Genomic DNA, 144,179 nt, shown 5'->3' with positions numbered 1-144,179 from the left:
TGGGAAGCCCGGCGTAGCCTGCTGAAGCGTTGGAAAAGGCACAGATTAAATCGCAAGCTCAAGAGGCTATTCGCACTACTCACACAAGAGAATGAGGTATACGGTAACACACTATGCCGCGAAAATTGGCTATCCCTCTGCGACAGCTTGAGAGGAAGACTGAGTACTTCCAAGACGTGGAAGTTATTGAGGTATTTAATCAACCCGGCCAGCAGCAAAACGGAATCCCACCACAATATGACCCGAGTAATCCACCAATTTCCACGAAACGAGGCGGACCTCCTTTTCACTCTCAAAGCCCAGTACTTCCCGACACAGCCATCGGAGCCTCTGCCACCCTACACCGGCACCCCAAACGAGCTCTAGATGAGGACATTCATCTACATGAAGTAACAGAGGCGATAATGGGCTTGAGGCGCCACACAGCCCCGAAAATGGACCAAATCACCAATAAGGCACTTGTCAATCTTGACAAACCCTCCTTACCAGAGCTTACCGCATACCTTAACGAAGTATGGAGGGAAGGAAACCTTCCAGAGGACTGGAAAATGGCCGAGGTTCGTCTGACACCGAAGCCAGGCAAGCCACCAGCCATTGAGAACATACTACCGATCTCCCTCACTTCGTGTGTAGGAAAGCTCCTAGAGCACATCGTTCTCTAACGCCTACAACCATTCCTGGAGGACTCGGGGAAACTTCCAACAACGATGATAGGATTCCGTCCACACCTCTCAACTCACGACATCCTACATCAGCTGAGAGAGGAGGTGATTGTACCAGCGACGCGCAACTCCCCCACGGCTATCCTCGCCTTAGATCTTAAAGGGGCGTTCGATAACGTCGAGCATACAGCAATCTTACAGAGGCTAAACACGCTGGGCTGTGGGTCCAGGACGTGTTACTATATCAGAGATTTTCTCTCAGATAGAAACGCTATCCTAAAGGTCGGGGACGAAGCCACAAACCCCTTTCTACTAGGCGGGCGCAGCACACCGCAGGGCGCCGTGTTATCCCCTCTCCTTTTCAATATCGCCCTAATAGGCCTTCCGTCGCACCTCAATAACATCCCGGGGATCCGGCACGGCCTATATGCCGACGACATTACCATCTGGTCGTCCACAGGGTCCATGGGGGCAATGGAGAGCCACTTGCAGGAAGCAGCAGACGTGGTGAGCGACTATGCTAAGTCATGCGGCCTCAGCTGCGCCCCCAAAACTCGAAGCTACTCCTGGTCTCACCGCGACAAAAGCACACATCCGACTCGCCCACTATGAACATACAACTGGAGCGACACACCATCGTTCCGTCTCAGAGCGTAAAGATATTGAGAATGGTTTTCCAGTCGGATCGCTCCAACACAATATTATTTACAAGCTTAAGAATAACACAGCCTAAGTTACGCACATGATCCGGCGAATAACAACCAAGACAAGAGGCATGGGCGAGGCGGACACGTTTCGGCTTGTCCAAGCCTTCGTCGTGTCTCGAATAACTTACGGTACTCCATACGCACTACTCAACGCGACGGAATGTACGAAAATCAACACAATGAACAGAAAGGCTCCCCAGGCGAAGCCACGGTGTGGCAGTGGAATTGCCGGGGCTACAAGAACAAGCATGGATCGCTGATACATTACATCGCCACATCAACAAGACCACTTGAAATCATACTGATCATACTGATCGTACTGATCGGCAGGCGATGGGCCTGCCGATCAGTACGTCCACAGAACGCCTACTGCGACTAGGCGTGCACAACACGGCCGAGGAGCTGATCGAGGCACATTTATCCAGCCAGTGAACAAGGTTGGTGGTTACGGAAGGGGGGAGGTCCATCCTCTTACGCCTGGGACTATCTGCTCCTCTCAGCCATCCGCCGCTTCAGACTGTTAGCTTACCCCATACCATCCTTAGCACCACCACCGTATCTCCTCTACCTCGCAACATGCACCCAGTGCACCACGCACAGCGAAGGGAGGCCCGGGCCCGGGCCATACGCAAGCGATACGGGACTTTCCCCTCTACAGCCTACACGCATGCGGGGTCTTACCCCAGACGCGCAGCCACAACAGCCACCGTAATCGTCAACAAAGATTATCGGAGCAGCATTTCGCTCACCCGATACAATCCCTTCCAAGCCGAGGAAGCGGCCATAGCCCTCGCGCTCTCCCAAACACAGCTTGAAGTCATAGCGACCGACTCCCAACAGGCGTGCCGCAACTTCGCTAGCGGCAGAATTCATGTCACTACGCTCAAGATCATCAATCAAAAGCCGCCAACCAGATCAGTCATGATCATCTGGGCGCCAGCTCATCACGGCATTCCTGGCAACGAGGTCGCCAACCACTTGGCTCAAGATCTCACCCACAGAGCCGACGCCGAGGAATCTGAACCCGAGTGCATGCACCCTCTAGTCTCATACCAAGACATCACACAACACTACAAGCTAGCCCGCAGAACATATGCACGTCCACAGAAGTCACTACCTAGAGAGCAGGCGAGATTCCTCTGAGCTCTACAGGTTAATACATTCCCCCACCCAACCAGAAACCACCTCATAGCCCCTACACAATTCTCTCCGCAATGACGCTTCTGCGCAGAGCCCGAGTCCCTCAGGCACATAGTAGGGGGTTGCAGAGAGGCACCAATCAATCCTCCGAACCCTTACCACACCAACGAGCATTGGGAGAGAGCCTTGGCCAGCTGCTACCTCGCAGATCAGCAACGGCTGATTGCGAGTGCCCAGGACGCGGCCCGTGCTCAAGGCATTCTGGAATGAGGACGCCTCTCCAAAGCTGCATTTACCTAATAAAGATGTTTATTCTCTCTTACCAGTTCGGTAGACTTATCTCGAACGTGTGCCTGTTTTGCAAAGTAGCGCCTAGTACTAGCACTCAGCTCGTGGCGAGATCGGCCGAGAGCCGCGATGCGACAGCATTTCGCAGGTAGACAGAACACACCGACCGTATGAGCGAGGCTGCTCGCTTAGCTTCCACGCTTGCCCTTAGCGTCGACGGCGTTGAGTAATCCAATTGTATTTAATTATGAGTAATCTAAGTGTACAGTGATAATCGAGTTCGCAAAAATAAGCGCACTTCGACGAGCTCGGTCTGGATCGCAAGAGCCGTTGGCCGTGGCGTCCGCCGAGCGACGCCTGCCGGCCCTATCGCTCGCTGTCAGCGGAGCCGTCAGTGGACAACACACCGTTGCGAAGTGTTTTCTCACCCGCAAACACACAAGTTAAGTGACAGTGTTGACGTAAAGCAAAGCCGCATTGCACAAAGTTATTTATTTTGTATTTATCGACGAGGATATGAAGTCTTCCGAGCGTACCAGCTGGGGCGCAGCATCTGGGCGGAGCTTACGCGCCGGTCGCTCGTTCGCAGACACGTCCCGTGTGCCCCGAATCGTCGTATGCCGCATGCCGTAAAGTCACTGGAATCTGGAAAGTACCGCAACCCTTTTCTTTTCGCCGCCGCGCCGCCGATTGGTCAGTTGCAGACAGGTGATCACTTTCTGCCATAGATGGTCCACGCCACGCCGGAGCGCACAAGCAGACAAAGGCATCGCTCGCACACGCCACGCGTATGAGCCATCGACGAGGTCGGATTTCGCAGTTTGTGTAATTTAGGGCATATGGAACTTTCCAAGACTTAAAACGAAACGAAAGGAAATGCCCGGGTGCTGCGCTTTCGGGGGCAACAACCCCCGGGAGTCGGGGAAAGCTCTTTTCGCGATCCCAATTAAGCGTAGAGTTACAGCAAGCGCCGTGACATCTGGCTGCACCGAATAAAGCGCGACAAATGCACTCCCACAACGTGAATTTGATGATTCGGAACCTTTGCAGTTCGGAACCTTTGCGGTATCATCGAACTGCCTAGTAGTAGTAGTAGTAGTAGTAGTAGTAGTAGTAGTAGTAGTAGTAGTAGTAGGAAACTTTATTTTATGTTTTGTAACGAAGTCTCAGAGGGTGGAGCCCTCAATCCAGGGCCCCATTTGCTGCTGCTATCCGGCTGGCCCGGTCGATCAGGTATCGCTGGTCGTCAAAGGCTGTGCTGGAAAGAGCGACTTCCCACTGGGATGGGGAGGGGTTGGGTACTCTAGGTAAGCCGGGTGGTTTGGAGCATTCCCACGTATAATGTTAGAGGTTTGGGTGACCACCACAGAGCGGATATTTGTCGGGGTACTGGCTAGGGTAAAACGTATGGCGGAGAGCAAGGCTGGGGAACGTATTAGTTTGGAGCAGGCGCCAAGCGGCTGCATCTGCACGATTTAGCTTCACGTGTGGTGGAGAGAATGTTCTACGGGATAGTCTGTGGTGTTGTAGTATATACGTGTATGTAAGCGGTATCGTTTCCACGATACCGCTTACATACACGTTGATACACAGTTGATGTCTGGGTTGGACTGGTCTTCCACCGGTGCCTGGAGGGTTAAGCCTCGGGTTGTCGCATGAACGCGCTCATTGCCAGGCAGAGACGCATGCCCAGGTGTCCAGACTAGGTGAACTAGTGGAATATTTTGCTTCTTGTGTAGTATTTTATGAGCGATCGGTGTAATCCGTCCTTGTGCGTAGTTTTGACATGCTTGCTGGGAATCTGTTAGAATATGTATGATTTTATCTGGGGGTTGAGCGCTGATGTCGAGGGCTATGGCACGTTCTTCCGCTTCCATGCAGTTGTCAGTGCGTATTGTGGCTGATAATAGTGCTTCGCCCCTCCAGTCGGCCACCGCTACCACTTTGGCTGTAATGTCGGGGTAGCACACGGCGTCTGTATAGGAGGTGTCGAGGTCGTTGCCGTATGCTCGGTGCAGTGCCATTGCACGTGCAGCGCGCCTGCCTTTATGGTGTTCGGGGTGCATATTCCGAGGTATGGGAGCCACTGTAATGTTTTCTTTGATGTTTGGGGCAATTGACAGGGGCTCTCTTGGGGCAAACTCTGATGTTGGGTAACGTAATTGTCTGAGTACGTGCCTTCCTGTCGATGTACGTTTCAGTTGTTCGATCTGACCGACTTTCTGGGCTTCGATTAATTCGGCCACGGTGTTATGCAAACCAAGCTGTAATAGTCTGGATGTTGAGGTGTAGATAGGAAGGCCTGTCGCCGTTTGCACCGCTGTTCGTATGATTTTGTCTAGCTGGTTTGTTTGGTTTTGGGTGAGTCGGTGGTAAGGTGCGTGATAGGCAATGCGGCTTAGGATTAAAGCGTGTTTGATGCACATGACGTCGGATTCCTTTAGGCTGTGGCAGCGGTTCCTGACCCGCCGGATCATGTGCACTAACTGAATTATCTGTTTCTTCAGTAGCGTCAGGGTATATGTCGATTTCGCATTGACTTGAACGTGGAGTGCTAGTAAGCGTAATTTGTTAACCTTATTTACAGGTTCACCCTCGATAGTCACCGTGATGTCAGGCGGTAGGTGATGTTTCCTCTGGAGTTTTTTTTTTTTTTTTACTATAAGCAGTTCTGACTTTTGAGCTGCGCACGTAAGTCCCCCTGCTCGTGCATATTTCTGGGTGACATCAGCTGCTGCTTGTAGTGCGTCCTGTATTTCACCATCTGAGCCACTGGTCGCCCAGATGGTGATGCCATCAGCATAAAGCGCATTCCTAATTCCCGGTATGGCATCTAGTAGTGCAGGTAGTCTGCTCATAGCTATGTTAAATAGCACGGAGGAAAGCACTGACCCTTGTGGCGTGCCTTTTCCCGCAAGAGGGATAGGGATGGAGTCCGAACGTATATTGCCTATACCTATAGTCGCAGTGCGATCTTTAAGAAACGCCCGGACGTAATTGTATAGTCGTCGGCCACACTTTGTTGCCGCTAGATTGGTGAATATGAGGTCGTGAGCTACGTTATCAAACGCGCCTTTCAGGTCTAACGCAAGGATGGCTTTGCTTTGTTGAGTGCTGATGTAGTGAATTATCTCTTCCTTAATTTGCAGTAGTACGTCTTGAGTGGATAGCCCCGGTCGAAAACTGAACATTGTGTGCGGAAATAAGGCTTGCTCTTCTAGGTACGGCTGAAGCCAGGACGACGTTTTCAAATAACTTTCCTATGCATGATGTGAGCCAGATGGGTCTCAGTTGGTTTAGAGAGGGCTGCCTACCTGGTTTTGGCATCACTGTAAAATCGGCGTGCCGCCATTCTTGCGGCAGCGTGCCCTCTTGCCAGTGGTACTGAAAAAAATCTGTAAGTTCTTTTATCGATCGGTCGTCGAGGTTTTTTAAAAGCCGGTACTGTATTCCGTCTGCTCCCGGGGCGGTGTTGCGTACTATTCGATGCAGTGCCGGTCTAACTTCATGTGGTGCGATGTCTTTGTCTAATTCCGAAGGCTCCGCATGCGGATAATCTATGTAAGTTGGTTTGGGGCGAGTACCTATGTAAGCGTCCTTTAGCTGTTGTATTATGGCCGCATCAGTCCCAGATGTCTGTCTCAAGATTTTTTGAGGAGTTTTGCTGCTCGTTGCTTTGGATTGATTGGGGTGGATGAGATTTCTAAGCAGTACCCACGTTTTCGCGGTGCCCAAGGTACCCTGCATTTGATTGCATAGGTTCTTCCAATTATTTCGCGTTAGTTCGGTTGCGTAACTTTCCGCCTGGGCTGTTAGGCGGATATCCGCTGCCTGAGCTTGCGATTGTTTTGCTTTTTCCACCTTTTTTGCAGGCAATGACGAGCCTCCGAAAGGTGTAATGGGTGCCTGTCGACCTCGGGATGTTCTGGTTACGTGTCGATGATTTTCGTTGTCGCACGGAAGTCTGTCTGAATTTGTCAGATCCATTCCTGCAGAGTTTCTGGTTTCTGTCTGAATTTGTCAGATTCATTTTTGCAGAGTTTCTGGTTTCAAGCTGCCTTCGTAGATTTCGTTGGTGCTTTCTTGCTTGCGCCGTAGTCGGAACTTGTCCCAATCCGTCATTCGTATTTTACGTTCTTTGATTTTTGTTCGCGGTGTTATTAGATGCGTTTCTATTATATTGTGGTCACTACCGAGGGTTTCATCGACGTTGTGCCATCCCTGGTACCTGATGTCTTTGATCAGCGTAAGGTCGGGGCAGGTGTCTCGACTGACACTGTTGCCTATTCTCGTTGGGTGGGCTGCGTCTGTAAGAATGGTCAAGCCTAGTTGTGCTATCGTCAGTGCTAGCCGTCGAACCTTTGGATTAGTGGTCTTGTAAACCCACGTTAAGTGTGCTGCGTTGAAGTCCCCTACAATAAGCAACCGTTGCTTTGCTTCCTTTAGTGCGTGTTTGAAGAGCCCTTCGAAACAGTCTGCCCGCTCTTTAGGGGCACTATAGATGTTGAGGACAAAGAAGCTAGGCTCTTTCCTGTCTACGGGAATGATTTCAATGAGTACGTGTGGTATGCGTTCGGAGCTGAGGATGTGGTCGATTGCGGTTAACAACTTTGACACTAATGTTGCTGTTCTAATTGGCCGCAAAAGTATTGTATCCAGTCAGTTTAGGTTCAATGTATGTTTCTTGTGGTGCCAATATGTCTGGTGTGTGTGTCTGTGCGTGTATGAACTGCGTTAGATTTCCTCGTTTCCGGCGGAAACTGCGACAGTTCCACTGCCAAGCTTTGATGGGTTGTGTTTGCGCTACATTTTGTTGTCTAGCCATGTTTTATTGCAAACTGGCCTGAGATGAAGGGCGTGCGTATGGATGTGCCCGGATATCTTCTCTTGCCTCGAGCGGACTAACACGGGTGCGGTTGGGGGTGGCGTTGTGGACGACCGTCTGAGTAACTTCGTCGCGAATTTGTTGTCTAAACTCTTGGGTTAGCTCAATGAACATCTGTTGCAGGGTGGTTTTGATTTCTTCCTTTATTTCCTGCCTATCTTGCGTGAAACTCTCCTTGAGTTCCTGTCTGTCCCGTTGCATTTCGTTGCTCAGGCGCTCTCTATCTTGTTGAAACTCGTGTTTTAACTGGTGTAATTCCTGTCGAAGAGTGATTGCCATTTAGTTTACTAATGTTCGCATCTCTTGCCTAAGCGAACTGCCTAAATGCCATATAATCAGATCGAGGTCGAAGCTTCTTCACGTGTTTGCTTTGAAGGCTGCGATTCACCTTGCGCAAACAAAGCGAGGATCGAGATGCTCAGAAATATGCAGAGCCAAGCAAAATGTGGCTCGAAGAGTGTCGCAATGTGGGTGACTGTGTCAAAAATAACATAATGTAGTGAGAAAACCACTGCAATAAAGATCTGTCGACCTGTCGATATCGAATATTAAAATATAATTTTCTCGTGCGTTGTTGTTTATTACTGCTTCAAACAATGGAAACGTGACCTGGATAAATTTGTTTCAGCATATCTTTCCTTGTTCTGCACTGAGTGACCGTTTATCTTCGTCGATGTTGATCTCTATCAATCGTTTCTGTATCAATCGTTTCGAGCGCGAGTAAATCAGTAGCCACGTTCGAAAGAAATTATATCCTTGCGTATAACGTTGCGTGGCAGCGCTTGATACCGAGTCAGCCTAAAAAATCCTGTGTGACACACGCGCATCGGGTTCGTTTTGCATTTAGAACGAGTGGCGCGCAGTTGAATGCTTCACTTTCCGAATACATGTAATTTATATCTTATCTAGCTAAGCGAAACACGGTTTTGTTTGTGGATTTCACAGGGCCCACGGTGACAACCATCGTGCGGTTCTTCACTGTAGCAAGCCTACAAAACCCGAGAACAAGCTGCTCGCGTTTTCCGCAACGCGTCGAGTAGCTACGAGTTAGCTACGAGGGTAAAACAGTCAATGTAAACAAAATCTAGATTCACGTAGGCATGCGACGTATAATATGCTTAAAGCACGAGTAATGTTGCCTAACTATGCAGGCTGTCAAGCAGTTTAGTATACTTCTTTGATAGCTTCCCAACGAGCACAAAACTTATCGGGAAGGTGAACGAACGAAAGAACGGCCACTCGAGCGCCAGTTCGCTGGTCTCGCTGCATGCAAATTGGCGCCTTTAAAAATCTTGCGATCGTACTTATCTGTACTGCCTCGCACGCATAGAAGATGCACCATCTCAGATTTTATGTAGAGGACGATGAAATCTGTCGATTTAATTGCGATAATATAAGTCGCTGTAAGCGAAGCTACATAGCTAAGCAGCTGCAGCTTGAGAGACGCGTTGGACCAAATCTGGCAACAACAGCGCCGTGTTGCCTGCGCGAGCTCCGGCGGTTGCAGTACTTTCCAGGTTCCAGTGACTTTAGCATGCCGGAGCATGCAGCGCCGCATGTCGGATCGGACGCCGAATCGTACCGTGTGTCTCCTGCTTAAGGACTCCTCTATTTTTCAAAGGTAGCGACATGTTCATCGTTTAACGTGCTCCTGGCTCGATGATGCGCCGGTACGACACGGTACGATTTGGCGTCCGATCCGACATGCGGCGCTGCATGCTCCGGCATGCTAAAGTCACCGGAACCTGGAAAGTACCGCAACCGCCGGAGCTCGCGCAGGCAACACGGCGCTGTTGTTGCCAGATTTGGTCCAACGCGTCTCTCGAGCTGCAGCTGCTTAGCTATGTAGCTTCGCTTACAGCGACTTATATTATCGCAATTAAATCGACAGATTTCCTCGTCCTCTACATAAAATCTGAGATGGTGCATCTTCTATGCGTGCGAGGCAGTATAGATAAGTACGATCGCAAGATTTTTACAGGCGCCAATTTGCATGCAGCGAGACCAGCGAACTGGCGCTCGAGTGGCCGTTCTTTCGTTCGTTCACCTTCCCGATAAGTTTTGTGCTCGTTGGGAAGCTATCCAAGAAGTATACTAAACTGCTTGACAGCCTGCATAGTTAGGCAACATTACTCGTGCTTTAAGCATATTATACGTCGCATGCCTACGTGAATCTAGGCTTTGTTTACATTGACTGTTTTACCCTCGTAGCTAACTCGTGGCTAATCGACGCGTTGCGGAAAACGCGAGCAGCTTGTTCTCGGGTTTTGTAGGCTTGCTACAGTGAAGAACCGCACGATGGTTGTCACCGTGGGCCCTGTGAAATCCACAAACAAAACCGTGTTTCGCTTAGCTAGATAAGATATAAATTACATGTATTCGGAAAGTGAAGCATTCAACTGCGCGCCACTCGTTCTAAATGCAAAACAAACCCGATGCGCGTGTGTCACACAGGATTTTTTAGGCTGACTCGGTGTCAAGCGCTGCCACGCAACGTTATACGCAAGGATATAATTTCTTTCGAACGTGGCTACTGATTTACTCGCGCTCGAAACGATTGATACAGAAACTATTGATAGAGATCAACATCGACGAAGATAAATGGTCGCTCAGTGCAGAACAAGGAAAGATATGCTGAAACAAATTTATCCAGCTCACGTTTCCATTGTTTGAAGCAGTAATAAACAACAACGCACGAGAAAATTATATTTTAATATTCGATATCGACAGGTCGACAGATCTTTATTGCAGTGGTTTTCTCACTACATTATGTTATTTCTGACACAGTCACCCACATTCCAAGACTCTTCGAGCCACATTTTGCTCGGTTCTGCATATTTCTGAGCATCTCGATCCTCGCTTTGTTTGTGCAAGGTGAATCGCAGCCTTCAAAGCAAACACGTGAAGAAGCTTCGACCTCGATCAAATTATATGGCATTTAGGCAGTTCGATGATACCGCAAAGGTTCTCAACTTTGAGATATCACCAAACTCACGTTGTGGGAGTGATTTTGTCGTGCTTTATTCGGTGCAGCCAGATGTCACGGCGCTTGCTGTAACTCTTCACGCTTAATTGGGATCACGAAAAGAGCTTTCCCCGACTCGCGGTGGTTGTTGCCCCCGAAAGCGCAGCACCCAGGCATTTCCCTTCGTTTCGTTTAAGTCTAGGAAAGTTCCATGTGCCCTAAATTACACAAACTGCGAAATCCGACCTCGTCGATGGCTCATACGCGTGGCGAGTGCGAGCGATGCCTTTGTCTGCTTGTCCGCTCCGGCGTGGCGTGGACCATCTATGGCGGAAAGTGATCACCTGTCTGCAACTGACCAATCGGCGGCGCGGTGGTGAAGAGAAAAGGGTTGCGGTACTTTCCAGGTTCCAGTGACTTTACGGCATGCGGCATACGAAGATTCGGGGCACACGGGACGTGCCTAGGAACGAGCTACCGGCGCGTAAGCTCCGCCCAGACCCTGCGCCCGAGCTTGTACGTTCGGAAGACTTCATATCCTCGTCGATAAATACAAAATAAACAACTTTGTGCAATGCGGCTTCGCTTTACGTCAACACTGTCACTTAACTTGTGTGTTTGCGGGTGAGAAAACACTTCGCAACGGTGTGTTGTCCACTGACGGCTCCGCTGACAGCGAGCGATAGGGCCGGCAGGCCTCGCTCGGCGGACGCCACGGCCAACGGCTCTTGCGATCCAGACCGAGCTCGTCGAAGTGCGCTTATTTTTGCGAACTCGATTATCACTGTACACTTAGATTACTCCTAATTAAATACAATTGGATTACTCAACGCCGTCGACGCTAAGGGCAAGCGTGGAAGCTAAGCGAGCAGCCTCGCTCATACGGTCGGTGTGTGCTGTCTACCTGCGAAATGCTGTCGCATCGCGGCTCTCGGCCGATCTCGCCAGTAGCTGAGTGCTAGTACTAGGCGCTGCTTTGCAAAACAGGCACACGTTCGAGATGATTCTACCGAACTGGTAAGAGAGAATAAACATCTTTATTATGTTAATGCAGCTTTGGAGAGGCGTCCTCATTCCAGAATGCCTTCAGCTCGGGCCACGTCCTGGGTCCTCGCAATCAGCCGTTGCTGATCTGCGAGGTCGGAGCTGGCCAAGGCTCTCTCCGAATGCTCGTTGGTGTGGTAAGGGTTCGGAGGATTGAGTGGTGCCTCTCTGCAACCCCCTACTATGTGGCTGAGGACCCGGGCTCTGCGCAGAAGCGGCATTGCGGAGAGAGAGAGAGAGAGAGAGAGAGAGAAATAGAAGAGAGGAAAGGCAGGGAGGTGAACCCGACGCACGTCCGGTTTGCTACCCTGCACTGGGGAAAGGGGGTATAGGGATGAAAAGAGAGAGAAAGAAATAGAGAGAGCACAGTTTCGCGCACAAATGAACTTCGCACGAAGTCTACAGACGGTCGCCAAGACCTGACGACTTGAGGTAGTGCAACAAGGCTTTCGTGGCTTTCTGTGCCATCGACGCATACGGCCATGGTCCAAGGATCTTCATTTCAGAAAATGGTCGAGAGTCCAGCCGGTTCAATGCTGTCCGGAGAGCTTCACGCTCGACGTCGAACTGGGGACAGAGACATAAGACATGTTCAATTGTTTCTGTAGTTCCACAAGAGTCGCACATGGGCGTATCCCCAATTCCAAGGCGGAATGAGTAGGCCTTTGTAAATGCCACCCCGAGCCAGAGGCGGCACAAGACTGTCGCCTGTGAGCGGGAAATGTTTGATGGTACTTGTAGCTTCAAGGATGGGTCAATTTTGTGGAGATGACACTTCGGGAGGTTAAGGGTAGACCAATATTTGTATGTCATAGCTTTAGCCACGATATGAAGTTTTCCTGCAGCGTCGGTCCTGGATAAGGGGATTGAGACTGGTCGGCCTTCCAGATGAGCAGACCGGGCGGCTTCGTCGGCGAGGTCATTACCAGCAATGCTGGTATGTCCCGGTAGCCACTGAAATATAATTTCATGCCCTTTAGCGATATTTTGATGGTAGTCTTCTCTTATCTCATATACCAGCTGCTCATGAGTCCTGTGATAAATGGCAAAATGCAGACTCTGAAGTGCTGCCTTAGAATCACAAAATATTACCCATTTCTGAGGTGTCTCTTGCAGAAGGTATCGTACAGCAGCACGCAGGGCAGCAAGCTCTGCCGCTGTTGATGTTGTCACGTGTGACAGTTTGAACTTGAGTGTGGTTTTCGTAGCCGGAATGACAACGGCACCTGAAGAACTGGTAGATGAGACGGAACCATCGGTATAGATGTGTATGCGGTCCCAGTAGGTCTCATTCATTAATAGCAGCGTCATCTGTTTAAGAGCTATTCTTGGGTCATTGGCCTTCTTCTTTACTCCCGGAATACTTAGGCGAACCTGAGGCTGTTGCAGGCACCACAAGGGTAATGAAGGCCTTGCTGCTGGGGTGTATCCTGATGGAAGGCAATCTGGATTGGTGACGATAACTTCAGAAAACGTGGAACGGGGTCTCTGCGAAGGCAAGAACGCCAAGTGATGATCGGGGACCCGGGAAAGATGGCGGATATGCGCCCTGAGACAATCCACTGCAACGTATGTTTGGATCGGATGATCTTTGGCGAGGACGATTGTTGCAGGTGTTGACGTGCCGCGAGGAAGTCCTAAGCAAGTGCGCAATGCTTGGCCCTGTAAGCTCTCCAACGAGCGAACATTTGACTTGCACGTATTGGACAACACTGGAAGGCTGTAGCGTAGGTATCCCAGAAATAGAGCTCTGTACAACTGAAGCATGGAGCGTACAGATGTGCCCCATGTTTTCCGATGAGGCCTCATGAGATCATTTCTGAATCTGAGATCATTTCTGAAAATGAGGCCTCATGGCCTCATTTTCGATGAGGCCTCATGAGATCCGTGGCAGTTTGGACATTTCATAAAGGTGGCGGCACATTTATCCGCGGCGAGTGGTTCAGCGCAGCGGGGGCACACTGTTGCATTCTCACAGAAGCTGCTCACGTGTCCGATCTTCATGCAGTTGCGGCACTGTGGAGGCTTCGGAATGAAAGGCCGGACCGGATGCCGAAAGTGGCCTACCTTGACGTGAGACGGGAGGCAGTTGCCCTTGACAACAATCTTCACGCATCTTGAGTTGCCCAGGCGGTAGACATGAACAATGACGTCACGATCACTTGCTGCTTTTACCAGAATCGGCAAGTCATTGTTGAGAATGGCAAAGTCTACATCATATATTACACCGGTGACGACATCAGAGCCCAGTGGTATGTGAGAGCGCACCTGCATGCCATCAAGATCTGTTACATTGCGTAGGGCGCTAAGAGCACCCACATGCAAAACATCAAGCGCCAGTACATTTTTGCGGGTGTTCACTCTAATGTCCGTGATTTCATTTGGCACCACGGTCTCCAGCAGCATCGAGACAGATTGCCTGTTAAGCCGCTTCATGTTACCGTTGGGTATCACAGGCATAAACAGAATGGTCTTGGCGTCGGAGTTCCGCATGGGCTCAACAGTTTGTGTACTGGAGGATGAAGAGGACCTGGTGTTCCTTCTCTTCGCCTTGCGGCTCCGCACAAGTTCGAAGCCTTCGTCGTCGGAAAGGTCCTCGCTGCTGAGCGAGTAGATATGGGTGCCTTCGCTGGCGCTGTCAGTGTGCAGCCCGATTCGCTTCCTGGAGGCGGCCGTCGCTGACGCCGCCGGATCCGGCAGACGCCCTGGGCGGTCCACGTCCATCGCCACCGAACAAGGCGCGACGCCTGATCGATATACTGGAGATTTCACAAAAATAGCCAGAGGTATAAAAACAACACTCCGCCAAGAGACACTTCGTCGTCTTCCTCCGGCATTGCGGAGAGAATTGTGTAGGGGCTATGAGGTGGTTTCTGGTTGGGTGGGGGAATGTATTGACCTGTAGAGCTCGGAGGAATCTCTCCTGCTATCTAGGTAGTGACTTGTGTGGGGGTGCATATGTTCTGCAGGTTAGCTTGTAGTGTTGTGTGATGTCTTGGTACGCGACTAGAGGGTGCATGCGCTCAGGCTCAGATTCCTCGGAGTCGGCTCTGTGGGTGAGATCTCGAGCCACGTGGTTGGCGACCTCGTTGCCAAGAATTCCGTCATGAGCTGGCGCCCAGATGATCATGACTGATCTGGTTGGCGGCTTTTGATTGATGATCTTGAGCGTAGTGGCATGAATTCTGCCGCTAGCGAAGTTGCGGCACGCCTGTTGAGAGTCGGTCACTATGACTTCAACCTGTGTTTGGGAGAGCGCGAGGGCTATGGCCGCTTCCTCGACTTGGAGGGGATTGTATCGGGTGAGCGAAATGCTGCTCCGATGTTCTTTGTTGACGATTACGGTGGCTGTTGTGGCTGCGCGTCTGGGGTAAGACCCCGCATGCGTGTAGGCTGTAGAGGGTAAAGTCCCGTATCGCTTGTGTATGGCCCGGGCCTCCCTTCGCTGTGCGTGGTGCACAGGGTGCATGTTGCGAGGTAGAGGAGATACGGTGATGTTGCTTAAGATGGCATGAGGTAAGCTAACAGTCTGAGGCGGCGGATGGCTGAGAGGAGCCGATAGCCCCAGGCGTAAGAGGATGGACCTCCCCGCTTCCGTAACCGCCAACCTTGTTCACTGGCTGGATAAAGGTGCCTCGATCAGCTCCTCGGCCGTGTTGTGTACGCCTAGTCGCAGTAGGCGTTCTGTGGACGTACTGATCGGCAGGCCCATCGCCTGCTTATATGCCTTTCTGATCATTGTGTTGATTTTCGTGAATTCCGTCGCGTTGAGTAGTGCGTATGGAATAGCGTAAGTTATTCAAGACACGACGAATGCTTGTACAAGCCGAAGCGTGTCCGCCTCCCCCATGCCTCTTTTCTTGATTGCCATTCGCCGGATCATGTGGGTAACTTAGGCTGTTGTATTCTTAAGCTTGTTAACTAATATTGTGTAGGTGCGATCCGACTGGAAAATCATTCTCAATATCTTTACGCTCTGAGACGGAACGATGGTGTGTCCCTCCAGTTATATGTTCATAGTGGGCGAGTCAGATGCGTGCTTCTTGAGCGGTGAGACCAGGAATAGCTCCGACTTTTGGGGGGGCGCAGCTGAGGCCGCATGACTTAGTATAGTCGCTCACCACGTCTGCTGCTTCCTGCAAGCGGCTCTCCATTGCCCTGATGGACCCGGTGGACGACCAGATGGTAATGTCGTCGGCACATAGGGCATTCCGGATCCCCGGGACGTTATCGATGAGCGGCGGAACGCCTATAAGGGCGATATTGAAAAGGAGAGGGGATAACACGGCACCCTGTGGTGTGCCGCGCCCGCATAGTAGAAATGGGTTTGTGGCTTCGTCCCCGACCTTTAGGATAGCGTTTCTATCTGAGAGAAAATCTCTGATATAGTAACACGTCCTGGCCCCACAGCCCAGCGTGTTTAGCCTCTGTAAGATTGCTGTATGCTTGACGTTATCGAACGCCCCTTTAAGATCTAAGGCGAGGATAACCGTGGGGGAGTTTCGCGTCGCTGGTTCTATCACCTCCTCTTTCACCTGATGTAGGATGTCTTGAGTGGAGAGGTGTGTACGGAATCCTATCATCGTTGTTGGAAGTTTCCCCGAGTCCTCCAGGAATGGTTGTAGCCGGTTGAGAACGATGTGCTCTAGGAGCTTTCCTACACACGAAGTGAGGGAGATCGGTAGTATGTTCTCAATGGCTGGTGGCTTGCCTGGCTTCGGTATCAGGCGAACCTCGGTCATTTTCCATTCCTCGGGAAGGTTGCCTTCCCTCCATACTTCGTTAAGGTATGCGGTAAGCTCTAGTAAGGAGGGGTTGTGAAGATTGACAAGTGCCTTATTGGTGATTTGGTCCATTTCCGGGGCTGTGTGGCGTCTCAAGCCCATTATCGCCGGTGTTACCTCTTGTAGGTGAATGTCCTAATCTTAGAGCTCGTTTGGGCTGCCGGTGTAGGGTGGCACAGGCTCTAATGGCTCTGTGGAGAAGTACTGGGCTTTGAGAGTCGAAAGGAGGTCCGCCTCGTTTCCTGGAAATTGGTGGATTACTCGGGCCATATTGTGGTGGGATTCCGTTTTTCTGCTGGCCGGGTTAATTAAATACTTAAATAACTTCCACGTCTTGGAAGTACTCAGTCTTCCTCTCAAGCTGTCGCAGAGGGACAGCCAATTTTCGCGGTATAGTGTGTTACCGTATACCTCATCCTTTTGTGTGAGTAGTGCTATTCGCCTTTTGAGCTTGCGATTTAATCTGTGCCTTTTCCAACGCTTCAGCAGGCTACGCCGGGCTTCCCACATTTGGAGCAAGCGAGCGTCAATGCTCGGAGTGGCGGTGGACGTTTCAAATATTTTAGTATGCGCCTTCAAATCATGGTGAAGCTGAGGGATCCAGTCCTTAATTCACTGAAGCTGTTGGCTCTGTTCGTTTGTAGCTCTTCTTCTCTTCTTCTCTTATCTCCCGCAGCTTGGTCCAATACGTGAGGCGAGCAGTGCCTATCTTGGCGTTGTATTCAAGGCCATGGAGAGTGGTGGCTAGCAGCGCGTGGTCGCTGCCTAGGTACTCCTCCAGATTGGTCCAGCAAGCTTGGGGGATATTTCTGGTGTGGGTTAAGTCGGGGTTCGTGTCTCTTGTAAGACTTGTGCCGAGCCTTGGATCGTTGACGAGTGTGAGGTCCATGTCCTCAATAACTTTGTGAAGCAGGTTTCCCCTGGGGTTGGTGTATGCATAACCCCAGAGGGGGTGGGCTGCATTGAAGTCGCCCACTATTAGAAGCGGATAGTTGCCTGCTGCGTGCGTGGCTTGCTCCAAAACTTTTTTGAAGACCGATGGCGTGCTTTTAGGCCGACAGTAGGCGTTTAGAACGAACATGCGACCCTTCTTTTTTGTTGCCTGCGGGATAATTTCGAGCAGAATGGCAAGCGGTTCGGATTGTTGGAGATGGTGTTGAACGGCCACTAGCTTCTTACTGACGAGGGTGTGAATGCTCTCACCCATATCGGTGCCATACGTGACGCATCCGGGTAGGCGGACGTGCGTGTTCGTCTCTTGCAGTGCGATGATTTCAGGTGGTCTTGTTGATGTGGCGATGTATTGTATCAGCGATCGATGCCTGTTCTTGCAGCGCCGGCAAATCCACTGCCACACCGTGGTTTCGCCTGGGGAGCCCCCGCACTTACTGCAGATATGTTGAGGAGGAGCCATCTTGGTTATTAAAGGTGCGTGCACCAGGTGGGGTTCTGGTGAGCCTAGAGAATCTGGAAAATCTGGTAGGGTCTGATGAGCTGCTTTCTTGGGGCGCCGGCTTTGACGAGCTTCCAGATCTAGTATACGTCCCTCTAGTCTCACGATGCGTTCCGCCATGTGAGTGTTAGAGTGTTGTTGTTGAGTTGGGAATTGTTGTTGTTGTGCAGCCGACTGTTGTATAGCTTTCCGAACTGGTAACTATGTCGTGTCATAAACGAATTTTAGCAATGCTGCTGCAGCCGGAAAGAAAAAAAAAAAAGGCGGCGAGAACCGGCCCGCCGGCGCCGCCTCTGGACGGAACGTCAAAGAACGTCACATGCCAGGCGCGCTGTCATTGGCAGCAGCCAAACGACGGTGCGGTTGTCAGATGCGCCGGACGGTGAAAATCTGTCCATTTTGTCGCACGCCGAGCATCCGATCCGGCGCTTCGGCACGGCAAAACGCCTCGGTTGCCTCTGCCGTTCCGGCGCGTCGGAAGCCGTATCGGACGCCGAATCGTACCGTGTGTCTCCCGCTTTACCAACGGCAGGAGCGGTGGCCGCGCGGCGACCGCGATAAAGCGAGTTTCCGGAGAATCGAGGCCCGTAGTGTAACGTCACACAGAGGGCGCGGCGAGCGCCCAACGACAGGAGCGGTGGCCGTGCGGCCACCGCTACGAGCCGAGTTGCTGGGGAATCGAGGGCTGTGGTGTGACGTCACGGTGTAGCCACGGCTCAAAGTGCGGCGACGGCGAAGAGGCGAAAAACTGGCGTAATTTAGCTCTAGCTACAAAATTCGGTCCAGGAGCGATCCCTTCCGCGGCAAGAAAACCCTGTTTCGCGGCTGCTTTCGCGGCACACCGCGCGCGTTGTGCCGCAAGTGTGTGCGTGCCATAACACAGTGCGTAGCCGAAATAGCATACACCACACGTGCGTAAGGTCATTTTATCATCTGATCAGATAATCTGACCTGCCTCTTTGACGCACGGTCACGCCAGCACTTAGCTGCTGTCCCCGCAGCCCACGTTCACTATCGTCGCCATATCAGCGCTGAAAGTCGCGCACAAAATTTCGCCACGCGTTTGCAACGCCAGCCTGTTTGTCTGTCGTGAACATTCATCGAAACTGCGGTGTGGAAAGCGTAGTTTCATGCTACAACGCCGCTATAGAAAGTGTTTTGGTATAGGCGGGCGGAGATACGCATTTTCTACACCAAGAAACCGGTGAACCAGCTCGAATTTGTAAGTTGCAACATGGGTCATTAGGTAATTAGTTAAAAACCTAATTGGTTAATTTTGTAAATTAGTCGATTATGCACTTCAATTTTTTGTGCAAGTAATGCCCGCCTCTTCGAGTATACGAGCTCATGAACTAGAATTGTGCTATCTGCCACAGGCAACCTTTAAATATTTTTGAAAGTGTTCGCTGAAACACCTTGTATATAGAATTCACTCAGTAACCAAAATGATCCCAAGCCGGATTCACTCGAAACCAGAATAAATAGAAGTCCAGAAGTCATGCGCAGCATCATTTATACTCGGACTCAAAGTACTAAGAAAGAGAGTGCAGTTTGGCCGGGAAGGCGAAACAGTATTAGTGATAGCGAAGTAGACGACAATTACACAAAGAAAGATTCTTACCGTGTATATCCGTGTAAGGATCGCACCCGTACGTGTAAGCGCCGCAAGCGCCAACTTGGCAGCCAATATGTAAAAAAAAAGACATCCAACCGAGAAGCAATCGTGTTCCGTACGCTGATTATGATCGGGCTCAACAGGCAATTGTCGCGCGTAGCGTACTTTCGCCCGTCACTACCGGATATCGAGAGGAGGCGATCGCGGAGGTTTACGGCATATTTCATACTCGTAGTTGGAAGAATTAGGTCAAATGGCCCAATTCCATGAAAGACCATTCAAAATCGCGACAGAAAAGTGCGGCCTTTACACGAGTCTATACGTTATTTATAGTGGCCATATAAATTGTAGTCAACATTCACCTAAAATTAAAATAGCAAGCATAGTGTAATACACGGACCATGTATACCTGTAAATACCTCACTGCATGACCTCGAGCACTCGCGTTCTCAACGCAAGCATTATGAAGAATGCCGGCAGCGGAGGCGAACGGTTCGTACAGCCGCGCGATTCACCGCAAGTCCAAAAATTAGATTCATGATCATTATATGCCTATTTTATGTCCACTACAGGCGCCTCTGTCAGTGATCTGCAATGACCTCTGTCTCTTAACTCTGCAACACTAGGGTCGCGGAAAGACATTGCACCCACCAATGATTACCAACAATTAGGTATGGCACGCGGGCCGCATAAGCGTCAGCCGCGCACAGTCGTTCACAGCTACGGCAGGGCTAAAGAAGAAGACGTGTGCTCTCCTTCCCATTCGCGTTAGATTACGTGACCCACAACTAACCCGAATATTGAGCGCGTGGAAAGATAATGCTAAAGACATACATTACCACAGAGCTCCTGTGGTGCCAGTGGCCACAGCAGGACTTAGTGTAGGGACATTTGGGCAGGACCAATATCAAGACGCCATCCTTTCCGGCTCACGGTTACGTGCTTTTTCCCGCACCCACAGTGTACGGGTCGCTCATTTATGTGGCTTTTGGATTCAATACAGAACATCACGGCGACGACAACAGCGACGATTTGCCTGGAGTGTCGATATAATTTATTGCGCCATAAAGCGAGAAATAGAAAATTGTTAGCAAAGGGTATATATATATATATATATATATATATATATATTGTGAGCGCATTTTGTGCATTCGTTCGTTCCGCTCCTCCTGGACTGCGTGACATCATCAAGGACGAACTGGCGTCGATGACAAACGTCCAAATGGACAATTGTACTGCACCATTTCGTCCGCCAAGTTATGCCGAAATTGCCTCCCGGCCTCCCTCGACCGTTCAGTCTCCACCTGCCGAAGCTTACCGCGATCCCCTAGCTTCTCTGGCAGCGAATACTCCTGCACAGCCGTACTACTCTCCGTGGCGGTCGTCGCGCCCTGTTTGTTTCTACTGCGGTATTCGCGGCCACATTTCTCGCTTCTGCCGTCGGCGTCAGCAAGATGAAAGGCGGGGCTATGCTACCTTTGTGCGAGACAGCGCACCTAGGTTGGACTCCTACGTTCCCGGGCGTCACCCAGGTGAAAGGCGAGGCTATGACACCTTTCAGCGAGAAAGGATACCAGGGCTAGATTCATACGTTCCCGGACCGTACACAACCTCTTCTGGTCGCTCTCCTTTACCTTCCCAGGACATGGCTCGAGCATCCCGCTCGCCCCGGCGTCGCTCTCCTTCACCTTACCGCCGTTCCTCATCGCCCTTGCGTGCTGCTTCCCATGTTGTGGACACCCGTTCGGAAAACTAGAGGCGGCAGTATTCTGAGGAGAAACTGCATCGTATCGGACTATCACAATTCCTCCTGCTCGCCCCACCAATTTGCTCTCGGTTTGTGTGGAAGGTGTTTCCGTCGACGCCCTTGTAGATACTGGAGCCGCTACTTCTGTTATACATCGTGAACTGTGCTTCCGTCTGCGAAAAGTGCAAACGCCGTATGTTGGTCCGGTCCTATGTGGGGACAATGACGTTCCCATCTTTCCTACCGGACAGTGCACGGCTCGCGTCCTGATAGACGGTATTCGTCATCATGTGCAACTTGCAGTGCTTTCGACGTGCGCTCATCAGATGATATTAGGATGGGACTTCCTGTTCGCTGCTTCTGCACTAATTTCATGCGGCGACCCAAGCATCCACATCAGCGACACCGAGACTTATCCCGTTTTCGATTCCCCGTGTCCCAACCTCATTGCAGCAGCGGATTTTATTATCCAACCAGACGAAGAACGTGTTCTTACACTTGAGTCAACAGACATTGTCGACGGAGACGCATTGGTTGTACCTTCTCAGCGCTGCATTTCTCGAGGACTCGCCATCGCTTCTTGATTGGTCCGGTTCTCGAGTGGCTATGCCAACCTCACAGCCTTTAATACGACTCCTGAGCCACTACTACTGCCGAAAGGGTCTACCGTCGCCAAGCTCGACGACGCTGCGCCGGTATGTGTCGTCACTGTTTCGCCTGCCACATCTTCCGCGCATTGTACGCCCGCAGAAGGCCACACTAGTGCTATTAGGCCACCTTGAGTGCAGATCTCAATCCGGCCCAGACGGATGCACTCCTCCCCATTTTAATGAAGCATGAAGCTTGTTTTGACGTTTCTTCGCGAGGCCTGGGTAAGACCACTGTAACTACTCATCGAATTGAAACAGACGGCTCTCGCATCATTCGCCGTCGCCCGTATCGTGTGTCACCTTCGGAGCGAAAAGTTATAGAAGAACAAGTGAACGACATGCTGACACGCAACATTATAAGGCCTTCAGCAAGCCCTTGGTCTTCTCATGTTGTGCTTGTTAAAAAAAGGGATGGTTCTGTGCGCTTTTGCATCGATTATAGGGCGCTAAACAAAATTACCCGCAAGGATGTTTATCCAATGCCTCGTATTGACGATGCTTTGGATACCTTACAATGTGCCGAGTATTTCTCGAGCCTCGACTTGCGCTCCGGATATTGGCAGATTCCAATGCATGAGCAAGATAAAGAAAAGACTGCGTTTGCTACACCTGATGCTATTTTCGAGTTTAACATGATGCCTTTTGAACTGTGCAATGCGCCAGCTACGTTTGAACGTATGATAGATACAGAACTCCATGGCTTAAAATGGAAGACATGCCTTTGTTACTTGGACGACATTGTCATCTTTTCGTCGAGTTTCTCCCAGCACCTACAACGTCTAGACCAAGTTCTGACGTGTCTAGCAAAGGCTGGTCTCAAACTCAATACTAAAAAGTGCCGCTTTGCAAGCCGAAGCATTAAAGCATTGGGCCACGTCGTCAGTAAGCATGGCATCCAGCCTGATCCCGATAAAATCGCTGCAGTGCTGCAATTTCCGCCACCAACCAGTGTTGCCAGGTTTGGCTATTTATAGCCAGATTGGGCTACCGAAAAAAAATTTTGGCGTCGACATCGACGAGTCGGCTATGCGGCTATATTTGGGCTACTGAAAATCTGCGTCTTGGCTTTGTTTGGGCTATAAGGGGCGCCATAATCAAAGCTCCAGTGGGGCTCTGATCGAGTAGAAACAAATTTCGAAGGCTATGTTTTAGCTGACTGAGCCGGCAGCGCGCCTGTGCGTGCGCGAAATGCCATCCGCCCCCTCTCTCCCTCCATTCTCTGCGCCGTTATCTGAACCAATGGCTTTGATCTTTGATGTACTTCGCTATGCTCATCGCTATGCTCAGAGAGCAAAAAAATAGGGTCGGGCGATCGTGGCGCCGACATGAAAGAAGCACGGGGAGATGACCCGCTCCAGCGTGTTCACGGCCATGGCTTCTTGGTGATCTATCGCGCCGAGAACAGCTTTCGACCTGCTTCACGTTTCTCACGCTAAGCTTTACTGCCATTTTCTTTTTCCTGCGAGATGAGTTTTTGTTTGTGCTTACATTAGAGGTTCATTTCCGTTGGTTAGACTTAAGACCGAATCGTCCTCGGAGAGAAGAATCGAACCATGGGGAAGTGGGCCAAGTTTGCGAGAAAGCATAAAAAAGAATGGGAGCAAGACCCCGAGCCCAAAGTGGGTCCTGGTGCGTTTACTTATAGATGACTTGCCCGTAACGTGACAGATGCAGGTACTTATTGTGCTAATATCGAAACAAGTTTGCCGCGATGCCATTAGTGCGCCACGTCACATGAACATCGGCCAGTGTGTTAGCTTAGCAGATGTGTCGCGCTGCTGGCTCGAGGAAGGAGGTTGGATCCTCGGCCATGGCGGCCGCATTTCGATCGAGGCTAAATGTTGAAACACCCGTGTATACTTAGATTTATGTGCACGTAAAGGACCCTAAGTGGTCAAAATTAATCCGGAGTCACCCACTGCTTCATGACTCCCAATCATATCGTGGTTTTGGCACGTAAAACCCCAGTAATTATTATGAATAGTATATCAACATGGTTTGCTTTTTGACAGTAACCGGTTTTCACAGGATTACCACTGTCATCAATTTGGCGTTTACCTTTGCTCTTTATTAGCCGTCGCAGTTTTTTGCCATTTCGAGCGAGTTACGTTCGGGACGTGCTCGTCGCCGCAAACGACTGCGCGCTTCCTACATTTGTGTGCCGTTTTGCGTAGCAACCGTTTAAAGTTTCGCTTACACCGATTGACACAGCGAGTGGCATCTTTTGTCTCTCACTTCTTTTTAACGCATGTTCTTGGCATGCAGATCTAAGATGGCGATCAGGTTGATGTAAGTGGAAACTATGTAGAGTGTGTCCCAGGTAACCCGGGTCAATCTAATTAACGAGAAAACAAGATAGGACGATAAGACAAATAATGCGAGATATCATTGCGCGATACACTGGTTTCGGCTTATAAAAAAGAAGCCGTAGGCGCGTCACCGTCGCAGACCGCTGGATAGCTGAAGTTTTTCTACACGGTAGGCGGATGTCACGTGACAGCTCAATGATGCTTAACATTATTTTGCGTCCATGTGAGAGCTAAAAAGCGGAGTTAGTAGTTAGTATTACTGTATACAACTAAAAATAATAACTTACTAGTATCTGTCATAATAAAATCACTATGATTTCGCCTTCTGCAGCAATTCGCTGCAAGCGTGATGTAGACCGTAACGGCGGCAATCACATTTGGTTACAACGGGTTGTGCAAAAAAGGATTGCGTTGTTGAATGTGAAAATTTATATAGAAATAAAGCTGTAAATAAAAATGGCTATATTTGGCTACGAACTATTTTGCTCTATTTTTGTGTTTGGCTAAATTTGGGCTACAATTTCTTTAACTTTGGGCTACGCCGCCTCGTCCGACCTGGCAACACTGCCACCAACCACACTTAAAGAACTCCGCAGCTTTCTAGGACTCGCGTCCTACTTCCGCCGCTTTGTCCGTGACTTCGCCACCATCGCCGCTCCTCTACACAAACTTCTGACTTCGAGCGCGTCCTTTTTGTGGTCGGACGACTGTGAAGCCGCCTTCCAGACCCTCAAACGACTTCTCACGTCAGGGCCCGTGCTCCATCATTTCGATGCAACCGCCCCTACTATTCTACACACTGATGCCAGTGGGCATGGAATTGGCGCTGTCCTGCTGCAGCGGAATCAGAAGTCTGAAGAGAAAGTCGTGGCTTATGCAAGTCGTACTCTTTCTCCTGCTGAGCGCAACTACACAATTACAGAACAGGAATGCCTCGCCATCGTGTGGTCAATACAAAAATTTCGACCGTATCTCTACGGATGCCATTTCACAATTGTGACCGACCATCATGCTCTCTGTTGGTTGTCGTCCCTGAAAAACTTGTCTGGAGGCCTCGGCCGTTGGGTCCTGCGCTTGCAGGAATATGACTTTACTGTCACGTATAGGTCCGGCAAACAACATCAAGATGCCGACGCTTTGTCACGCTGCCCGCTGTCTCCAAACGCCAATGCTTCACCTTCGGTCTGCACGTCCCCATCTAGCCACACGTCTCAGCACACGTCCAGTAGCCCGGGACAGGCGGTTGCCTCAGTTGACTTTCTTCCGTCCACTGACCTCGTCTCACTCCAGCGTACTGACCCATACTGCCGAACGCTGATCGACCGACTTACTGACTTGGCACGACCCCCCAACAGTCGCTTAAGACGACAACTTTCACGTTTTAAGCTTCAGGGTGGAGCGTTATTTCGATTAATCTACCATCCTTCCGGTAACCGGTGGGTACCAGTCATACCTCGCTCACTTCGACTCCAAGTATTAGAAGCATTTCACGACGACGCGACGGCTGGCCACTTCGGCTTTCTTAAGACCTACGACCGCATCAAAACGCGTTGTTTCTGGCCGGGCCTTTCCATCTCTGTCGCCAAATACGTTAGCTCCTGCGCGTCATGCCAACACAGAAAACGCTCGACATCCCTTCCAGCCGGTCCTCTGCAGCCTCTACCATGCCCGTCCACCCCCTTCGAAATTTTGGGCATAGACTTGTACGGACCCCTCCCACTCACGCCCGCGTTACCGCAGTGGATCATCTAACGCGGTACGCTACGACCGCTGCTCTTCGCTCTGGTACTGCCTCAGAAGTCGCCGAGTTTTTCGAGCACGGTATCGTTTTGCGCCACGGCGCACCTCGTGTGCTCCTGAGTGACCGTTGCAAGACGTTTCTTTCGCACGTCCTTCGTGAAGTCCTCCAGGCCTCTGACACCACCCATATGACCACATCAGCGTACCATCCGCAAACAAATGGCCTTACCGCGCGTTTTCATCGAACTTTGTCCGACATGATGTCAGTGTATGTTCGACTCGATCACACCAACACCCGCCGCGGTGGCTTAGTCAGCTAAGGCGTTGCGCTGCTGAGCACGAGATCACGGGATCGAATCCCGGCCGCGGCGGCCGCATTTTGATGGAGGCGAAATGCAAAAACGCCCGTGTGCTTGCGTTGTAGTGCACGTTAAAGAACCCCAGGTGGTCAAAATTAATCCGGAGCCCTCCACTACGGCGTGCCTCATAATCAGAACTGGTTTTGGCACGTAAAACCCCACAATCAATCAATCAATCGATCACACCAACTGGGACACCATCCTACCTTTCGTGACGTTTGCTTACAATACTGCAGTCCAACGTACAACCAATTACAGTCCCTTCTTCCTTGTGTATGGTCGTGCGCCGTCTTTCGTCTTGGACACTACACTCCTTTCAGCACCTGCTGCTCCATCCACGTCTCTTCCTGAAGAATTTGCTGCTCGCATCGCGCGCTGCCGTGAAATTGCCCGCGCCAACACCGCTACCATTCAGGACAAAAGGAAAATTTGCTATGATGCGACGCGTCGCGTTGCATCGTTCCGCCGAGGCGACGAAGTTCTTTTGTGGACACCTGTTCGCGCACCGGGCCTCTGTGAAAAGTTTCTCCACAGATATCTCGGCCCCTACACCGTTTTGCGAAAAACTTCGGCCGTTAACTACCGCGTCACTCCTGTCAGCTCAGCTACTGACCGCCGCCGCCGCACTACGGAAATCGTTCACGTATCTCGCCTGAAACCTTACATTCGCCGTACCTACCCTTTCTAGCTTGCGGTCTTGCTGACCGCTTTCCTGAAGGGGGGGAAGTTAGTGTGAGCGCATTTTGTGCATATCGTCGCCGTCATCTGTGCATGCGACTCATCATCATCTTTTGTCTCGTGCGGTGCTTCGTCTCTGACTCGGGCGGCTGCTCGGAAATAAAGGCATCGCATCGGCCGACGTCTCACAAGATATATATATATATATATATATATATATATATATATATATATATATATGGGTAGGTTTCGGAAAGCTGGTCGGGCTCCAGCCCCCACCCGGACAAATGAAAACTTTCCGCCTATGCCGTGAAGGCATTGGGCTACCGAAGTGTTTTAGATGCCGAGTGTGTAATGTGGCATTATACCCTCTCAGTGCAGTATTAGGATGGAAACCGACCCGGCAGTGGAGCTAGCGACATCAAATGGCGCTTACTTTAAATGTGCTGAACGAGCTGTAAAGTTTGGCTTGCGTGATACTTCTTGACGAGGAAAACTATCGTATTAACAAACTTGTGGTGTTTTACAAACTATTACAATAGCTGGAGGGTTCGCATTATTTTTGAGAACCTGTATTTCTGCAACGTACACTCCAAGCACGGTACACGTGCTCTTTTTTGCATCCCTGCTCCACCAGAGTGCCGCCATACGGTCGGCAAATGGCGGCGGGTCTATCGCGGCCGCCTGATGGATCTTAAATGACCATGTTACTGGGCTAAGTAATGAAGAGTTGTTGAATAAGGCGCGTCCTAACGTCGTAGGAGGCGGAGGAGCCCAGACGAAGGTGAGTTTTGCTATCAAAGCTTTGGCTGTCGGAGACACCTCTTATTCGACCACTGCTGAATATTACAAGTTTCCATATACCTGTGAACCTATGTCTTGCTACTTCGCTAGTTTGTTCACGCCTGCAGGTTTAGCTCTTTCAGTGTCCGTATTTTCTTTCTCGGGTGTTACAAAACAAACAGAACGGTGTATTTTCGGTTGTTGGAAAGGAAAGGAATGACACGAATATTAGCAAATGCAATATGGTCCTCACTTGAGATTGGAAAACGCACGGGTACGTCAGTGATGCGGTGGGGCAGAAATGCGGAAACGTATCGGTACGTCAGTGACACTTAAAGAGTGAAATAGGCGCCCACTTTAACCCAATACAAAAACGACGGAAACGCTACAGACCCTATTCTCAGTTAAATTTCTATTCATAGCCGAGAAGGCTCACTTAAAGAAAAAGGTAAAGATGCGCAATAAACAAAACGCATAAGTCCGAAGACAGTTACTCATCTCTGAACAATCCGTCTAGTAATACAATCTAAACATAAGATTAAAAAATACACAGCAAACCGTGGTTGACTGCAGCGCGACGTAACATGCGTGTCCCCAATGCGGAAAAGTGTTCGATAAGCAAGTAATCTTCTTTAGAATGCCAATGTCTCTAATGCGACTGCTATTCACCAGATGAGACACGAGTCTATGCCGTGCAGTGCAGCTCAGCTTAACAAAATGTCGCGACCATAATTACTTCTTGCGGATTCGTTCAGAAAGCCGCTTGAGTATCTTCAGAATGTACGCTTACTGGCTAAAGGTCTACTATAACAACATAGATGTCGTAGCTCCTGCATATGTCAGCTGGCACAGAAATTCAGCAATTTTTAATAGTGAATTTTTGGTTTGTCATTACTGGCGGTTGGTAAGTCTTTTCTGAAAATCTGCACAACATACCAAGCCCCATATTCTCAAATGATCCTTTAGCCCCTCATCCACTCTAAGCAGGAGAGCACAGCGCCACCCCTCAATTTAAGAAGACACGGCGCTTCTAAAGAACTGCCGTGGATTTTCAATGAAGTGCAGTCGCCACATCTGTTGAAGGGTTGCACTATGATCCATTCTCTTGAGTGGAGGTGGAGCATTGAGTGGAGGGACGTTTTAGAATACACGGGTGTGTATAGAGACATTTTAAGCCGCGTCATTCGTTCGACAACCGCCCATCTTGCTGCAATTACTGATCCTACCTCTACCAAATTTCACTTTTCCTGCGCAGCAGCAAGTTTTCCGAATTAATGGTTCCATCTTTCAAATTTCTCCTCACTTGCAGGCTGCCTTGCGCTCGTAAGCTACACGTGGCAATACTTCGCTTTCCAAATTCATGCTTTGTCTTTCCAAATTATTGAAAAATCAATTTTGGAGTTTTAAATGTCAAAACCACGATCTCATTATGAGGCAAGCTGTAGTTGGTAACACCGTGAAATTTCACCACCAGGGGGTATTTAACTTGCTCTCCTCAAATGACAGCGTGCATTATTTACAGCGTCACACGTTCACAGTTCATCCATATACCTTGCTACATCCGTCCTAGTTCAAACGTCCACTGTTTCTCGTCCTCCGTCGGTCGGAAGCAATTCTATCGAGGGAGCGGTTTGTCAGGTTCGGGTATTTGGGAAAACATGGCCGACGCGTCGCCATCGTGTCGCACTTAGTGATTGCTATTCCAGTGAGGGGTCCATTTCCTGAAGCACCCAAGGGTGCCTGTCCTGACGCACCGAGCAAGGTGAGTACCTTTGTATAGAGCATGTATTTATCGTCCGACTGCTGAAAATTTTGGTTTCCTTTGTACAACCGAGACACGAGACCTTTGCTCTTTTCATTCTCCCACAGCAGCGCTGCGAAGCTTTTCTTGCCAATCAGGAAGTTGAACAACCTTTGTCTGTTATCTACACAGATGTAATAAATTTTATTAAACTACACTTGCCGGAACAACAATCAACACATTTGCAAAATAACCCGCACAAGCCCATGCTGTCACTGCCTCCCGATGCAAGCCCGGAACTGTGCTATGCCTTCCACGTTGACTTCGTTGACCGTGGACAGTTTAGCTTGCATCCAGTCGTACCATGCTTTAACGCTTGGGAAGGGCGACAGGTCGTAGTTCATCGTCTGCCGGGAAGAGGTTAAGCACACAAAGAAAACTTTATTTTGAAGAACATTTTGAGCCAACATTTCAGTAAGTCTAGGAGGTCTAGCAACGCGAGCCGATGGGTTTCTTAATGAAACATCATGAGCACAAAATACGCATATGGTTAGGGGATTAGTGCCCAACAAAGAAATTTTGATTGACTGTTGCTTCACCGATAAGCCATTCACTCGCAATAAAGGTTTAGCTTTTGATGGGCACGGTAATTCGACGTTAATGTATTTGAATAGCAGCTGTAACCCCATTTTCACAAAAGGCTGCCTGTCCCAGAAGCAATACACGCCAAGGCCATCACAGCCACAAGTATAACTTTGAATTCCGTTAGTTGGTGCACTGACAGAGTGCACGAATTCGTCTCGACGAGAATTACCATGGTACAGAGAAACATATCATGACAAGTTACATACTGACAAATGTTTTACCTACTGTATGAAACATTGTAGCAATTACCGTTTAAACACTAGTCTTACGTTCCGTCCACTGCTTATTAAAATGAACTTTCTGCGCTCTTGCCTTTTTTTTTGTCTTTTCATGTTGTGGTATTTCACCGATTCATTGTGCTCTATGATAATTATTGTCACCGTTTTCACTGCCTTCATCACCACGCACGCCATTATCATAGTTACGGCATGACAAGACATATATATGAAACCGCTTAGGTAACTGAGATAAGCTTCTTCAACAAGGGTTGCCAGGTTTAAATTTTTTTTAAATTTGAACTTAAGAAGCTAGCATATGAGAAAAGAAAGCTATCAAAATAAGAACGTGACCAGCGGAACTGCTACATGTATTCGATGGAAGCGATGGAATCAGCATTTAAACCGAAACAATGCACTATATAATCTCCACATAATGCATATATGGTTTTCCTTCCGTTTTGTGGAATATGTTTGGGTTCACGAAGTGTATGACGGTGGCAGTACTGTTTTCCTTAGTGTACTGCAAAAGGTAAGAAGGAATGTCAAGCTTTTCTCCTTCACGCATCTTTTTTTAGCAAGCGCGGCAATTGCAATTGAAGCTACCTCTCGCACAAGTAGTGCTTAAGGTTATGCTTGCAAAGACGAGTAGGTATGATCTAGTTGACATACTGGTAGATATGCGCCAATATTGGCATTTAATACATGAAGGACACGATCAGACACTTGTAGAGAACCTTGAATATGACATGCCAATAAATGTACGTTAGATTAATTCATACAGACGTCGCTGTTCTGAGAGCTCTCATGTTTTGTCCGCGGTTTAGGGATACATTCTCAATATGCCACTGCGCACTCCGGCAGCACAACTTAAGGCTATGTTAACGCATATTAACTTTAATTGGCCAGAGCGCAGAGGCGTGGGCAGTGACCGGTATAGTTAAATATTTTGTTGCTGTGTGAGTAATACGGAAGATGTTTGCTTGCGTTCTACGCAAAGTGTTCCTTCCACTTTCATCGTATTTGCTTTGCTTAAAGCTGCTTTTTGAACAACAATAGTAACCCTGTGATTTTAACTTATCGGGTTCGTACAGATCACTGTGGCAATATATACATGAAAATTATTCCCCACCTTTTCCCGATTGTTTTCCAGAAATCTCAAGCGTATAAGCTTTCTGATATTTCCATTATTGTCAGACGTGACTTCAAATATAGTAAGACATGAAAGTTCCGCATGCTTCAGCTCTGTGATATTACACATTAAACACAGCGCAAGAAGATGTAGGAGACGAAGAGCCAAACCAGCAATCGGCAGCTAGAATTGTTTGCACGGGAAAAATTAACATAGACCCTTCGTTACTGCTAGACCTATCCGAATCACGTTACGCAGCCCAGATTTCCAGCTTGTTACGCTATGTAATTCGGCCAGACAATTTTCATACCTCAGGGACTGTGAGGGACTCCATGAGCGCCACATCTGCTAGGGTCATCTGTGGCCCAGTGAGGAAGCGCCTCGGCTTGTCTCTGAGCAGTTGCTCCATAGAACGCAGGCTGTTGCGGAAGGCCTCTTCCTTCTTCTCACACTTAGGTTCACCCTTGAGCAGGTATGAGTACTGCAAGGAATTCACGAGTCACCAGATGCGCTGTTTGAAGGCATATAAAGAACAGACTAAGGCAGAAAGGAGGTTCCTTTGGCTGTTCTGTAGGTCAATTTTATTCGCGCAGCAAGCGGTGTGTGCAAACAGATACCTCTATTCTGGGCAACATTGGTAGCCGCTGAGCCGATAAACTAAAAACCTCAGCAACGCGTAAGCTGCAGAGAATAAAACTCACTGGCTGACCTAAGTTGCACAATTACGACACGTTTCTTCTGTCACCGTGCCTAAACAATTTATATTTTCGGTAGCACTACCTCATAGAAGTAGACCAAATAATTATAATGATTCACGAAGTGCCGTCCGAGCTTTTCTGAAAAGTACAATATCACAACAGGCATTACACACCAACAAAAAGAGCAAGATCTATTACCACTCCTTGTGCTGGTTCCCAGCCCACCTAGGCAATGTAGAGAAGCCCCCCCCCCCCCCCCCTGAATGTGAACGAGATGGCTCATAAGAGCGCCAGAGAACTGACCCTCCGCGACGCCACCCTCGAAGGCACAAACCATCTCCAAGAGAACAGGGATGCCCCTCTGCATACAACGAGCTCAGAGAATATTTCTATCTCCGCCGACGAGAATTTAGCACCCCACACCCCGCATTAAAAAGGCCACAGGCACTCGCTATAAGACTACTACAAACACATATCCCACACCAAGAAGACTACATTTCTACATGGCAGACAAATATCCTAACACACAGTTGCCAGACTCCAATGCACCACTTGACTTAGAACACATGCTCTGGTCGTGCAACCGAACCAACGAAAATTTCGCCAAGGATTGGGAATGGCTAAAGGCAGCGATTCGCAGCCCGGACCTGACCGAGCAACTATGGGCTGTCCAGCAAGCCCACGACGCGGCCAAAAGGCTCTGCCTGCCGGTCCAAACGTGGGAACAGCCCACTTTGTGAGGCAACTCACCACTTGCAGGACCAAATAAATGTTTTCCTTCCTTCCTTTAAGTCCAGTTAACATCTGTGTAAAGCGATTGGCCTAAAGTGATTGGCTTATGAACCATGTGTGTGTACACGTAATCACTTGACCCACTATGCCGTATTGACCCCTCTGCAAGCGCGGAATTCTCATGTAGGCGACACGATGAGAAACGACGCTTAGCTAACTGCATTGAACGGTAGCAAGAAAGAGGGGGGGGGGGGGAATCCGTGAATCCGTTACAGAGAGAGAGGCGAGGCAGTTTGTGCTTGCTCAAGCTCGTTCGGAGCTTGCACACACCACAAAGTCCGCTACGTTGTCTGAGGGGAAATTTGGTTCTAGAACGGGCAGAAACCTCTCTTGGACGCGAGGAATGTCCGAGGCAAAACGAAAGGCCGGTCACAGATGCTACAAGAGCTATCAGAGGGGGCCTTGACGAAATGCTTCTCGAAGAAGGCGTACGTAGGGTGGATTTTTCGGCGGCAGTTCACGTGACCCACACGCACGTAGCGGCGTTTGTACTTGTTTTGCCACTTCAAACCGTGGCCCCGCTTCGTGTTGCTTATTTGCGCTCATAAGCTACTCCTTCACTACACCATTCCTAGATGGCCCAGCCGTCCCGTTAAACGCGTTCGGCGGTCGAGCTCAGATACGTATGAAAAAGCACTCGAACTTGGCAAGAAAGCTTCGCTTTAAGAATCTGTAGGTCCTGACTCTTCAGTAATTACTCAAAATTATTAAGGATATCCTGCTTGGCAGAAAACTTATCAAATGAGAACTTTAATAAATACCGCTAAAAGACAGCTGTGAATTAAATATTTTAAGGGTGTTCTATTTCATTTGCCGTGGACACAGGCATATCGAAAGCCGGCGATAACATCTTCGTGCCTTCCTGGTTTCGGCATATTTACAGGACAATACATTAAATTTTTGCAAAATTGGGAACGCACAAGACAACATCTGCCCATCAAATCTGATATCGCAAGAAGAAAACACCTTTTTAACGCTTTGACCAACACAAAACTTGGTGGGTGATTTTGCCTATTAGTTTACGGCAGACGACACGATAGCCGTATTTGGGGCTTTCAGCAGCCGTCTCGTCCTATGTCACACTTTCGAATGGACCTTCAACTATAGCATGAACAATTATTCATCTTTCATAAAACTTCCCTCAGCACGCGAATTTTCGTGGAACTCAAGTCGAGTCAATGTCGTTGCGTCTCTTGTTGTCGATTAATTCGGACCACCTCTGCCATCTACTAGCCTTCTGATTAGCTCAAATGATGGAGCGACAGCCCCGAAAAAGCGTTGGTTTTCAACGCGGTGCTTTCATCTTTTAACAATTTTTTAACTGCAATGCTTTCTTTCTCAGAAGCTCCTATTGGTTTCCTTCGTAGTTCCGCGCTTCGACAGGGTCGACCACAATTTCTCCCGTCCCCGAAGCCTGTTTCACCTTGATGATTTCCGTAGGGCCGTGGTTGTCTTGCACAAGAGTGAGTCAAGAGCACATGTAGTTGCTCCTACATGCATTTGTTTCATAATATCGTGAAGCAGCGTGCCCTTCCAGTATTAAGTTTAATATTCCTTATGCAAACACGTTATGTAAGCGACTGTACATTTGCTCAGCGTGCTTTAGGTATAGTGTACAAGAACATGGGGTAGTGTGTCCAGGAGGACTCACGGCTGCCGCACTTGATGTCGAAAGCCACGCGTTGGCGCCACCAGAGCATGGGCTGTTGCCTCATGCACCGCTTCTGATGCGCTGCGGCGCTTTTCATACATCGCGTTTAAGAATCTTCTTTTGAATCGCTAACACGTAAATGCTAACACGTCCCTGCTTCGATGGCATCCTGGCGCAGCCAGGATCCGTTAGAGAGCTTCTTGGAAACGCACAGAGAGCAACTACGGAATGCACATGCAATTCTTACAATTGCGTGTCACACGTGAAGAAATGTATCAATGAAAACCTACTCCTTCATATGCAGATATCGATCAAACAATGCATGAATATTATGTAAAAAGACTGGCTACTTCATTTACAAAGTCACAGGATCAACAATATATGGGATATAGCAAAAGTAATAAATTACAAAATCATTATTTACCTAATTACTCAATTATTTAGGTAATAGGAGTAATGTTAACCGACAGTAAAATTGTTTTAAATAATAAATTGGTTATACAATCATGATGAATTTTAATTACTTGATTTATTTCAAAGTGGGTAATTATTATTATTTCAATAATTAGGTAATTAGACGCATTCAGCTCTTTATACGCGTATTGCGGAAAACTACATAAACTACAAAAAAAATTGCTGGCTCTCCCATAATCGAGAGTAGAAGTAAGCATGAAATGGCTACCATATGGCGTCTTTTGCTGTCTGTGCACGGTGCGGCCGCCTTAAGCCGCTTTTTTTCATCCAGCAGTGCAGCGCGCTCAGCGTCTGTCGCTACTTTTTCTTCTTGTTGCGTCGAAGTGGTCGGCTGCAAATGTGCGGCCAACTCACTGACAGCTGGTGTAGAAAAGAGCACAGGCAACACTGTCTCAGCGCCAAAGGATTACAATCAATTGTCTGGCGCCCTGTATCGGCCTTTTGACGGTGGCTATTGGAAACGACAAATAAAACTTCAGCGTACTAGAAGTTACAGCTTGAGTAATGTGTACAAACATTAGGATGGAATCGGAAGCAATATTGTTTGTACTTTGTTTGTAGAGTAACTAGTGTACGTAAGCTGTCGTAGCTGTACAAATGATTGGGGGACATAGATCGCATTTTCTTAAGTTTTGACTGTTTGCCCGGATGGTCTAATTTTGTTCTCGCAACGATGCCCGGACGAACTCGTTTGAATGTCCGGATAATGGGTCTGGCTTTGGCTTAAGGTCACTTGAAGGTCACCGACAACGGGAGCTAAAACCATTTCATGCTTAAAAAATCACGAACAACACAAACTTCGACGCACGCGCTAGTGGCGTACAACCAGCACAACTGCAGGAATCAGCGACGGATCGACGGATGTTGGCGGCCGCGCTGCGGTCGCATGGGTTGGAATCCAAGTGCCGGACCTTTCCACACTTCTGGCGTCAAGGCAATGCATGGCGCGTTCCGCTGCTGAACACTCTTCCCCCTTCTAGTGCACTTTACTTTGGGTGGTATGCTTTTCTGTGGATCGAAAGGAACATCTAGAAGCGTCCTAAATGCACCTAATTCAACGGAATATTGGGATACTTACATGGTCTACACTGGGAATGATGATTATCATGCTTCATCATGCTCAGTCCTACTCAGTCGTAATGGCTTGCTCAGGTGGTTTTGTTTCGCTAGCAGAGGGGAAAACTGCATAGTTCCTATCCGTCAGGCAACAACAGCTAGTCAATGAATATTAACTGCTGGTTTACAGAACTCCAACGCAAATATTAACTTGCAACAAAATCTTCATTTTTAAAGAAATGTGAAGCTTCGAAATCTCAAACCACGTGTATTGGCAAAAAGTCGCTGTGTCCTGCAGCGCGTCTACGCTTCAGAATGAATGTAGGCTATCGCGGAAGATCCGGTACGCGGAGGGTCAGAACGCTCCGATCTACCTACAGATTCTAATTATCACAGGCGTTCTGATCCTTGACATTACGTCTAAAGTGAAACTTGGGCGCAGTAATCGCGACACTAGAATATACGTCGCTAACAACAAAAACAACTATCTCTAATAATTTGCTGTGCCAATTGGTCGTTGGAGAGCGAGATGTGCGCTCACTGTGACACCAAGTGCAAATTGACACGAAAATAAGGGGGCAAAGGGCACAAGTACGATCTTTTCCGTTAAGCTGCGTGTCAATTACTCATGAATCACTTCCATTTTATGAGGTCCTGATTACTTTGTGAGATCTTCTACGTCCGAGAAATAATAGAACTGTATGACTAGGGAACCTAAGACAGGTAGACGGAGAGACTGCCGTGCCGCGGCAGTGCGAGATCACGGGCGCGGCGAGATCACGGGACACACACGCAGACACACACGCACACAGACACACACATACACGCGCACACAAACGGACACATACGCCACTAAGCAACCCGCCGTGGTTGCTTAGCGGCTATGGTATTGGACTGCTAAACACGAGGTCGCGGAACCAAAGTCCGGCCACGGAGGCCGCCTTTCGATGGAGGCGAAATGCGAAAAATTGTGTTTAGGTGCACGTTAAAGAACCCCAGGTGGTACAAATTATTCCGGAGTCCCCCACTCTGGCGTCCCTCATAATCAGATCGGGGTTCTCGCAGGTAAAATTCCAGAATTTTTTTTTCACGCACGCACGCACGAACATTTCGATATTTCTTTGCTGGCGTTCTTGAAATCGGGCATAGAAATCCTGCTTTAAACTGGGAAAACCGGTCTGCTCGTACAATAAAAATAAAGCCGGCAGATTCCACGCCCTGTGGGAATCGATGTTATGTGAAGCAGTGTGCAGGGAGCCGACTAAATTAACGAAACGACCATGAGAGCACCAAGACGTAGGCGGCTGTTTCCGGACCTACATTACCCTTTAGCTATGCCTAAAAGACCTTAAGATCGAAAGCCTTAGTCATGCTCATGACTATGACTTCGACCATAAACTTTAGCCTTTTCCTTTACTTAGTACCAACGTCCGAACCCATTTCAGTGGTTTTTGAGCGTTAATCTTTTTTCGCTGAGTCGGTGTCATTTTTGTTTAGTCATGCTCATGACTATGACTTCTACCATCATCCTTTAATGTTTCCTTCACTTAGTACCCACGTCAGAACCCATACCAGTGGTTTTTGAGTGTTAATCTTCTTTCGCTTGGTCATTGTCATTTTAGGCGGCTATTTCATGACGTACATGACACGTATGTCGTGAAATACATGTCATCACCTATCACTTATGTTCGTAATACACTCTTCTCATACTGTGCCAATTTTCGTACCTACTAAGTTAACGAAACGACCATGAGAGCACCAAGACGTAGGCGGCTGTTTCATGACCTACATGACACGCATGTCATGACCTATCATTATGTTTGTCACAGACTCTTTTCACATTATGTCAATTTTGGTGCATACCAAAATAACGAAACGACCATGAGAGTACCAAGACGTAGGTGGCGGGATAGATAGATAGGCAGGTAGATAGATAGATAGATAGATAGATAGATAGATAGATAGATAGATAGATAGATAGATAGATACTGTCAATGCGGCAAATGTTCGTCAAGAAATGCTTCGCATTTAAAATGGATAACTTTTAACCAGCCTTGCTAAAAAGCATGACTGTGGTGCACTCTAATACGTACAGCAAATGCAACTTCAAAATGAGGGTCTTCTCGCCTTGTACTACTGCAATTGGCAGATCGATATCTTTGTATAGGGAAACATTTCTGGTTGGCTAGCAAATCAGTGCCCGCGACTTATTGTTATTTCTTGTTATTGTTATTTATTGTTCCAAAGCCGCTTTCAAAGAGAAGCTTTCTTCGTCTCTTCCTTCGACTTTTCCACTGCTGCTGTTTCTGCTGCTGTCTGGCAGACTGTGTCGGGGGTTGGTTCAGAACATGTTTATAACTGGCAGGTGTGCGGCACAAAGGAAAGGAGACTCAATTAACTTGTTTGGACTTTCAATCGTGTCGCTAGAATGCCCTTTAGAGCTCCTTGGGTGTCGCCCGAATGCCCTCTAGACAGCTGCAATTATCGGTGAGCCCCCCGCAAAAGCATTGCAGATGCTACAGCGCTTACCTTTATATTAACGCGCATCAGTAAACAGGGGAAGTATTTACAATGGTAGAGAGACAGAGAAGGGTGGAACCGATAGAACCGCCGCAGTGACGAAAGGAGTGAATAACAGCATTGTCACTCTTCGCTTGTGGCAGCTCGCATACGTGGGGGGAGTGCAGAAGGGGGGGGGAAAGGTTACGTAAGAAAGCAAAAAGACGTGACAGCCGTTGTAGACAAACTCGAGAAATTTAAATTCAAGGTACGATACGTTTCCACTATTTCTGAAAACCTAATACCGTTCAAGTTTGTCAAACGGAAAGCAAAGCCGCATTAAAGAACCGCAACGTATATAGACGACCCAACGGAAGCGACCGCCCACCAAATCAACACTTCTCTACCCGTAGAGAAGTGGTAGCAACACCGGTAGCTTTGGGGCTATGGCGTTGCTAGAGGTCACCTGTTCGATCCCGACTGCGGCAGCCGCATTTCGAAGAAGGCGAGATGAAAAATGCTCATGCACTTCGATTTAGGTGCGCGTTAAAGAATCGAAGGTTGTTGGGTTAATCGGGTGTTCCCACTATCACGTGCCTTACAATCAGATTTTGGGTTTGACACGTCAAGCCGCATAATTTATTTAAAATTTAACACTTTTGCCAGGAGGCGATGCGCCATGTTAGGCAATAACAGTGCTAATCTTTTCGCAGCCTATAGGCAATGGCGCATAACAATTAACACATGAAGCAACATGTCTTGCTGTGTGTTACGTGTACTACGTAGACAAAAAGAAGTGGTGCACGAAAGGTAACGTTTCAAATCAACTTGCCACTCTCGTATTACACTAAATGCTGAGGAACTAAAATATTCCCTGTAAACATCAATGCCAATTATTGTCAACCGACGCAAACAACATAAAAAGCTTCGCTATCATCCGTTCCCACATCACGTCGGATCCACATAATTTTTAGGCTTATGCTGGCCTAACTACCCAATTGTTAGGCGAGGTTCTGACTGCGTTTTAGTAGTGCTGAAGTGCTGCAACACGTGTTGGTACATGTCCGGGAACAAATTCTCTGATGTAGCGTTTCTAAACTACAGGTGCTACTAAACGAAATGTGGTTACCGTTAATAACACCGCTTGACAGCACCATAGTAGCTACATAAAGGAGTTATAGCATGTCCCAGCCCCCGTACCATTCGCCTATTGTTCGCCAGCGCCATCGACAATCTGCGCATAGTTATTTGTGTTTATTTCGTAAATAATGATTTTCTCGGGTTTGGCGTGCCAAAAGCATGATGTGATTATAGGGCATGCCGTCGGGGAGCCCGTAGTGGGGGAGCCCTGATAATTTTTTACCACTTGGATTCCTTACCATGCATCTAAACCAAAGTGCATGATCGTTTTTGCATTGCGCCCCATCACAAATGCGGCCGCCGTCGTAATAAGGAAGCCCATCATTGTAGGATTACGCATGCGTTGCATTTGTTTAAAAAAGTATTTGCCTCTCTCCCGGCCATTTTCGCAGGTGCTGCCTGCTGCTGTCTTGGCGAATATACAACTTGGATCACTCGGTATGGGCAAGTCCGCGTGTGTCATTGAGTCTATGTATATCATTGGGCATATGCGTCAAACCAAGACGCAAGAAGTGAAGTTAGCAAAAGCAGAGTGTGGAGAAATAAGTGAAGGGAAGCACATTTTAGCAGAGCGTGCGTCGAGCGAGCAGCGCTGAGCTACAGAGCAGTGAAAAAATCGGCAACGAGAAAGTGAATTCGGCTTCAGAGAAGTACACAGCTCGGTAAGAGAAACAAATGTTAAAAAAACAGTTTGGTAAGCGAAACCGAACCACAGCGTTCATTGAATGAAGCGTTGACCTACATAAAAGGGCACAAGGCGAAGTTAACGTATTTCAGTGAACGATCAAATAAAGGAGGGGGGGGCTTTGCTTATCACTGATTACAACATAAGAGTGGGATCCACTGATTTTCTTTTCCGTTTTATTAATGTGTGGTAGGTGTAATGTGGACCCACAAGCTCCAAGGCGGTAGAATAACTGATTTTCGGAAAACGCTGTTGCTTTTGTTCTAGGCAGTGCATGTCACTGAAATGCCACTCACGACCATCGCGGCGGATGCGGCATATCCTTTAAACTGCGCGTGTCACATAGTGCTGTCGCTTGCGTTATGAGCTGCATGATTAAAGAGGCCTCATGAGCACACGGCAACGCCGTCACACAAAGCTGTACTTTAAGGTAGCAGTAATTTACGCGGTGTTTGCTTCTCCAGTTTTCCGTATGTGGTTGCCTCCATGCAGTCTTAGGGGCCCTTCGACCCCGGCAACCGTGTTGCAGCTCATATTGAACGCAACTGCTCGCGAAATACACGATCGTGATGGTCACGACACTGTCAAAGTCGTGGCCATCGCTACGCAATGAGTAAGAAGTTTCAATGGAACCGACTGGCTCAATATTCGTCCGCAATAACCATATGAAACCAACCGACAAAATGAAGCCAAGGATATCACTCGGAAAATTAGCCGCGCTTTTTTAATATTAATTTAGAAATGGCCCCTGCAAATAAAAGAGTGTTCCACATTCCAGGCCACGGTCGTGAGGGGCGCCACCTAAAACTCCTGTGGTACATACATGTTCAACTACTCTAGAGCTCCGTTGCGAGAGCATCGCAAGCGCCACGCGGATTCCGTGGGTCCCGCTCTCTCCGCTAGCAAAGTTGTTTTTTATCCCACCATCTTTTGTCTCCTGTTACATGTTCTTTCTACATTTCCATGCTTCGTATTGACTGAAAGTATGACATGCTATGCATAAACTTAAAAGTGCCCTGTTCTTCAGTCAATATGGAGGGGTTTTGCAGACGATGTCTTACCAACGAGTCAACATTAGTCAGCGAACACACACACACACACACACACACACACACACACACACACACACACACACACACACACACACACACACACACACACACACACACACACACACACACACACACACACACACACACACACACACACACACACACACACACACACACACACACACACACACACACACACACACACACACACACACACACACACACACACACACACACACACACACACACACACACACACACACACACACACACACACACACACACACACACACACACACACACACACACACACACACACACACACACACACACACACACACACACACACACACACACACACACACACACACACACACACACACACATATATATATATATATATATATATATATATATATATATATATGGGAATGTACGTTTTGAACACAACAGAACATTTATACCTTATCAAGGTGGTTTTCGGATATTATACTGACTGGCAATGTTGCAAAATGTACAGCGTAAACAGGAACCTTTAATGGCACCCTAATTTAGCAGGAATATTCCTTCAGAGAAACCCTGTCCTGAAACTTTCTCCCTACGCTTCAATAATTGCACATATTTTGTCAATTATGATTTGGTTTTCTTAAGTATGCTTTATAAATTGCGTTAAAAATACTCGTACAACAAAAGTGTAACTGCTCTTCGTTCCGAAACACTCCGTTAGAGGTACTGAACCGACCGCCGTTATCGTAGGCAAGTTAGAAGCTACAAGTTCAAAATACAATACTCATATTGCGCCGTACATCTTCGTGGCCCAGTCATCGTAAGGTGACATTCAAAAGGAGCAAGGTGACATATATACAAGAACTTACAGTGCCTCTCACAAAAGAGAACTTGAAATGAAAAAAAAAATTAGTTTGCCTTTACAAAGTATTACATGAACCCGAACCTGGAGGTTCAACTTCGGGCCATCTAAAGAGCCGAGGAGGTGGCTGTAAGGCATCACCTGGTAGCCACTCTTCACTAAGCCAAATTAACAAAATAAAGCTGTTTCCTCCTCCTTTACAAAGTATTTTAAACCATGCAGAAGCATAACAACACATAAGTTTGTGTGGGTGGATAGGCAATTAAAGAAGAAAATAACACTTGCAAAAATATGCGCGATGACGAATAACGGTCAACACCAGGTCAACAAATCAATGTTGGGTTACTAAAGTATTTTTTTAACTATGGTTTCTTGTTTTCGCCAGGTGGCTAGAAAACGCGTGTGTGGTTTTGAATCGCCTGCTCACGTGTCAAGTGCGGTTGTCTTCAATTACCGTGGATTATTACTTTCACTTTGTGATACTTATTTTATGCTTCTCACATGCAACACATCTTGTGAAACTGAGAATTGCATTTGTTGTGAGTTTCTCACGTCCTCTCCTCTATTTATAAATTTATTTATTTATTTATTAGTTATTTATTTTTATGCGTGCACATGTATTTAAAATCGTGTGATGAAAGTAGACTCAGTCCACTGAACACTCACAAAGTAATCGGCAATGGTGCGATAAAATGTGCCGAGGTCGTAATCGAGGAACTGATCAATCAGGGCTCTCTTGCGGACGTCCTTGGGGTAGAGCGAGTGGTCAGGTGCATACATGTCAACCAGGTACCGCATGATTGCGCGGCTGGAAAAAAATTGAAGCCCGATTCAGTCAGGCGGTAAAACACACAGAATATGCACGAAATTAATGACCTCGAGTAGGATACTCTAGTGCTCGAGTCGGCCAATAGGATACTCGAGTCGGCCAATAAGTCCATGTGAAGCCAGAAAACCACTTTCTCAATACAAGGCCAGAATGCACAGTTTAAGCCCATTGTGTGCACGGTTGATAGCTGCGATCCGGAATACAGTGACGAACGGGTCATTGTCCACGATAACAATAGGCGCGCCAGCGCAGAAACATTCTACGAGCACATCCGCTTTCCCAGTTTGCCATACGCCGTACGTAGAAAGCAGGCGTTAAGCCTAGGTGAAAAATGTCTAAGCCTATACTAAAAGGGGCATAGCTAGCAGCATGGGACACCCTGGTAAACACCCGACCAGTGGGGTGGAAGGTGACTAAAGGGGACCCAAACCGAGAGGATGTGCAGCCTGTTCATTAATTACGCATCCACGCCCAGCCATCCCCGCTCCGCTGCCTATGCCGACAGTAAGTGTTATTGGTTATTATTGTAGCTGCATTGTTTTTAAAAGTTGCATGATTTGTTTTACACATTATGATTAGGTATTCTCTTGAATTAGTATCTCTCTTTTTCTTCTGCCTGTATGAAACGTTATTAACAGTACTCATCATTCTTTGGCTCACTCCTCTTTGGCCCATATTTTGGCCTGAAGTATACACAAATACAAATTCAATAAAAAATAACGCGTTGGTTATGCTGCGCCGGGCATCGCGCAAGCAAATTAAGCGAAACCTCCCTCAACGGGTACTGTCAAGGACAGGCGTTAGGCAATGTAAATAAGTGCATCTCTCTGCTCGCACTCTTGACGCATGTATCAATAATTAACGCATACTACCTCAACATAACCCCTACACACATCATCACATCGCATACCACACTCCGCACCACGTCGACCACCATAAAATTCTACGCATACCTTGTTGAGTTCTCGTTCAAGGAGGTTCCGCTTAATTGTTGTTCTTTAGGGGTTCTATTGCAAGAAGCACAGTGATTTCAGTGACAGTGGATTCTTTCGAGATTCGTTTATAGGATTGTTAGATTTGCAGCCTCGTGCTGCAAGAAACGTAGCAAATACATGCACGAAAAACCGGCATGAAAAGACCAATGTGGCATTCTTTCTCTATATCTTCTTTATTTTGATTCATGTCGCAGCTGTTCCTTTTTCCTTTGTATTGACCGTTATGTGTCAATTGGTCTGAATGTCTACCAACAGACACCTATTTTTGAGTTGGTACTGAACTGCAACTATTTTGTGCGGCGTCTGGAGTGCCCACTTCCACGACAACAGCGAAAGTAAACGGTTCTGCAGGATAGAAACTTGGTCCGCTTGGTGTAGCATAGTTCAAATTCTGTGTTTTGACGCGATAGCGTTAAGGGCCCCGGGTTGCAGAAAACGTGGTTGTGTCGGCGTCGGCGGCGTTGTCCGTTAGAGAAAAATCATCCCGAACCACGCATCCCGAACCACGCAGGCATGGCGCCAAGGCGTTACTGAACTAATTGAATTTCTCAAAATAAAATGACTCAGAAAACTTGTAAAGTAAGACTTACACACAACCTACAGACATGAAAGGGTCGGATTGTAATTTGATTATATGAGAAAACAATTCTGTTACGCGGAAACTCAAACACAAACCCATTTTCCAGCTGCCGTTTGAGGTCTGCCTCAGTGGAAGCGGCGCGCCCCGCTCGGTTGCTTGCAACACCATCCAGATGGCGCTCGCCTCAGCGCATCCACGGCAATGGCGGCGCCCGCCGTTAGGGGAAAATAAAACAAAAATAAACCAGAAAGCTCGCTTTCGTGCATATCGTTCACCCCCAGCGTTTCCATGTGAACATGACGTTAGAGCACTGCACGGGCTCGGGCTTACCCCAAAGCCCGGGACGGGTAGGGCAGTTTTGTCACGGGCTCGGGCCGGGCTCGGACACGGCATGTGCTTTTTGACCCGGGCTCGGGCCGGGCTCGGGTATTTTGACGCAAGCCCGGGCCGGGCTCGGACTTTCTGGTAGTGTGCATGCAATGTGCAGCGAGTTGTCCTCGCGCGTCTCAACTCTGAAAAACCTGTTGCCCCGGCGCAGCTGGAAGCTAGCAGCGCAACTCCTGTGTACTTGCCTTTTCTTCTTCCGTCGTATTTTGCGCTGTTGGAACAGAATGACCGAAGTCATCTCAAACCCAAGGATGCCATTGTATTCCTTACCTAAATCATTGTAATTAATGCTTTCAGCGCGGTGCAAGCGCGTTCGCGACTTGCTGATTCTTCAAAGGCGAATTGGTAAAACGATGACTGGTAAGATAAGATAATTCGTCATGCGGCTGAAATGTGGCACTGCGTCCATCCATGATTGCACGCATGTTCTCAACCGGCTGCCTAGCAGCAGCGCATTAAGCTGCACCATGGAGGAACGAGAAGCATTCTCTCTCAATTTACTCCATCCATGCGCTGCGCTCACGACCGGTCGTGGCTGTGCTTCGGCTATAGTGTACTAGAATACGGTTGAGTGGGACGAGCGGCTAGGGCGGCACATGCTTTGTAGTGAGGCACCAGACGTGGAAAAATACTGTGGCGGCGCTGCGATAGAAGTGGATTGGGCCGCATCAAGGTCGCGTCTTTGGAAACTGCTGGCGATACTGCTCGGCAGGGTCATTCTTACTACTTCGCGCGCCGGTATTTGCGTTCAGACCTCTCAAATGGTGTTCATAATTGCATATGACATGTATTTATACCTTAAGAATAAATTTATTTCATTCTCTTCTTTGTTTTATTTTTTTAAATGCCGCTCGGTGATCTTTTCCGGTCTCGGGCCAGGCTCGGGCCTAAGGTAAAGGGGTGGCGGGCCGGGCCGGGCGGGTAACGTAGAATATTTCCGGGCCCGGGCCGGGCTCGGGTCTCGTCATAAAACTTTTGGTCGGGCTCGGGCGGGTCGCACAACGTAAAAACGGGCCCGGGCCGGGCCCGGGCTGAAAAAATCGGCCCGTTCAGTGACGTTACATAAGCCACATGACGTTACACAAGCTGCAGTTGCCGGGTAGCGTGAGAAGCAGGGAGGGATCTTTGTGTGCTATCGCGTTCCACTCTTAAAAGCGAAGCTTAAGCGTCCTCCAAGTTTTTTTGAGCGCTAGTATCCCACAATTTGCACGAAGGGTTCAGTGCTTTCTGTCTCCTACTTTGTTACTTTGTTCTGCTGAAATATTTAACCCAGCCGTATACTTACACCCGCCAGGGATTGCATATATCTAGTAGACGTCCACAGTGCAATATATATACGCTGTTATTGATGTGGTTATACTCAAAGTAGCGTGTAGTACAAAACAGACCAAATTGCAGATACAGTGGGAACTTTGATATTTCTGTGCGTTGTTATTTCAATTGTTGACGGTGTCTGTTTGGACAGAATTGCCATTGTCATCATCTTGTCGGTCGGGGCAAGACGGGCCCCTAGGGTAACCAGATATTCTCGTACGTTGTCACTGCTTTTATAGCAAAGGCATCGTGTGCGCTCAGATGGTGGGCTTGTCGAGAATGACGTTACACATTCTGGAACATACCCGAGCACTAGCGATTACTTATGAATGTATGATGCGACCTGTAAATAAAGGTCGCATTTGACACAGGTGATTACTTTCGACAACTGACACCTGTGCCGGCTGCTGGCGTTGTCGTCTGAGTGTCCCTTATGTTTTGAGCACCAGTTCGCCCAGTAAGAAAGTGAAATTTTTAACTGACGTTATCGGCAGAGCGTGCTTCTTAACCATCACGGCACCATGATAATTTAAATAGGCATCTTTTTACTCGTGATGTCTTGTACTAGAATGAATTGGCAGAGACAACAAAAAATACCTTCCTGAGTCTCCCAATGCAATTTGTTTAATTTGGCAAACAGTTTTTTATGCAATCGTCATTATTTTCCTTTTCTGAATGTTTTAATTAGCTTCAGCTTTATTACGCGTCGCCAACCGGAACATTCCTCTATTAATGACAGTAGTTATTGGCTGCGGATCATGGTGCAGTGAAACGCAGTTGGTGTAAAGTGTTACACAAGTCCGATGCGCATCCCGTGTAAATAAAAAAAATGAAGATACGCTATTTTATGATGTGGGCGCCAGTGCTCGAACATTAAGACGAGACTACACCATACGGAAGTGTCAGACAAGGTTTCACAAGAAAATCTTTAAGTTCATAAGGACTATTTCAAGAAGTAATGTCACTGTTTTAGCGGGCTCGGGATGAAATCCAGGCCACGGCGGCCGCATTTCGATGGGGGCGAAATGCGAAAAACACCCGTGTACTTATTTAGGTGCACATTAAAGAACCCCAGGTGGTCTAAATTATTCCGGAGTTCCCCACTACAGCGTGCCTCATAATCAGATCGTAGTTTTGGCACGTAAAACCCCATAATTAATTGTTTTAGCGGGCTATAGTTCGAAAGCTCGCTGCATCTTGGCAGATGCAGCCAGTATACCAAAGATTCTACACTGCCGTCGCATACCCATTGGCTAAGTATTTATTCACTGGTTCTTGTGTATTCTGTTTGACTTTCTCGATATGTATCACACTAGCAACATTCCACTTTATTTGCTGGAGCTACATGTTGTTCTTTCCTGGCTCGTTCGTCATCTCCTTGCTGAAATGTTGCATAATTCACTAAACATGTTAAAATTTCGTGCCGCGCATTCTTATATGCGTTGCTAAATTTTAGCAGCACGGTTTTCGTGCTAGAAGCGCTTGTAGGCAGATATACCAGCTGTCGTTTCATTTCAACCACTTTATTGTAAACTGTGTCAATGTAAAATGAACACCCTTTTTCTTTTAATCTAACCACAACATTACCTTTAAACATTTATATCTACTACAGGCACTGCTGAAGGTAATAAAATTGGCCGCATATCTGCTTGCTTCGCTGCAAATGACGTCGAAAGACGATAGTATTCTGCCACCCCTGATACGTAACACCCTCCCTTCTCCCACCCCTCACGCTCTTCGCCTCCCCTCTCACTCCTCCCATGATGGATGCAATACAGGTTTTGCTGAATTCAATTCAAATTTTCCGCGTTCGCCCTGCTCTCCTGCCATTTGTTGGGACCTTTTATCACTGTTGGCTTAAAGCCGGCTACAGAGCCGCGGCTTCAGTCAGCTTGTTTTTAACACGTAGCGTCTCTTCGACACCATCTTTAACGCGTTGATTTTTCATTTACTAACGTCAAAACCAGTCCAATGTGTATTGTTAGTTATATAAACGCTGCAGATCACGCTTATGTGCATATATTTTGCCTCAAATAGGACTGAGGTTTCCCTTGCGTTCTATAATGTTGACGTGTATGACCCCGTGCAACCAGTGCTAGTAGCTCGCTTGGTTTTGGCCTGGAGGTAGAATTGGTTTTGGCCCGGCGGTTGAATCGAGTAACAGACAGACAAACAAAATTTTTCGCTTTTAGGTAAGGTAGCCCAAGAAAACTATCGTCTTTAAAAGTAGTCATCTCACCTTTCCCACAGCACAAAGGTGTCGTCTTGCAAGGTCGGTATGGTGTGCATAGGGTTTAGCTGTATCACAAAAAAAGAAAAAAAGGACAGGTGGTCACAAAGTGCTAAGGCCCAAAAGCATTTCCGGATGAAGAAATTTTAAATATTTCAGCATGCACTGGTACTGACTGAGCCAACATGTTTTAGTGAGTATTTGGGTACTTCAACCATTAGACAAAAAATGTAATGCAGGCAAGCCCACAGCACATACAGCAGGATAACTATAATAAATATGGGGTGCAATTAGCGTATAGCTATTCCACTCTGTTTCTAGTCCACTTACTTCGTTAACCCTCCGCGATTAGTCAAACATTTTGAGGACTATGACCACAACGCCTGTCTCTGACGAGACGTTACTAAAACCGCGAAACTAACCATCTCTAGATGACGTGTACGCTGTGATTACACATCAATATGCCGAGCAAAGGAAAACATTTCTTGCACATTCTGCGCTTTTGTCAGCATTAGCCTTCCGCTATATGTGAAAATTTTTCCATTCTGCGCCTACTCCGCCTGTCGGTCACGCGATATCACGCAGTTGCGCAAACTCACATCGTAGAGACGTGTACGCACTAAAAATGCATTATTATGATGCACAAAACAGAAGTTATGTTTTAATAGCCGGACTCTGCCCTTTCTGAAAAGAATAAAATATGGCTGATTGCTCCGGTGCTGGCTAGTCAGAACTGCCACCAAGAATTGATTTTTTTTGCGTATATTAAAAATTTTGCGTTGCAGTATAATGTTACGGAGCGCTTTCGGCAAGTATATGACATCGCTCTGCCATATCTTCTGCACTGAGACATTTCCAACACCTCGCTGTAGGCCACCGTAATCGTCGACGAGCCACCGCAAGCGAAGCACGATCAAGCAAAGCAATCGGAGACGCCGGCCAACCACTCTTCTCAGACCGTTATCTACTTTCGCTGCGCGAGCTCTGGTCCACTCAAACGCTGTCTTATGCGCGATCCTCACCTCTTGTCAGCTAATTGTCAGATAAGGAAAACCTGTCGCGGCAGGCAATGCCATTCGTTTTGATGCCAAGCAAAAGTCACCTCCTGTAAACGAGGAGAACATTTGATTTGTCCATTGAAACAACATTGCGGGGCACCGCCCGTGCTTGCGTTGGCGGTTACGTATATTAAATGTCAAGAGAATGGAATAAAATAAGAATAGAATAACTATACGCTATAGCACCCATGTTGTGCATACCCACTCTTAAGTGTGACGAATAATACTTTAACTTCAGTTATTCATGCTTCCCATACATCACAATAACTGCAAAGTGAGTCACAAATGTGGCTAAGAGGTACCACAGAAGGAGCAAATTGTACACAATAACAACACTAAGGGCCGTGTAATACAAATCTCTTCCATTCTGACTTGATTCCGATCTCCTGACGTCAAATTTACGCAACCGCCGACGTAACTATCTGGCGATAAACCAGACCATTGTTTGAACAGCCCAATCAAACGCTCTCTTCGTTTATAGGAAATGAATTTTGTTTGCTTTGAAAGTAAATAGCATTGCCAACCTTGCCAGGTTTTAAAGCGAAGATTCCTTTGCCTCCCACATCATGGTCTCACCTGGGTTGGTCTATTGGTAAGTCACTGGTCGGATTCTTTCCGAGTAGACTCGCATTCACTTAAAGAATGAAGCGCGGCCGGCTGCGGGATTCAAACCTCAGCCCCCAGTGCATCAGCCCAATGCTCTAACCATGAGGCCACCACCACACGTACACTCTTCTCGTGCCAACACCAACTACGACCCTATGATGATCGCCGCGTGGCAGTGATTATGTGGCGGCGCGACTATCGGTTTTAAAGCCGGTGAATGAGAAGACTGTGCACGTGCATAGAGTGCAAGATGGCATCCATTAACACATATCTGAAATCTGCCCGACTACTGGCCAATACCTGTGAATGGGTATGTGCCAATGACTTTAAGAGCATCACCATCATCTTCACCAGAACACGCTAGCGCACTCAGCCTGAGCTAGAGCGTCTATCTGCCAAGCCCGAGAACCGTTCACACCATGGCTGGCCGGCTTACATATATCGTGGCCACGGCGCCTTCATCTTCATGTTGCTTCCCATAAATTAGTGACTCCATACGACCGAGCACAGCAATGCCAGCGTCAACGCAGCTACTCTACCAAGGCGAGAGTGATGTGGCCTCGCGCGTTCCCGTAGTCGCCCCGCGGTTGTACGGTGTCCGGGAATCCTACATCGACATTCCGGACATCTGGTTCATCTAGCTGGACAGCCACCTCCGTATCAACAAGGTGACCAACGCGCTTCTGCCGCACTGCCAGACACAGCGGGAGCTTCCAGAGGAACTGCGTTCAAGGCTCAAGCTGGCACCCCCCGGTCGCGACTTCTACGAGGACTTGCGGGCCGCCGGCCTTGCTCCCTACGCCACCTCGAGCGCTGAGGCTCCTCCAGCTTACGCTCCTTCACAACAGCTCTCGACATCTGAACTTTCGCGTCATTCCGCGCCTGATCACAGATCGCCTGCGTTCACTCGTGCCGATCGTCAAGTACGTGCCGACCCCAGCATAAAACCTCTACCCGGTTCGTGAGCCTCCTCCGCATCTCAAAGGCAGCTGTGCGACGACTCTTCCCCAGGAATTCCCTAGGCGAAACGCAAGCGCTTTCGGCTACTTTAGGGCCCGCAGCTCTCCTTCCTTGGAAATTACCGCAAGCGATCCAGCTTCCGTTCCGGGGCACCTGACTCATTACCGATTCAGAGGCTATCTCACAGGCTCCAGTAGGCTCGAATTCCACTCTCGCTGGCACGGCGAAGCCACAGGCACAACCTTTGCGATGCCATCAGCGACCACCTCAACCCTGATGCTACCGGTGTCCGAGATTTTGCCGCAAGCAGCAGGCGAGCCTCCCGATCCAGTGTGCTCGTACCTCCCACGAAAGCCTGGCCTACCAATGTTTTGCAATAGCAGCTCGGCCATCTGGTTTCTACAGCTCGAGAATCACTTCTACGTCAACAACGTGAGTGAACAAACACTTGCGCTATCTACAGTGTACGCAAGTCACGAGCTGCCAGACGGTCTACTTTTAGAGCTCCGACTTCAACCAGGCTGCATCTTGGTAGACCTCTCTCAGATTGCGTGAACCCCACATTATCAATGAAGACACCATCTGCTTTCCGTAGCCCCTCTGACGAAAGCCCTGGCAAATTACGCAACAAATGAGCAGCAGCAGGACTGACCAGGTTATTCCGAGAGCAAGGTCTGGTATTAATGGTCGCCACGATATGCCGCCCTGCACAACTGTACCCGCACCTGAAATGGCGACGCAGCATGAATCTGCAAGGGCAACAATGCACAGCGAGACTCGCATTTCACCACTGCCACCATCGCATGTCTTTCGACGACACCGTCTTCACTGGAAGCGCCGTTCCCCTCAACGGCTTCTTCCCTCGGCACGCGCAAAGAACTGGCCATTACGCCTCAACTATGTTCGCCGAGTTGCGCCACACTGGGCGCGCAGACATTGACAACGCAAGACGACGTCCTCTGCTCAGAGGACAATGCGCTTCTTGTGGATACATCGTCTTTCCGACGCAGCCCTCTGCAGTGCACTGCTACAAATCTAACCTGTGGCAGAGGCGGCTGTCTCCTTCCCGCTCCTTGCGAGATTCTTTCGTGCAACACTGGTCCACTGCCACACTCTCCACCATGCATGACCACCCGAGGGCTCTTTGTTCCCTTTGTCCCAACATGGATTTTACCTGGACTTCTCAATGGAGTGTACAAATTGCCACTCATGTATATGGGCGACCCACCTAACGTAGCATGGCTGTTTTGAGAAAAAGGAATAAAAAAAACGATGCAAGATACGCCTTTAAGACTTGCTGTGTTCAGTTGTCTGACGTGTGATGAACGAACACCATAGGTTTTATAATTGTATCTTGCATCGTGTATTTTATAGCGAAGCTGTTAGCCTCCAGTAGGTCGTCGTCACACGCACGCAAAAGAGCCTTCAGTGATTGACACGGTAAATACAGACATTCTGTGGTATCACGCATACAAAATACGCCACAGCAGTGGCTTCATTAAAGAGGAAGCACAAAACAAAGCATCCAAACCACATAATTGACAAGGTGCTCCTGTTAACAATGCGAAACACGTAGTGCTCCCCGCATACGTCTCCCGTTAAAGATTACTGTTGCGAAAGCTGTTGCGGCGACGGCAGCTTGCGACGTGGAGAGTGATAACACTGTTTTCATATGTAAAAGAACCAGCCTTTGCAACTCTTCCTGCAGCCCCGCTATGGATAGGCAACGCATAGTTAGGACTCCTTAGGATCAGCGCGAATGCGCGGCGAGCAGCAAACGGAAAAGAAATGGCAATATGACCAGCGGCGGTGCGCTACCGCTGGTCGTATTACCTTGGAATCCCAGCTTAGGGGAAGTCCGAACGTTCACATTCTGCTGTGACTGAATAATGCACCGGATGAGGAATTGAACAATAAAGCATCGCACATACCCCCTCAGCAGGTGTAGTGGTGGTTTTCAACAGCTTTGCTGTTCATCTCCTTTCGCAGGACCGGAATGGCGAGTCATTCTTCTTTTTAATAAAAACTTGGCGAACGTTAGCTGGGACACCCGGCATATGCTGGCAGTCTCATTTCCTCTTTGCGTGCTTGTTGTATATATTTCAATCGCGCTACGGGGGAGCTTTGTAGCGACGCGACTGTCCCTTCCAGAGCCGGTGAAGACGACTCACTCACCATGTAGCGCAAGAGAAGAACCATCACCCATATCTTGGTCAATCCCCCATCGTGGGTAGGAGCCACATACGTGATAGGCAACAACAACAACATCGTGGGTACGAGTCACAGTCGAGATGGACAACAACAATAACAACTCACTAGCGCGCTCGGCCTGAGTGGCCACGTCTACCTGACGCTCCCAAGAACCGTCGAAACCTTGGCTGACCGTATTATGTAAATCTTGGCCGCGATGGCTTCCTCTTCGCGCTACCTGCCACAATTTTGATGCGAAAGCGTCAGGTGGCTCGTTGAGTGAAAAAGCCGTCGTCCCGTGTCTGTGGCAAACGGCACCTAAATTACCATTCGTTGTGACGCCACATCGCGATCTCGCCTCGACGGAGTTCGCATTGGCTGCGACGCCGCGGCACCAGCGCGCCTCGATGGAGCAGACAGGACGAAAGGCAACACCTGCTGCCGCGCTTGCGTGCCAGGTGTTGCGTCAGGGCGTCGCCGCGACTCCATGTCACCTTCGCTCTCAGAAGCCTGTTATCCGCGCGTTCCTTGTCCGCGACAGCTCTAGCCTGAGTTATAAGTTTTACCTCGGCAATCGCTATAAGGAAATTAATGTACATAAAAAAGTCGGAGTTTCACCCGAAAGGCGAAGCGCCGATTGCGAGAGCAAATTAGTGGAGAGCTATAGGACGTCAGGATAGTTGTTTTATCGGCCGTATCAACTTCTAAACATGGGCATACTAACTCAATGAACAAGCATGGTGTCACGCGCGCACAAGCAAACATGAACACACCTCTCTCGATGACCGCGAAAACTCGCTGTCAAAACGCTTGCATGAGGAAGCCCGGCACTTAGCGCATTGTCCTTAGTGCTGCGTCTCGTATCACCGCGAACTAAGCCACGAAGAGCTGGCCGCTGCATCTTGAAAGCCATCTGCGTCGGGGACACAGTCGGCCCTGCGCTGCGTTCTCTCGGCCACGCAGGAATAACCCCCCCCCACCCTCAAAAAAAAAAAAAAAAAAAAGCAGAAGTGCATATTATGCCAACGCCAGCTAGCTTTTGGGGATGATTATCAGGTGTTTATGATTATGATTTCCATAGTGTGACTCATACCCACAATGGGGTGCTGGCCAAGAAGCGGCCGGTACATTTAAAATAAGTTAGAAGAAATCAAACACAAACCTACATAGGATTCTTCCCATTGCTTAGCACGTGTACGCGAGAGCGCATGCGCGCCAGTTCCCTTTACGCCAAAGACTCAGGAATAAAATGGCAAACTTATAGCATTTCATAGGTCTACATAACTTTGTTTCTTATCTTATTGACTGACAAGGCACGCAGAGCCGGCAGATGTGGAGAGTGTTCGGTGTGGCTGAGCTAGCGCAGTGAAAAGAGATAACCCATTCAGGAGCGTGTTGAACGCGTCTCGAATTCCTCGGTTTCCCCTTGCTTAGCTTGCGGTGGATGGTCGAAAATACGGGCCGCGTGCAACGGAGCGCTCGACGGCGTTATAATGCCGCGCAAAAATGTTTACAACAAAAATTAATTCTCCCGGGTATTAACGAGTGCTACTGTGCTACAGCGATCACCGGCAGCCATCGTCTATTTCTTTCTGAACAGAACAGTCTCTGGTTATTAAAAAATAATAATAAACAATACAAAAAACTGTTTTGTTCGGTATACAAATGTATGTTTAGTGCTTACACATCCCCATTACGTACCCGTTCTTGCAGTTTAGCGATGTCGTGAGACAGAGGGGCGAAGTGGGCACAGCTCGAAATGTTTTCATCGCTAGTGCGGGGCTAAACACGAACAAAGTGTAGGATCGGAAAGAATTGCTCTTGCTGTTTTCGGTCTACTCATGAATAATTAGTGTTTGCGCGTCATATCATTTGAGGAGTTATCGCGGTTTTTGTGACATCGCGTGACAGAGAAGTGAAGTAGGGGTGGCCCGAAACATTTTTGACCAATCGTGGAGGGCTATTGGCAGGAATGGAACATAAAATTATTGGAATAGCTTACCGTTATTGCACTTTAAGACGAAGACACAACGCTACTATTACAGCTGTGTTAATTGTTTAATCATTATAAAACAATAAGCAGCACCCGAAGACTGCTCTTACTCTAGGGATTTCGGACAGCAGCTTAACCTTCATGTTCTAATTCCTTCTGTTTCGTATACGCTCTCTTGGCGGAGTCAGAACTGTCTTGAAGTCACGCGTTCATCTGGCGCCACACTTACCGCATTTTAATTCTATTTTGGTGCCGAACGATCGCTCCCCGTTTAGGTCACTAGCCCCTCGTCTTCTGGGGGTTTATTTCGTATATTGAATTCTCGTTTTAATGCGTTGCATTAGGAGTGTCCCCAAAATGAAAGAATGTGTACTATATATGCAAGCAGACCACCATCAGTTGCCCTTTGCTCCTCGAAGAGGGACGTGTGTCAAGTGAGCTCTTGAACAACACTTTGGAATGTGGTGAACGTGGTTTAAATCATGGATCCGGGACCAAAAAGATGCACCAGGTAATGTTAATGCATTTATGTCGCATTTACCGCTAAATCGCCAGCGATATTTTTTGCTGTTCCCTTTTGACTGAGTGGCGAATACCCTGTGACGGCTTTGCAGGTTCTGCGCTTCACGGGTATCTGTGTGTTGTTAGTGTTGTTGCTGAATACTTGTGCGATGTACGCGGGACCTGTCAACTGACGATGGATACCTGTGGCGTCATCATTGCTGGCGAGGAGATTTCCCCCTATGAGAACAAGGACACGTCGTTATTCGCTTTCGCTCTACCCCTTGTCAGCTTTCGGACGCACTTGTTATTGTTATTGTCGCACCTGCTTTCCGCCTTGTACTGCCCGATGTCTGCTTCTTTACGACACCTCAGGCCCTGTAGGGCGCACCACACATGGCACGTTGACAGCTGATGCTGATCTCAATGCACGCATTCCTTCCCAGTCCGTGTAAGCGAAAAAGAAGTGTCATTGTGGCGCGCTTGCGTAAAGTGGGCATTGTTTTCTTAAAACGATATGGCGCTCATTCTCTTCAACCTTCAAATGTATGCTAAATTGCCTTCGTTGCAACATGATTACACTTAACGGGAGACTGAGGGCCAGTAAAAAATACAGTACATCGCCACCACAAATGCAGTTGAATGATTCTAGGCTTTTACGTGCCAAAACCAGTCCTGATTATGAGGCATGCCGTAGTGGAAGGCTCCGGAGTGAAGATGTCCCTATAACAGGCACTTGTGCAAAATGACACACCTTCCTTCTTTTTTATTATGGTGATTGACACTAGAATTTCAAGAGGCGTGCCATTGCTCATGTTCACTAAAGAAAAGCCGTGAGTTATTTTCAAGGAACTGCAAAACGAAGCCAGCTTACCTTGAGAAAAGAATCTTCCATCTGTTCTTTGGCCAGGACGTTGACGTCTTTCAGCTCAAGCACGATACCAACCAACCTGGCGACAATTCGAACAGCCCTGCAAGCTCAAAAAAGTCAGTTGCATAAGATATGTGCACGTAGCTGACGCTAACACCAACGCTCGTTTTGTCTGCGTAGGTGTAATCAAAAACATGGCATACACGTGCAAATTTTCCTACTCGTCATCTTTTCTAACTTTCTGAAGCCGCATTCACGGCATCGACGCAGTGAGCCGATGGGTTCTGCTAACACCTTGTTTTCGTTGATGTCTCCGTATGGACACAAAATGACGCAGTTCACCGATGTTGGCGCGTGTTCGAGAAAGAGACCGCCGTACGCAGACGGTCTTCCCACTTAACAGGCACGCCGAGGAGAAAGAAACGTAACTGGGCGCACTCCCTCTCCTTCTGCTCTTCACCAAACCTAGAGAAGAGAAGCAAAATACGGAGAGTACAACACTTATCGTGCCTTCCCTACTAAAAAAAAAACAAAAAAAAAACAAAAAAAACGTATTCCCCATAACTCCTATATCCAATAACATCATATGAGGTACGGAGAAAAACAGGGTTTTTATATGGGATCCTATATTTTTCATACCGGATTATTGGATATGGCAGTTTATCACTAACAACATTACAACCACAGAATGTTCGCTCACTGGAAGACCTGCACGCTTTCATTTGGACACTGATAAGCCGTTCTTTTTTTTTCTTAAGAATACGGATTTTTATATAAAGACTATGCTCGTTGCGAACGTAATATTTCTGCACAGTTGCTGGGTAAGGTGGAGATACTTTGCCACTAAACGTAAGTTTCACAAGAGAAGTAACAAAAACGAGTGTTTAACTGTTTTATGAGTACCTTGTGCGTAGTTATGTAGGGTTTCTTAAAAATTTCTGATTCTTTGTGTTTGAAAATACATGAGCACATGGTTGGCATGGTGCTGCAGCGGTGACATTTTAATGCATTACAGTTCCCTTTATAATCTTTAAAATTGTAGCTATTTCAAGACATTTATCATAGAATTTCAACGCGCAATCATAGATATATCGAAACTTAGGGTGCCACAGACGCCCGTTTATTGCTCTCTTTTAGGACTCCAAAATCCGACTAAGTTTTAGAGCTGCTACTAGTCATTTTTCAAATGAGGCTAGAAAAAGATGGCTTCGTTGGTTTCAATGAGTGCCTTGAAAACGTTGACACTTCGACATATATTAGTCCTCAGCCGTGTTACGATTCGTTTCGTCCCAGCCAGTCTAGCCACTATGCCCCAACGTTTGGCTAAATGCTAACCACTAAGAGTCTGCTGATCATCGACGTCTTGGTTACATTGTGTGACAGCGCACTGTGGTGACTTTGTGGTGTTATGCTACATACGAAGTTTTTTCTGTTTGCGCTACCAGAAAAGGTACTCATATGTGGCACACTTGTGGAAATGCATACTTTCCTTCCTTCTGTTTTTTCCATGGCAGCAACGTAAGACTCTGTCGTGGAACGTTGTTCGTTCCTGTTGTATTTAGGGCCTGATGTCAAAATTCTCTTCTACCAAAAACATTGCAAAGTGGCACCATAAAATAGAAATCTTGCTCATTCCACTTTGCTGCATATTTTATCTAAGACTTCAAGATTTCTACGTTAGTCTCTCATTAATAGAGCAAGAATACTTCAAGTAGCTACAGAATAAAATACCAAATTGCCAAGAAGAGGAACGGGGCTGTAGGGCAGGCATAAATTAAGATTCAGGATACCAATAAACAAGCGAAGGTAATGCAATTAGTGCAATGAGCGTTGGTACGACTCTGCCACTATGCTCTGCAAACATTATGTAGTGTGCTTTCTGAACCAAATTGCGTTACCGCAGAAGCTCTTCCCACTGAGTCCCAAAAGTGGCAAGAAAGTATTTCTCTGTGAAGACATGTGACACATTGCTACCACCGGCCACAGCGTGTAACCTTTTAGACTCCAGGCAAAATGTTCTTGTACAACAGCGCGTGTGTCTGAAAACGCTAGTTGGTGTTCGGCGACGAACGCGCCGGATCGAGTTCGAAAATTGAAAGAAAGAAAAGAAAGATAGCTATTTACTTTACAACGACAGAAAAAGCGGATCGAATGAAATCGGTTTATTAAAGAATCATGCTCTTGAAAGCGTACATTTGTTGCAGCGATGATACTTGGGTACCGTTCGTTCTTTCGTTGCCTAATTTCGCAGCGAACTCAGCTCGTAATCGCCGCATGTGCAGGGGTAGCACAGTTGGTTATATGCGTTCACTGACATTATGTATCCTGTCTGGTGTTGAGCGATGCCGGGGGTTGACACACTTCCCGTGCAACGGAATCATGAGGGGGACATCGAGAAAAACCACTTTTACGGTAAAAGCAGTATTCTGCGCGGCCTGCTGGTGAAAATGTGTCTCCCGTTTACCATCTACATGTAATATTTGCCACTGACGTCTCAAAAAGACAAAGGGTTCGCAGGAACGCCGAGACTTTATATGATCAATATTGGTCAAAGAAGGCATGCTGTGGGTACCAGCGTTTTGAGAAAAGCAGGCTCGTCGCCCCTTGTCGTAACGCGGACTTCAGGCCACTTTTGTTTGGCCACTGTTTATCACAACTTATGGTCGCGTATTTTATTGCACCGTTTATAACTATATTATATTTTCTGAATGGTATTTTAATGCACCAGCACATGCTTTTATAACACGACCTCATACTGGTAACGCCGTGATTGGTACGCCGCATGTCCTCCATACATTTCGCTCTAGACTATGTATATTGAACAGAAGGTGATGGCTGAGGTAACTGATGTTCATCTATTCATTTCCCCCTTTCAACTTGCTTCTACTTTTGTATGTATCGTATTTTCTACATTCCTTAGTCACTGGAGTTTATTTTATGATCAAGATAGCCAGCCCTTCGATGGGCTGGCTATCTCGATCATAACCGTAACGTTTATGGGCTGGCTATCTTGATCATAACCGCAACGTTTATACTCTTACCCGAACATCAGTACTTGTATTTCGCTTCTGAGTAAACTACCCATGTTTGTAGCTTGATAATCTGCGTCTTTTCTCTTTCTCACTTCGCGAAAGCTAAAGCAGTCAATTTCGCGGCTGCGCTGGTTTGGGGATATGCTTACCTGCACGGCGGACTAGCGTTCAGCTGGTACAGCACGATGGACATGGTTGATCAATGGCCGCAACCGCTTCGCTCACGTGTAGACTGGTTTCGGTTGAGGCAGTGGCAGGAGTAATGCGGCGGCTTCGAGTTGTACTGCGCGTGCCGTTGCGACGAAGCAACGTATCATATGCCCAAGGAGAGCACAGGGTCCGGAACAGGATGTCGCCTTCTCTCGGCAGTTGCATCCGGGCATGTCGACGATAGGAAGGGGCCTCGGCGGCGCTGTTATCGTCAGCGATCTGGTCTGCAGACAAAAGCCGGCTCGTGCGGGCGTGTGGCACGCAGTGGAAAGGCTCCAAAACGTAAACAGCGCTGTCACCACATGTAGGGAATTTTGTGCATTCAAGTCGCGCTTTGTACTGTGATAAGGGGGTGCTCACGACGTTTCGCAAACGTCGGTTCGAGCAACTAATTTCTGTAGAGCAGGGATGCATGATATTTGAATTAATTTTAGATGCCGCGTTTTGTGCATTTCCTATTCTTGCTGTCCATTTTCCTTTCATTCAGAGAGACCAAATGAAACAGTGTGTACACGGAGTGCAACGAGGAGATATGGAAGTTTATTGTGCGAGGAGATGGTCACGACGTGTGGCAGGAGCCGTCTGCCATTTACCGATACGCAAATATGTCCATAGTGGCATTCGCAAACGCGTGATCACAAAGCAATGTTTGTTTTCGACCGGAATAACTTGCTCCGCTCTCGTCACGGTGTGTGCATACAGGAACTAAAGCCCCGCTCTGGCAATGTGTATGCGACTTTTTTGGACTTTTCCTGCGTGTAGTCCGCTATTCCCACAGCATAATACAGAGAATATAAGGAGCATCTAGAGGAAGCACCTACTCGTAGAGTCCGTCGTATACGGTATACGCAGCATTGCTTGTAGAGTAGGAATACTATATACAGGGTGTCTCAGCTATCGTGTATCATAGTATTAAAAAATGCGGGTCATTCGACGCGAAGATACCCAAGCGCATTTTGCTCACAGTAAAATACAGCATCCTCCAGTATAGTGTTTGGTTCATGCCAGTAAATTTTACAATTATTTCGTCATCATCATCAGGCTATATTTATGTCTACTGCAGGACGAAGGCCTCTCCCTGCGATCTCCAATTACCCCTGTCTTGCGCTAGCTGATTCCAACTTGCACCTGCGAATTTCCTAAGTTCATCACCCAACCTAGTTCTCTGCCGTCCTCGATTGCGCTTCCCTTCTCTTGGTATCAATTCTGTAACTCTAACGGCCCACCGGTTGTCCATCCTAGGCATTACATGTCCTGCCCAGCTCCATTTTTTTTCTCTTAATCTCAATTAGAATATCGGCTATCCACGTTTGCTCTCTGATCCACACCACTCTATTCCTGTCTCTTAACGTTAGGCCTAACATGTTTTGTTCCATCGCTCTTCTTCTACAATTATTTACTGTTAGCTAATCTTTAATTGCCGCTTTCAATGCCGTGCTGTCAAAGAAGACTTTATAGTAAATTGAAAGAAACTTAAAGCTCGCATGTTCTCAGCGAGGTAGATTTTGTCTGCAAGAAACTGAGATATTGCCGGACTGACCATCCGGCCGCATCAAACAGCAGCGTCCTCAAACAAGCTCCATAGCAGTTAGCAGAAATGCCGGCGCTCGTCCCGCAGCAGCGGCAATGCATCGCACAGTCGCGGCCGCGGCGCTACAGATCACCCACTAACTCTTGTGTCCAGAGCTTGTTTTAGGATGATGCTTTTTGATGTGCGCGGACGGTTAGTCACGCGACATTTTTCATTTTTCGCAGGCTTTCTTTCTCAGCGGGAAAATGTTAACGGGCGAAAAGTGTGTAGCTGAAAACATTCCAGTTATAAGTTTCTTTCAATTTTCTACAAATGCTTGATTGACAGCACGCCCTTCAGAGAAGCAATTAAAATATTACCTAATTGCAATTATTAAATTGAATGGCATGAACAAAACATTTACTGGCGGCTGCTACACTCGACTTTGAACAGTATGCGCTTGGTTATGTTCGCGTAGAATGGCTCTTTAAAAATGATGCATCATAGCCGGAATACACTGCATACGACGTTTTATGACCCAAGAAGCGGAGGCTACTTGCGCGCAATGTATGTAAATGGAAATGTACAATCAACTAAATGAATTTATTAATTAGTGACCTTTTAAAGGGCCGCTCACCAGGTGTGGCCATATTGAGCTGACAGCGCAGTGCGTACAATGCGCGCTAATGATTGCGTCTGCAAAGTAGTACACCACTGCACGCAAGAGCTCAAGTTTCAAACCAAAAGCCGTGCGCGCTTCTCCTCGCGGGCGCCGCGCTCCCAGCCGGAGAGTCGACGTCAATCGCAGCAGTGTGGGTACGTAAATTTTAGTGCTGCGATTTTACTCAAATTAGGAAATTTGCAGGTACAAATTGGAACCAGCTAGCGCAAGACGGGTAATTGGCGATCGTATAGGGAGAGGCCTTCCTCCTGCATGCAGTGGACATAAAGATAGGCTGATGATGATGATGATGATGATGATGATGTCACTCACAGTGACACGCGACTTCGAGAATTATTCGAGGCAACATCAGTTATTTGTTTCATCTGCAACTTCAATAGGCGATTTAAAGTTAAGAGAAATAATAAAACCTGCAAACCGAATGTCTGGGAGTCTTTGTTTTACTCGGTGCCAGTAGCAAGAGGGATGTACTTCCGTTTTGTCAACTGGTTACAACGTGGTACAGTCGCGCGTGCCGGAAACGAAACTATGTGCCATTTTCTCCAGGATTCCAATGCGCGATCGTACTCTTTGATCCACTTGCCTCTGCCTCAGTACCCGTGTTTGTGGCATATACTTATACCGCTAAGGAGGTGTTCTCGCGCAGAGCGCGCATGCTCGAGCGCGAAACCGTCGCCGGAACTGCGTCACTCAGCACTAACGTGCGAGAAAAAAAAAAAAAAGGCTGGGTTGTGACTTATCCGTCATGCGATCTTCCGGCTCCGGTATGGGAGAACGTATGGAAGGAATTTCGCTTGAGAAGGCCAGCCGGGGGAAAGTGGAGAGGCTGTCTACGTAGGTGGCGAAGTTCGCCTCCTGAAATTTTGAATTTACGGCGCATCAAATATTTCTATCGCTGCTATAAATGGACAAATTTGAAAAAAAAAGTATTGCGGTGGAACACTCCTTAGAGGGCCCCAAACAACTTTCAGCGTGTAACCAAAATTTGTTATGTGGCCTGGTGAGGCGCCCTTTAAAGCGCTTTTACAGCGTCAGCTGGTATGGGCCCATTCCAATAGCCATTTTGGCTAGCGATGTTGTCCGCCGCCGCCGCCGGTGTCCATCGCCGGTCTACGTCGCATCCTACCCACTATGGGGGATTGGCCAATGAAATGGTTGGATTGTCTCGAGGAGAAAAAGAAGATTAAGGAAATGTATAAAAAATGCTAGAATGAAAAACATGTCTGGTATACATAATTGAATCAAGAAGGCTACGTGAATGTTTGTCACCACCCCGTTTCAAAGGGAATACCAATAAATCATCATCATCTTTAACATCGTATCGTGCCACTTGCCACGCAATGTGAGATGCACGCCGTGTAGCCTTGATACGTACGCACTTCACATTGGATTTGCGTTGTATTCCATCAGGTGTCGCGACATCTAGCAGTTGCATGTAGCTGGATCTGGTTAAATCAAACAGGCTAGGAGACTCTTTGTGAGTACCCTGTATTAAAGGGAATGCCAATAAATTATCATCAACAGCATCATGTCGTGCCACAACTCAAGGGATGTGACTTGTACGCCTCGAAGCCTCGATACCTGTGTTTACTGTTCGGTATACTTTAAGGCGCCTCCTCGCAAGGTACGAACTGCTGCTGAAGAAGCGAATCATAGAGCTCCGCGCGCGGCTAAAACCAGGCAACGTCGGGCTCAGCAGACCGTACTGCAGAGAGCAGAACAATCCGTAGATAGCTGCCGACGCCGGGCGAGAAATTCAGATTGTTCTCGTATAAACGACACAAAGAAACTTCGCCTCAAAGATCCTCTGGTACGCTCTGCCGAAAATGGAGCTCCTATGGAGCGGCTCCTGAAGCTTACGCTGTGACTGAGCTGGGTATGCCACGCAGGCCTGTGAAATTTAATACTTACGTGTTTTATGCCGAGGTCCACGTTCAACTTCCTGAAAAGGATATGACGTCCAGCGCAAACGCGTAAAATATCCTTTCTTGATAGTGATGGCGCCGCCATCTAGGAGCGGTTAGACTTACTGTATAAGCTCCCTATGGGAGCAGAGATGCGCAGAGCAGAAAAGAAGCCAAACCAGCTTTGACACCGCAAAAACTTGGTGCAGTGCGAAGGTAGTAGACCCTGTCCTGCTAGCTCATGCTTTCATAAAGATTGCAAAGTGATCCGAAGTTAAGCAGAAAAGCCTCTCCTCTTGAATGCAGGATTCGGCTCGGCTCAGCTGCCGAGTGTGCTTGCTCCTTCATTCCGCATACTCGTTGGCGCGGCGGGCGGCAGCGCAGAGATGCTCACGACGACGGTGGCGCAGAGGGCGACAGTGCAGGCCATAGACACTCTACGAGCAGGTGCAGCTGTGAAGTTGGCTTTCCCTCAAAAGGCTGTTTTTTGCGCACGTGACGAGATTTGGCAAATAGGGGCTCGAGCAGCGCGTTCAATCAGATTCGCAACTCTGCTCCTCAAGGGGAGCTACACAGTAAGTATAAGAGCGGTAAAGCGAAGTACTGCATCATCACCCCAACAAGCAGCCACTGTGAGCGCTTTGGTAGTCTTAGCGCACTCCAACGGAGGCTCTGGTGCGAGGATATAAACAATCTAAAAATGGAGCCGATTAAATATATTATTGATCTTCTTAAAGTGTGCGACTCGACTGGCTGCCCAAGACACTAAGGGCCCATACGCGCTCAATCCGCACGCCCGCTCCGCAGCATGTGGAGCAGGGCGGAAGCCCGTCCGATCGCCTGGACGGGCGGACGCAACTTTGCCATCCGCATGCCTGCTCGTCTCTCATTGGCTGGTACGAGGCGGACGGCGTAGGACATCATCACGGCAAACATGGCGCTTGCTCGAAGCGAAGCGAAGCGGTGACGCGAGGCCTAGGCTACAGCCGCGTCAGAAACAGTCTATTTTGCTCGTTCTTGTGATTCTTACTAGAGTTATCCAGCACCCACGAAGATAGTCGTTGAAGGCAGCAAGCCGGTGTACCCTCCCAGGCTTCATCAGTGCGGGCGATCGCCGACAGAATCAGACGGAGCGGAGGAAGTGTGTTGTGTTTGCGCGAGCGTCGGAAGAAATATTTCAAGCCGTCGACTTCGTGATTTCTTGTGCCGTGCTTCGCGTGTGAATTGCAAACGAGAAGGCCATCACATACCCGTGTATTCTGAGTATACAACACATATTCAGGGCGTGGCGAAGTGAAAAGTGTCCGATCGGCACACAGCGTACGCGACTTGTATGTGTTCTGTGTATGCAGTTTGTTGCCGCGAAGTGGTGAACGCCAGTCCTTTACAACCTTTAGAAGTGATGACAAGATCAGTAGCCATAAGATTTGTTTCCTCGTTATCGCTGTCATTCCTCGTGTGCTATACTGCGTGAGCCGTTTTGCCGCCTGGGATGCGCCGCGGTGACCGCGACGTTCGAGCCGGTTCGAGCTCTCTTGTTGCTGTTACGAAGTGTTCGCAAGCTACAAATCGGGATATATATGTGTCGCAGTGGTACTAGGCGTAAATGTGCTCGTTTTATGTGATGTGCGTATGCTAAGAAGTGAACTGTGCATAAGTGTTGCCGATCGCGTTTTCTTACGTAGTACCCCGAGAGAGAAGCCCTATCACACCGACCTTTCTGCTTCGTACATGTGTCGTTTGTTGCAAAAGTTGTTACGGCACTTTTGAAGATGCTTCTATCGGTGAGGGTAATATAGGGAACATCATAATAGTTATATACGTCAAGACATACTGTGCTGTCCTGAAATGTGGATGCGCCTGAGCACTAATGCTGTGAATGCAAATTTCTAGCAGCCTTGATTTGTATCTGTAGGCAGTGTTGTCAATATCAGGAATTTCTAGATTGCACGAAGGAAATAGCTTTATATTTTGTGATGCAAGTGGCTTGCATACCCAAGAATGCTAACTGCTTAGTTTTTGCTGGTGACTAAGCGGAGTCTGTGAAGAAACCAGCGGTATTGTAGATGAATATGCTATGAATGAGTACTGGATACTTCCTTATGATTAAGTACAAATTTACGTTCCCTGACAAAAAACAATATGCATGTAAAAAAATAAGACAACACAGGTATGGTGATATATTCTGCTAGCAGCCAGCAGAATCGCATGCAAGAAATTTTGCCCAGAGTTCTTCCTCACTGGCTAGCTATGGTCACGTTAGTAATGCAGGCAGAATAAGCTAAACGAAAGTTTGCCGTTACTGTGTGCATCCACCCTATTTCGTTCTCTGGTTCATGTCACCTGTTTAGGCAAAAGCCTTCAGTTTAATGCAAACATTTATCACAGGGACCAGCATTATCTGACTAGGAAGTGCTATATTTTTTATCCTGTTGTTCGTTCTGCCCACAGTCATTACAAAACAATGTGTGTTAAACTGACTTGAGCCTGCAAAGTATGTCCATTAGGTGTTTTTCCGGTGCATTTTCATCTAGCTGTAAGTGTACTGCTACCTATTATTCGTGGATGTAGGATGTTGGACACTATGAGTGGCCATCTCGGTGATCTTTATTTTGCACAGGCCATGCTTCCACTCATTAACTGAACAGTTTTCAGCTGCGCTGCCAGACTATGGAAAGAGGTGCCTCACCTCATCATTCTTAAGCATTTTCATGGCCACAGTGCATTGCACCTGAGAATTAAGCTGCTATCACAATAAAAAGGGTGCCTATTGGCTGTCATGAGAACATTCTAAACAGAAATTTCACAATTATGTCAGCACTAGATATGTGATTGAAGAGAGCCAATGAGAATGAATTGGCGGCAAAATTTTCCAAGTGACTCTGCCGGCAGAATATTTGCTCCCTATGTTATATTAGCCGCAATGTTTTGGTCAGTGTGCTGCATTTTTTTGCACAAGTTTACTACCCAGGCAGATAAGATATTGTCAAACCATCAATTTTAGTCATACACATGGACATTTCTTTATTTTGTCATATTTTGGAAATGGTAGCCAAGCCCAGCACATATTAGCAGCATCAGCTTAACGTATGCATGCAGTTGAGTTGCTGCATGTGAGAAATCATTGCGAAACTAATAGTGATTAATCCAGTAAAAAAAACTTATTCGTATTTACGTATTGATTGTGTAAATTGTGCTGTTCATTTTATGCACACAGTAACACGTAAACACAAATTGTATGCGTACATTGTGTTTACATACATGCGTGTGAATAAAACAGCACAACTTCTAATATCAAGACATGTCACTACAACTTGACCCTATGAAAGATGCTCTATATGGTACTCAGCTGGTCTTATTTAAATTTTATCACGTGATGCGGTTACATTTCTTACCTGTATGTAAACCAGTTTATGAACTGTATCTGCTGCATGTGAGAATGCATATTTTTGGCCAATGACAGTACCTGAGGCAGCAGCTTTTTATTTATCCTTTGCCATCACTTATTAGAAGGGTCTTGTTGATTATACCGTCCAAACAACTCGTATAAAGTTCTGTGTTTAGTATACCAGCACTGAAATACTGAACACAGCTGCACTACTTTGCACACTAGTGAGATAATTCCACTGATCATCGTTCTGTCACATGTTGTTCTTCAATCATAAATGGTGACTGCATTTGGTGTCATGACTTCTATGCTCATTTTCACTTGGGCCTTTCGATGAAGTGAAATCTATCCAACAGTGAATTTAGTGGAAAGCTACCACTGAACCAATAGCTCCAAGACGAATTCCTGCATGCTTTTATCCAATCAGATTGTGTGCGGAAACTATGTATGATACATCACTTCAGCTACACCAATAATCACACAGCTGAAGCTGCTACATATAGTTAAGTCATTGATATAGGCAGATGTAGATGTATTTATGCAACTGTCACTCATCACTTGAAATGGGAATGACCCAAACCTTTGTGAGCTTATCGGGTTGCAACCGTATGACAGCACCAGGGGGAAATAAGCTGTACAATAGTGCCACCATCTCAGCTGGCTTGTCATGATGCTCTTGCCTGTTGGTTTCTTGTTTATATTTAATAGCCTTTCTATGTTATGAATTCACAGCTTTCATAACGGTTACTGCACTAATGAAGGCACTGCACACGTACCCCTACTGAAGGAGGTATCTGTGCATGTAGAGCAGAGATAATTTATGGGTAAGTAAAAAAATATACAGGTGTAAATACGTCAAACAAAGAACACATTAGAAGATATTCCACCGGCAATGTATGCACATTCAGAACATGCAATAAGTGCCATGTGAGAAAAATGGAGACGTATGGTGCCGAAAACCTGCTTGCCTTTTGCATATTGATGTGAAGAAAAATTCCAGTCTGTACTTTTGTCTTCTGTGTCAGAGGGTAGAATGTCAAAGTAGAAGTGAAAAACGGGTGTTGTATGTAGTAGTCCATTATATGTATGCTACTCAAGTTGCACCAAACACAGCTATCAATGTGCAAAGCAATGGACAAGTGACCGTGTCAATGTCTGACGCATTAAAAATCTCTTGCACTGATCATTTTGAGCTCTAAATGTGAAATGCATGCTGTTTTCAGCTACAAATAGTGCATATATATATGCACCACAAAAAGCTGATGTGACAAAAAATTGTGTACACCTGAGTGTTATATTGCTTGTCGTGCAGTGCTATGGTGCATTTCATAGTGTCTCAGTTTACTTAATACACTTTCGAATTTACAGATTGCTTCACATGTTTACAGCTAAAAACCACAGAGGAAACCTCGGGAAACTACTTGCATTATGACTGAGAGGTCACAACACGAGTATTTGTGTGGTGTCCTTCCTGTTGAGTGATGTGGTTTTGCACTATAAATGTAAAATGTCACACCAGGAATCACCCTTACATTTCAAACGCATTTTTAATGCTAGGCAGTTATGATGATAAGCACATTTTGCCAGCGAATCTGCACCACCTTAATTTAAGTGCGATGGAAAGGGATGTTTGTGCATAGCCAAGCTGTTCTGGCGTGCCTGGTGGCACCGTATAGTTCCAAGCGTAATAGTGAACAACTAGTAAAGAAATCGACTGATACTAAGCTGACCCATATGTAGGAGCATTATATTACCTAAGCCACACGCAAAGTTGCTTTCAGTGTACTTTTCTGAAAAGCCACAGCTTTGATTTGTCAAGTTATCTTACTGCACAAACACACAGCGCTGCAATGAAGGCTGTACAATGGTGAGCAATGCAGCAAGCAATGAAAGATTACTTGTGATGTGCGGATTTGAATAGTACATGTGAATGCATACCCAATTCACCAGTATTGTTTTCTTCTGGAACGATTTTATGTTTTGTACAGAGGCTGAGCCACTGTGGCCTCCTGACTACAAATTTCAGTGATCTCTTTCACGGTGTTCATGGGGGTACCATTCATTTGGCTACTCGAATAGTGAATAGATAGATAATGGAGCGCACCAATCTTGCACTTTTAGGCAGAACACGTCGTGCATTATTCACAAAGCTGAACCAAAATAACCATTCGTTGGTTTGTTATGAAACTAAAAATTGGCAATAAATGTTTCCTCACTTTTTGTGCGGGCCTGTCTTCCACCATATCATTGTCATGTGCATGTTAAATTGTCATGTGCATGTCATGTGCATGTTAAATTGCTTCAATTCATTGTCATGTGCATGTTAAAGCAGCTACTAATTAAGAAAGACAAAAACAAAACCACTTACTACGTCAGATAACTTTTCACACCACGAGTGATCACTGAGCTCACTGCGAAGCTAAGTCATTTAATAATCTTGGTTTGCTGTCAAATAAAATACAGGTACTGGCCAACTGTTTGTTATGGTATGCATTTTTTCATTTTCCTAAAATCTGGCTGTGCATCAGCTAGCTAGGTTGTTGCTACATAAATACATAGACAACGCGTAGCCCATGCCCGACTCACTAAAATAACCTGAGTAGAGCTTACAATAGTTCACTTATCATGTGCATCCTGTGTGAACTTATTTTTCATATATAGAGTGATCGAAATAGAACATGCATGTATGATGCTGGCAGTATCAAACAGTCTCAAGTCGATCATCTTTGTCTGCTGCCATGGCTGAGAGAGGGAGCATGCCTATCATGGTACTGCTTAATTTGTGTGCACTTTGGTAATGTGTTTTACATTGTGTAAATGCTGAATTACTATAAGTGCAGTATAATAGGTAATGAAAAGGCGGATGAGTTAGCCCGCAAAGGACATGATCACATAAAATTTATAAAAGTGTTTTTCACTAAAAGTGAGGCTTCAGCTTTGGCGAGCTGATATGTACTTAATGAACGGCATAGAAGATGGTCTTCAACTTCAGGTAATTGCAAGTTTTTGTTCTACATCAACACAGAACTCCAATCAAGGCTACCACAATGTCTACCACGGCATCTGGAGACCTTGTTTCACCGGCTTCAACTGAATGTTGCATACATGAACAATCTTTTTTGCAATGGCCAGTCCACAAACCCATGTTGTGACAACTACATGTGGCACCGTGCAATCTCTAGAGCACATCTTGCTGGAGTGCCCAGCTGAAAGAGACGAGCGACATCTATATAAAATGAACATGGAAAAGCTCGACCAAGGCCCATTGACATGGGTGTTGGGTTACTGGTTTTGCCCATGAAAACCGCACTATGCCCTGGACTTATTGGTTTAATGTATGGAAGTTTGCTGTCTATACTAAGACTCATGCGCATCGTCTCATTAGGACTGTGATCTTATTTTCTTTTGCATTGGCCGTCTACCTTCATCACCTCGAACACGTACTCTACTGCTAACATGACACGAGCTGCATGTTTTTTTTTTTCATTTTTCTTCTGCTTACCCTTTGCTAGGGCCTTACTTCTTCGTCCCATTCGCTGCAGAGTAGCATGTAGGCAAAAATATGCTTGCTGAACACTCTGAATTTTCAATAAAGAGCTTTCTCTCTCTTTCTCTCTAAGTAGTAAAGGGGCAACAGATTGGCCACCCAGGCTGACAAGAAAGAATGTAATTATTTGATTTCACTTGAAATAAGTTGTCTTATCAGCAATATAAATTATTATTAGCTTTCAAATAAATATTCTGCTTGAAAACATCTCATGAGTATGTGTCTGCATAAGGTGACCACTATACGTACAGTCTGTTTCACACTTAAGGGAAAACTTGGAGCGCCCGTTTTTCCCCTAAGTGTGAAACAGACTACATATTGCTTTTATGCCTGTCGTAATGAATTGTACACTTGCTGCTTAACCTTCAATTCCTTGCTGCGTCAAGTTAAGCACTTATGCACAACCTTTTTACACACTGTGAGAACTTCATCCACGACTGAGCCCATCTAAGGTTTTATTTTGTTTGGAAAGCTTACAAGCAGCAAGTATTCAATTTCTGAGAGGCACGTTTTATGCCGCGCTTCGTCTTCGGTGGTTTTATATATGCAAAAAAAAGAAAGGAAGAAAAAGGCATTTCATGCATCCAAGTGCTTTTTAAGCACTCTTAAAATTGGCAGAGTGAAAAAAAAGCATGAACAAGCAAATGCAAGCATTTGCTTGCACAGTCGTAAAACTGTATGACGAAACTGATTCTTTATTGGGCGAACCTGTGCCCACAAACGCAAGTATTTACACTCGAAGCACAACGATAGCGGCGAAACACTCGGCGATCGTCGAAAATCTGATCAGCGGCGAAACGCGTCGGCTTTTACGCATGAGTCATCGAAGGTTCCAGATTATTCCCTGGTGCCCGCTTGTATTCCAGGAAGTTCTAGACAATTCGCGTCCGTCACGCAATCACATTACATAAGCGTCGGTGACAACAGACAATGGATAGAAGCATCGATAACGTTCGAGAAACTTCGGAAACATGCAGGCGCGTCGTGCGCCTAGCTATAACGTTTAACATTTGGTAGTCGGTGAAAAGCGGTCACCGGTGAAAGATAAACACGTACACGTGTCAATATCAGCAAGGTGTACTCGGAGCCTCAGACGCGTGCTGAATAGTAAAGAGGGGTGTCCTGTCGACTACGCAACTGTATTCCGCGACAGTTGTGCGTGTGTTCTGTTTTCTGGCAAACTGTCACTAGCACTACAGAAACAGCGCCATCGCACCGAACACGGGGATTTTGGTCGAATCGCTCGGCGATACTGTCGCTTTCGCGTAACGTAGAACGCGGCACGTTGGATGATTCTAGAGGTTTTGCTCAACCAGCCAAGGCAGCGTGCACTGAAAGTGATAGTGCGAGAATACGTTCCATGTTGCGACATGATGTGATTGCAAATACATATTTAAAAGGTGGCGCAGATAGGATGATTGTGCGGTGTTTCGAACAACGATGACGGCGCCAATGCAACACATGCGGATGCAGAACAGAATGTGCAGTCTAAAGTCGCATTTTGACTGTGACGCGGAAACTTGAAGTCGCATCTGCAAAAATATGCCAGTGTCGTCTGCTGTCAAAGGTAGTTGCCAACCTTGAACACTTTGCTCCGCCGAATGGTTGCCAACTGTCAACAGACCGCGTCGTCCAATCGGAGTGCGCGTGCAATCCGCTCGTGCGGATGCAGCGAACGACGACTTTTTCGACACGATCCGCCTTTTGGCCTTCCGCCCTGGTCCGCAAGAGGGCGGAGGCGTGCGGAGCGGGCGTGCGGATTGAGCGCGTATGGGCCCTAAGGAGCCGGACCAAAATGCTTGTACGCTCGCCGAAGCGACTCGGCAGAGGACGCCGCACGCCAAGCACACCTGCAACATGGTCGCCGACCCGAAAATCGTGCGCCTTTCGCTGCAGCGAACCGCGAGTTCACAAAGCGATTTACTAACAACCCGATCGGTTTCGCTTTCACTGTTTGCGAACGCCTGTGGTTTATGGCGAATTTGCGCAGTGCTCGGGCGCGTGCAATGCAGTGACTTCAGAGGATGTTTCCCGGTCGCGAGTAGATCGACAACTTTCGCTTGTGTGGCAATTGTCGAGGCTTCCTGTGCTGCGGCAGGGTGCCGCCGATGACTATTTGCAACTGAATTCTTCACGTACAATAAACATGCAAGCGCTTCTGTGTTCTACCGATTCCTATGACAGAGGGATGAACCATGATTTTTTTCCGTATACGTATGTGGCCTCTGACACCTAACGCGTTTAAAGGAATGGTGGCGCCATCTATGAACGATGCAGCGAAGAAGTGGTTTACCGTTTCAAACATAGAGATTTATACAATAATCGAACTGTGGCGCTAGCGTCTATTACAGCTGCAAACAGGGCGATTCAGCCAGCATGGCAATGTTGCTCAGTGCATGAATTTGCCTAAACTTAATTTTATTGGCTTCACCGCTCGTCAGTATCACTCCTCAGTATCAGCAAAGTACACAGTTCTAAGTATTAAACAAACATTAATAAAATGGTTTTATGGTATAATTCGAACACAGGCCACACCTGTGACCTGTGTCCCAGTCTTGTGTCACGCCGAAAAGTAGCGCGCCTGTCCCTCTACCACAAGTTTTATCACTCGCCTCTTGCTCACTCGATTATCATACCTGCTCATGGCCTTTCGCTCCGCAGTAGCCATTCTAAAGCTGTATACCCTGCGCCTGCGCGCACCACTGCGCATCTCAACTCATTTTTCATTCGAACAACGAACGACTGGAATCACCTGCCCATCGACGCTGCGCACAACTCCGATCCCTGCCACTTCAAGTCATTCATCGAAGACCTCGTACAAATGTAACCCACCCCTCACGTAATACCCCATACCAGGGGCATTTGAGGTATCATAAATAAATAAATAAATAAATAAATAAATAAATAAATAAATAAATAATAAATAAATAAATAAATAAATAAATGGAGCTCCAGAATACAAGCCTGAGCCGAAACCATCACGCCACGGACGTTTTTTTTTTCTTGATTGCCCGTTTTTAGTATTACATAAAACAACTAGTTATTGCGAAAACAAGATCAACAAGTGTCAACCTTACTGGAGTGATTTTTTTTAACTCTTTAAACGCTGTCAATTCTTTAAACCCGAGCTCGACAGCCACGCAGGTACACACTGTTGTGATTTCTGTATTTCTAAAAATCTGGACATGCATTCTCGAAAATACATTCAAAATACATTTGTAAACGATCGCTGAAGGAAAGCAGTAAGAGCTAGGAGCATGAATGTTTCCAAAGAGACAGGGCACATACATTCAAAGAGTGTATCCAAACAAGTCTGTCGCTACCTCAAGACATGTAACGTTTGAAAGGACGAACGTGGCATAGTCGATGATATCACGTCAAAGGATCTTCACTTCTTATGTATGACGCAGTCTCATCGGTGTGTCTCTATTGAGTACTCCTACGGAATTAACGCGCTAACTTTTCTGGCACGAGGGCGAATCAGAAAGTCTTTGCGACTATTTTTTTTAGTCAAATTACGGCTGTAAATGGAAAGTACTTATTTCACTGTGAAATATCGCTCACGCTTCCACGCACCTGTTTTTGCACTGTACTTAGAACGCCAAACACCCCTACAGTCAAAGCGTTATTAAGCGGAGCCTACACTTAGAGGTGCTACACCGTGCCCATAAATCAACCTTTTCTGGGCACTACGAAATGCCAAAAGCAAACTTCTGAAGCAATTGCGTTTGTATATTTTTAATAGGTTTCTCAACCGACGTCTGAATATTTTACTCAGCGCTGTCTCTGCGCTTCGCCAGACATAAAACCATCATATGCGTCCTTTTATCAATATTTTAAACAAGATCTTCGCGCAACGCTTTCGCCAGCCCAGCTGATGATTTTGACTACGTAATATGTCGGGGGTGTTGGACGCATTTAGGGGACGCCATCTACTTATTTCTGCATAGAACGGATGCATAATAAAACTTAGAAATCCGTGCCCAGGTTACCATTTTATTGCCTAAAGAGCCTTCAATTTGAAAAGTGTTGCCTGCGCGAAACTTCCATTTTTTTACTGACGAGTACTTTCGTGCATGCAGGTCAGTGCGACATGTTGAAAAGTGAACAGCCTGAAAAGACGCCGACACCTGGCTTTGTCTTTTGTTGTTTAACTTACAGGCAATATTTCTCATTTTTCCCAAAATGAGTAGAAACTTGTAACACAGCAGAATAATGTACCTCACTCTAGGGAGCATGAAACTGGTACACTGATAAACTGATAATACCGAAAATATCAGTGTCATTATCATCATGAGCCTATATTTATGTCCACTGCAGGACGAAGGCCTCTCCCTGTGACCTCCAATTACACCTCTCTTGCGCTAGCTGATTCCAACTTGCGCCTGCAAATTCCTTAACTTCATCACCCCACCTAGTTTTCTGCCGTCCTCGACTGCGCTTCCCGTCTCTTGGCAGTAAAGTTCTTGTTTGAGCTAGTTGGTGTATTCCAAAACACATAACGAGGCAGCGCTAAAAAAACACGGACGAAGAAAGGGATGTAGAGAGGACGGGCGCAAACTTTCAACTATATTTTCAGAACAGGAAAGCAAGCCTATATGAATACACATCAAGTCAACACGTGCCATACAACTCTGATAAAGAGCTTCCATATTAGCCTATCGGAGACCCACCCCCGTAAGCTTGTTTACCAAATGCGCGGATACGTAAACAAATCTAACGCATGAGGCTGGAAAACTAACATGAAGCTATGATACAACGAAACACTGTGTGTCCACTGAATGCAACCATCTAAAAATTACAGCTCCTTTGCAAGTAAATTCACAGAAGGCATGCTTACGCATTTGTCGGTATTCTTAGCGATAAAACAAGCTTCAATATTCTCTTTCCAGTTTGTCCTTCGATCCGTGTTTTTTAGGACTGCCTCGTTATGTCTTCTTTTGGCACCCATTCTGTAACTCTATTGGTCCACCGTTTATTTACCCTACGCATTACATGGCCTGCCCAGCTCCTTTTATTCTCTTAATGCCAGCTAGAATATCGGCGATCCCCGTTTGCTCTCTGATCCACACAGATCTCTTCCTGTCTCTTAACGTTAGGCCTAACATTTTTCGTTCCATCGCGCTCTTGCGTGGTCCTTAACTTGCTCTTAACTTAGCATGTAAATACCAGTATATACATGCAGAAATCCTAAAAACTTCTGCTGTCTTGTGCTTAAAAATGTTTTGATTAATATTTATTTGTACTCATTAAATTAAGTCACCACGGTACGTATGGCAACAATTTTGAGCACAAAATATTGTTAGGTTAATACTAAAAGGCGCGTAAAGTCTTGTAAAGATTCTCAAAACGTTGGCCAGCGTACATGACCTTTGCATTATATCCGGTAAATTACAGCGTCTTTTTACGTTGTGGTAAGCTGTAGTAACAAGTTCATGGCTTGTTATGGTTTTTTTTTCTTTGTTTTGTTTCACCACGTAATATGCGATCGAGCTTTCATTCCCGTTTATTTGTCACGAGTGTTGAATATCATAACGTACAGAGTGCGTATCTGGGTGTATAACGTGCAGGTCGCACATCCTGTAAACATCGCGACGGCCTTCTGTCTATTCAAAGCACACAATGACATCGAACTAACCGCATTGAAAAACGATTAGCCATACTGACGGCCATCTGTTTGTTTAAGGGAAGAGGTGGGTCAAAAAACGGCGATTTTCATTAAGGAAATAGGTTTTGTGTTTTAGTTATTTCAGCAACAGTGATGTCTCCTTTTTCTCATATGAAGAAATCAGAGACAGAAATGATCGGGTAAAGTATAGTAAACTCTGTTAAAGCACTCGAGGTGGCAAGAAAAGGCACAGATATGACACATTTTCAAGCGCGGGATGCGTCAAACCGCGGTGTCGCACGCCATTGGGCTTGTGCAAGGTGGTAGGCCTAAGCTTTTTCTCTCTATGGTTAGCTTTGCCGCATCACAATCTCCCCGCGAAGTAATAATAATAATTAACAGAAGTAAACAACTTAAATAACTTTCAGTCGCATTTTTCTCAACTTCATATTTTATGCAAAACAAGGTGTTTGTGTACAACATTTTATGTACTTATTCTGGTCCAATCAACACCACATTTGATGGGCGTAATTTTTAGGATATGTAGAATGCACTTATCTAGGATTTATTGCAATCACTTAATTTTTTTAAGGATGAAAATTTTTAATGTACTCGGGCGCCAGCCACTGAATATGAAGCACCAGATACGAAATTCTCTTAAAATGTTGCCTGTAAAGGGAATCACATTATCTTGCTTATTAGCACTTAGTGGAGTGTTGGGGATAAGAAAAATAATTTTGCACTGCTCTATCATCCTCATCATCATCAGCCTATATTTTATGTCCACTGCAGGACGAAGGCCTCTTCCTGCGATCTCCAATTACCCCTGTCTTGCGCTAGCGTATTCCAACTTGCGCCTGCAAATTTCTTAACTTCATCATCCCATCTGGTTTTCTGCCGACCTCGACTGCGCTTCTCTTCTCTTGGTATCCATGCTAACTGCTAAGTCCAGCAGCTGCACAAACATGCACTGCTTCTCACTCTTGCGTGGCACTTAGGACATGAAAGCATCGAGATATCCTGAAACTAAAAGTAGATTCCGAATGAAGCGATCAAGCTCTATAAGTGGTAGAATTTTCATTCGCCCACCATCATTATTTAAAAAGAAATGTTTCTGAGGAGCATGTCCCCTTAAGTTTGGCAAGTCGTCGGCGTCGCAATAACCGAACGTTTCTACCGCCGTGAACAAGGGGAAGGGGAAAGATCGGCGGGCAGCTGAACAAAAGAACTTGCTCGTGATAGTAATGCGCTTCAATTGGCTGCCGTGTGGAGTACGTCATGGGTTACGTCATACAACCCTTGCGTCCAGCCGGCCGTGGCCAGGCGGCGTGAGGCCGTCCCCTTGACGGTCGCGTGCTGCGACAATCTATCTTTTCTTTCATTTTCAGTTCCCTTTACCGTAGTACTTAAACATTTAAATTTTCCATGAAGTATAGACATTTTCAAGAAGGCACTTCCGATGGTCTGGCGTCGAGAGTATGCGTCAGTGTTGCCTGTTTGGTCAGGACTGTGAGCTTGCCTTGCGCTTGCATTGCGAAGTGATAGCTTTCCTTCGATGTTTCCGTTTATTTTTGTCGCGAATTACTTACGCTAGTAAATAAGGGCATACGAGGCGTGTTCAAAAAGAAGCCTAACTTTTGAAATAGCGCGCAAACCGGAAGAGGGAGCGCGCTGCGGCTACTGAACGCATGTAGCGGCAGGTTCAGACAACAAACTGCCATTTGCCGCGCTTCGCTCTGACCGTTAGTTGGCGAGCTACAGCCGCTGAAGTGAGCACATGAACAAGCTGTTCTTCGGAATGGTGCGAGGAGAACCTTTGGCCACCCACTGCGATGACTTCACTTTCGTTTCAACATCATAGCCATAAACCCATGTCTCATCGCCTTGTATGATGTTCTTAAGAAAGTTTCATCGTCATTGGCAGCGGCGAGCAGTTCCTGACTGATTTCAACACGGATCTGCTTCTGTTCGTCAGTCACCAAGCGCGGTACGAATTTTGCACTGACACGACGCATCCCAAGTTTGGCACTCAAAATTTCATGACCATAATCTTACGCTGATAACCACTTCGTCAGCGACTTCTCGAACAGTCAAAGGCCCATTTCCACGAATCAACGTTCAAACTCTCTCGACGTGGTCATCATCTGTGGATGTTGAAGGTCGTCCAGGCTTGGGATCGTCACCGACTGACATTCTTCCATCTTCAGAACGCTTGCACCAATCATAACACTGCGTGCGTCTCATGCAGTACTCCCCGTATGCTTTGCTAAGCAACTGAAAAGTCTCTGTGAAAGTTTTCCCAAGTTTGTAGCAGAACTTCACATACACACGATGTTCTTCCAATTCCTTCATTGTCACTTTGGCACCAATACGAAGAACAGCTTGTTCATGTGCTCACTTCAGCGGCTGTAGCTCGCCAACTAACGGTCAGAGCGAAACGCGCCAAATGGCAGTTTGTTGTCTAAACCTGTCGCTACATGCACTCGGTAGCCGCAGCGCGTCGCTCTGCCGGTTGGCGCGCTATTTCAGAAGTTCGGTTTCTTTTTGAACACACCTCTTATACTCATCAAAAGTCTACAGGCCAGCACTGTGCAGTGTATGGGTGCACAAACAACCAGTGCAAAAGAATAATTTTGGGGACTATAGTGCGTCCACAACACAGCACTATGCGAGGGCACTGCCGATGTGGTATGTTCATGCTGCACCAGTTTCCTGCATCACCTGAGGACTTAGCATTTCTGTCTAACATGAGCCAATGCACACATCAGTTAAATAACGCATTTTGGTAAACCTTTTTCGGCACATTTCCCAAAAGGTTAGGGGAATTTTCAGCTCTTCGAGGCAATATTTTCTCGTATGTAGTGGCAAAGGCTACATTTGTTATTTTTTCAAACACGACTTCATTCCAGTGCCTAATACGGGGCTCACAGGGCGCACTTTTGATCGTTATCGAGCCCGATCTGGATCGAATTTCTCGGTCGCGATTGACTTTGACCGCGATTGTCTCCCTTTCGCAGATTGAGCAAATATTTCGATCCAGATCGGGCTCGATCATGATCAAATTGGTCGTGTGACATCGGTATAAAACTAATTGAAGCATTCTGCGAGAGTACTAGTCGGTAAATACCCTTCACAACGATCTGGAAAAATCGTGTCCTATGGAAGATGTATGCAGCCTCTGTGTCCGCCAAAACATTGTCTCAGCGTTCACGCGCGCCCTGCGCGGCCCTGCACATAAAGGTAATTTGGAAATGTAGCACCTGGGCTGTTTCAGTTGCGCTGGCATCTGCGTTCACGGTCGCGCGTCGGTTCGCTGCAGGTACCGCGCTGCTCGAGCGCCGCGCTTCTGCTTTGACCTTTGGTTATAAGCGCCCTGCGCTGCACCAAATTCAATAAATTTTGCATGATTGAGTGGTTGAGTTGTCTCGCAAGCGTATGGAGTAACCAACGCACATCTACCAACCGCTGACACGCGTCGGCGGGCCGCCGGCGCCTGGTTCTAACCATTGCCCGAAAACTACGTACGCACCTGCTTTCGCTAAATGAGGTAACCCTCAACCGCGAATTCAGATTCAATCGACAACTACAGTCCCAGCACAGGCCCAGCAATAACAATGACCTAGCAAAAACAATGACAAAAAAAGTGAGGGCCCTAGGACCTTTTTTGTCATTTTAAGAATTGTTTGCTGTTCCCCGAGGCGCACGCGTGACCAAATTTAGTAAGGGTCGGTTTTCAACGTTCCCCTCATGGTTGCCTAGAGCCAAAGTATAGCCAAACACCATCAGAATTAGAGGACGCTTAAGTTTCGCCTTTAAGAGTGGAACGCGATAGCATTTAAAGATCCCTGGCTGCTTATCAGGCTTTTTTTCTCGTATCAGGCTTTTTTCTCGTAATCCGATGCTACCACGCCTGTAGGTTGTGGTTAAGTCGTACTTGACGATTTTTCTGGCGGATTTTGCTTTGATAAATTCAATTTTCGTTCATTAACGCCTTGCGCCACGCGGAGTGCCTGTGTGGTTGGGGTGGTTTGGGTAGAGCACTGCATGGGCTCGGGCTTACCCGAATACGCCGCCCCGGCCAGGCCCATGGGTAGAACAGTTTTTTTACGGTCTCGGGCCGCGGGGGCCCAGCATGAGCTTTTTTACCCGGGCCCGGGCCGGGCTCGCGTTTTCTGACGCGGGCCCGGGCAGGGCTCGGGATTTCTGGTGGTGTGCATGTAACGTGCAGCGAGTTATCCTCACGCGTCTCGACTGTGAAAAACATGTCTTTTTCGGTCTCGGGCCGGGTTCGGGCTGGGTTCGGGCCGGGCTCGGGCCTAAGGTAAAGGGGTGGCGGGCCGGGCCGGGCGGGTAACGTAGATTATTTCCGGGTTGGGCTCGGGCGGGCAGCCCAACGTAAAAACGGGCCGGGGCCGGGCCCGTTCAGTGCTCTAGGTTCGGGATGATGTGGTTCGGCCTGATTATTTCCGCCAGATGCCGATGCTTAACGTCGACGCCGGATTTTTTGCAACACGGGGCCCTTAATGCTATCGCGTTAAACATACCGCTGATTAGCGCGCCAGATCTCGACGAAGCAGACGCGCTTGCCGCCTCTGCCGACGAAGAAACGCCACATCCACTGGCTGCGCTTGCTGTTTCCATTGCACTTCACACTGAGCGCTCACGCGAGCACGTGAAACATGTAACAAGAGAAAGCTTTTCGCTTGTGTTCTTTGCTATTAGCCGGCTGCCTTTGTTAATGATATGACGAGCATGATTATTGGCTGAAAGTTCCTCTTGCTAACAATTCCAGCCTAAAGTCTTTTCGCTAATATAAGTGCAAGCCCATTGGATCCGTTGATTCTTCTAGTTGAAATTATTTCCTGCCAGTCCTCCAGCGCTTCTCTTCCGTTTTCTTGTCTTTTTTTCTATTTTTGTCTTCTTTGCAGTGAATGTCACCGCTTGCCAGCTGCTTCATTCGATACAAGGACCGTCAATCATGGTGTACACATTGTTACCATGGCTACCGATGTGTTCATTTCTATCACAGCAAGAGTTATTTCGAAAGAAATGTACATTTATGAGTTCTGCGCCCGTGACGCCCTTGTGTTACCCAGGCGACAACATACTGCTGGTAATTTCTTCACTTCTAGTGTGTACCAAGATGCGGGCTTTTTATTGCGGATGATTCTGATGCGTACAACAAAGGCTATGTAACAAAACCCAATGACCACTGAAAACTGCGGGGAAAGGATTTCATTTGGCGACGAGCCTGCGTCAGAGAAGCGGGGAAGGGCGCAAAGTACAAAATTCAAATACCTTCCCACTGCACGCAACTGGTGTACTCAACAAGGCGCGACTTGAAGTGAATAATCGCCATGTAAGTTCACTCAACGTAGTCAGCACAGTTAATGTCCTGCAGCGTGATTCGATGTAGTAGCAGTCACTTTGTTCACTTCCCAAGTTCTACGGCGAGCCCTGTCTCGAAAAACAAGAAGGAACAGCAACATGGCGCCGAAGAGGTTCAATGCTCCCAGCACGCGGTAGAGGTTGTCGTACGACCCGAGGGTGTCCCGGAAGGCTCCTGAGCAACAGTCAGAACATGCAAAAGAAGCCATTAACACGTGATACGCAGAAACCATCCGCAGTAATACATGCATGAATGGAGTTAATGCCCCTGTTCACTTCTACGCGCTAACAAAGCGTGCGGATTTAGGCTTGATGAAGTAAATCTAGTATAAATGATACTTGACTATCGATGGCTTGTTTACTGAAAATGATGCATTCAGCACGCGAACTGACAACTTCATAAGATCCGCTAGAAAACATTCGACGCACTGTTGCAGTCGACGGTCCTAACACAGAGAAGGATACCATCCATGCACTTGCACTTCTGAAGGACAGCCTGCTGTAGAAGTGGACGTGCATCTGAATATTCTTAGTAGACAATCACCCCTCATTCTAAGGCAGCAAAGTGGGCTCTTCGCATGAACTATCCAGAGCATGTGAAAATCTATATTTAATCCCTGCCCCCGTATTGTTATAAAGGATGTCCGGAAGAGAATTTTTTTTCATGAGACAAGTACCTACGCATGACTAACCGACATTCAAACAATCCTAGCTAACTCTAGCCTAGAAAGCATTGCAACACCACTACGCTGGCTAAATATTGGCGACAGGCACATATTCCTTCTAGCTTAGGAAACGGCAACATAAGAATTATTCAAGCTTCGTAACCGAAGCAAAAGAAGTGAATTTTCTACCTTCTTACAAAAGTTCGCAGTACTTTAAACTTAAACATTAGTCTCGGACCGCAGTTCACATCAATCTGCTGATGCCTGTATATGTCTCCTTGGTTTATTGATTACAACTACTTTGAATCTGAAAAGTGTTACTACTATTAAACACACAGGAGTACTATGAATGTCAATGATACCATTTTAGCGATTTGGTTGCTAGATTTAGACAATTTCATGTCTGCTTACAGACAATTTAGCCGATCGCCAGCTTTCTTTAGCCACCTGACAGACCAATTGGCGACATTTTAGTCACTTCGAAGTTACCAGAGATGCTTTGAAAATAGCCTTCTAGAGATCACATTATAATTCAAAAAGCATGCGAACACCCGAAATTGGCTGTATGACGCGTAGGCTCTGTGACCGTGGTGAAGCAATTGTTGCCTTCACATTATTCACACTGTGCTCATAAACTGCCTGCTTTTTTATTATTGTTCAGGAAACCTATTTCATTGAGTCTTAACGGTTCGTGTTCAAAACTCGGTCTAAGTATGTTCGATGAGTGAACATTTACAAATTTTATTGACAAATTTCGAACTCGGCAGGTGGAAGATTTAGATCGACTATAGAAAGTCCATGTACATAGGAGCGGCTGGGCTCTTTCACAAGAGCTTGAACACACTGTTTTTTTTATAGCATGGGGTCTGGACAAATAAGTACTACTAAGTGCCTTCGAGTATACCTGGGAGCGGAAGAGTAGTAATTTACTTGAGTAAAGGCCACGTAATTGGTCATCGCCATGTTAGCATGCGGACTTGTGGGTCTGGCACTGGTTTTGCTATCATTTCAGGAGTGCCGAGAATTAGAAATGAATCAGGGTTAGTGAGGGTGGGGCATGTGCCTTTGTGTGCTGGGAAAATCAGATTGCTTATGTTCCTTTGAATCATGCCGCATATGAAAAATCACCAGCTGAGGCTAAACGCCGAATTTCAGCTGTCATCGTGTGTTGTTATGTAAGTATATTAGTAACGTAAAGCCCACTACACACTGCTCGTAAATTCACTGTTCATCACTCACAAGGACCCTAGACAAATGTGAGACGTTTCGGTAAATGATTTACGCAGTGCTAGCGTTTATTACAGTGTTCCAATAACGCCCACGATACCTTGAATTTACTGAAAAATTTTAACGAAAATTTTAACAACCTAGAAGCGGAAATTTAACGACGTCTTTCATTTCACTTAAAGGGATACGGACATGAAATCTGAAAATTTTACGAAAATGCTAAAAATGAATCCTCAATGTGTGATAACACCGAAAAGAAGTAGTCACTTAGCTCATTTCTGAAACGCCAAAATTAAGCCGATGGCATTATTTTTGGCGTTTTTGCTGAGCGCACGCCTCGCCGCCCGACCCGCGGGAGTTGGAAGGCGTGACGTCACGACACCCTTGTCGGATAGCCAGCCGTCCGGCCGCGGTCATTCGAAGCGCGCCGACGCCACCATCGCGAGCATGGATTCAAGTTCTGGTGCCTCTACCAGCGATGAGTACACGTCTGAAGACGAGGACCATTACAACTTGGCAAGAAATATTACCGCTTAAGGTTACGAGCCTTCCGCGTCAAGCGACAAAGAAGAGCAGGCGGCCGTGGAAGTACCGGTCAGGTTTTCGCGAACCGTAGCGCGAAGATTTCGCTCTGCACCAGACACTTCTGCAAGAATTATTTGTCATTTCCTCAGTAAACTTGCTTTCTCAAGAGCGCACGCAGGCGAGGCAGCTGCGGGGTACTTCAGCACCGCGTGGATGACTGAATAGTAGTTAATGCCGTCGCCGTGAGCAACTGCTGTGAGGTATCAGTACCGCCGAGACTCTCACGTCCACTTCGCCAGCCGACCGACAGATGGCAGCACCTGTCTGGCGTTCTGCCCATTTTTTTTTCTGCATTTAGCCTGTGTAGAAGCAGATCTCTGTGTGTGTCTGATCTCGTGAGTCACGCTTGCTAGCCTTGTATTGTTTTACTATGCTTTGCCAACATCTTTAAAGACATTACTGCCTTCGTGCCCAGCCTCGGGCATTTCGCGCCAGCCTCGCCCTCACACTGCTCACGAAGGCTGCAAGTGAACGAAAACAGTACCGACATCTTTTCGCATCCTATTTTCAAACGCGCCGCTGATCACTTCTGCCTTACGTTTTCGTGAGAAGACCGATGGCACAGCGTCAGGCTTTAGGCGTTGCCTTTTGAGCGGCATGCCGAGGCTTTTCAGCACAGCCGGGCTGGTCACATAATCATCGTCGACGAAGTGGTCCGCACAAATGAAGTCATTTATTAGAGGTCTTCAGGCTGTGCGTGATGGCTGACCGGCAGGTATCTAAAGTTTACGCACCTTCTCGTCTCTGGGAAACGTGTGCAACGGCGTGTCACGACCGACGATGCTGTTATAACGGCAATGTCTGGGCATTTCCTTCCGAACGCGTCAATACCGAGCGACGACCGCGGGAAGGCGCATGTAAGACGCACAACCTGCGTGGAGCGCCGACGGTGATAATGTTTTGGACGGACCACGTGCGAAGATCGCCGAAAGGGGTTAAACAAACGCTGCAAGGGACCGACACCCCCCGAAACACTGCGACGGCTGTGGCCGACCTTGGCCGCGGGTGGGTGTTATGACGTCAAATTTCAGCTTCTGCCGGCGGCCGCTTGGAGGCAAGGTGCAACAGAAAATCGCAACAAAATGTTTCTTGTTCTTATTTTCAAAGCAGCTTGTTGTATTCGTCATTTTCAACAGTTCAAATTTTGTTCCGACACAAAAAACCACCCGCCAACTTTTGTGTCCGTATCCCTTTAAGCGACACGCTTAAGAAACTTATGGCAACACTGATGAATGCACTGTTCGTACCAGTCTATAAAAACATATCCATGGTCACTATGAAATTAGAATTCCAGCGTCGCAGCCTAGATTTCGTCGTGCCACTCCCACCACACTGTCAGTACATAAATTAGCTACTTATTATGTGGCGACGTTGTCCCCACAGCCTAGATAAATTCTTGGCGTTCTCAAACTTACCGAAAAACTTTCCATGAAATTGTAACCTGAGAGAAATAGCGTTCTTCATACAACAAAGCTCACACTGAGGAAAAAAAAGCATTTTTTTTCGAATGAATAGTTTTTATTCGCAAGCCAATAATCAAGTGCGAACCAGATTTCTAAATAGCTACGGCTCACGTGCCTCAAGAATCGAGACTATATACAGATACTTCAGCACCTGGAACAATCTGATAACAAGCAAAATGCATCCATGCACAGTCAATTTAGAAGCGTATATTCATGTAAACAAAATCACCATGCTAAGTTACTTTCACCCCGCCAGAGGAGGTATGAAATAAGAGCTCCTCGCACTGGCAATTATCAAGCATAATTACAAAAGGTAACCATTCTCAGAACATCCTACATCAACCTCACAAATTCCGAAAAACTTCATACAACATTTAGGCATTATTTCCCCACTCTTCCTGCAATGGTTCGCACTCTTCCCTGAGCCTTTTCATGGCAATTCGTTAATTTGCTTCCCACATAAGGTTCATCTTTTAGCCTGCCATTCGTAAATCATCAAAGCCTTGAAAGACACTCTCGTCCATTCTCAGCCAGTTATACCAGTGGGACCGTAGAGTCTCCTCTATGTCCCCCTTTTTTCTTTAGGCATGACGAACCCTGTAGCAAATCTACGATGAAAGAACATGCATATGCATATCGAGTTTTATTGTTTTATGTCAACTTAGAAATTGCTTACCCATTGTCAAAAGCATATTACCTTATTAAAAGTTCGCATTCACAAATGTGTGTTTTTCAAAGTATAATTTTACGGAAAGCTCGGTTACACGTTACAGGTTTACTTACAGAAAGTGACTTATGAGCATGAGTCTGAAGAAATAAAGCGTCATAGGCGATAAAAAGCCTGCCGTCTAAAGAACCCCAGGAGGTCAAAATTTATGCAGAGTCCTCCAATACGACATTGCGCATAATAGACTGTACACTTTGCGATATTACAGGCCAAATGCAACGAATTATGTGACCACGTAAAGCCTATTTTACTACTACGTAGATTGGAGAAACCGGGGGCCCTGTAAAATTATAAGCTTAATATAAGAATAAAAGCTTCCCGAAAGGCTCGGAAAAGTAGCCGTTTGTGATGCCGAAACTGCAAGACACGCCGCCATTACTGCTCCCCGGAAGTGACGCATGACCAATACCACGTTCTTGCTCGGCATGCCCTCCGAGATGACGGCTACGCCAGCAAGTGCCCACGAGGCGCTGAAAAATCTGGGAGGCGGGGGGCCGAGACTTAGGTCATAGCCGCTGATCACCATCACCAGGTGCACGCGTCATCTGCTTAGGTGCTATTAATAGCCTTGCCAAGCATACTTCAGTGGGCCTGTGCTAATCATTTATAAGCAACTTAGCGAAAGACTTTCTTGCAATTAGCCTTTAGACCTCACAATTCTGCCGTAATTCTGCCACAATGTAATATTATAATGTGCCTCAAAAGATTTCGGAACACGAGATCCGAGTAAAATCTAAATTTCATCGCAGCCTAGGCACAGGTCCTCTTACCGAAAGGTAGAGTTGATACTTCTCAGTAGAATCATGAGTTTCCTCACGTACATTTCACACTGTGTGGTGAGGTCGCGAGAAAATTTTACTTATTCTGATTTTCCGTGCTTCGAAATATTCTGAGGGCGGTATTACCTTAAACTGAACGACAACGGCACATTCATGTTTGCAAGGAGAGCTACAGAACGTCCGTACTCTGCTAAATCGGATAATGGCAGGCCCAACCAATCTCGCATATGTCAATACTCCCTTTTGACGTGCGCACAAATTTGCAATCTACTCCGACAAGACCACTGAGCATGGGTGATAAATAAATGAAAGTCTCACTACATACCGTAAGCATCAGTTGCATTATTTATATTTGCGTCTACGTACTGCTTTCAAGGCGTATATAGGCAGGTGTCGAGGACCGCCACATGCGCGGGCCGCGACACCCTGACTACGTGCGATCGAGACCACAGGCTACAAGCCGCATCAAATTGCTTTTCGACGAAGTGCTTTTGAACGCGTCTGCGTCCCGACAGTGGCGGTCCTCCAATCGGCGCCGCTTGGTCTCGGTGGCGTGCCGCTCTTCCTTGGCCGCGTTTATCTTGTTGGCCCGTCACTTTGCCGTATGCATCGCCGCTTCGGTACGCATCGCATTCCTCCGTAGTTTCTACAGAGCCTTTGCACTCTTTCGTTTGACACTTTCGCGGGTGCATTGTTATATCGGCAAGTAGTAACACGCGCCACATAACGTAGCTAGCGCCACCAAGTCACGTCAATTTGTGGCACACACAACCGTATTATGGTGGCCACCGTACCGGTATCAGCGAGTGGAGCACGGAGAGGAGGGGTCAAGTCAGTAGCCGTGCGCGAACTTGGGCATGAGCGAGAGCGCGTGTAGCAGGGCGGGGCCGAGCCAATAGCGGCAAGCGAGCGGTCGCATCGGCCACAAACTCGGTGGCCTTAGTGGCCTCGCCTTTGACCTTGGCTCCGACTATAGGCGAAGAAATGCTTCGCATATAAAAACTGACGTATTGAAGACATGTCAAGGACAACGCACATTAACGTTTAGTGCTCTTGTTCACCGTGATCGGGCACATAGGTGGAAAAATTTTATTGAACGTAGTTTTCAAACTCTCCAAATTACATTTAGGCTCCTCAAAGTTCTTTGTTACGCAAGCACACTTACCTAAAATTGTCGGGCCACTTAATGACACGGGAACGAGAAAGAGGCCGGTGATTCCAAACATGATAGGTACATACTGCACGCCCAAGTATTCAGCGAAAAGTACGGGCTTAATGCAGCTCACGTAGCCGTGGAACACGCCGAGCACTGCGCTGAAAACGGCAAAGTATTCGAAGGACTTGACCATGGAAGTCACCAGGAAAAACAGGAACGATGCAGCCAAAGCAGCTACACCAAAGGGTGCGTGGCTGAACGAAATCCTGTCCGCCGCGCATGGTACCACCGTGCGGCCCACGAGATTACCGATGGCGATGGCGGTGAGAACGAATTTGGCTTTCTCGAGCGTGGCGCCTTTGTCTTTTCCGTAGTCTGCAGCCGTTGTAATCAGCACCGAGTCAGACCAGTCGAACATTACGTACATGGCAGTAAGGACGTAAAAGTTAGCTGTCCGGAACAACCTTGCAGCGGATTTGAACGTCATACCCATGCATGCGACATCAGACAGACGGTTCACTGGGGCTTCTGGAGGACATGGCGATGACCTTGGTGGCGCGTGCGTTCCGATCTTGTTGAGCAGTATTTTCGTATTTGGGGTGCCGGTGGGCTCCGTCTCGTCGTTTGGTGCCTTGTAGCAACATTTTAGAGGGCGAGGACGTTTCAGAAGCATAATAAGTGGTGCGGCCTGGAGAATACACGCGCCGCTCAGCAGGAGGGCCCCATGGAGACCGTAGTTGTTGGCGAGGAAAGATATGAAAGAAGGACATACGAGGCCGGAGATGGACCAGGCTGCAAACTTAGTTGATGACGCAGTGGCTCGGTACTTGGTGAAGTATAGCAGCGCGTACACCGAGAAGCATGCCAGACTGGCGCCGAATCCAAAACCTGCACTCGGAAAAGGAATGGGCAATGACAGTGACAGGCCAAGTAATACAGCGCTATGTTGACACACAAATTTTTTTCTTCAAAATTTCCACGCCGTCATGCGATCTTCTAATCGTGTATGCACAGAAGAGCACTGCACGGGCTCGGGCTTACCCGAAAGCCCGGGCCCGGCCCGGCCCACGGGTAGGGCAGTTCTTTCACGGGCTCGGCCTGGGCTCGGGCATGGGCCCGGGCCGGGCTCGGGTTTTTTTGACGCGGGCCCGGGCTGGGCTCGCACTTTCTGGTGGTGTGCATGTAGCGTGCAGCGACTTATCCTCGCTCGTCTCGACTCTGAAAAACACGTCATTTTCGGTCTCGGGCCGGTTTCCAGCCGGGCTCGGGCCGGGCTCGGGCCTAAGGTGAAGGGGTGGCGGGCCGGGCTGGGCGGGTAACGTAGATTATTTCCGGGCCCGGGCCGGTCCCGGGTCTCCCCTTAAAACCTTTGGTCGGGCTCGGGCGGGCAGGTCAACGTAAAAACGGGCCTAGGCCGGGCCCGGGCTGAAAAAGGCCCGTACAGCGCTGCAATGCACAGTGCGGGCTTCAAATCATATGATGACCCAATTAGGCAATGGCCTAAGCAGACACACATTTGTCACGCTTTATGGAACGGACTTGGTAAGCAATTAATAATGGATATATATATATATATATATATATATACCGAATGATTCAAAGCTGGCAAGACAAACGCACGATGCACGAAAAATTTTTATTGCTTATACATAATATCATTTGGGATACTGCGAATCCCGCTTATGCGCTAGACAGTGAGCCATTCGTGTTTATTTGTTTGCCACACTTTAGCTTATGCATGACACATCTTTATGTAAGAGAAATGCATCTCACCTGTGATCCACAAACAGTAGTGCGTTTATGTGTTCTAATCACTATACGATTCTGCAAGCAAACAGCTATGCTTGCAATCACTGCTGACAACTGGTAATGACACTCCGTCGAGCTAATCTCAAAACTGTATTTCTCAGCTCCTAGCGTCTCGGATGTGCACAACCTTGATCGAGAAAAAATTCATTACGGGGTGTACACATATTGCAGTAGGGCGCGCTCTTTTTTCGTTATATCGGCGTTCGCATTGCGCTGCACATGACTCCACGGGATTCGCGGTAACAGATGAATAGCGCAAGCAGAAGACGCGGAAGAGCGATCGTTTTGTCGCTTCTATTTTCGTCTTTTACGTGGCTTATATTGTCTTAGAATTAGTTACCATCTAGCCCAAGCAACCACTTCGCTTAATTAAAATTCGCGGGTGTGCGCAGCTAATTCGCAAGGCAGCAGAGTACAGACCACCTCGTTGAGCGCTTGCTAATAATGGGGTTACCTTGCATGCCCTGCTTTCAAATGAATGGAGATAACGCACGTCTGCCCCCGACTGCATGTTCTCTCAGTGTTTCCACGACTACATGCGTAGCGCGCGCCGACGGACGCACCACTGGTGGCGGCCTTGTTACGTGCACTCGGAAAGGAGACAGCCGTCCACCGCAGAGTTCTGCGTCGCTGCTCATGCGTCTTTGTTTGATTCACGATTTCGGAGTGCAATAAGCAACACCCGCCACATGTGTGTGGTGCTGGAAGCTTCGTTCCGAAAAACAATAGGTGATCGGTAAAACGAGCACTCGCAGGGAATTGCGGGATGCGCCATCTGCTGGCAGCTTCCGGTTCAACGGAGGACGCGGCGGCATGCCCGGCGCGCGTGTTGTTCTGCGCGGTATCAACTGCCGGTTGTGCGAAGCTTTCCATCCGCTTTGACGGCCAGTAATGCAGTACCATTCATGCAGCTTATTTCTAGGTTTCAGTTCACTCTGGGCGCGACGATGACAAGCCAAGAAACGCAACGTTATGCTTTTATTCATAAGTGAACTGTGAGTTTTCATTTCAGCGGCCTTTCTTGTTTTTGACAGGTTTAGGTCTACGACATTTGCCGTTGCTTGGGCACACCGTCACTTACTGCTCTGCCTGTGGGTCAGTCAGACAGGTGAAAAAGCTATCTTTATCCGATAATTTCGGAAGCGTATATATGCATTACTTGGAAACTCGGGTGCTGGAGCAACGGCTACAGTGGTCTGGTAAATTCTGCTCTAGTGATCGTCGCTACAACCGATGCCGACGGCAACGGCACAGCTAGCGTAATTAGAAAATGAAATGCTGAATATGAAAACTTTGCGCCCTGTGAATGGCATTTCTCGGCCGACACTCGCGGTTCATCTGAAGTGTTAGGTAGTTAGAAGTTTTCGCTTTTTCGTAAACAAGGTGGCCATATTGCCGACATATTACGGCTGCACATTACCTCTATATGTTTTAAAAATACTAAGGTGGACTACTTGGTTACAAGTATTATGTATGTTTCTCGCTGTGTCCCGCTCAATTTTGTGCCGTAAAACCATGTTTCATAATACCTCTATCTGTGCATGCGAGTACTAAAATAGTTCTTGTTGCTTGACTCAATGTTAGAGAAAGAAATATCTTGGGGAATCACTCCGTGTCGTCCCTTACACAGTTCATTGCCGCCGGATAAGTGGCGTTGTACGTGCAATTTCTCTTTTGTTTCTGCCTTGTTACACTTTTGGGTAAGGGTGAAGCTAATGGCATTACCTCAACTCAGACGTTTTCCTCTTTTTTTTTGGTGGCACGAGCACCGAGTGGCACTCTTGTTTATTGCGCAGCAACTTCCGGTTAGGGACCGACTTCCGGTTTGTCACAGAGGTGGGAGGAAATTAAAAATAAATCATAAATATAACCAGGTAGATATCCATGGCTCTGCTTAAGGCTGATGATAGATATATCACATCAGAGCACATGTTTAGTAGAGTAAAGGGCTAATTAAGTGTTATGAGTAATTAGAAACCTTTAGGGAAAGTCTAAATACCTTGCACCAAGCACCAAATCGTACACTTTAGATACCGACCGCATCAGTACAGGTTCCCGTGAAACTCCAAGACCAGAAGTGACGTCATCCGTGACGTCACACTTAAACAAGGGGTACCCGCTCATTACTAATTAAAATAAATACGAGCTAATTAGAGCTACACACCACCTGAGGCAGAGTGAACGCCTGCCTACCACAGCTGACGGATGACGTCACTACCTCCTCTTTCGCATCTCTTCTACCGGCGCGCACCGGCTCCGTCGCTCCCTCGCCCGCTCCTGTGTGCTTGGCGGTTTCCTGCCAGTTCCGTTCGCTCTCTCCTCGGAGTTCGGTTTCTCGCCCTACACCAGTGTACACCAACGCCGAGGAGCGAGTGCCACTAGCAGACGCCTAATTCAATGATTAGTGCCGTTTCTTTTTTTTTTTTTTACTCAGAGATTTACAGCTACATTATTGACGGTTTTGAAATATTTCAATACCGTTTATACAGCTACATCTTTACGGCTTTGCAATTCTATTTTTGTAGCGACAGCTACATTACGCCAGGTTTTCGCCTCTTCGCCGTCGCCGCCCTTTGAGACTGTGACGTCACACCACGGCCCTCGATTCTCCAGCAACTCGGCTCGTCGCAGTCGCCGCGCGGCCAACGCTCCTGTCGTTGGTAAAGACTAGAGTGTACTAGACAATGGTCGAGTGGGCCGAACGGCGCTCTCCCGCTGAGGTGCCGCGTGTGGAAAAATAGTGCGAGGGCGCTGCGAACGAACTGGATTGGGGCGGAGGCGCGCTCCGCGGCATATTTAACGTACTTTCGCTGCGGGCGCCGAGGCCGATTGCGCATAGTACGCTCTTAAAATAGTGCTTTATTTCAACTGCAAATTTATGTTTCCACCATTTTGCCAAACATATATATTTGAGGCATGGATTATACAGCGCGACGTCTTCAATTTTGTTGTCGTTGTCAAGCGCGTCGTCTGCGAGCGAGCGCGGGACGCCCAGTTTTTCTCGCAGAACCTCTGTGCAGTACATTTTTTTAATGTTTTAGTTGCTTCTGTGTGCTCATGACTCTTGACGGCCTGTACCAAATGTAGTTTTAGCCCTGTGAACTGCTGTTTTTACCACTGTCCTCTAAATGTAACTGGTATCTCCGCACCATGAAGGCTACGTTGAAAATTTTATTATTGATACCGTGTCATTTTAAGCGCGCTTCTTGCTGCTGGATATTGATCAGGGACAATGATCGAAGAAAACAATATTAGAGTGAAATAAACCAGGTTTATTAACTGCGTGGCGCGAAGAATGACCAATGTGTTTCTAGGTAATTAAATCAAAGGGTACATAGACATATATATTCACGATATATATGTACGGGAAAAATTTACAAATCTTCTACATGCAATAATTGAAAACGTGAGAAACTCCCGACCGGAATAAGCGCACGTGTTTGCAGTAACAAACACACTTACTAGCGAATACTGCAAATAAATCTCGCATTCGCAGAAATAATATTCATAGCAGGCAGAACCATCTTATATATATATATATATATATATCAGTGAAGTAAAGAGTAACCGGAGCCGGCACAGAAGTAGTTCAAAAAATAGTTCTATACCTTGACATGAGCCATCAGATGTGTAGACACTCACGACGCCACTAAATCCTGTCAGTGATGCCCGCATGCTCTTTGTTAATACGTTTTCAATAATCCCACTCCATACACGCCCAACTTTGTACCCCTGTATAGCACCACTGTACATGCCCATCGTTTTGATGATTTTGACATGGGTCATTGCACGTGTTGACATCCATGACGACGCGAAATCTGTGCACACCTGTGGTCATGGGCTACTCACGATTTAGGAGCTTGTTTTCACAGCCTTGTTGTATTCACTTTTTTTAATAATTCCACTCTGTGCACGCGCAGTTTTCCATTTACGTGTTCGTTGTATTGTTTTTTACTTTGTATATATATTTTTTCTTTCCACTTTGTATTTTTTTCTTGTCTCTTTTCACCCTTACGGCAAAAAGGTGTAAATTGAGCTCTGTATGCTTGTACACGCACTCTTGATGAAGGCCGGACCCCGGCCGAAACGTCAGTAAAGTCTTGTTATGTTTTTCCTACGTGCTTCTATTTTTTGAACTATATATATATATATATATATATATATATATATATATATATGCGTGTGTGTGTGCGTGTGTACGATGCCGAATAGTCGTTTCCGTTCGAATGTAACGCATAACAGCACTATTGAAGTCTCAAAGGTGAGTGACTGCATGCAAGTGAGGACTGTCATTCCGAATGATTTTGCTGCCGGAGGATCGTGGCTGCTGCGCAGAGGCGCAGTTCCTGAGAGAATTCACGGACGGGTGGTAATAAGTCCTGCTTAACAAGTTCCTGGCTCTCAATCAATATAAACGCCCCGTTTTAGGGCAGCCTGTAAATCTGCTAACTTGATTCAGACAAGGATTTTCTACAGTCTCACCGTGTTTTCAACCCATTAAAACTGCGTGCCCCGTGTGGTGCCACACTTATCTTAAACGAACGCAACAGATCTGCACATATCTCTACGTGTATGTGAGGCATGCCGTTCCTTTAATTGTTTCATTATGGTCGTTATGATAGTGCACCGAATAACTGAAAGCAGCTGTTTATAATATACAAGCTGCTGAGTTAAGCGGTCATACATTTGGGAACAGCATTACATTTATGCATGAAATGTAGGATAAGTGTAACATGTTTTTCTCGGAAATCAGACTCGAGAATAATTTATGTTGTTGACACCCCCAGAAATAAGCCGAAGAACGCAGTCACCTGCTTTTTTTTCTTTTTTTAATATAAGCAAATTCTTCGGTTTTACGTGTCAAAACCACGGTATGATTAAGGCACCCGGTGTATATAGTTTCTGCCACCTGGGGTTCTTTAACGTGCACCTAAATAGAAGTACAGGAGTCTTTTTCCTTTCGTTCCCATCGAATTGCGCGACATGGATTGAACCCGCGTGCTCAAGACCGTATCCACTATACTATATAGCCACTAATTAGGCTACCGCACAGACTTTCTTTTCTTTTTTTGAAGTATTGACTGGAAAAAAAAATCCACGTACGGCTTACGGCCAAATATTAGCATATAGAATGGCCGCTTTAGGCTATGGGATCAAATATCTTTGTACGCATTTTTATATTATTGTCTAATAAAATTCCCCTTTGATTTGATTTAATTAACTAAAACCGTTTTCGGCGCTCGAGGTCCGACTGCAATAAATGACCCCTTAACGATTACTCCGCATTCTGTTACGCGAGAAAGGCGAAAATTTGAATGAAATGTTGCGCTGCAGCTTTTTTTTTTCTATAACAATACTTCCCGTAAATCTGAGGACAAGGCGCCGGATGGGCAGCTATGTTTTACTTGTTTGAAGCGGCAAGCAGGAGGGTTGCATATCTTTTTCCTTCTGCATTTCGCAGGACCTACTGATGAAAAACTTTATGTGGAACAATACACACGAGAGATACATGCTGCTTGAAGAACGAGAAAAAGATTTTTTCTCCGAAGGGAACCGTACAATAACATAGTAGAATGAAAGCCGACACTGCGGCCGCAATGCACGCGCAATGACCGAGCGGTATTTAGTTAAAAAATAGTCAAAAAATTATACCAAGAATAAATAGAAGTCTAGAAGTCATGTGCAGCAGCGCTTATACTCGGACTCAAAGTACTAAAAAAAGAAAGAGTGCATGGTATATTTTAACTGCGCTAACCCACACGGACAAAGACGAGGCAGACAAGACGTGCGCAGACTCGCAACTGAATGTTTAATGGGTGAAAATGACATATGTACAGAGGAAAAACGAATACATCTGATTGGCCATCCAACCATGGATAAGTTGATGTCACACTGTAGCATCTAAAAACCCCATCTCGCAATCAGCTAGTGACACCGAAGGTTCGCTTACATACCCACGTGTAGTTTTTATCTTAAATGCCTCAAACAGCTCCCTAGTACTACGGTCCCTATGACGGTACAAAATTCTAGTTTGTTTAAGAAGTGGAAGGCATGTTTTCTTGTTTACTTTTTTACAGACATTGCAATGCGTGGCCACGTGGGAATAACCACCTGAAGTGCTATTTTTTGATGTTCTTTCAGCCGAACATTAATACACCTAGCCGTCTGACCGATGTATACACACCCACAAGAAAAAGGAAATTCATACACTACTGCGCAGGCGCAGGGGACAATGGTTGACTCTTGCTTATGGTCAATCTTACAGACAAAAGGGCTGTGGTTAGATGCCCTGTCATACACATTCATTACTCTAGCACATAACCGCGAAATTTTCTGAGGGGCTGAGAATACTACGCTGACCCCATACCGCTGCGCTACATTCTTCAAATTGTGTGCAACTTTGTGCTGGTACGGAATCACAGCATACGCTCTTTTTTCCTTGTTATTAATTCGGGGTGTGTGCACTAGTTCGGGGTGTGTGCACACCACTACTTTTAACTTTCCTTATTCGTTTATCACAGGTTGCTCCAAATACAGATTTTGAGTACCCAGCATTCGTCAGCCTAGTCGCTTGGAAACTAACACTTTCCATTACTACGGGGGGCATGACTTCTGTAGTGCTGCATCTATGCAGGACAAGGCAATTCCGCTCTTTACAATCTTGGAAAATCGAGAGGGGGACTTATGGGACCTTGGTCGATAAAACCAACATGTATGGAATAACTCAAAACGCAGACGTATGTCTAGAAATTGCAAATCATTCTCGTGGGGAAGTTTCACACAGAAACTGTGTGCAAGAAACTGCGGCAACAATCGGAGTTATAAAAATATTGAAAAAAAAAAACGCCTCGATGACCTTGAGAACTGTAGCTGAAAGTCGAACCTCATCGTGTACGGTTTGTCAGAAAAAGAAGGAGAGACCAGCAAGGATCTTGAATCAGCTGTCAACGACAACATAATTAAAGATATACTCGAACTGGAACCGGTCGCCATTGAACGTATCCACCGTATAGGAAAACCGAGGGCAGAGAAAACACGACCGGTAATCCTCAAGCTTATGGATTCAAGTAAGAAAATGCGCATACTAAGAAGTTGCAAGAAACTTAAAGGAACCAAACTTTCAGTCCGGGAAGATTTTAGCCAACGAATCCGAGATATCAGAAAGAAGTTATGGGATAGCGCTAAAGCAAACCGAGAAAATTGGGACAAGGTCTATCTCTCTTTCGATAAACTTTTTATTAATGACTGCATATTTATTTGTGACGAAACTAAGAGTGAAAGAGTGCCTCTGCAAAAAAAGGCAGAAAGAAACCGTCCACAAACCCGCAGTCAAACAAAAGAACCGAACTAACAATACTAAACGTGAATGCCAGAAGCATACTGAACAAATTAGAAGATTTTGAAAGCCTGCTTCTTGCGCATGCTCCCGACATTGTAGGCATCACCGAAACATGGCTTACCCCCGATATCTTCAATCATGAATTGGCGCCTCCGAACTATTCTGTTATCCGTAAAGATTGACTCAGCAGAGTCCATCTTACGGTTCTTTATCAACAGGCGTGGCCCTGTTGATAAAGAACACAACGCCATTCACTCCCCTATTTGCAATCGAAGACACCGAGGCCGTTTTCATTCGAATTACCTGTAAGGACTTCCCTACTTTCACCGGCTGTTTTCACCGAAGTCCTCAGTCTGGTCCAGAACCTGTGATTGCTCTGCAGAGTTTTATGCAAAACCACGTTCACAACTCACGAGTTATTCTACTCGACAACTTTAACCCCCCGGACTTTGACTGGGTGTCCATGCATTACACATTCCTTTGTTCAGGCGCGCTAACGGACCTAATGCTAAACTTTAATATTCACCAAGTGGTACGTCATCCAACGCGCACTCAGGGTACCACGCACAACATTCTCGACCTAATACTTTTAAGTGATTGGTTTCCTCCACATGAAAGCCAAACACTCGTAATAGATGGCTTCTCCGAACATGATATACCCATTCTATCCTTTCTTTTTAACCGATTACAATTTGTTAGTGCTAATGGTCACAACTCATGGTTTACTGACGTACACTCTGGCGTTCCTCAGGGGTCCGTCCTTGGACCCCTTCTGTTCTTCATTTACATTAATGATCTGCCTTCCGTTGTTTCCTCTGACATCTTTCTTTTCGCTGATGATTGTGTAATCTTTCGCGAAATTAATACTGATAGGGATATTAACATTCTTCAATCAGACATCGTGGCTATATCCAATTGGTGTAAAACATGGCGAATGGAACTAAATATCAAAAAATGCAAGGTTATGCGTGTCGCCCGAAACACTAACACTCCTCCTATTTATCTGTTGAACAGTGTTCCATTAGAATCCGTATCATCTTACAAATACCTAGGTGTTCATATATCATGTAATTTAAATTGGACAGTGCACACAGAATACATTATTAACAACGCTAACCGTATGCTAGGATACTTACGTCGCAACTTTTCCACTGTTACTTCTTCAGTTAAACTAATACTTTACAAAACTTTAATACGACCAAAGCTTGAATATGCTGCTTCTGTATGGGATCCTATGCATGTAAAATTAATCACTGCCCTGGAACTTGTTCAGAATAACTCAACTCGTTTCATTCTCTCCAACTACAATCGCACTGCTAGCATAACAGCCATGAAAGCCGGCCTCTCGCTTCCGTCTCTAGCAGCCCTTCGTAGGTTTAGCCGCTTGAATTTATTCCATAACATATACTACCATACCTTTCTTCACGACATACTTATTCTATCACCGCAATATATGTCCCATCGCATGGATCATCGCTACAAGGTAGGTATTCCATTTTGTAAAACGAAAACATTTTCTGAGTCCTTCCTTCCGCGCACAGCAATCGAGTGGAACCACCTTCCTGCTGACATTGTATCAATCATTGATAACCAACGTTTTCGCGAAGCACTAACAACCATTACTTAAGTACATGCCTGTTCGAAATTGTTATTATTACTCACTGTATCTTGCTGTTGTATTTGTTTGCATTTTCCCCACTCCCCTCTGTAATGCCTTTGGCCTTGAGGGTAAATAAATAAATAAATAAATAAATAAATAAATAAATAAATAAATAAATAAATAAATAAATAAATAAAAATATGTACCTTACCACTAGGTACTGTTGTTACAGAATCGCCGACTAAACGAGTCGTCTTCGACTTCAATAGGGCAGACGACGCCAGTGTAACAACCCACATGGCTCACGAATTCCACAGCTTCTCTGAAATGGCTTCCGATACATTAACTAATGTTTATACTATTTGGCATCGGTTTAAATCCATCATTGCAGCCTGCACAGAAAATTACATTCCATTTAAAACTCTAAACACACGAAAACAAAACCCGTGGATTACCCGCGATGTAATTCACGCTAAGCGTAAAGTAAAAAGACTACGGCGTACCCTCAAAACAAAGGGGGGCAGTTCATCAGAGAATGGTAGCCTAAAATGTGCTATAAGAAACTTAAAAACACAAGTGACTAAAGCAAAACAACCCTATTTTAACGAAACACTGCCACAATTCTTTACCAACAACCCGCAGAGGTTTTGGAACCATTTCCGCGCACCCCCAACCAGAGCTCCGGCGATATCACTAGAAGAAAAAAACAGCAAAGGCAAATCAGTTTAACGATTACTTCCACTCCGTGTTTATATCCGATAACGTCGTGCTCTCGACATTCAGCTATTCTGCGCATCCACCTATCGAACCGCTAAATATAACGGACGCCGGTATTTTTAATCTTCTACTAAACCTTGACCACAAAAAAGCAAACGGCCGAGCGAGTTTTTGAAACAATACGCGGAATTGTGTAGCCATTACCTTGGGATTATATGCAGAAAATTTCTTGCGACTGCGCAGCTCCCTGACGACTAGAAAATAGCCAAAGTGGTACCAATTCACAAATCAGGCGACGACACACCTTCTAATTACAGACCAATTTCCGTCATTAGTTCATGTTGCAAAATCATGGAACACATAATATTGAAACACTTAACCTCCTTTTTAGAAAACGAAAATATTCTTACACCTCACCAACATGATTTCCGAAGTGGCTTGTCAACCATCACCCAGTTAGCCGAGGTAGTACACGGTCTCGCGCTAACTATTAACAATCGTGACCAAACAGATATTATTCTCTGAGATTTCACCAAAGCATTCAACTTTGTATCTCACGCCAAGCTAATTTCGAAACTAAGGACCATTATTGGGGAGGGACCGATTACAGCATAGATCAAAAGCCTTTAAAAAATTCCAACGATTGCAATACACTGTTTACGACCAAGCACCATCCAATACAGTCACCGTCACCTCAGGTGTCCCCCAGGGATCAATCTTAGGACCTCTGTTATTCCTCATTTTCATTAACGACATCACTTGCAACGTAGAGTGTAATATTAAACTTTTTGCAGATGAATGCGTCATATACAAAAAAAATTAACAGCCCGGAAGACCACGATATTCTGAATAGTTCACTAAAAAAATGCTAAATGGTGTAGCACGTGGCAAATGACCAGAAACAGAAAAAAAATGTCTGCATGACAATTACAGCAAAAAAGAATCCCTCTAACTTTACATACGTTCTTGATGGCAGTATTATTACTAAAGTACCAGCACAAATATTTAGGTGTCACTCTAACATCAAACCTCCACTGGGATTCAAACATCGATATTGTCACTTATACTGCCCTGCGGAAGCTATTTTATCTTCGACGTCGCTTGCGATACACACCGTGGCATACCAGGTTGCTAGCCTACACCACGTTCGTGCGCCCAATTCTAGAATATGCCAACGTTGTTTGGTTTCCGCACACAATGTCTAACATAAATAAACTAGAAAGGGTCGAAAGAAAAGTAATCAGATTCATCTATGACAAATACATCCGTAACGACTCGCCGAATAACTTGTCAGTTCGAGCGGGCCTTCCAACGCTATTTGCCAGAGCAAAACAAGCGCGCTTGAAATTCCTACGCCAAGTACTCCATAACCGGCTGAAAATAGACTCTTCTAAGTATTTATCATTTTCCAAATCTCACCTCTCACGCCACAAACACTCGTACACACTGACAGAGTACTCGTTCCGTAATGACACATTTCAGTACTCGCTTTTCCGCTCGCAGTGAAAGCATGGAATAAACTGGACCCAACAATAACTAACACAGTGTGCTTTTCAACTTTCTGTAACCTACTGGATGAAGCGTAAACCGATCAACTTGGCGAACCTTAAACAGGTTTAGTGCTGTCATTTCTGTTATCAACTCAATAAACTGATTACGCTGTTTTGTGAATTTTAACGAAAATGCATGTTAACTGCAAACGTATGGCACCTTTCTATTTTTACGTTTTCTCTTTTGCTTTGTTTTCTTGGCCACTGTTAGGCTGTTCATTGCTGTTCTACTTGTTCTACAGCTGGAAGTGTATGAATGCCCACCTGCTATGGTCTCGTGCGAGACTGGCAGTATTGAAAATAAATAAAAAAACAAAAAAATATGCCTAACTGTCAATAAATGCGATGACATGCGTAAAGCACTTTTTGCCTAAACCATGCCTTTAAGTGGTAGAAAACTTTTTATAGACCCTCTAAACCGCATTATTGGCGGTATGAAACCTCAATTCGCTAAAAGCACAACAAATAATTACACTATATTAAAAAGTGACTATTTCAAAATTTCCCCCCAAGTGCAGGGCTGCTTGAGCATGAAGCAAGCTTCCTTGTGACATCTCAGTAAATCCGAGGTGCGGAGCACGTGGTACCACAGACGCACGCATCAGTTCTGGGCAGTAGTCAGCACTGTTACTATGTCACCGGAAGCTTGCGTATTAGGCAGCTGACAAGTATTAAGGAAGAGAAAGTTAAAAAGATTCTTTGCATTTTAAATAAGTGACAGCAGAGAAAAGCTTTATCCAATGTCAACTGGAGAAGGGCAGACACAGGTAGAAAAAAATGCCAATGTAAAAGAGAACGCTCAACGTTGAGCTGCACTGTCAGGCTTGTAACTACTGCACGCAAGAAAAAGAAATGTCGATGTAGCGGTGAACGCTGCGATAGTATTCGCAGCCCTTACTTTATTACTGCAACGCACAGTCATAACCTATAACTGCAAGAGCTGACAAACTGTTTTTAAGATGAATATGTATATAATAAAAGCCAGCGTCTGATTGAGATGTCTCGATTAAAAAGAAACCTCATTATTGCAATATCGGCCTATATCTGCCTTGCAATATAGAACACGAACAAAACAGACAGGTTCTCGCGACGCCGGCCTTCAAACTGAACTGCATACAGAAAAAATCGTCATACAAGCTAACATCTGCGCAAGCGTCAAACATAGCAATCCTGTGCCAACGCGCGAAGCCCATGACACAGCGACGTATACACACATGCAGTGTACTAACGGAAATGTCCATATACGGAATCATTTTCTGCTTGGAAGCTACCCAACAGGCAGCAACTATCAGTGTTTCCATAATTGTGTGCCCATTCATTCATATCGTCATTCAATCAGACGGGGTATCATATATCACAGGAAAATGCAAGTACGCGGTAACATCAACGGAAACTTTCGTGAAATTGCTTTCTAAATGTGCACAGAAACATTGACAACCTACGCTCAGAAAGCGTTCGGCTCTAGTTAGACAAAGCCACACTTCCTTACCTTTCAAGACGTAGTCAGCAAAACGCACCTTCGTCTCACAGGTACCGTGGCTAAAATGCTCTTTCCGACGCAAACACGGTAGAACTGCCGATTAACTCCAGCCCCACGAAAGCGCAACCTTCAACTAATTCTTCCATACACTATGATTCGAAGCCCCAGTACTAAGCTTTTCAAGAGAGAGCGCGGGCAGGCGGGAACAAAGGCAGCTCAGACGGGCGTTGTAGTAAGGCACTGTTGACACTGGCGCATCGCACGAAACACACGGCGTACACACGGCGTGCACGAGTCCAGAGGTTGTGCGAGGGTTAATACACATGATAAGGAGCAGATTTTGTCTAGGTACTTCTAATATAAAATTCAACTATCGCCTCACTGCAACGAGCCCTCGGGCACCATAGAGTTTCTCACACCTGGAGGGTAATCGGGCGCCACCGTCTATGCGAGTTTCTTAAAGGACGCGGTGCTGTCATGGGAATGACGGGATATTTGTCTGCGAGGCTTGTGTTGGCTGGTGTTGTGCGAGGCTTTGTCTAAAACGTGGATATGGCTGCACAAATAATGCGTTCTTAAAATAAAATCTGCATAAATGGCTTTCATTCACCCATATTACATCTCTCAGTAAAGTTTACTCACTTTCAATGCAGAATCAATCGAAGAAAAGCAAGAACAGACGCCAATTGTCCCCAACCGAGCGAGAATCTTGTCGTCTGTCCTCCAACTTTAGCGGCTAGCTGATACTTTTTACGTTTCCTATAATTGTGCATCCAATAATAAGTCCTTAAAATTAAACAAAAAATGTTTTTGTGTAATAATAAAGCTAAAACCAGCTTTTTACGTGCTGCTTCAGCAGGAAATTAATCTTTGTGAGAGGGAACAGTGCTAGCCAGGCACGTCTTCAAGGCGTCCTGCTCTCCGAGAACAATGCCAATCCGAAGTCACAATATACCGGAGGAGGAAACAACTTTACTTTGTTAATTTGGCGTAGTGAGGGGTGGCTACCAGGTGATGCCTTACAGCCACCTCCTCGGCTCTTTTGATGGCCTGAAGTTGAACCTCCAGGTTCGGGTTCATAAGTATCGCTTCCCACGCTTCAGGCTAGGGAGCGGCCAGGAGATCTGGTGGGGGGGAGGGGGTCTTCTCTGCAGTCCCCGAGAATATGATGTACGGAGGCTTTGGATCCACATAATGAGCAGTGTGGGTCTGTCAAGTCAGGGTAAACGTGTGCGTATATTTGTGGGCTGGGAAAACAGTGCGTTTGGAGTCAGCACCAGGTAGAGCACTGCACGGGCTCGGGCTTACCCGAAAGCCCGGGCCCGGCTCGGCCCACGCGCCGGGCCGGGCCGGGTAGAGGAGTTTTTTCACGGGCTTGGGCTGGGCTCGGGCACGGCGTGTGCTTTTTGACCCGGGCCCGGGCCGGGCTCGGGTTTTCTGACGCGTGCCCGGGCCGGGCTCGGGCTTTCTGCGAGTTATTCTCGGGCTTCTCAACTCTGAAAAACATGTATTTTTTGGTCTCGGGCCGGGCTCGGGCCGGGCTCGGGCTTAAGGTAAAGGGGTGGCGGGCCGGGCCGGGCGGGTAACGTAGATTATTTCCGGGCCGGGGCCGGGCCCGGGTCTCGCCATAAATGTTTTGATCGGGCTCGGGCGGGCCGCCCAACGTAAAAACGGGCCCGGGCCGGGCCCGGGCCGCAAAAATCGGCCCGTGCAGTGCTCTAGCACCAGGTGAATTCTTGTCCCTTGGTGAGCTTGGGATGAGGTGGGGGTTTTGTCCGTCTTGCGAGGTGGTAGTATTGGGCAATATCGTGGTATTTGGTCAGTGGCTCGCTGACCAGGTCTCCTGGGTCAGAGACAGGACCCACCGCCCTGCTGACGAATCCTCGAACACACTGGTGGGCCGCCTCGTTCCCCGGGTTCCCTGCGTGAGCCGGGACCCATATCAATTCAATTGGGGTGGGTTCTTCTTCACTGTCTTGTTGTTTAGGAGAGAGTAGGGGATGCAGTATTCGTAGCGTGGCTGGGGCCAGGATTCCACGCGCAAAGTTGGATAGGGCGGCCTTTGAGTCGCTAATTATAGTTGTAAATTCGGCTGCTGCAACGAGGGCAATAGCCGCCTCTTCTGCCTCCGCCGAGTTGAGGGCACGGACAGAACAGGCCGTCGTTACTGGTGGTATTGGCGTTTTTATACTGCGCCGGTCTGGGGGTCGCAGTATTAGTATCTCCGATTTGCTCTGCGAGCCCTCTAAACCCGCGTCAGTCACATGCTGGACGACCGTATCGGCTGCCTTCGGCAGGGTCTCTTCGACTTGTCCGTCGGATCCCGTGGTTATCCAGTGCGTAATGTTGTCGGCGTGAAGAGTGTGTCGCAGGCCGGGTATCGTGTCGAGCTTGGATGGTAGCGACTTCATTGCGAGGTTAAATAGGAAAGGTGATAGAACAGCTCCTTGAGGAGTGCCGCGATCTCCGACATTGATCGGTTTGGAGAGTAGATTGTCCACCGAGAGTTCGACCGTACGGTTGGATAGAAAAGCACATATATAAATGTACGTGCGTTCTCCCGGTTGCAACTCGGCCAAGCTGTTTACTATGGCAGCGTGCTTCACGTTATCAAATGCTTTGTGAAGGTCGAGGCCGAGTAAGGATTTGGTGCTTGTACCACTCTCTGGTCCTAGGAGATCATGGTGCAGTTGGATAAAGGAATCCTGGGTGGATAGGTGAGCTCGGAAGCCTAGCATAGTGGGGGGAAGTAGGTTGTGCTCTTCCGTGTAGTTTTTTAGACGGCAGAACACGACTTGTTCCATTAGCTTGCCCAAGCAAGAGGTCAGGGATATGGGTCGAAGATTTCCGAGGTCGATTTTCTTGCCCGGTTTCTGTATAAAGGGGACTCTGGCGTGCTTCCATTCTGGGGGTAATTGTCCGGATTTCCAGCATTCGTTCATGCACTTGGTGATGGTCCCTACCGACTTTGAATCGAGGTTTCGCAGAGTCTTGTTGGTCACACCGTCGGGGCCGGGCGCCGATGTTGTACGCATCTTGTGGAGCGTGGCGCCGACCTCTGCCTCCAAAATGTCGGCGTCCAGTTCTTGGTTGGGGATTCCAGTGTGTTGTGGCAGTTGTACTCTTGTTGCATTAGTGCTGCTGCTCTTCTGATTCAGGTGGGAGGTATTGATGTACCGGTTGGCGAGCACCTCCAGCAGCTCTTCTTCGGTAACCGGATATTGGTGGATTATACGCTCGATTTGCTTGCGAACTGCCGACTTGGAACTACTGGGGTCAATGAGGTGTCGCAGCAGATGCCACGTTTTCTTACAGCCCATCTGGCCATTCAATACCGGCATTCCCGTGCATACCACAGTGCAGCAGAGCCAGATTTCCCTCTAGGTAATATAATGAGAAACTCTATGCTCGGGCACAGCCAACGTGGTCCATACAACACTACAGCACCGCCACACTGCGATTAACAAAGTGGAATTTGCCTCCAAGATTCGCATCCGCTTCACAAGCATGGCCTTCAAGATTCGCAGTGTTACGTGACGCCATCGGGCTAAAAAAGTCGCAGTTTCGCCCGAAAGGCGAAGCATCAATTGCGATAACAAATTAGTAGAGAGCTATTCGGAGTAGGGATAGTAGTTTTATCGGCTACATAAAGTTGGAAACATCCGCTTACTAACTGAATTAACAAGCGTGGTGTCAGCGCGCACAAGCAAACGTGAATAGATCACACTGAATGACCGCAGACGACTGTCAAAACGCTGGCAGCAATCACAACCGCCGCAGCGGGCAGGGTTCGTGCGGTCTATCGCTTCAAAGGAAACTGAGCGGCGGATGCACACCGCATACAAAGGTCAGAGCCGTGTGGAGATAAGAGACCGTGCGGACGACGGCCACAGCTGGGCAAAGTACGAACGGAGTTGTTGGCAGAGTAGTAGCTGCGCCCCGCCCCCCTCCCTCCCGCGCTACCTTCCCGCTTTCTTGCTTTCGCGTGGGAGATTGAGTGGCAAGTTCCCCTTACGCCCGATTGCAAGATACGCCTTTGGGGCCGGAGCACAGCGTCGCCCCGCCTCCCTCCCTCCCATAACCCCACGATCTTTCGCGTGACGGTCGCGTTTGCTTTCGGCTCTGCGCTCGCTCTCCGTGATAGCGCGGGCGTCCCCCGCACGCTTTGGCTCGCGCATACGGCGCGCGGCGACGATTTTATCGCTCTTGGAATCTATACGGAACCTTACGGCGACGGCGACGCCGACGGCAGAAAACCGGTTGAAGTGTCCATATAATTGCTATCGCAATAAAAGGATGTGCTACATCCGCCCACCATGGTTCTGAGTGGCGCTGGCTAACACACCTAGTGATTGATCAAGTAAACATAAATACCCAAGTTAGTGGACGAATTGATGGCCGTCGCCGTAGCACAATTGGTAGTGCAACGCGGAGGCTGTGGGTTCAGCTCCCGCCGGCGACAAGTTATCTTTTCGTCTACTTTCATTACCCTTTGCTTCATTATTTTTTTACATTCCAATTTCAACCATACTTAATTTCCCCGATGCTTTCCTTGGCTTCATTGTCTGTTGGCTTTATGTGGTTATGATTAACAAAATCGAGCCCCTCGGTCCCCCTTCTTCTTTCAAAGATTCGCATTTGTCCCTCCGGGGAAGTCGTAGCTGAGCCATGACCAAGCGTTAGTTGGCGGATACGAGCCAATCCAGGCGCCACTTGCGCGGCTCTGTCTGCTTGCAATGTCGGACGGCCTACGGGCTCATATGACACTTACCGAGGACAAATTCGGGATCACCGCCCATATACAGCCTTATTATGGCGCCGAGTGTCGTGTTTTCGAGAATATGTGCCCTCGTGCTGAATTTATAAAAATATATTTCCTCTTAGCTCCGGGAATAAAGATGACAAAACGTGGCGATGGCTGGCGTGCTACAGCAACTGGAGCTTCGGCCGAAGTGCAACAGGCATACTGCTTGCACGCACGCGTAAACAAACAGATGCGGTCATGCCAGGTACACAACTTTGACTATTCAGGCAACTGACAACCATAACTCATTCCGTTGTGCGCCCAAGCAAGCATGTATGGAATTCATGCTTGCCATACATCTAATCGACAAAGCGATCACTCGCAATTTTTTTAAAAAGGCTCTTTTAACAGCGACCGCCGGTACTGCATTTGCTAGACAGCCAAGATTTGTGCATATTTTGCATAAAATAATAAAGCAAAGGTTTCTCAACAAGGCGAGATCTGAAAAAAAGCGTCGCGAGAACAAATAAACGGCCTTACTACATATCAGATGTCCACCCAAGGTATTGGTGCCTAGTAATCAATGGTTACGTGGAGCAGTGGTAGCGTAGCTCACACGCAGAAGTCGCGGGTTCTTTTTTAATTTTGAGGTAGAAGAAACGTAATAGACAATTTCACTGGAGCATGCAAATCTATTTTAGCTTTGCTGCTGCTGATTTTATATGCACGTGTAATTGCAAACTTATTCTTCCCCTAGCTTTCTCTTAAACTGCGGAAAGTAATTATTAGTACGACACTCTGGTATTCGTACAAATTATTGTATTACTGATTTTGGATGTTATGCTTCTTTATTGCAGTGTTCAATGAGCAAATGAATGAAACAAATACAATTGTCATAATTTTCTTTACACAAAAGTAAAAACAGAGCCTACCAATGGCCTTTAAAGTTTCTTTAAACAAACTTCGCTCAAATCGAAATATAAACAGAGCCTACCAACTTTCTTGTAACATGTGTTAATAGAAAGTAAAATTACATAGGATGTTAATAAAGGTGGTGGAAAATTGGCAAGAGTTCTAAAGAAAGTAAGGATGTATTTTTGTATGAGCTATCACGTGTTGGGCCGACACGCTTGGCTTCAATCGCGTTGCGTGATGCTCCCTGCGGACTTTTTCCTTCCTCCATGGTTCCCTTTCGCCCGCTCTGCACCTTCGAGGCCCGAGCAAACAAGCGCGCGAGTCAATGCCATGATCGCGCGAAGCGCGCTCGTGATGTACCCTCGCAGCCAATGGGAATTTAGGTGCTGTTTCACTGCTGCAGACATCGGACGCCGGCTTTTTCGCTGAATGAGCCACCTAACGCTTTAATAATCGGACGTCACAATATCACCGTTTATACGAAACACAGAGCGGATCCTCAGCTAAACGCGGCTGAGTCGGGGTTTAGAAATGACAATAATGGATAACAAAACAGTTTAATATCTTTATAGACTCACTGCATGCGAGGTTGTTCGCAACTCGTGCTTCTGCTTACTTATCTTCCTTGTTAGTTACATTGGTGCGATTGGTGCGCTGGACATCTTACCGTAAAATCCGCCGACTGCCACCGCTGTCCAGACTATGTTGGGAGCGAAAGCGCCTGCTATCATTCCACCAGAGCAAACGGCCACCGAAAGTAGGGTCATGGAGAATACCGAGAGTCTGCTTTGCAGCAAGGTTACTGCGAAACCTGCGTAAAGCGAGAAATTGCACTCCTCATTAGTGGCGAGCAAACTACGTTTCGCAAAAGACACTCGAGCTTGCGCTCTATCCCTCTCTCACCAGAGTTACCCACCCTCTTCTCGTAGAGACAATCTGGCGCACGTTCCGATCACCTATCCACATTCCCGGGGCTGGAGAGGGGCTCTCGGTGACAGAATCAATTACCTTACCTCCGTACGCTTCCGGTACACGCTTTATATTGAAACGAAACGCCATATTGCATTCGTTGCAAAATTGATTGAGCGGAATTCTGCAGAGCGCCCATATCGGTTTTTCGTCGTTTCCAGCCAAGACAGCCGGCATTGCTTTGTCTTTAGAGACAAGTTGATGCAAAAAATATGCAGCAATCATAGAGGTTGTCTGTAAATGCAAGCAAAACGACAGAACAAACGAATGAACCAGCCAACCAACAAACCAACAAACGAGTGATCAAACAAATCACCGCGCGAATGAACGAGAGCGAGAGAGTGAGATGACTAACAAGTGAACATGAGAGAGAGAAGCAGCAGAGAAAGAGGTTCATTAAAGAGTGGGACATAACCAGTGGTACTATATCTAGTGACCCAAAATGACGTCAAAGAAGGTGAGACACAGAAAAAACTATTGGCAGAACCCATCTTACGAGGGTGTCTACGGCAATGCGCTTAGCATTAAATCAGTACAGCGACACAACGTATTGCCACCGTCGAAATGAGTCAAATATGAGGCGTGTACTGTACGGGAATCCACTTTATCCTTTCTTTAAGAACACTCGGCGCAATCTGCCGGCGCCGCCGCCAAGCCTGCGCGTGGTCCCCGGAATGCATGGCGCTGGTGCGTGCCAACGCTGAAAAATGCGTCAAGCGCCAGCCCGGCTCTTCTCTCTCGCCCTTCTTTCTGGACGAGTTTCAAGCAACGCCATCTAGTGACACTGCCGAGAAGTCCGAGCGTGGCCTCCGAGACGAGAAGCGTGGCGCGCCGGAGCCTACAAACGCTGAGAACTGTTCCCTCGCTTGCCGCACATCCAGTGGCACATACTTAACGAATCAAGTTCGCAAGATGTTCATTGAAGCAGAACTTTTTGTTGGGCTAGTTGGTGCATTTTACTGAAATATTAAAGAGCCAAACAGACGACACAAGAAGAGACACGGACGAGCGCTTAAAGGGCTCGTCCGTGTCTCTTCTTGTGTCGTCTGTTTGGCGCTTTAATATTTCAGTAAAATGTTCATTGAAGTAGGGGCACATACGCAGTGCACTCTTCAGGCACCCGCATTACTTGTTTTCATTCCTCCCAGCATCGGATACATTTAAAGGGTCTTATTCATCATCGTAGAGCGGCACATTCATAGTAGCACGTACCCAGTTACCCAAGTTGGCGTCAAATGCGTTCATTGATGACCAGCCCAGACCCGAGTTAATAAACGCATCCTAACTTGAAGCCCACGCTTGGCTTCATTTAAATGACGCCTGTCGTGAACGCACCAAAGGAAACCCAATGAGCGTCTTAGGCACGCGCACACCGGGCGTCATTTATATCAAGTCAAGCATGGGCTTCAATTTAAGATGCATTTCTGAATACGGGGGCAAGTGGCACGCACCAAATGTGCGCCAATGAGTTTCATTGGACAGCGGTACCTACCCAGTCCCGCATCTACAATGACCCATGGCGTGAAAGAGGTTCGTTCAAGACCCGCACCTATGTACACATTGCACATACACGGCACGTATGTATGTCACGGAGCGGCATATTTTCGAATGGTTTGGACGCTGATTAACGACAGGCCGAATTACGAGTGTCAAAAACGTGGGCGCCTGACTGTGCAGCGTATAATTTACTCGACATCGACACGCCGAATTACGGGCGTCAAAAGCGTCGTGGCCGCTCGGGTTGCCATCGCGATTCCAGACGCGACACGCCGATTACGGACCCAGAAGTGTGCGTGCACGTCTGCGGGGTATGCCGGGTTCGACCTTGGCCCTTGACATTGGGAGAGAGGAGAATCTGCGGTACTTCGTCCATGGTGAAAGGGACGCGGCCAATACTGTTGGGAGCAAAGAGCCGTGAATTCGGAGAATTCTACATAGCGGCAGTTTCGCTACATAGGGAACTAGGCAAAGGAGAGGCTATTTAAGCTCAGGTTTTGGGCCCTGCTGATTAGTCTAGAAGCTGAACCTATGCGCTGCTGAGAAGCCGTGAGGGGTTAGTGCCGTCCAGTATCGCCTGGACCGCCTGGCCACGTCGGAACTCCGAGGAACTTGTTGACGTACGAGACGTCAAACCAGCGTCTGCAACGAAGCTCACGGTAGTTCGCCTCAAGTTAGCTCAACCTGCTTGAGGGAAGTCGTCAGATCTAGACTCCCGGGAAACCCAGCTCAGCAATTCGCATCCACCTCGACAAGATCGGACCGCCAGCATTCTTCGGGAAAGCTTTGTGCACCGACTTCACGGTTTATCGACTTGCTGCTGCTGCCCGGCCATGCGTATGACATCATTTGTTTTCTTTTGAACTTTAATTGCGCTTGAACTTTGTTTTATTGAAAACTGTTAAGTGTATTCTTGTGTATTTGATCCTCGCACTGTTTCGTTTTAATATCTACTGTTCATTGCTCTTATTTGTCTTCATCATTGTGTTACATTAAGTTCAGGTGTGTTAGTCTGTCTTGTGTTTTCCTTATTATGTTATTTTATTAACTTGTGTATATTTATCAGGCGATAAATATCTTTTTTTGTTTACTCCCGACTCTGACTCTCTTCACTGTGTTCGCTTGAGTACGGAACGACCAACCAGCTTGTCTACCCCGTCGATCGACTTCGCGCCGACGACGAATCGGGGACTGCTGGGACAATGTACAACCAGTGGGGGCATGCCCCCACTGGTTTAGAACCGTTGAGGGCGACTGCACCCAATATTTCTCTTCAATCCTCATTCTGCTCGTGTTAAATGTTTTATTGTTTTAAAGCGAAGCTTTCTATGTCTTACCGATTCGTCCGTGAGCGCCGAAAACGCACTGCAGAAAAGCCAACTTACACAATGGAACCATCTGCGCACACAATAGAACAACGGCGCACGACATACGTATCGTAGAACACAAAAGTTTACATTCGCAGTTGTACCGATAAGAGCAAAGGGAACTATAACGGCACGCTGCCCAGACGAACTGTATATATCTGCATTGCATTACGCGCGTCCCGCAATGCATTCCTGGCCGTCACCATGGGTAGGCGGCGGGTGCTGCGCGCGGCAATTAACGCTTCCGTACGTGAACCTAAGAGCTTGCGCGATTGCGCCCGTAAGGCCGATCCCGTGTATCGGCAACCGCAGAGCCTCTGACCATCTACTACAGCGATCACGAGGCAATCGCTGCGCAATCGTTGTGCAATACTGTGCAAGGGTAGTCTTCCGTGAAAGTGTGACTGTGTGCGTGTAATCAACAACGGTATGATCTAAAATAAAGACTACGCAACCTAACCAAATGTGTCTGCATTCTACTCCAATGTTCAAAAAATACAAACCTAAACAAGCAATCAAATCACATATGCATCGCCTCGGCTCGCTCCAGCATTTCTTGGGTTCGTTGCGTGGTCGTTGGCTTTGGACTTTGATTTTGATTCAGTTTGAATGACAGAAAGCTTCTCATTCAACCATCTTTCTTTGAGAAAGGGACTTTGTTTTTTCCGCAGTACCACACTATACGGCGTGCCTAATAATCAGATTGGAGTTTTGGCACGTAAAACCCTATAATTTAGCCTTAAGATGCATTGCTGCAGTTCCCGTACAATGCAGAGTTACAGGCTTTTTTTTTAAATATAGTTTATTTCCTATATGCCTTCTGGCAAATCTTCCCGAAATAAGAAAAAAACAGTTTCTTTAATGTTTAGTCGCGCGTCAGAATTGTTACAATTTGTCTCCGAATTGGAAAATCTCCATCTGTTCTTGTAGAAAATGGGTTCTTCACGTACCTGAGAGGTTCCGAGTCACGGCCAGTATGCTGTCGGGCCATGCCGCCGTTGCGCGGTCGATGCCGTACTTATCCATGTAGAGTACGTACAAGTATCCTCTGCTGGAATCTACTGCAGATATCAGAAATGCGGCACAAGCTGCAACGACAGGTATGCTCCAGCACTGGTCCTGTATGTAGTATAGATTTCGTGCTGTGTTGGTCTCCATTACGCGAAAGGATACTCCTTCGTACGAAAGTAGCAACGCTGATTACGTGTTTCCCGTTTGAATTTTCACGCTGCGGTAAGGGCCGCACTCTCGCTGCACTTGTAGGTGCGCGACTCGAAGACCACACAATTTCAGCTAGCAGGCAATTTCGCGCTTAAGTTCAGTGGTTGCATAGGCTGGAAAACAACTCCATTGCTATGTCAGTTGCTCAAATGAAGCTTTCATAACGCAGTCTTTAATAGCCTCAAAGTACTGTGCACTCCGAATGTAGCATCAACGTTCAAGTAAAAGCGTGAGGGATAACAGAGCGCCAAGTGCGCAGCTGTACCGATGCGCGTGCGCAGACGCGCATGACTGGAAATGTTTTTACAGCTGTTTCTGCGAATGTTGTTTCCAGTGCTTACAGCTGGAACAGCGCGCCCACGAAGTGGCACAATTTAGCAAACACTTCACTCTCGTTGGTAGGCCCCCGTCTCTATTTTTTTATGCAGCTTTATTCCTGTACTTTTCAGGCCTACCATCCCAAGCGGTGTTCGGGGTGCCGTTTAAGTTTCCCGATGAGAATGTGTACATCTGCGTATGCGCCAATAACAGTACTACTAGAAAAGTTCCAAAAGAAATTAAAAATGTGCGACATAAACAAACATCAGAAGATCAAGCATGACGAGTAAAATAAACATGGCAGGACTCATCTCAAGGTGACTGCCGACGTTAACGCGATTAGCATTCGAGCAGTGTAGCGATGCAGCGCGTTTCTAAAAACACGTTTGTTTAAGATTTTCTACTGGTTATTCGAATACTTCCGTTGCTTCGGCTAGACGCAACATACGCCCGTATCGTCGTACTTTGCTATGGCACTCACTCACCGAGACCTCCCATGAACATGGTGGCACGACTGAGTGACGCAGACCCAGTGACAACTGTGGAACTACAAAGGTAGTCTGACGAGGAGGACAATCAGATGACAATTCTCGAATGCTGACGATGGTATAACGAGGACCGTGTGACGTCGATGACATGAGGACCATTGGATGACAACAAAATGTATGACTGGACGATGACATGGCGATGATGGTATGGACGACTGTCTGGAAATGTTTTTACAGCTGTTTCTGCGAATGTTGTTTCCAGTGCTTACAGCTGTATTGACGAGAGTCAGAAGACTAAGTTAGAATGATGAAGCAGGAACGACCGCGACGGCATCATGACTGTACGACAACGAATATATGGCGACGACGCAAATTCAACGTTGGCAAGATAACGGTTAGAGGGCAATACGATGAGGACGAGCTCACGACGACTACGGCACGACGACGACTGTATCACGAAGCCTATATGACGATGAAGGCGTCACGGCATGATCAGAGTCGGATGAAAAAGCTGGAGTGACGACGCTGGAACGGCCACGAGCCCATGACTAGTCGCGCAAGCTATTACACAACCTGGGCCACTGGGTCAGCGTAAGAAGATAGATAGATTGAAACAGCTGAAGTAGCCAAAGCATGCTAATCGCATTAACAGAAGCGGTCCCAAAGCAATGTAACTAACATGCGGCAGAACATCGATGTAGCCAATTATTTCGGCAGTAGTGAATGCAGTGGTTACCTAGCTTGTCTAGTGCAATGTAACCACCGTGAAGGGAAGTAGGATAGAAAGCGCGGATGCCCAAAATGGCATGATAAATTTTATTAGCTAATAACATTGATAGAACAAGGAATGTCGCTGGAGTCAACAAGGGGGCTTCTATTTATCGGGACAGCAACCCGTCTGTGCTGTGATCAATATTGACTTTCGTTGCCACTGCGAGTGTGAATGTCAGGTGCGAGTTATGGGAGAGAATTAGGATTACACAATTTGCAGCACGCAGTCGGCGCGCTTCTAGCAGGGACAATGCGCGACGTGTTTCGATAGAGATGGCATGATTTTATTGGCAGCGTTCACGATAATGATGTCGGCAGTGCGGTTTGGAACGCGTTCTCTTATGCTTATCAAACTTACCGGCCGTACACTGGTGTCATAATATACAGCCATGCTATCATTGATGTACTTTACTTGCAAAAGCGTCTCTACTATTTGCGCTTGTCGTTTGTTTATAAATATTATTATTGTTTAAAACTACCATTGTGTCTATAGAACACGTGCAACTGATTCAGCATAGAAAATGCGGATCGCGCACTTAAACTTATGGTGAAACAATTGCAAAACTATAAGAACAAAAATGCAATAAGATACTTATCTGCTTTACGAATGTAGCGCAAGGCAGTGCATCGTACCGATGATAAATGCGGAAGAAAGAACTCACTGATTGCGCAATGTATTTGCGCTGATGGGCTGCACGGCCGGCTCCGTTGACTGCTGCGAAATTACAATGTACTACTTTGTTAGAACGTGGATAAAAATTTGAAAGGAAAGGTGTTTGCTGGTGGTTAAGATATTTGCAGGCAAACACATGTAAACTTGTAGCGGCCTCTACAGCAAAGCAATAAGGAGAGATTAACTTCTGTATCGAGGTACGTTAAGATTCATATGGCGAATATCGTATCGCATAGAAGTAATCCACTTGTACCTTGTATCCGTATCTCAAATACTTATCGTATCAGTAGCTTGTAACTGTATCATGATACATTTGCAAAGTATACCTTTGCCCAGCTAAGCAACAAGGTTACAAAGCAACCAAAATAGTTTAGACGAAAATATTTTCATCGCATTGCTTGTCTGAAAAGAGGAGAGAAAGTTGGCAAGCACTACAAAGCAATCACAATAGCACCGTTCTTGATTCTTTCTGGCCTAATGATTCCTTTAACAATTAAAATATTTTACGTGAAATATACGACATCGAGAAAAGCAAACAAAGGTAGTTTCAGAAGTTCGAGTATCAGCAAGGTTAGTTACATACCTTTGTGACTTTGTGCCTTAGATAAATATGGGTCTATAAAGTTTCACAAATGTTCATGCCCCACGATCTATTTTTAGAGCCTGCCGCCTGACATATATAACCTGCCTTGGTGGAACTAACATGGCCTTCAAATGATCTGTGGCCATATTTTACACCATTATGAGTGTGAATACGTTTAATGAACCACATGCTGCTTACAACACATTGTGATTTTGCCAGTTCAGGAGAAAACCTCCACGTCGTATTCCTATTCACATTCAATTTTATGGTTGCATTAGAAAAAATAAGTCGATATATATGTATGTATGTATGTATTTATGTATGTATGTATGTATGTATGTATGTATGTATGTATGTATGTATGTATGTATGTATGTATGTATGCATGCATGCATGTATGCATGTATGCATGTATGTATGTATGTATGTATGTATATATATTGTCACGTGCAACAGAAGGCCTTCAGAGCAAGAAGTCCTGCAGCGGCAGAGACGAGTACTAGCCAGGAACATGGCTGACCCCAAAAACGAAAAACCTCTTCTTCTCTCCTTGCCTGAATACTGGCTCGCGCTCGCCGCAGCTCGAGACCTCGTGGCATTTTCCCCTTGTGAAAAAAACGGGCATCGTCCCGATGCTAGCGCTGGTCGACGTAGGTAGAGGGAAAGAAAAAAAAGGGAAGGAACATAAAGTAAGCACAAGTGGGGGGTGAGGGAGAGAAAAATAAAGTACATCATAAAGTTGAGACGCTGTCGCACTATCGCGCGAAATAAGGTTTGAGTCGTACAACGTGCACAATCTCCGAGTGCTGCCTTCGACGCTGGGGTGACATGGCACTATCCGGGAGAACCTCGTAGTTCACGTCACTAACGCGACGCAGCACTTTGTAGGGTCCAAAGTAGCGACTGAGCAGTTTCTCTGACAACCCCTGGCGGCGCACCGGCGTCCACACCCAAACTTGATCGCCCGGGTGGTATTCCACTTGGCGATGGCGAAGATTGTAGCGGCGTGCATCTACACTCTGCTGTTGCGTGATGTGTAGGCGTGCCAATTGGCGAGCTTCTTCGGCGTACTGCGTAAATTGCTCAGCGTCAGGGGTGAGCAGCGCGTCGTAATCGTGTGGGAGCATCGCATCCAGCATGGTCTGAACCTCACGTCCATAGACAAGACGAAACGGCGTGAATCGCGTCGTCTCCTGGATGGCAGAGTTGTACGCAAATGTTACGTACGGTAGAACCTGATCCCACGTCTTGTGTTGTACATCGGCGTACATGGATAACATGTCGGCGATGGTTTTGTTCAATCGTTCCGTCAACCCGTTGGTCTGCGGATGATATGCAGTGGTCTTGCGATGGCTCGTGTAGCTTAGCTTGAATACGTCGTCAATCAGCTGGGCCGTGAAAGCTGTGCCTCTGTCAGTGATCACGTAAGACGGGGCTCCATGTCGAAGAACGATCTGGTCTATAAAGAACTGGGCAACATCGGCAGCCGCAGCGCGTGGTAGAGCCCTTGTCTCGGCGTATCTGGTTAAGTAATCTGTGGCGACTACGATCCACTTGTTGCCGGCTGATGATAGTGGAAAAGGCCCGAGTAAATCCATGCCTATTTGATCGAATGGTGCCCTGGGTGGTGCGATTGGTTGCAGCAGCCCCGCGGGCTTCAGTGGCGGGGATTTGCGGCGTTGACATTCCCGACAACTCTTGACGTAGCGCTTTACAGATGTAGATAGTTTGGGCCAGTAGTACGCCTGTTGAACTCTGGCGAGAGTTCGGGAGGAGCCTAAGTGACGAGATGTGGGCTCGTCATGGCAGGCAAGAAGAATGTCGTCGCGCATGTCAGCAGGTATGACGAGAAGGTAGGGTTTGCCGTTGCTGTTCGAGTTTTTCTTATACAGGACACCTCTTCGAAGGCAGAAGGACGAGAGACTGCGAGAAAGGCGTCGAGGTAAGGGAGAGTTGCGTCCTTCGAGGTTCTCGATGATTGCGCGGATTTCGGTATCCTCGCGCTGTCGTGCAATCAAGTCCGTTGCGGTGAGGGCCCCAAGAATCCACTGTCATCCTCAGCGGCCGGATCACAAACATCGGTGGGTGCACGCGACAACGAATCCGCATCTTCGTGCTTGCGGCCTGATCTGTATACGATGGTCAGATCGAATTCTTGCAGACGAAGGCTCCATCGTGCGAGTCGCCCAGCGGGGTCTCGTATATTGGTCAACCAGCACAATGAATGATGGTCGGTCACTACTTTGAAGGGGCGACCGTAGAGGTAAGGCCGAAACTTCATGGTCGCCCATACCACTGCAAGGCACTCTTTTTCTGAAGTGGAATAGTTTGCTTCTGCGCGTGAAAGAGTACGGCTGGCGTAAGCTATCACGCGCTCTGTGCCCTCTTGGTGTTGGACCAGGATGGCGCGAAGACTCACGTTGCTGGCGTCGGTATGGACTTCAGTATCAGCGTCCTCGTCAAAGTGAGCAAGAACTGGTGGTGTCTGCAAACGCTCCCGCAGCTCGGTGAAAGCCGCGTCCTGCTCTTCATTCCAGACAAATGGTACATCTTCTCGTGTGAGGCGAGTCAGAGGTTCGGCAATCCTAGAAAAATTGGCGATGAAGCGGCGATAGTATGCGCAGAGCCCCAAAAAGCGACGGACTGCTTTCTTGTCACGGGGAAGAGGGAACGAGGCTACGGCGGTGGTCTTGTCAGGGTCAGGCCGAACGCCATCCGCGCTCACAACATGGCCGAGAAACTTAAGTTCTTTGTAACCGAAGTGGCATTTCTCTGGCTTCAGCGTGAGGTTAGCGGCGCGGAGGGCGTCCAGCACAGTCTTCAGACGATTCAGGTGTTCCTCAAAGGTCGCCGAAAATACGACGACGTCATCAAGATAAACGAGGCAAGTATGCCACTTCAAACCAGTGAGAACAGTGTCCATCATTCTCTGGAATGTCGCAGGTGCAGAACACAAGCCGAAAGGGAGCACTTTGAATTCATACAGGGCATCCGGCGTAACAAAGGCCGTTTTCTCGCGATCTCGTTCATCAACTTCAATCTGCCAGTATCCGCTTTTCAAGTCTATAGATGAAAAATACTTGGCGCGTCGCAGTCTGTCGAGTGAATCATCGATGCGGGGCAGTGGATAGACGTCTTTTTTAGTCACGCTGTTTAGCCGCCTGTAGTCAACGCAGAAACGTAGTGTTCCGTCCTTCTTCTTCACGAGGACGACCGGCGATGACCAGGGACTTTTGGAAGGCTGTATAACATCGTCCTGAAGCATCTCTTCGACTTGCGTATGTATCGCGTCCCGTTCTTTGGCCGAAACTTGGTAAGGCTGTTGTTTTATGGGCGAGACGTCGGTATATGTAATGATTCGGTGTTTCGTGATGGGCGTCTGATGCACCTTAGAGGACGAGGCGAAACATTCTTGGAATTGAAGCAGCAATTCATGCAGCGCTATTTGTTGTTCCTCCGGTAGAGTCGAATTAATGTCTACTTTGCTTAGTGATGCCGTCGCAGCCCCCGGTGTCGATTGGAGAGCATTGTTCAGTGATGCAGACGTAAAACATTCAGCAGTCTCTGTTATGGGGTAGGCGAGAGCGATGGCAGTGCGACGAAAAAGGTGACGATGCTCATTACTAAAATTCGTCACAAGCAGCGTAGAACGTCCGTCACGAAGCGTGACGAGGCTGCGAGCGGCGCAGAGACCTAGTGTGAGCAAGAGCGACATGTTGCCTTCACCGACTGCCTCACCATCACGTAACTTGTCACACACGACATCAACGAGGACACTCGAACGGGGGGGGGGGGGGGGGTAACGCGACGTTGTCGGCATAAACGCGAAACGTGCTGAGATGGCTGTCGTCGGTTTTGTCTGCTGCTCTCTCTGTCGAGAAGGTCACGGTGCGCTCCCGCAGGTCGATAATAGCGCCATATTCCCGTCGAAAGTCGATTCCCAGGATGATGTCTCGGGAACATTCGCGAAGTACAAGGCAACTGGAGAGAAACGTACGTCCACGAATGCCAACTCTGAGTGTGCATATACCAAGTGGGGTGACTACATGTCCGCCGGCAGTACGAATTTGTGTTCCGTACCAAGGCTAACTACTTTCTTCAGGTGTGTCGCTAGTTTTCGGCTCACGATCGAGTAATCAGCCCCTGTGTCCAATAACGCACTGACTTCATGGTGACCGTCGAGCACCACAGGTATATCCAAAGACAGTCGGCTTCCGAGTTCAGTTGTTGTCGAATCACTGCCGGTACCTGGTCGCGTCGCTGGGAGGCCTTGCTCGCGTCGATTATCAGCGGCCTCGCCCCCGAAGGTCGCTGTCTTTAGTTTTCCCGTCTAGGGCTTGGCGAACGCCCCTGCGCCGCCACTGGGGAGCTCCGGGAATTTGGGGAAAATCGTCTCGGCGACGGTGACCGTGACTGTCGTCGCAAGGGCAGTGGCATGCGCTGTTGAGACAGGTATTCCTCAATGGCTCTTGGTCTTTCGCCGAATCTTGGCCTTGGAGAGTCGACGGCAAAACCCTGAAGTCCAAGACGGCGATATGGGCATTCACGGTACACATGTCCGGCTTCGCCACAGTGATAGCACAGCGGTCGCCTGTCCGGTGTGCGCCAGACATCCGATTTTCTTTGAAGTGGTTGGCGGTTCTCCAAGTGCTGGATCGGTTGCACTGATGGGAGTGTATCGTGAGGCGTGGGGCGGACGAAGCGCGGAGAAGCAGGAATATACCGGCTCGCAGCTTCCGCGTATGATGCGCGCCGAAGCTCCGTCGGCACAGGTGGTGTGACCTCCCTGGCAAGCGGGACTTGCAGAGCATGCTGCACCTCGTTCCTGATGAGGCTGGATATGGATCCCGCAGCAGGTTGAGGCGGGCAGTGTATTCTTTGCAGCTCGTCGCGTACCACTGATCGGATGAGGTCGCAGAGGGAGTCGATGTTGATGCTACCTCCGGCAGCTCCGATCTGATCCATCGATGACGCGACGCTGATTTGCCGGTCGTACACTGCTGACCGCTGCTGAAGCACTTTTTCCATTGTCGTGGCTTCCGTTAAGAACTCGGCCACAGTCGTCGGGGGACTCCGAACAAGGCCAGCGAAAAGCTGCTCCTTAACCCCTCGCATTAAGTGACGGAGCTTCCTATCTTCTGCCATGTCCGGGTCAGCTCGACGAAAGAGGCGCGTCATGTCCTCAACGTACATCATCACACTTTCGTTGGGCATTTGGATGCGCGACTGAATGGCCCGCTCGGCGCGTTCACAGCGATCAGCATTGGCGTAACTTGCCCGCAGATGACGACAAAAGTCGCTCCACGACGAGAAGGGTTCGCGGTTCTCGTACCAGGTGCGAGCGCCATCCTCCAGGCTAAAGTATACATTCTTCAGCTTGTTCGCATCGGTCCACCCATTGAAATCAGCGACGCGTTCGAACTGAGCCAACCAGTCTTCGACATCCTCAAGGATGGAACCATGGAAGACTTTTGGCACTTTCTGTAGCGTATAGTGAGCAGCACTAGTAGTGCCTTCCATACCGCTTTGGTGCGTAGCTGACGTAGTCTCGGGAAGAGGTCCAAGCTCAGGGGGCAATCCTCGGACTCTTTGGCTGGTCCGGTGAACAGGTGTTGTCACTGTAGGCACAGGGCTACCAGGAGGCGTGTAGGACATTTGCTGGGACTACCCAGCACCTCCACCAGTTTGTCACGTGCAACAGAAGGCCTTCAGAGCAAGAAGTCCTGCAGCGGCAGAGACGAGTACTAGCCAGGAAGATGGCTGACCCCAAAAACGAAAAACCTCTTCTTCTTCTCTCCTTGCCTGAATACTGGCTCGCGCTCGCCGCAGCTCGAGACCTCGTGGCAATATGTATATATATATATCGTGCCTTTCAATTTCTATTTTCTAAATTTCAATTTCAACCACGGCTAATTACCCCTCTGTATCCCTCCTTCTCGTTCATATATATACAGGAGAAGTTATCAGCAATTACCATTGCCAAGAACTCCAGCGGGATTTTTTTTTTCGCAAGACTTTTCTCGTTCAAGTGTACACAGTGTAACATTTTCACGTAACTTTAATACTTAGAACCAGAAAGGTTAAACTGCCATACTAAGACATGAGTGAGTGAGTGAAACAACTTTATTTACAATCCGGCATAAAGGCAGGAAGGGATAGGGGAATTAAAGCAAGACACTAGCGTGATCGAACGTCCCGGAGCAGCAACCTACTCGCGTCAAACCCGTGGGGGCGCCGCCTTCGGCCTCTGGCGTTTCAGGATGATAAGCACGTGCTGGACCACGCCAGAGGAGGTGTCTCTGGGTGGCGCGTGCCTTCTTGCAGTGTTGGGATATATCCGTGGTGTATACCTCCGGGCAAAGGTGCTTTGCCCAGACGGGGGTCCATATGGCTTGTACTTGCAACTGCCGTAGTGTGGCTGCTTCGCTGCGTTGTAGGTCTCGGTGAGGGGGGTGGGTAGAGGCGTAGGTAGAGGCGTATGTAGAGGTGGGTAGAGGCTCATTCTGTACCACTGCAGAACGTCGCCGTAGGTTGTGATGGAATACCCTTCGTCTTCGGCATCGGGTCGTTGCGGCTCCGAGGAATGCGTTGACGGAGACACGCGGCAAGTTAGCGCGTGTGCCTCCGTATCTGCCTCCTCGTTACGGTTCGGGCCCGCGTCCAGCTCCCCGGCGTGCGCAGGGAACCACTTGACGGTAACGTTGGTTTCTGGTCTTACTATCGGTGAACATACTCGTGCAGTGGTTCCATGGACGTTGTTTGTAGCAAAGTTGACTATTGCCGGCTTTGAGTCGCTGAGGACCGTGCGGCAATCCGGGATCGCTAGTGCCAGTGCGATTGCAAACTCCATGGCTTGCGTGGGCGACTTGCACCATATGCTTCCTGACGAGGTGAGTACTCCGGTGTCTGCAGCGATGACTGCTGCTACGTACGTGTTTGGCCGGTGGGGATACTTCGCCACGTCCACGTAGTACGCGCGCGGATCGTTGGCGTGACCCTTTGTGAGGGCCGTGGCTCTCGCCATTCTTCTTTCTTGGTGTACTTGCGGATGCATGTGCTTCGGTAAGGGTGGTACCCTCAGTCTTTGAAGAACGTCCCGGGGTAGCTGCTGTGCTACCTCCGGGGTCGTCGCTGGCGCGTTGATTCCGATGCGTTGTAGTATCGTTCCTCCCGTCCTGGTCTGGGACAGGCGGTGATACTGCGCCGTTCGCTGGGCTTCTGCGATTTCTTCCAGCGTGTTGTGAACGCCCAACGCGAGCATGCGTTCCGTGTTGGTGTGGGGGTATAGGCCCAGGGCCGTCTTGTATGCCTTTCTGATCATCGCGTCAATCTTGATCTTCTCCGCAGCTTTCCAATTGTTGAACGACGCCACGTAAGAGATGTGGCTGACTGCAAACGACTGGGTCAGTTGTAGTAGGCTGTCTTCTCTCATGCCCTGGTACCGCGTGGCCACCTTCTTGAGTAAGCGGGTGGCCAGCGAGAGCTTTGCGTGGAGCTTCTGTACCGTCACATTGTTGCGGTTCAGGTCCTGAAGATGCAGCCACAAAACTCTGAGCGTCTGCACGTGCGGTATCGGCGTTCCGTCTTGGGTTACCACGTTGATATGCTGCGTTGTCGGACGTCGCGCACTTTGCGGTGAGATCACTAGCAGTTCCGACTTGGTTGGTGAACATTTGAGTCCGGTGGGTCGTAGGTGTTCTTCTATGGCGACGACGGCTTCTTGGAGGGCTGCCTCGATGTGGCTGTCGCTTCCTCCCGTTGACCACAGCGTGATGTCATCCGCGTAGACTGTGTACTTGATGTTTCTAACACGTTCCAATCTTCTTGCAACGCCTATCATGACGAGGTTGAACAACAGAGGGGAGATCACCGAGACCTGCGGCGTCCCCGTGCTCCCCAGCTGCTTGAGCGGTAGTTGTAGTTCTCCTGCCACAAGCCGCGTGGTGCGGTTGGTCAGGAAATCTTTGATGTAAGCGAACGTCCTCTCCCCCATGTTGAGGTGGGACACCTGCCGAAGGACGGCCGAGTGGTGTACATTGTCGAATGCTCCCTGGAGATCCAGCCCGAGCACCGCTCTGTTATCCAACGTGGGAAACTGTCTGTCCACGATTTCGTTCTTGAGTAACAGCATGGCGTCCTGGGCACACAGTTTGGCCCGGAACCCCAGCATTGTATGTGGATATATGTTGGAGTCTCCCAAATAACGTTGCCATCTGTTGAGTAGGACGTGTTTCAGCACCTTGCCCACGCACGACGATAGAGAGATGGGTCTCAGGTTGTCTATGCTGGGTGGTTTGCCCGGTTTGGGGATCAGGACCGTTTTCGCAGTCTTCCATTGCTGTGGTAGCTTGCCCGTCCGCCAGCACTGGTTGTAGTACTTGGTGATGGCTTCGATTGCCGTGTCGTTCAAGTTCCTCAATGCCTTGTTGGTAACTTGGTCCGGTCCGGACGCCGATTTACAGTTAATTATTTGTAGAACCGCTCGCACTTCCCATTCTTCGATGTCGGCATTCAGTCTCTCGTTGGTAGCCCCTTCGTAGCTGGGGAGTGGGTCCGTTGGCGTTACGGGAAGATACTTGGCGTCCAGGCGTCGTTGCACCTCAGCCTCTACCATTTCTTTGACGGCTTTGTGAATGGTCTTGTTCAGCATGTAATGCTGAGCTCCCTTGGTTGTCTGATCATTGAGCAAGTGGCGCAGCAGGCGCCACGTCTTGCCTTTGTGTAGTTGACCGTCGGCTTCTTGACACACCGCGTGCCACTGCTGTCTGCAGAGGACTGCGCTGTGATGCTCGATGTCTCTGTTGAGTTGTGCTATACGTTTGCGTAGTTTTCTGTTGTGGCGTTGACGTTTCCAGCGCCGTCTCAGCGAGTTGCGGGCTTCCATGAGGTGGGCTAGTCTGCTGTCCAGCATCGTAGCCTCCGGCTCCGCTTCTACCGTCTGAGTGGCGTCTTTGGTCGTGGCGTTCAACATGTTGGTCCATGCTTCTATGTTTTCAATGGTTTCGGTAACGTTGTCTTCTAATTTCTTTCTGTATTCGTGCCAGTCGACGATTAGCTGTTGCTGTGCTCGTTGCGTGCTCTCTGCGATGGGTATTGTAATTTCGAGTATACAGTGGTCCCTTCCCAACGTCTCCCCGGTGTTCCGCCACGTGATGCCACGCAGTGCCGAGGCCGTGCTTATAAAGGCGAGGTCCGGGTTTGTGTCTCGTTGCGACGACGTTCCGTTTCTCGTAGGTGCGTTGGGGTCGTTTAGCAGTTGGTAACCTGCGTCCATGGATTCGTCATAGAGGCTGTGGCCCTTCGCCGTCGTGTATGGATACCCCCATGCGTATGTTGAGCGTTGAAGTCTTCACACAGTAGGGCTACGTTGGAGCCCGCGAGCTGTTGCGCTTTGTGCACAAGAGTGCGGAATTTTTGCTGGAAGTGCTTCGGATTGCTGTACGCGTTGATTATAAAAGTGCTTTCACGGCGCTTGCGCTTCCCGGTGACGATTTCGACCGTGGTGTGCTCGATGGCGCCGTTGGGTAGCAGCTCGTGATCTATTGAGGTTAGATTCTTCTTTACCAAGGTGCAGACCCCCTGCCCTGCGCCTTTCCCAACTGTTCGTGCGCTGGGGGGCTTCGCAAAGGATCTGTACTTCGGTAACGTCGGTGGGATTTCACGGTGCGTTTCTTGTAGTATTATAACGTCGGGTCTCTTAGTGCTTTGCTGTATGTACTGCTGTAACGATGCTTTTCTCCCATGTATGCCGTTGGGATTCGATTGCCATATGAGGAGATGATGCTGTTGTGCCCTGTGGTGTCTTGTGTTTCTGTGGTTAGCGGTGCCTGTTGCCGTTGTCCCGTCCATTATTGCGGTTGGGTGAAGGCCTGTTGTGTGCTTAGTCCTGACGCCGTAAGCGCGTGTATTAGTGCATCTAAATTGGTCTGTATTCCCTGTATAGTAGACTGCATGCCATGTATGGGTGTCACCAACGTGTCGAGGCGTGCGTTTGTAGCATCGAGGCGATCGTTAGTAGCCTTGATGGCTTGGCTCAGGATTTCGTAGTTGGCTTTCATGGTCTGTTCCAGTCGATCTTGACATTTTTCTAGGGTGTCCAGCCTAGCTTTGACGCTTCGTTCACGTGCGTGTTCGAGCGCTCGCTTCTTGGGTGTCGGTTCGCTTGTCCTAGCAACGTCGATCGTTTTGGGTTTTGCGCTGTTAGCTTCCGTGGTAACTGGGGCTTGTACCTCCATGGCTGAGTTTGTATTGTTTTACGTTGGCGTTGGGAGTCTTGGTTGAATCTGTGGCGGCGACGGCGGCGTTGTCGGAGTCGCCTGTTGCTGCTGCTGCCGCTGCTGCGCGTTGATGAGTTGGTTCAACTTGGCGTTCATATCTTGCATTTGAACTCTCTGTTCGGCGATGCATCGCTTGAGCCGGTCGTTTTCGTGGCGCTGAGTAACTACGAAGGGCATGTTGTATTTGTTCGCACAGCCTTCCGCGCCCGTGGCGTGGGATCCGTTACACAGCTTGCAACGTGGCTTGCACCGCACCGCGTGGTCTGCCGCCGGGTTAGGCGCGCCACACGCAAAACAGATCTTGGTTTCCGGTGTGGGGCATACATCGGCCCGATGGCCGATTTTGCCGCATGTCCTGCACACGTTGAGGTGTTGTCTGTATAATGCACATTTTACTATAATGGAGCCATACTTTATGTAGTTGGGGACCTTTGTTCCTGCGAACTAAATGACGATCGAGGTAGTGTTTCCAATCCTGTGCGCCTCGAGGGCCTGATGATTTGCTTGGTTAACGATATTCTCCTGCAGATCTTCGGCAGTGTTCTCTACTGCGATGCCACGGATCACTCCTTTCACTGTTCCGTGAGGCGCGGTGCAGTAGGCATGCGTTTCGTAGTTACGACCCCCAATGTGCAGGGAGCGTACGCTTGCGTAGTAACGTGCTCGTTTATCATCGGGCGTGCTGATCACGATGATGTTCTGCGTGGGGTTAGTACAGATCGTATCTGCTTTCGCTGCGGTCTTGGGAACGTTGGCTGCCGTTATGACTGCGCTCATTACGATGTCGGCTTCGAGTCTCGCTAGGCATAGCCCTCCACTCGGTCGTATTGCAATCTTCTGCTCTTCCCGCGGCAAATTTAGCGGCATGCGGGACGCTTTAGTGATTCTCGCTATCATGCGTTTTGCTTTAGCTTCGCTAAATTGCGAAGTTGACTTGCTGCTTTGGGTAACTTCATTGAGCTGGGGCTTATTAAGTCGTTGGCTTACTTGTTTTCCGGAGGTTTTCCATCCCACGATGTCGCTTGGGTGTAAGTCATTGCCGCGCACCGCGACTGCGGTGCGGCCGGTGCTGCGCAGCACCTCTTGGTCGTTGATCGTGTCGGTGGTCGTAGTGTCGCTGTCGCCAGCACAAAAGTCCATGTCTTCCGTAGCAAGGGCCGTGAAACGGTTGTGGGAAACGGCGTTGAGCTGTGAATCCATCTTCGGCGATGAGGAGTCGAGCGTCGTGGCGTCGAGCGGTATTGATCGAAGCTCACTTCATGGTGTAAGAATGCTCGCGGTCGTCACACCTCTAGACAGGACTGCGCTCGGTAATTTGGATGAAAATTGGTCGAATTTTGGCGAGCCTACGGGCCCGGCAATGAACGCTGCCTTGGCCCATGAGCTTCTTCCATACTAAGACATAAAAAAAGTTTAAAATACCGTTTGGCGCACTGTTCACATTTTCTCTGAAAAATGAACACAGATAATAACAGCAAATACTATATTTAAACACATTGTAGGCAAGAGCAAGAACAATCTACTTCCGAACTCTGCTGGGCAGGGAGTTCTGTCAAAGCATGAGACAGCAGCTTTACGATGTTATGCGCACACAGTTGGTAGATAGCTGCTTTTATTGTGACATGCCAGAGTACAATAAAAGAGCCAAGTATTTCACACTGGGGACAGAATTAATAGAATTGCAACTGCACTCAATGCTGTCTGGGATATGTTGATAAATGGTAGCGTTGTGCGATACTAGCTTGTTAGATTTCTGAAAACAAAGAAGTTTACATCTATTCTTATGAACCGATATTAAGCTGCGGTGATAGTATATAACATTCATGACTGCGAGCAATGTTTAAGATCACTAATTGCCTGCTTATATGTAGTGCAACGCAAGTTGGAATCAGCTAGCGCAAGACAGGGGTACTAATTAGAGATCGCCGGGAAAAGCCTTCGTCCTGCAGTGGACATAAATATAGGCTGATGAGGATGATGATGTAGCATGGCATAATACTTAGTGTGTCATCCGCGCACTGGAAAAAAGGAAACAGTGAAGGTGGTACTAAGTTCATTTGCATATTTGTAAAACTGGTGGTACTTGGGGTGCTTGGCATTGTAAATAGGTTTTCTTCCTATTTATTGTACATTGACCCAAGAGACACCACCTGCTTTCGCTTAGTTACGTAAAATTTATTTAAGGCATGAGATAAGATTTAACTAGGGTATTACCTTTCATTGATTTTTGCATGTATTGTTAATGTGCGTTGAATTTAAGCCATATATGCTTATGGTAATTTTTTTATTGTAAAAATGCACGCTGCCCGGATTGTTCACCGGTACTTTTACTTTCTTCTTCGTTTGTCAACCTAGCTGCCATACGTTTCCTTGGACCCCTTGAGCTTTTTTTAGCTACAGTTAAGTGAAGTGGCTAGACATTACATTTTCGGTTGAATAAAGATAACTGAAATTTACTATGGCTAGCACTAATGTCGGCACCACACTTGCTTGACGTGCACATAATGAATTACCCAAGGAATGGTAAACAGCGTGGCTAAGTCTCTGTAACTTGTTTATTTCAGAGATCTAAGAAGGATATTACCGAGAAGCGAGAGTGTATTGAACTGTTCCTTTAAAATTTATTTATGTCATATCTATTCATCCGTCCATTTGTTAGAAGTTTCTTTAGACTGTTATTACAAATATCTTTATCGTCTGTTATTGGCAAGTACCCTTCCAGTTAAATTTGTTTAGCTTTTCATGGCGGTAACCTAATTTCCAGGCAGCGTATGTGAGTCTAGAGGCTCTCGCTTAGCACCTCGGCGCTTTAATAGACTTTTTTTCTCATTTCTAATTTTTCTCATTTTTAACTCATTTCAACACTTGTAAACCCTTGTGCGTAACTTTTTTTTTTCAATAAGTGAAGCTTCACTTAGGACGACTTCAAAGACTCAACTGCGTTGTTTGCTCCCTGTTTCTACATGGTTAGGACGACAATGCGTGCTGTATTCACTGGATGGGACGTGCGCTACGCCTACCGATTTCCGATACCTCTTCCATTAGTTTAACATTGGAATAAGGATAGAAATAAAGCCCCAACGCAAAAACAAAGCAAATGAAAGGGTTTCTCCTCCGTGAGAGCATAATTTATTACTCCTAGCTGCGTCTTGCATTGCCAAGCCAACTTCATGCTTACCACGTGACTGCTGAAAACATTCAGTGCAAAGGGCCTAGAGCGTCCGAACACAACCACCCCGGCGTCAGGCTCACTCGTAGCGTCACACTAATTTCTTCGCATCTTTTATATGCTTTAATTTGTCGGCTTTGTTAATCGGATAGCTGAAAAGGGAAATGCGCTCGTAAGGATCTGAACGATCATGCACTGACAAATATTGTAGCGAAAGCTACATTGGCCGCTTTCTCGCCGTTTCGATGTGGCTGGTGGCAGCACCGCGAGCTGAGTCATTGCCTAGCAACCGCCGCAGCGGGCAGAGTTTCTTTCTTTCTCTATGGTCCGACCACGCCGCAGCGTCTTACCGGTGTCTGACAAGCATCTTTCGCCCGGCGAACTGCTTCACTGGAGAGGTTCCGGAATGCCAAGCGCGCCAAGGTGACTGAGGAAGAGCCTAGCCGTTCGGCTAGCAAAACGCTCGTACTTGTCGGCTTATAATTTATACCTGGCTTATATTGATGAGTGTATACCTAAGTATAATAATTACAGCTAAATGAAAGGCTAACCAAGTGAAACCAAGACTTAACCAGGCTAAACCAAGCTTTCGCTTTGCATATCCAGGGTTAGCTGAGCTAAGCCGCAGCCATTTTTTTTTCATCGCATGAAAGAAACTTAGAAAAAAGTACGCTATCCAATGTATCCGCAATGAATTGGTGACCAGATAGTTGCAGAACCAAATAATGTGTAATAACCAACCATTCAAGAAAAAAACGACCTTCGAATACAAAGGAAACGAAGGTTGATATGCTGAGTTTCAATTTATTTTAATATATAGGCGTCCGAAAAGCGTGTATAATGAGCTCGTTCTGAAATGCACATTCACTGAAGTGTTTTTTGGTAGATGCGCAATGTAGGAGATGGGAGGGGCCGGGGGGCTAATGTGAAATTAGAGTTTATCAAGCGCTCGAGGAGCTTCTGAAGTGGTAGTGCTGCTCCCTTGTGCAGTCGACAACGACGTTACAGTAATCCCTAATCTTCTACGGCATTGAAAGTTTATGATGTGGCGGCTGTGGGCCAGTCTAACGTGAACATATGGCCGCAAGAATTTCACGAACTGAAGCCTTAATAACAAAGTTACGGGGCCTGACGAACGACTACGCGGACGTCGCGGTTGCTCGCTTGCGTTCGCTCCTGTCCACATGGGCACACTCTCCTGGATTGCAGCGCTAGCTACAGGTAGCGTCAAGAAGGACTCGTACGTTCGGCTCGTACGTACGATAAGGCCATTCGTCTGGGGATGATATGGTGTTGAGTGGCGGAACTGCGAAGTGCGGAGTCTAAGCAATTTTTCCACGGCATCGGCGACGAATTGGCGACTACGGTCGCTGATGATTACGCGAGGCGGACCGTGGCGAAGAATTACGTAGTGTAGCAATAAGGCAACGACGCAGGTAGCGGTGGAGGAAGATATCGCAGCGGTTTCCGCGTAAGTAAGGTAATCGGCACAGAGGATGAGCCAACGGTTGTTGTTTGAAGGCCGTGGAAACGGTCCTAACAGGTCGATACCAAATTGCTCGAAAGGTGTAGTAGGCGGCGCCACAGGATGAAGAAGGCCTTGTGGAGCGCTTGTAGGTCTCGTGTGACGCTGGCACTTGTCGCAGCTCTGCACGTATTGTTTAGTAGAATATGTCGCATCTTAGGCCAGTAAAACCGCTCCTGTATTCGATGTAAGGTGCGAATGAATCCAAGATAGCCTGATGTCGGATCATCATGCATGACACGGAGAATGTCACAATGCAGGCTTTCTCCTTGTCAGCAGGGTACATAGGGATCTGCCAATACCCTGATCGTAGATCTAGTGACGAAAATTAGGAAGCCGAATGTAGACAGTCGATGACATCGTCGATCCGAGGTAGTGGATATACATCTTTTTGGTGAGGGCGTTTAATCGTTTATAATCAACGCGAAACCTCCAAGAGCCGTCTTTCTTAACCAAAATGACAGGTGCTGCCCAAGGGCTGCACGATTCTTCAATAACGCCCTTCTGCAGCATATCCTGAACTTGTTCAGCAATTACTTTCCGCTCCGCTGACGACACTCGGTAAGGTTTTTGCCGGACAGGATGAGCAGAGCTTCTATCGATTCTGTGTAGAGCTCGAGAACAGGGCAAAGATGGTCGCTTCTCTCCTTTTCGCAGATGTCAAACACAGAAGCATGTCTTTCCAATAGCTCAACCAATCCTTGTCGCTCGTGTGACCGTAGGTTATTACTAACCATGCTCAGAATCTGCGACTCGTAGGAGCAACTGAATTCGCCAACGGCCAAGCGTTTTTGATCTTCGTCGTCAACGGCTGCGACAGAATTCCCGTTGGCACCATCAAAGATGGCGAGCTTCATTCCTCGAGGAAGTATAACAGGCAGTGGCGAACAGTCAAGTGCCCACAGAGATGTGGCTCGGTTGCTAATCGACACAATACAGCGAGGCACTAAGATGTCTTTCTTAGCACACTGACCGATCAGAGGTTGAACGATCGCATCAAAGGGCGATATGGCAGAGACGGAAGCGAATAGGGCAACTGACCGCATCGACCATGGCGGCACTGTCAGTTCATCGGAAACAACCAGTGTGTTTTCCGCGGGTGGCAGCTCGTCACAGAGGGCAGGAACGACTTCACTGCTGACTGAAAGTTCACCGGTGCCACAGTCGACGAAAGCACCACAATCTTGGAGAAAGTCAATACCAAGAATAACTTCATGTGTACACCGCTGCAGAACCAGCAATTCAGTTGGGAACACCTTTCCGGTCAGCAAGACGTTAACGACGCAAACTCCCAGAGGATGAATTATTTATTCGCCGATACCACGAAATTTTGTAGATTCGTGCCAAGAAAACACAACTTTGCGGCCAATGCGATCTTTGAAGGAACGACTCATAACAGAAATGGCTGCACCAGTGTCCACTAAAGTCGTTGCACATACTCCATCTATTAACACCTTTATCTTGTTCTTAAGCATCGTAACTGGCGGAAGCATTTGAGGTAAGTCATTTTGTGCGACCTCACCTCCATCAGTCGCGCTGGCTAGTTTTTCGGCGCTGGCGGTGGTGATAGCCGCCGTCGCGGTGAAGGCGAGCGGCGCAGTCGGGCGGACGGAGGTGTCAAACTACGGTCAGAAGCGGGAGAACTATTGCGCCGAGTCTTTTGTCGTGAGGTTCTCCTGGAATAGGCAGACCAGGGATTGTTGTTGTGACCATTGCCGGCGCGAAAAAACGTTGATGGTGGATCGTATCGGGATGTTTCCCTGCGCCGACGGCAGAACCAAGCTATGTGGCCGGTAGCACCACAACAATAATACACAGGGGGTTGGCGATATGCGTTGTACTCCTGATAAGCATTGCCGCGACGCTGTGGGACAAATGCATCTTCACGCGGCTCCTGGTGTGTAGCGGCCGGCTGACGAGGATAGCTGAAGCGGCGTTCGTACAGCGACTCTGGGTAGTGATTGGGCTGCGGCCTCGGTTGCAAGCGAGAACTGTAGTTGTAGTCCTCTACTCCCGTTGCAGCGATAGAAACATGATGAGGGGGGGGCTGAGATTGGCGCAGCATCATAAGGTGTCGAGTGCACGTGTCGGGTGAGCTCTTCCCGTACTATCTTACGTATTGTACACGCGAGATCAAGGGACGTGTAGTCGTCAACACTCGCAACGGTTGTCACATTCGGTAACCGACCGAATTTAGGCCTGATACGTCGCATCTTCAAGGTCTTGAATGTACGACAATGCCGTATGACGTCTGCTACTGTACGAAGGTTCTCTTTGCCGATTAGGAAGCGGTATACATCCTCCGCAACTCCTTTTAACAGGTGGCCGACCTTGTCCTCCTCTGACATGCGAGGGTTGACGTTCTTGCAGAGCATCAATATCGCGTCAATATACGTCGTGCACGTGTCTCCTGGCATGCACTTGGGCTATTTGCAGCAGCGTTTGTTCGGCCTGCTTCCTCTTTGCGACTGAGTCCCCAAAACACTCCGTTATTTCCGACACGAACCGTTCCCAGGTCGTGAGGGTGTCCTCATGGTTGTCAAACCACACAAGTGCCGTGCCTGTTAAGAAAAACACGACGTTGGACAGCTGAGTTGCCGCATCCCAATGGTAATAGTTGCTCACCCGTTTGTAGTGAGTGAGCCACACATCCACGTCCTCGTCAGACTTGCCTCCAAATGTGCGAGGATCTATCAGGGGCTGACGCTGCCAGGGACCAGCCGCGGCTGAAGCAGGTACCCAAGGGGCCGCTGTAACCAGGGCAGGGGCTGCAGCTGTAGGAACTGGTACAGTCCGGGTTCCGTCTTCACCGCGAGACATCTCGACCACCAGCGGCAAGGGCGGCAGTCCAGCAAGGCGGCGGCTTCGGCGCAGATCAGGTGGTTGCAGAACCATGTTGCGTGGCGTGGTTGAGTACCCAGCACCTTCCACCACAAAACTGTTACGGATGAGGCGTGTTTATTTACAGGTGATGGATGAGAGTCCAGGAAAACAGTCCAGCACCGGTTTCGTTCTGCGCTCCACACCCAAAAAGATCCATCGTCGTCCTCTTCTTCCTTTCGTCTCAACCAAGGCGTTGCAATATATTCAAAATGTCCGATGTGGATTCTGGGTACCTTAGTATTCACAGACAGGCCGAAAAGTGCGTCGGTATTACAGCTGTTTGTGTTGTCAAGGTGTGGAAAGGACTATTTCACCTTTGCGTTGTAGCAAGCTCCATGCTAGCCAAATTGGATAATAATTTAGTGATCGGAGGTGATGCATTCGGATATAAGAACTGGCTTGTTTCCAGAACTGCTGGAAAACGGAAATGATACTGCATTTTGTGGAAGGAGTGACATCATAGAACGTCGTTTCATTTTTTTTGCATCAGACTGCTGTGCCATCGCAGCCTAATTTATTGCAAGTGTCGATCTGTTTACGAAATCAAGCACGGAAACAATGCGTCGCTTCCGAGGTGCACGATACATTATCGAGCGCGTGTTATGGCTTTGGGGTAGGTTGTTCGTGTTATCACACATGCTATCAAGGAGGCGTGCTTGCGTCAGCCATGTGGAACCGCTTCCCAGGTGTGCGCGCGTGTCATGTGTCTGCTGGCGTTGCGCTGGCTGGCATGCCTAAAGAGCACCCGGTACTACTGTGCTTGTGGTTCATTTTTTCCGTTCCGGCTTAGCTTGCCAAATACGCAGTTTGATTCCGTTTCTCTGACTTTGGCACTGCTCGCCGCCGCCACGACAGGGTAACTCCGATACTTTGACATAAATGTATTAAGAAAAGAAGCCATTTGATATAACGGGGCTCACCATATGTGCATCATACCGTGAGGGTGAAGCAGGGCAATGAACAGGACAACGCCGATTGAACACAACGAAACACGACACTCGCTGCGCTCCCAACTACGTTTATTCAGGGACACACTTCAGATTTATATACCCGCGCACCCTCGGGTGTCAAAGATAGGCAACATATCTACCAGGGTGTGGTATTATCGTTGCAACGCTATCACGTTCATTTTTATAATTAGTAAATTTATTCTAGTGCGCTTCCGAAAAGGTGACCTGACGATGGGTCAGTAGAGCAGATGGCTGAATGATACAACACTCTTTTTAGAGCGAAGCTCTATGTGGCTACCCCGGCAAATTTTCTGCGTCCTTGCGAGTACACCGGCACGTCGACAAATAATTTTTTTTTATTTCATGAGGCAGTGTAATTTTGAGTTTCCGCGTAACAGAATTATGTTTTCTCGTATGTTCAAATTCAAATCCTATGCTTATATTAAGTCTGCAGGTTGTGCGTAAATGGCACTTTACAAATTTTGTGACAAACTTTACTTTGAGACATTGAATTAGTTCAATAACGGACTTGCGCCAGGCGGAGGGTATATACTGCACTCCGGCACACCTGCGTGCGCGCACACGATGTCTGTGTCCTTGAAGAGTGGGCGCTCTGCCCGTTGCATCAGTCGCGCAGAGTGTGCTGCCATCGTAATCGACATCAGGGCAAGACTTAAAAAAATTACAGCAACGCTCACTTCGTGAACGCCGGTTACGCGCAAAGTGTATGCACGCCGCGAACGTGCATCGCGGCATCGAAGCACCAACGGAAAGGGCGCAAACGAGATCGTGGACGCTGTATACATTGATCTCACCCGTGCGACGCCTTGTGGTTGTGGCGCTTGTGTAACGTCGGCAACAGCTTCGTTGTACATCCACTTTCGCAGATTGGAATGGAGGCGGATTTTTTTTAGAGCGCAGCTCTTATGGCTCGTTCCTAGGGCGAGCGTCGGCGATGGCGTAACCGAGCGAACGAGCACAATAGCGAAAGATTTAAGAGCGAACGCGGAACGGCAGATGAAACACACGAGGCGCGAACGGCGGAGACCAATGAGAGCGGCTCCTTCAGTTACGTGCGCGCGAGAAATGGTTTCATGCGGACCCACCCGACCACTCGATGAGTACTCGTATCTTGTCGCAGCCGGACCACAGATTTCGCCGCCTTAGCACCCATTCCCGCTTCTGCTCGCGCCGTCATTCTTCGTAGGCGTGCTGTTCTTCATCGGTCCACACAATACCCATTATCTATTTTCAGTTTTTTGCACAACGGGGCCAACTGTGGAAGAAGATGGCGACAACAAACGCGCAAGCAGAGGCACGAGCGCGTTCGCGCCTATTGCGCCGAGGGGGCGCTAACCAGCCAGCTGTGGTAAGGCTCCTCTATTTTTCAAAGGTAGCGACAGGTTTTGATGCAGCCGCCGCGCCCTGTGATAGGCCGGTTGGCGACACGTGACCTTTTCGGCTTCGCGCCCCGCCAGAAGGGTCCAGCAGTGGTCGCTGTGCCGGCGGAATATACGCGTGTTCTTTGTTTTCGAGCGTGCATTTGGACGATTTTGGCTAGCAAAAAGCACTTCACGTGCCTCTGTTGCATTGTTGTAGTAAACTGGAAGTGCCTATGTACCTAATGCTTGAGCGGACGCAAGAATTATCTGTTTGAAATCAGCGTTTGCAGCGTGACATGCTTATAAATGCCGGACTGTTGTGCCTTCGGTTGCCGCAATCGCGCAGAGGACGGAAAAAGAGGCGGTAACAACAATCTCAGCAGAATCAATAAGCAATTTTCTGTGGTTTTTACTCTTGCGTGTAGTTAGGTTCCATGCCATGCTTCATTGCTTCATCGGTCATAAGGAATTATAAGCTTAAGAATTTTTATGCCTTGGGCTTTTTTTGATAGATTCGAACATCAACAAGCTGTTTTTATTCTTGTGCTTGCCTTTCAAAGAAAAAGTTTGTTCTGCATTCGCGCAATAAAACCAATTGTTGAATATGTGTTACTTCATTCTCCTGCATCTCTACAAAAAACCACCTAACTCATCTTTTCTGGCTATAGTCAGGTTTTAGAGCCTATATTTGTAGAAATACCCGAAATATATTTTAAAGTGCATTGGCTAGCATTGCAAACATACCTTTATATGTGCGGGGCTTGCAAAGGTACATGGGTATGGAGGTGGTCGGGGTAGTGAAATAGGGAAGGCTTGGAATAAATGCATTTCTTTAAAACCAGACAGAAATTAATATCGGCGCCTCATAGACACTAGTAGGCATGCTATATTTCCTAGTCCTTGGAAGGAACTCAGGTTGCTGATAATCCACAGATGCACAGCAACTTTCTGCTAAGTAAAGCTATTAGAGTAGTTTATAAAAAAACATCCTTAGGTTAAAAAGACCATGTAACCGGTGGTATACTGCCGAACACTGACAAACTCAATCAAACCGATAATAGCGCATATTATGCACTGTGCACTATTAGTGTGCTCGGGGCGCAATGACATTTCTGAAAGTTGCAGTAAGCTCACAACCTGCCTCTTCTCGCGAACTAGGAAGCAGGCACTATCATGTGACCCAAATATAATATCTACTTCAAGTTACGCTGAATTTCAAAACCTGCAAACAACGAATGAAATAAAAATGCTCTGTATGACCACCGCTGTGGAAAGCTGTTTAGAAGAATGAGCTGCTTCGGAAACGCACGCGTTTTATTGCAACGTTTAACGTGCTCCGGGCTAATTCAAGTTACTGTCCCTATCGTTTGAAGTTTCCTGAGCAGATTAAGTCACAAATGTTCACAATTAACCACTTCAAACGCGCAATGAGTGCGGTTTCAGGCGTCCGCGGAATGCACGGGAGCGAGCGGCGCATCGTCTGCTAGCGCTGCTCCTCGGATCCCTCGAGAGCGCGCGCGTGTAGTTGTCACTACCTTTGAAAAAATAGAGCAGCCTTAAGGTGTGGAAGAAGACGACAATACTCAAGGTATTGCTGATGATGATAATTTTTGGTCTGCGAGCTCGGTCTACGCACGCAGCGATCCGCTGGGAACTAGCGTATAACAGCTCCGCTGTAAAATATCTTCAGCGAAAAAATACGCCGTCCTAACTGTGGAATTCTGCAAAAGTAATAATGAAGCCTGTAACTTCCGCATCCTTGTGTCAATGCTGACTGTTAAACTAGTCGTATGTTTTTCAAATACTTTGTAGCAACGGGCCACTTCTGATAAGAGAAAGGCAATTGAAGCCCAATGCAGCGAACATACGTGGCTTGCACTGACATCACTTCCGCCAATGCTGGGTTAGTTTTCCGGCATATCGGAGCGCCACGCTGTCAGTCGTATGCGAATGGCACTGTTTTGCAATGGCTATTTGCACAGTTGTTGGATGTTGTAATCGCAGTAAAAGCAGTTCGAGGAAGGAGTCGGCAAACACAAACCTTTTTCGGCTTTTGAAGGTTGTGGAATTGCAAGGCGAACGAACGAAAGCCTGCGCTATTGTTACATAAGGTGCGCTGAATGCGGCGCTAGAATCACATTTATTTGCATTTGTAGGGAGACCCTCCAAGCTCTGTGAAGAAACGAACCCGGACTGGGCGCCAACGCTTTTGCTATGCTACAAAGCAAAGAATGAAGGCACTGCGCGCTACGAGCGTGCTGCAAGGCGATGGTCCAAACGAACGACTACCGAGGTCGACTCGGAGACCGCTGCACCGGCAAGAGCTTTTGGAGTCGCCGCAGCGCCACCCGAAAACCGCTGTGACGGCGGTGACGACGACGGCAGATATGCAGAAGACGGGCCGTCACTGCCGCGAGCCAAATGTGAAGGCCAGGCAGCCGAAAATGAATTATGTCAGTCTCTCCTTTGCTTCTTTGTTTAAGTCTGAAAGGTAGATGTCGTTCACTTTGGATTTTTGTTTGGTCGTTTACATCGCTGTCATGAAATGTCTGCATGCTGGTGAACCACTCTGATTTAATCCCTAGGTTTGCGCTGTCATTTTCAGGAGCTGCTGTACAGGCAGAAATGATCATGACAGACATTGCAGCATTGGAGCCACAGTGCACCTCACTAAATGTTAACCTGTATGCCCTGCGTGCTCAGATTGACAAAATGGAGTGAACTGAAGCAGCGTTCAGAGAGAGTAAATGCAAGGTCGTCTACTAAATAGGGATGGCAAACTTCGATTTCTGTACCGCATATATAAAGTTGTGGAGTGCTATGCCCCACATGGTGTGAAAAACAGTCTATCAAAGTTTCAAGAGTTTATTGTGTTTCTAATGAAGATGAAGATGAATTTGCACAACACTGACCTTCGCTTTAGATTAGGAGTTTCAGAGGTTACAGTGTCGCGCATTTTCGATAAGTGGCTGTATGTTGCAGATTGGCGATTGAAGCCACACATTTCGTTGCCAGACCGAGTCTCCTTGCAGCAGACCATACTGCAAGCTTTCTTTGATTCCTTTGAGGAGAATGTGGCCAGAGTAATTGACTGTTCTGAAATAAAAATAGAGCGGTCATCATCGTATGAGGAAGCAAGTGAGACACGGTCGCAATAGAAGCAGAGTAACGCTGCTAAGTTCCTTAGTGGCGTTGCTCCTCAAGGTGTCACTTTTATCTCAGAGGTTGGGGAGGGCGCTGCAGTGTTAAGCATATCACAGAACATCGTGGCATTCTCGATAACCTGCGTCCTGGTGATGTTGTGCTTGCTGACAGAGGCTTCAATATCTCTGAGAGTGTTGGCTTCCATTGCGCGCGATTGCATGTTCCAGCGTACACAAAAGGCAAAAACAACTGTCGGCAGAAGTCTTGAGCACCAGAAAACTTGCTAACGTGCGCATTCATGCGGAGTGAGTGATTCGAATCATAAGGAATAAGTATACCATCTTGAAAGGCACTATCCCTATTGAGTATGTTGCCCGCCGGGAATGTGATAATAGGCCGCTACTGGATAAATTTGTCACTGTATACTGTGCTGTGTATAATCTGTGCCAATAAATCGTTGCAGAGCTAAAGGAAACGAACGGTGAGGTGACTTCACCTACCCCCCAGCTTCATTAGTGTGCAATGCTTTCACAAGCCTTTTCTCGTATTATACTATTGAATACTACTATCGTTTGTTTTCATGCAGCTTTTTTTTCATTTGAACATTAATTTTATTGATGAACACGTATGCCGGACGTGGAAAATTTATTGTGAATAAAAAATCTGGCTTCATTGTTATGTAATGCTACAATCGCACAAGTTTCTTGCTGTTTGTCGAAAAAATAGCAGAATGCCTTAGTAAATAACACATGCTTGTTTTGGAGCTTGTACGTTAGATTATTTACTAATTGAATTGATTACTGGTTATTCAAGAGACCAGTCCCATAGAAATAACACATGAATGCCAAGCGAACTGTCTTGCTTGCATTGTGTACAATGTCACTTCTTTGTCTTTGGTACCCGTTTGATTCCCACACATGAAAATTGAAACCATTTAAATGTGCACGATGGGTTGTAACACGCAATCATCTTCCCCGTCTCGGGTCCTTGACAGAAGCAGTAAACGTTTGTTGGTGGCCATGCCTTTTCTGGACTTCTCTGCTGCCATGTGACAAACTTCTTGATCAGGTCAGGAAGAATTTCCCTTACGAAAAATTGCATTGCAGTTGCAAACATCTGATTGCAGAAATATTCGTCTTTTTAAATTCTCTTTACGTGGAAGAGGTATGGAGCGCAGACAATGAAGTCGCAGTAGTCAAGTTTGCGTATAGTCATCTGGGCTTGAACTTGTTAATAATACTCTTGTTCCTTAGGAAGCTGAAAAGTTCCATTAATGTCTGTCGAACATGACCTAGCCTCAGTAAATGATGTGGGATTGCGCTGAAAATAGGGGTATGTCACTTCGGCTATGCCTCTGCCACAGCATGAGCATGATATCAGTGCATCCGTTGTCGCTTCAGCAAATGGATATGAGGCACTGAGGTGAGGACCAGATCTGGAATACTTGAAATAACCGTGCTTTTGCTTGTGATGATCTTCACAGGCCTTCAGTGCATCCCGTTCATGCTCTAAACCCCATACAATGGCAGGGAAGGATTATCCATAGCTGTTCGGCAGAGCATTTTCAGTATGGATGCTGTCACTCTGCCAGCGCAGTAAAGGTGCCAGTCAAGTAATTGTTCTGGTTTTTTAGTTTTCGATTTAATCAACTTCACTCTTTCGTCAGTGACATGAATTAGGTGTGCTCAAAAACTGGTTGGCCTTGTCAACGAGGGAGTCCAGGTCATCTGCCAAAGCATCATCCGTATACAAATTGCATAGGTGTGCTTGCTGTCTGAAAACTGGTTTCTTGAAGGTAGTGGAATGGCCAGGTACCACGGAAAAAATCGCAGTAACGACACCACTTCTCATGAAGACACTGCATAGGTGTTCCATCTCTGCTGGTGAGGTTGGTGGCACATGAAATCTCTGTTTTATCGCTTTCTTGTTTGTGGGAGTGCTCTCAATCCTATCATCAAGCTGCCCTCTTTTTTCGTTTAGCAGATACAAAAATCAATCTCTTTCAATATTTTGAACTTACCCTTTTCCACATAGGTAGAGAGCCAAATGCTTTCTTGCGAGGATCCGAAGTCTGTCTACCTTAGTAATTTTTGTAGGACCTATTCGCAGGTGGATGGTTGGTGCCGGGGCTGTTGATCTTCCTACGTGAGCGCTTCTCGATTATAAGGAGCTCCGATTTCTCCGGCGCGCATTGCAGTCTGCGTGTCTCCGCGTAGCTTGCTACGACGTCTACTGCCTCCTGTAATGCCTCATGTTGTTCTCCTATGGACCCTCTGACCGTCGATATCGTGATGTCGTCTGCGTACAAGGCATGTCTGATCCCCAGTATTTTCTCGAGTTGGGCTGGGAGTTTCATCATGGCCACATTGAAAAGTGTCGGCGACAGCACTGCTCCTTGTGGCGTTCCTTGTTAGGTGTGTCTATTCGCTGTGACGTCACATTTCCCGGCCATATTGTGACTGTGCGATCTGTGAGAAAAGCCTTCAAGTACTTGTACGTTCGTCGGCCGCAATTCGTGTCACTGAGATTGGCTAGTATGGCTTCGTGCCCCATGTTGTCAAAGGCTCCCTTTAGGTCTAGTGCGAGGATTGCTTTTGGGCAGCACGGCGTTGCTGCAGTCAGTACTTCCTCTTTGAGCTGCAGAAGCACGTCTTGCGTTGACATATTGGGCCGAAAACCAAACATCGTGTTCGGCATCAGTTGACGTTCTTCGAGGTGGGTCTGTAGCCTGTCTAAGGTAACACGTTCCATCAATTTACCGAGGCAAGACGTAAGCGAAATGGGTCTTAGGTTCTCCAGGCAGGGCGTTTTTCCTGGCTTTGGTATCATCGTAATGTCCGCATGCTTGAATTCCGGGGGTAAGGTCCCTCTCCTCCAGTGCGCATTTAATGGTATCTTCGACTGGTCGCATCCATCCCCCGAAGCAGAGTCGTGCAGATCCGGCGTTCCCCGAACTCAGAGGTAGAGGACAAGCGCGCAAGCCGAACGTGTGACTCGCTCTCGGAGGAGGAAATGGCAGATGCGAAACCACGTGACTACTGCTAACGTTCAATGTTTCGCCTATCCAAAGCCAAACCGGTGGATGCGCCGGTGGGACGACCGTTCGTTGAGCCGCCAGCATGCTGTGGCCTCGGTTGCCTAGGATACGGTGGACCGTCCCCAATAACGGCGACGCTGTGCTGTGATGACGTTGCTGGAAACGCTCTCATCTCGGCGACTGCTCCGACGACAGGGCGCGGAGCGCCTCAGACGCTCGACGCGGGAGGAGAGCGATCGAAAAGAACCAGCCGAACGCAAGGCGCACGCCCTCTTTCAACCAGCCGAAGACAACGCTGCTCGTGAGAGCGATCTAGAGCGCTCCGAGGCGACCAGTCGAAGATACCATAAGAGTTCCAGTATTGCCTGCACGGTTGGATCGTCCAGGTTACGTAGCAACTTGTTCATGATTCCGTCCTTGCCAGGAGTGGTGTTTCGAGTGAGTCTTGCGATCGATCGTGTCAGCTTGGAACGCGTTATGTCCCGGTCGAGCTCACTGTTTTTCAGTTCGGCGTAGTCAGCCGCTGGCTTTACACCGAGTGTCAGCTGGGCAATATATCTACTTTGTAAGGCACACAATAGCTGACCGGCTGTGCCTCCGAAGTTGTGTAGTACTCCGCTCATTGTGTGCTTGCTTTCTCTCTTGCTCTGGGTTGGATCTAGGAGATGTCTGAGTATGGTTCACGTCTTCGCAGTGCCCAGCGTTCTCTGGAGGGAGTTACAGAACTGGTCCCAGTTCTGTCGTGCAAGTTGCTCTGCGTGTCGCTCTGCCTCGTGCGTTAGTTTCGCGAAACGTATTTTTAGCTTACGGTGGTGCCGCGGCCTTCGCCATCTTCTAAGCAGACTGTGGCGCGCTTCCCACATGTGTAAGAAGCGCGGATCCACTGCCGGATTGTCCGTGGTGAGTGCCACCTCCTTGGCGTGTTATTT

At 47.5% G+C, this 144,179-nt stretch overlaps 2 protein-coding genes across 2 annotated transcripts; both read right to left on the bottom strand.

The window, feature by feature from the left end:
* Nucleotides 1-29,732: 29,732 nt before the first annotated feature.
* LOC119445279 (glutathione S-transferase D7) lies at nt 29,733-60,313 on the bottom strand. The gene is made up of 6 exons (XM_037709594.2): nt 60,153-60,313; nt 56,975-57,071; nt 48,802-48,860; nt 43,124-43,265; nt 31,853-32,023; nt 29,733-29,957 (listed from the first exon to the last, which is right to left on the bottom strand). Exons 1-6 carry the CDS (start codon nt 60,194-60,196, stop codon nt 29,823-29,825), a joined length of 648 nt encoding a protein of 215 aa, XP_037565522.1. The 5' UTR covers nt 60,197-60,313; the 3' UTR covers nt 29,733-29,822.
* Nucleotides 60,314-82,017: 21,704 nt separating this feature from the next.
* Nucleotides 82,018-114,248, bottom strand: LOC125943714 (monocarboxylate transporter 13-like). The gene is made up of 4 exons (XM_049663181.1): nt 113,780-114,248; nt 109,664-109,807; nt 88,852-89,730; nt 82,018-82,415 (listed from the first exon to the last, which is right to left on the bottom strand). The coding sequence occupies exons 1-4, from the start codon at nt 113,985-113,987 to the stop codon at nt 82,240-82,242; spliced, it is 1,407 nt and encodes a 468-aa protein (XP_049519138.1). The 5' UTR covers nt 113,988-114,248; the 3' UTR covers nt 82,018-82,239.
* Between the last annotated feature and the right edge of the window lie 29,931 nt (nt 114,249-144,179).

Source organism: Dermacentor silvarum, chromosome 3 (assembly GCF_013339745.2).
Source record: "Dermacentor silvarum isolate Dsil-2018 chromosome 3, BIME_Dsil_1.4, whole genome shotgun sequence".
In the NCBI taxonomy this organism is placed as follows: domain Eukaryota; kingdom Metazoa; phylum Arthropoda; class Arachnida; order Ixodida; family Ixodidae; genus Dermacentor; species Dermacentor silvarum.
Note: the sequence above shows the minus strand (reverse complement) of the source record. Positions and strands in the feature narration are given on the sequence as shown.

Coding starts and splice junctions, on each gene's coding strand:
- LOC119445279 (XM_037709594.2), bottom strand. CDS start 60,196: ATGTCCATCGTGCTGTACCAGCTGAACGCTAGTCCGCCGTGCAG. Junction 57,072..60,152: donor AACGCTAGTCCGCCGTGCAG/GTAAGCATATCC, acceptor TTGAGCTTGCAG/GGCTGTTCGAATTGTCGCCA. Junction 43,266..48,801: donor ACCTTTGTGCTGTGGGAAAG/GTGAGATGACTA, acceptor ATTTTTTTCCAG/CCGCGCAATCATGCGGTACC.
- LOC125943714 (XM_049663181.1), bottom strand. CDS start 113,987: ATGGAGACCAACACAGCACGAAATCTATACTACATACAGGACCAGTGC. Junction 109,808..113,779: donor CGTGACTCGGAACCTCTCAG/GTACGTGAAGAA, acceptor CGCTTTACGCAG/GTTTCGCAGTAACCTTGCTG. Junction 82,416..88,851: donor AAGTGGCCCGACAATTTTAG/GTAAGTGTGCTT, acceptor ACTGTTGCTCAG/GAGCCTTCCGGGACACCCTC.